Source organism: Aphelocoma coerulescens, chromosome 1 (genome assembly GCF_041296385.1).
Source record: "Aphelocoma coerulescens isolate FSJ_1873_10779 chromosome 1, UR_Acoe_1.0, whole genome shotgun sequence".
Classification (NCBI taxonomy): Eukaryota; Metazoa; Chordata; class Aves; order Passeriformes; family Corvidae; genus Aphelocoma; species Aphelocoma coerulescens.
Genome location: NC_091013.1, coordinates 85,720,360 through 85,842,954, shown reverse-complemented (window position 1 = coordinate 85,842,954; position 122,595 = coordinate 85,720,360). Strand labels below are relative to the sequence as shown.

Genomic DNA, 122,595 nt, shown 5'->3' with positions numbered 1-122,595 from the left:
GGTCCAATTCCAGAGCCCAAGATAAGGACAGGAAGACATCATTCACCAAATACTGTTATGAGCAAAACAGGCTTGATTTGGAGAAATTAGCTTAATTTTAATTTCCTGACAACCAAAAGTGAGAATAGGATAATGAGAAATAATTTAAAAAAAAAAATACACCTTCCCCAACCCCTCCCTTCTTCCCAGGCTCAAATCCAGATTTCTCTACTTTCTCCATGCCAGCAGCACAGGGAGATCGGGAATGGGGTCTTTTTTATCTAAGATATAAAGACCCATTCAATCTATGGAGGGAGAGTGAAAATCCCCTAAGCTCCCAGGGGCTTCCCAGGAAGAGTCTTGTGCTGGAGTCTGGAGCTGGTACACTTCTGGGGTCCTCAGTCCTGGAGTTAGAACATGACAGGAATATGTTGGAATTGTGTAGGTTAAAAGTCCCCAATATCCAGCTTTGAGACAGTCTGAATGGCTGTGTCAGTCTGGGACAGACTGGCCAAGCTGTGACCCCTGGTTGGGTGCTTGCCCTGACAGAAAGGCCACTCCTGTGTTTCATTAGATATTTGTTGAAAAAAATGCCATTATGCAAAATATTTCGGTGTCAGTAAAGTGATGCCATCCTTTGAAAAGCTGTTCTGATAGAAGAATCCCAACTGTATTAAGCAAGATTATTTCAGTCTTTTCAGTATTCCATGGTAACAGCATTTCGTTTTCACACTGATCAAGGTAATTTTCACCAAAAAATTACCGCTTGCAAAGGACATGGCCATCAAGTCATTTCTGATTCAACTCTTCAGCTGTTCATGTCTTCTCCACAGATAACCAGTGTTCCCTGGGCTTCCCTCCTTCAGCCATGGCAAATTACCATGTGTGAAAGGATCAAAGTGAAGCATTGGCTCATCAGGTCTTTTAAATCCTACTTTTTGGCAGCTCTTGATCATCCCTTCTTACTCAAAATCATGGAATGCATAATTTATACTTGTGACCAAACTCATGACCTATTAGTGAAAGCCTGTTTATGCTCTGCTCAGATCATTTACCAATTCCCAGGCAGGCTTTTTCCTTTCCTTTTTCTTCAGTGAAGGATCTAACAGCCCATTTTCTTCCTCTGGAAGTGTCATCACAGAGAACTCAAACCAGCTCTAACTGATGAAAGAGAATTTTTATCCCTTTCATATTTGTAGGCATACCCCCAAGCAATTTTCCCACTCACCATATGACCTGGAGACCACATCTGCTTTGAGAGGGAACAAAGAAAACAGGCCTGTTTCCAACAGTCAGCATGGTCTGTGGCCAGGAGTAGATGGCAGAGTGTATATTAATCTGAGTAACTAGGACAGAATTGACACAAGCAACACCTGCTGGTTCTCCCCATCGTTGTGGTGTTTCTGCTCAGACCAGTGGCCTGATGCCAGCCAGGAGTCAAACCTCTTGAGAGGTGTATCTGACTCGGAGCACATGGAAGCCCAGCTGCTTCTCTTTTCCGAGCAAAGCTGTTTAGTTTCCTGCAGTGTGGGAAGCAAACACCGCTGCCAGCTGCGGACTGATGGCACCAACCCTAAAGCAACTGTTTTGGGACAGTAGGAATTGTCCTGCGGACATGTCTTCCCTTTGTCCTTTTGGGGACCCTGCATGTTAGCTTGGACTAGATTTTGGATGGGTCAGAAAGAGGGAGAGGCTTCATTTAGCACCATGGCACTAAATGTTTTCTTGGCCACCAGCACTGCCAGGAGACTTTGTGCTTTCTCCTCTGCAAGCTACAAATGCAATGGCCTATTATTTTTCTTCTCAGGGTCATGTCTAGGGTTGTGTTTTCTCCTGTGCTCAGACATATGTAAGATAAATGCTGAAGGACCTCTTTTCTTCATAAGTGCTTCCCTGAGATGGAAGCTGGAACTGCAATTTTTTGTAAATTGGGAATGAAGTAATGCCACGAGGCTGTGCTTGCTGTGTGATCTCACTGAATCAGAATGGTCAAACAAAACCCTGCCTTTACCTTTTCCTCTGTCTGGACAAGGTATCTTGAAAAAAGAAACTTCCCACTGCCATTAGGCAGCTGGCTCAGGCTTGGGGAGTTTATCCTGACAGGGCCAATGCCGAAAATGGGGCATTACAGTACTTGGTGCTTGAAAATCTAGGTTGTGTGTATGTACACCACCAACCACATAAACCTTTACCCAGTGGGCATCGAGGTTAGGCTTGTACAGAAGTACTTGTTAAATGAGGAGTCCACCAGAAAAACATCCAGGGAAGTATTTGCAGCATCAGCACCATGTTGTTTCACATAATGAAAACAACTAAGAAATCTAGAGGATACCTGATAACTTCATTATAAGGTACTCAGCTTTGCGTGTCTCTGGCATTTGCAAGAGACTGTTACCTCTGTCAAGTTTTTCATTTTCTAGCCTGGTCTCTTCCTTCCTCAGACTGTTAAGAGTCACATTTAGTCAAGGCAAGACAATGAACAGCTGTCAGTCTTTTTCATTCTGTTCTCCTTCCCACATTTTACCCAAATCTGTATTTTTAGCACCTGGCATCTCCATTGAGTTAAATCTGTAATTCGCCATCTGTGTACACACATGTATATGGATGGGAGTAATTTTGAATCAGTATCCATAGTGACCTGAAAATTGGCAGCAATGAGACCTTGTCATTAAAAATGGCCTCTAACTGTAATTTTTGTAATAAGCTCTGAATTAGATATGAAATAGCTCTTATAACTACAGAAAACCAACTTATTTCTGCATATCTGTCTTCCACCCATTAGGCTTTCTCATGTCCCATTTTATAAATGGACATTTTCCCAGAAGTCTGTCCTTTACCTCTTTCTCTTGAGGCCATCAGTTGTGCAGAATTCACATTATGGCAAAAAATTCTAGAAATCTGATTGATTAATAAAATATATAGAAAAACAAGCACTTTCCCCACATACAAAAAAAAAAAATTCTCTTTGAAACAAGAGTTTGGCAGAAAACATTAACTCTGGACCCTCACTGCGGCTTAGCACTTCAGATCACATACCTTCATGAAACTTGGTTCCCTCTCCTATCATCCCATATTGCACTGTGTTATCTGACCAGAAAAGGGATCCCTGGGGGCTCAGTGGTGGGATTGTCCCACAGTTTTGAAGCTGGTGGTGGTGGTGATGACAGGCATGGTAGTGTATGTACAGGAGTGTTTCATACAGATTTTAAAGGAACTTGGGTATATAGAAGCACCTCCCTGCTTCTCTTCACTGTTTTCTAGTAAAAGAAACATTCTCACACAATAATAAGCACATAAGGCATTTTCAGGTCAATTACATATTGTTGACAAATTTTCACACATTTTACTGTAATCAAAACAATATTAAAATAATTCTGGTTTGAATTTGCTTCTGGTTTCTTGAAAAACTTATGTACAACCATTTCAGTGTGCTAGGTTTTCAAACTGGTGTACATCCTTCCAAGGACTTTTGACAGCAATGCCATAAATATAAATAGTCTGCAGAGCCTCTTAGGGCAGAGCCATGAACAAGGTTTTCCTTGCCTACCAATACAGCCTTCCTTGTAATCAGGTTCTGTTTTTCCCCACCAGTGACTAATGATAGGAAATTCTCTCCAACGTTGTCTTTACTCACCTTCATTCCTTTGTGCAACCTATTACAAATAAATAGTCTACACATACCACAGAGGAAATATTTCTGGAAGAAGTGCTAGAAGCTTAAGTTCTTTGCATATGTTATTGCAAAGGCAATAACATTCTAAAAAAGTGGTGGCTATTTTGTCACAGAGCTGAATGTATCAGGAAGATGTATTAAGAACTTGAAGGCCTGGACCATTTTCTCATAAATTTATGGGGGATTGGCAGGGTGGTGCTCTGTTAAATTTACTATGGACTGATTATATTGCCAGATGACTTGTATGAAATATATGCACAGTTAACAGCTTGAGAAATACCAAATGACAGTATTTGTATACAAAAATATTTAATGGTACAATTATGAGAAAATGTGACTTTTGTTTTAAATTGAAACACCACACACATCCCAGAGTAACAGAGCTACTACAGTCATTAGCTGATAGAAAAATACATATAATCATGGCAAAAATACAAATACTGAAATAACTGTATGCTTACTATAGTAGTAAAAGTAGTACAACATTTGTGCATATGTTTGTAGACAGACATTCTAAGGACTCTTTTTTCCAGCTCCCTTTTCATCTGGATGATGTTACAGTCATTTATAACAAGAGCAAGGGAATGTAAGGTTTTTTAAGTCAGAAAAGCAGCAATTTGTTTTAAATTTCATCTTGTCAGTTAATGCCAGTGACCACTGAAGATACAGACCACTAGAGAATTTAGGCTTCATGTCCTCTTTTACAGCATAATGGACTTGAGATGCTACTTTAAAATTAATTTTAATTCTATAGTCTGTGGTCTCAATTATTTAATCCAGGGGGCTGACTTTCAAAGCATCAACCTCCTACTAATATTCAGGGAGAATCAGGTTCTTAACGACTCTCATTTGAGAGAAGAAATGAAAACCATGCTTTTCTGTCTTCCTCATGGTTACTTCATAAAATCAGCTCACATCTAGTCAGAAAGACTTTTCCCTTTTAGTGAAACAAATATGCTTAAGTCCAAAAGTCTAGACACCAGGTCTTAAAAACAGTGGCCTTTTGTCTCATCCTAGGAGCCATGGCACTCTAGAGCACCAAACAGGGATGTCTGCAGGGAGGCTGTCACTTCAGAAATTGTGTTTAGCAGTCTGGGCACAGACGACAGATTGGGAAATCTCTGCAGTCATCCTAATTAAGGTGACATTCTCCTACAAGAAGACATACTACTGCAAAAAGTTACAGGAAGGCTCGTTTGCAAAATTAATCTGTACAGAGATCAAAAACTTTGGCCTAACAAAACTAATTTTCATGAAAACCAGAAGAACAGTTTTGGAGAGGAAGACAAGCTGCTGGTTACTGAGATGACCAGTCATCAATCCAGAGTGCACAATTTTGGATTAAAAAGCACACTGTTACTAAGCTCATTCTAATGCTTATACATATCCTAACAAGAAACCAGAAAGAGAAATGATAAATCATGGAGCCATTCATAGGAATTAAATTTGGGAGGAGCTGGAAAAGGAAAACAGATGAGAAATGCAGATTATTTGAAGTCATCTTGCTTACAAAAAATGATGGATGATGGGTTTTCAGGAGAAACAATCCAAGTTGCTGCATTGATTACAAATTATTCCCGTGTTCCACTCTTCAGCCCTCCTGTAACATCCACATACTTGTAATGTGCTGTGGGGAGAAGGAAGCAGTTTTTCTCCTCCATCAGGAAAACAGCAGACTGCAATACTATGTTGCTCACTGGAAGGAGAGTTTATTATTTGCAACAGCATTTTCAGCCAGGTTTTGTAAAAAAAAAATTCTTCTGTTCCCCTTTCCATAATCTTCTTGCATGAGCAATGAGATTTTTCTCTTGATCAAATGCATTTGTGAAATATATAGTTTCCCATAAAAACTCCCCAAATATCAGACAGAAAATCAAAGCTCAAGAGCCAAAACACATTTTGCCAAACCTCATTACTTGGCCAGAGGAAGGTGAGTGGGAAAGGACATTCCTCTTAATTGAAAACACCATCATAATTTTTGAAAATATAAATTTTTTCCTCTGATAACTCTGCCCTGCCTGCCACTGACCCTGCATTTAGTATAAATAAACACCTTTTGCAGTTACACAGATCAGGAACTTCTCTAAAATGGAACTGTTAGCCCTCCCTATCAGTTTTTAATTTAACAACTAAAAATAAATGAGAAGAAATATACAGGGTTTTGTTGGCTTTTTTTTATCTTGCTGCAGTTAAACTCCTCATTCTGGAGGGATGGTACCTTTTCCCACCACTGTATCAACACCACTCTGGAATGAGAAAATAAAAAATACAACCCTGGGATCAATATATGCAGTTTAACTAAGTACCCTCACTTCTTAAAACTAAATTACCCAGAACTTTTAACAATTCTGAAAAACCTCAGAGAATTCTGCATACTTGTATTAATCCATGTTTGATGTGTAGTTTTGCTACAAAAACCCACAACCCCACCAAATGGAGAAATGATTAGATGGACAGCTACCAGAACATTCAGCATGGAAATGGGTGCTTTAGTCAGCAGTGCACCCAAAAGACCCCTAAACACATTACTGGGAAGTCAATTATGAATTTTAAACCAGTTGTTGCAGATTTGCTGTAGAATCAGCAGTGTCTTGAAGACATAATAAAACAGCAGCTCTCAGAGTAATAGCTATCAAAAGCAGCATGGTCTGAGCACACTGTGAAATGCTTCACCAGAGCAAGCAGACTAGAACAAATTCCCAGAGCACATTTCAGTGTCAGGCACCCAAATACTTGTCACAGGTGGGAAGGATTTCTACACGTTTCTGATTAGGGAAGGAACTTTGCTCATCACTGATTTTGGTTAGGGTCAGGCAGATGCTGCTTTCTCCTTCCACTGTGCTCTAAACAAAGACAGTGTAGAGGAGTGATGTTCTTCTAAATTCCAGCATGTGAGATGATGAGGATGAGGTAATGTATTCTGCTTCTGAGATGGTCTCCCAGCCACAGATACATACAGAGTAAGCACGTCTCTCATGTTCTAAGGCAGAAAATGACTCTGGGTGGCTAAACAAGGGTGCCTAGTACAGTTCTGGTACTTTGGGCATCCTACCCAACCTCCTGCTGTCGTGCCAGAGGAGTCTGGCTCTCCTGCAGCATATCTGTGAACCCTGTGTAGATGTTTCAGCAAGTTTAGGGCATCATAAAGAGTCCATTCTGCTAAGCAGTGAAATCCCAGCCTCCCCTACCAGCAGTAATACACATGCACACATGCACACACACAATGCTTCCACAATTAAGCCAGTACATCATTAATTGAAATCAGGTCACAAACAGCAACTCAACCATGTTTTGCTCAGTCTTGGAATGGTTGTTTATTCCAAAGTCATGAAGCTTTCTGTAAAGTAAATACCTTCAGAGTATAGTGCCATAATTACATGATGTATTAACATATGGTGCTTTGTCAAATACAATAAGAGACATAAAATCACATTAAGATGATCTGCTAATATAACAGAATGTCAAAGTAACATCTGACCAGCAAAAGAACTCAGCAGCCAAATACTTCAGTTGTCAGGACCGCCATTAAGATAAAATGGCTAATTCAGATGAGTATTTTGGGAAAGAACGCTCCTTTCCATACTGCAATCAGGATTTTGTATTTTAACTAAACAAATTTGAAATGAAGGACTATTTTCCAGGCATATCTAAACTCTTTTCTGGTGTGAGTGTTCCCATTTTACTGGTAGGCAAAAAGAAGATGGGATTTTAGAAAGAAACAATGCAGTTTGGCATAAAAAATGACAGTGAATTTGAATTCTTCATGTTACACTGAAAATCCTATGCAGAGTGACCAGTTTGTAGGGGAACTCCGTAAGAACATGCGATAAAACTCAAGAGTTCTTCCCTGTCTGAGCCCTTTTTTAGCCAATGGATTTCATCTACCCTCACAACACTCTGTAACTAAGAAAGGGACACTATGGGAAAAGAGTTCTGCACATGACTCATGAAAAAGAGAAGAATCAATAAACCCCAAATAAAACAGAAAATAAAAACCCGGGACTTTTTTTAATGATCCGTTTTCTAGCTCTGCCTTGTTATAGAGATAATTGGTAAAATTTTTCCTTCATTTTAGTGGAACTAAGAGTCAGAAAGCTTATTGCTTGCTCTTTGAAGGTTTATCAGGCATGCAGGTACAAAAGTGACCTATTTAAGTCCTTCCAGTCCATGAAACACAGTTCCTCTGTTGTGCCGGGGCCAGCAAGCTGAGGCTACAAAATGGGCTGTTTCATATGACAAGAGTATGACTTGTCATAGGCACAAACCCACTAAGTACTATTCTTAAAGTCAAGCTTAGGTGAAAAACTTACAAATGAAAGTTCGGGACCAAATTTTGCTTTCTGTTCCACTTGGAAACTAAGCAGATATTTCTCTTCAAAGAATTGTACCACATCCTGATCTACAAAAACATAAGAACAGACTGAAATTACATTAATATAAACAGGCGCCTCTGAAAAGAACACTGAGTACTCAAAATTGTGGACATTTATGAAAAAACTTTCCAAAATGGTTATCTTGTACATTGTACAGAGATATCAGAAGTAAATGTTGCCTTCCTTTTTAATAAATTGTTTTTATTTCACCTCTAGTGGAAAAGATATGTAATTACAGAATTGGAAATTCAGAACAAATTTTCTGGTGTCTTTCTTTTGGGACAGGGAAGAGTGAGGGAAGAATGCGGTCAGAAGTGAAAAAGTCAAGACCCACAGCTACAGAAAAGACATTAATTTTTCTATCACATTATACATGTTAACTGTTAATAATTACTTCTAAGGCTCATTTTTAAAAAGAAAAATTGGAAAGCTGACATTAGTTTACTGCTTTTTCCAAATTTTATGTATGGCAAGAATTTTCTTTGTGGCCCACGTCTTCCTTCCTGAGACTGGATTTTAATTAACTTGTCTAGTGGGATAACAGTCTTTTCAGTATACTCACATTTGCACCAGTGGCTCCAGTTCCTATTTGTTTACCACACCAAACTCTCACATGGCTTTTGAGTCCCAAATAACTCCCCAAAGTACGACAAAAATGGATCATGTCTTCTTCCTCAAAGCAACCCAAGTCTAGACCTGCTACAGACATTGTCTTGAAGGTTCAGATGACAGTGTAGACATGATCCTGGAGAGATGTCTTGCTTTAAAAGGAAGATACTGAATTGCTGAAGCTCAGACTGTGGTACTATTGCTGAGTTTGAACCATACTGTTTCACTAATGAAGGTTGGAAAGAAAAAAAACAAAACCAAAGAATGCTTTGGTATTAGAAGAGTTTTTTCAAGCTAGTTTCCACTCTTCTTCTAAGAATCTTGGAAGAATTCTTTTAAAACAGACGTGTTTTTGACATATGAGCATTTTTGATGTAAAAAAGATGTTTGAGATTTTTTTGCTTGGTTGTTTCTGAAAATGAAATTAGACTTATATAAAACAATGTAAAATCATAGATCTTGAAAGAAATTCCCATATAAACATTATGGAACTAATATAGCTGGGCCATTCAAAATACTTTTTTGGACATCAGTTTGAGGGGCGATACCCCAATTATGACTTTTCTTCTCAACTACCACAGAACCAAGAGAACCATTTCTTACCCAAATGTGTCTCATCAAATCTGCTCCTGCAAATGATCAGAAGGAACACAGGGAGAGAAAAACTCAGTGGAAGTAGGGGTTTCACAACCTGGCACATTTGGACTAAGGGTACCTGTTTCAGAAAAAGCTAATTAATAAGCCCAGAGCTTCATCAATGTATGAAGCCTGGAAAAGGGGCCTTGTCACATCTGAATCTAAGTGAAAGCTCTGCCCTTCTGCACTCACAGCAGCATCAGGGCCTCCCTCTCAAAGAGGCAGAGCTGAACATATGTGTTGGGAGTTGTCTGCTGAACAGCACAATACTTATTCTTTCCCTGTTATAAACAATGAGCTCTCAAGCTCCCAGAAGCAAAGAAACCAGGCGAGGAAATGTTTAATCAGTGAAAGAAGGAAATCATATGCAATTAATAAAGCAGGGGCTGGATGGAAATAGCAAATGTAATTGAAAAAAAGAAACCCTTTCCATCACTGCCCAGCGTCCTGAAATGCCTACGTGTGAAAGTAGAAGCATGACTTAATTTCAGTGGTAGCCACAAGTGATCTGACTTTCACAAAACCAAATCCCCAATTCTCATTCAGAAGATGACATAATCTTTGCTACTATGAGTTTTCCCATTTTCTACATAGCTGCCCTTGTAGCACTGCCCCTCCTGTCATTGTCAAAAGCATCTCCAGCATTGGGATGCTGCCCCCCTCATTTCCCTAAAGCTAATCAAAGCGACTACAAGAACCCCACTGGATTGTGTACACCAGGAGCATTATAAAGTTTGGTGTATACTGTGATTAAAATTGAGGCCCTCTGCATTTCCCAAAGCGGCATTTTCCTGAGTTATGGGAAACACAGGGTGGAAGAAGCCTCTTGTGCTATGAAGGGAGGAAGAGCCCAAAAGAAGGACTATGGGACACATGGGTGATGGTGTATCCAATGATCCAAAGATTCAAACACACCTCTAGATGAAGGCTGAGGTTATATGCAGCAAGGAAGAGATGGATCTGAAAGCTCAGCTCCCTCTAATCTTCCATGGTGATGGAGCAGACCAAGATGACTGAAGCACAAATGCACCCAGCTCCAACAGACAATGATATTTCACTATCAGGAGATCCCTTGCCAAGTTCCATCTCAGCCACGTTTTTAGGCTTTGGGGCATTATGTTTTTGTCAAAAAGTGTGTATCAAACAGTTACTACAGCTTAAGCAGCCAAAAAGAATAATGTCATAGGTGAATCTTCACATTCACAGCAAGTATCTTTTAACAGTTAATTATGTTCCTCTGATACAGTAAAACAAAATACAGCACTTGTGCCTTCTCTGCTGACATTTTGCCATTTATTCTTGATGGAACACTGGTGCAGAACATGGGCAGGGTATATTCAGTTGTGGGTGGAAGCTGGCATTCACCATCCTCATCTGTTCTAGCCAGTACATGCTTTCAAGCATCTAACACCTAATGAGGTACAATAACATGACCTGCTTCCCTGTCCCTAGCAATATGCTTCTACAAAGCTAGAGAAATACACAGGGTATGTCCATACCTTCAGCTAACCATACAACTGTGACTGTACTCAAAGGTCAGACCAGCTCATTGCCTACACAATTCACCCTCAAGTATGACAGCTCCAAGCTTGAAAGTGCACACTGGAAGCTCATCCAGCTCTGTCTAAACCACCTTTCATCTAATCCTGCAGGCTCAGTCCAAGAGCCCCCGAGTCTCCCTTTGCCAAAGCATACGTAGGACTTGCTCTGACTCATCATGGTTCAGAGATGGGACAGCCAGTGTGGTGACCTGGCCAGCTTCTGACTGCAGATCATCTATCACTGATGTGTTTTCCTTAAAACAGTTACCCAGAATCACAGAACAGTCTGAGTTGGAAGGGACTCACAAGGATCATCATTTAAGTGAATGGCCCATCCGGAGATCAAACCCACAACCTTGGCCTTGCCTCTTCCCAGCAGCTTGCAGACCTGCTGTGCAGCATTCCTAACCAGACTGTGCCGAGTGCAGCTTGGGACACAGTCCACTCTATATGCTCTCTGGTATTTTGCATTTCTCTCAGGCTATTAAAGGGAGAAGCAAAAGCTCAGAGGCGTTATTTATTCAATTCGGAAGCCACCCGTTATCCCTGTGTTACACTTCTAACATGCAAACACCATGACACAGCACCAGGAGGGAACCCGTTATCCCTGAAAAAGAAATGGCATGCTCTTTTGAAATCAAAATAAGTGCCCTGCTGTCGATGAATATATTCTTGGTTACTGTACAAGGAGGAAGTTTTTGCTTTTCCTCCCCCACCTCTCATCCAAATTTCTTCCCCAGGGTTGCAGAGTATGAGATGAGCAACATGACCTTGCAATGACAGAATTTTAATGAGTGACTGGTGCACCAAAAGCGATGCAGCAGCGTCTCCCTGCTCAGCGTTGCTATGTGCACTAGACATTTATGTAACACTGCTTCTCATCCTCAAGGCTGTCCTTTCCTAGGGTCAGCAACAACAAACATGAAATTTATTTATCAAACTGTCAAAGCTACTTACAGCTGACACAGAGAACTCTACACTCCAGTATTTTGGTGAAAAGGAGTTACCAGGTAAAGCTATTTCCCAATTCCACAGCTGCAGAATAGAGGTAGATGTTTTTCAGAAATAGGTTAACTTGAAAGAGTAAAGGGCTTGCTTCAAAGAAATTGCTTATTTCCAGGGTGTTTGCTAAAATATACTAGTTTTCTTCTGGGCTTTAGCACTGAGTTCTGCATGGAAATGCAATGTCTTTGCATACTTTACCTCTCAACCCCCAGGGAGACTTTGTATCTGCATCTAGGAAATGGGGTTTGCTTTAATTTCTAAAATTGAGAAACTAAGAAGAATGTCTCCTCCCTCCCCTTGGCTCCCAGGTAGAAAATATTTTACCGTGTTTATTGTTGGCATTCATCATCCTCTCCTGCCCTCCTTGGGTTGCTCCTTGGTTGACAGCAGTTTACCTGGAGCTTCAGGACCAGCCTACCCCTTCATCCAAGGGCTCTGTTAAGAAGCAATCTACGATCAGGACAAGTGACTTTTTCCAGCTTTTTCTCTGTGCCCATGTAATAATGGGACAGATCCACGGCTCTTAGTACAGATCCAGCACCTGTGTCTTACAAATAGGATCCCTCTAGAGAATATAAAACTTCAGGCATGGCAAACCTTGAGGATCCACTGCAAGTTTAGAGATGTTCATAACATCAGAGGAAGCGCACAGCATTCCTCAGTACCAGAACAGATCCCATCCCTCTTACAACATGGGTGATACAATTAGCAGGATACTAAACCTTCACATATCCTTATCCAGCCCTTTAAGGAGAAGCATTTGTTGCTCAAAACCTTTGTGTCAGAGCATTCCTTATACATATCAGTCCAGCAGAGGTCTCAGGGTTTTTAACCTTAAAAGATGCTAATTAATCTACTGTGCCTACAAAGGAAATTTCAGTGTTTCTAGGATTTACTATGGTTAGTACAGGCACTAAAATACCAGGCTCTATATGGGAATGAAGAGTCTCATTTCAGCTCCATACATTTTGCCAGTGCATCACTGTAGTGGCCTTAATGAAATACACCAGCAGCAGAAACAATGCAAATCCCAAATCACTGTTCACAGTTGAGTCATCGGCTGTATTATATATATATATATATATACATATATATATATCCGAAAAATGTACATTCATAGCAGAAAACCTCAGCTCAGCACAGGCACCAATGGCATTTTGATTAAACCTTGTTGTTAAATCCTCTTTGCTAAAAAATAAAAACTGGTTTAAATTGTGAGGGGTGGAAAATCAACAAAAAAATTGGATGCATAATCCAGAGAAGAACAGACCCACCTTATCTAATATCAAACTGGTGAGTTTACGAAATGATTTCCAGACTGAAGTGAAAATTAATCTCCCTAGAAGGCCCGTTATTTTTCAAAAAAGTAAACATTGCATTTTAATAACTATTAAAATATTAATTTTAATAACTATCTTCTCTGACTTGTAGTCCTTGAACTGCTATAGGCAATGACTCTTTAGCCTCATGTCTGCTTCCCCTAAGCCACGTCTTACAGTTTGAAACTATAACCTGGCGCATTAAATGTGGAGTAGAGGTTTTCCTCTTAGGCTGCTGTTTTCCAAGTCCTACCAAACCATGCTGTTAGGCTGTTACAGCTGAATTACTGTTCCCAACATGGCTGGTCTGCTCCTTGCATTATCTGCCCCCTCTCAGCCAGCTCCAAATCTCTTTGCCACCTATGCGCCAGAGGCATTAGCAGTAAATGGGCAGCTCCTGCACTTGCACTGGCTGTGAAGAGTGCTCACAGGTTGTTCCATGCTTAGATCAGACAGCACATGGGTGCCAATATATGCAGTATTTCTCTCACCTGCAAGACACATCTGCAAACAAGGTAGGTGAAGATCTGCAATCAAAGAAAACCACAGGGATTCAGAGTTGAGTGAGCAAGCCAGAGATCGGGATGCAGTGGATACTGAAGTAATAGGAACCACGGAATCCTGGAGTCAGAGAACAGTTTGGGTTGGAAGGGAACTTCAAGATTGTCTAGTTCCAACCCACAAGCCATGGGCAGGGATATCTTCCAGATCTCAAAGCCCCATCCTGCCTGGTCTTGAACACTTTTAAGGATGCCACAACTTCTTTGGACAACCCATTCCAGGGCCTCACCACTCTCACAACAGAGAACTCCTTCCTAATATCAGAACTAAACCTGCCCTCTTCCAGTTCAAATACATTTCCCTTGTTCTATCATTGCATACCCTAATAATAAGGATGTGTGCAGTGCTTTCACACACATCTTCACAACAGGCCTGTGTAGGCAGAAGTCTCCAGAGGGAGGGTTTATCTGTTCTTCCTTTACAGCAACTGTTGTTGTGGCAAAACAATCAGCATTTTGCAGAAAAATAGATTTGGTTTAAACTTTCTACCCTAAGCAGTGCAGTCATCAGCTACGTGTCTTCTCCCAGACCAGGTTGGTTGTTTGTTGTGACCTCACACTGCTTTCAGTCCTGCCTTCTAGAAGAGCAGAAAAAAGACCAAGGAAGAACTCACACACTAGTAGTAGTACCACATACTGGAACAGGGAAGTGTTGCTCCAAACTCAGGGCTGGAATAATCATTGTGGAGGGACAGGCTGTTCTGCAGACTTCAGTGGTGAAGGTCATTCCCCACCAGGCCTTCCCACACAACATCAGGGCTCATCTCTGCTGTTCTTTGTTGTGGCAGTGGGCATTTACTCACACAAGTAATCCCAGTGATGTGGGAATAGGTCTTGGATACATCTGATTAATCCTGCTGTTAGCTGAGTAAAGCCCCAAGTCCCACACTGCTGCACAAGGGCTGGATTCTTGTTGCAGGGAAAGGGCTTGGTTTCCCATCACGGTATGGAAACATTCCTGGTCTAAAAAAAAGAGTCCTGAAACAATTCTGATGAATAAAACACAAAGATCCTGCTGAGAAAACACTGAGAGGCCTGCAGCTTTGTGAAAGACTGAGTGAAAACTGGGAGAATACAGGGCAGGATCCTTCCCCTGCCAGCAGGACACTCATGACAGACTCACAGGACACAGTTTAAAGTGCAAAGTGATGCTCAATTATGTAAATCCAGTTGATCTGCAAATGTGGAATTGGGTGCTGTCAGCCTTCACTTACTTGTCTGGCACTGAGTTATATTTTTACACACACTTGGCTTACAGAGAAAAAAGTAATGGAGTTTAAAAGAGGGCTTGACTCTGTTTTGCAAGCTGGAGAGACACTCAGAAAGAGCAATGACAACACAGCCTGTAGAAATATTGTGCTTATCATAATATCTGCCACTCCTGTAGCCAAGTCACAGTCACTCAACAACGCTTAAAACTTTTGCCTCTCTTAAAGAAGCATAGCTCAAGGAAAAGGAAAAAGCAACTGAAGCTTTTAGACTTTCCCCAAACTCTTCCTCACCTGGTCTAGCGATTAGTCAAATCAGTAACAGAAAGGTTTACCCAAAATAAAACACAAGTATATTTGCATAGCAATTAGACAGATCTTTTCACTGCTTGCACATTAAAGTGATCCCAAAACATTAGTTAAGCCTCAAAACACTCCAGAAAGGCAGACAGTCCAGAGCTTGTTTTACAGGTGGGTCAGCTGAGTCAGATACAGCACAAAGAGAGAGAGGACAGCCTGGATCTGCTTAGATCTTGCTGTGACAGCACTGCTTAATGTAACAGCATGTGTTTAACATGCCTACAAGGAGCATCAACTCCTGCTACAATGCAGAACAAGAGCACAGTACTAGCATTACTATTTTAATTATAAAGTGTTACCTATACAGAAGCTGAGCCAGAAAATATACTCTGCTTTAGCACAGAGCTAACTGCAAAACTAGCTGCTCATTATATGGTAATGGAGCTGATATCTGTCAGAGGAGATGGGAAACCACAAACAACATAGTGATTAGATGACTCTGAACTGTATTTAAAAAGCATGAGATACTAGATCCCGAAACTAGAGGAAAAGATCACTTTCTAGTTGTGGGTAACAGATGCAGGCATGATTTCAATCATGCTTTAAACTAACAGCCAGGAAACAAAGAAAGTATGGACAACCTACAATATCCAGTATCTGTGCATTTTGCCAACAGTTTTATGTTTATTATAACATCTCTGCAGGCAGTATTAGAAATAAATCTTACTGACTAAAAAGAACCTAATCCTTTGCTGCACACCTCCAGTTTTACAGTGATGGATGAAGGAGATCCAGTAGGAAAATAATGGTCCTTCCAGCCTCAAAGAGAAAAAATCTAAAATCAGTAGCTGTAATGTAGGCTCCCATCTCACACTGCATTTCTATTTTAGCTTCTCTCATCTGGGCTACTTCTAGAATTCTCATCAGTAAGAATTCGTCTATCTCTGGTTCTTTCCTTCCTCCTTGAATTTCAAATTGGGCAGAGACAGAGGTAAAGACTTCAGTGCCAAGTCTGGACACTGAGGAACACATTCCCATGTGGCTTCACTGATGCACCTCCACCCTGTTGCTCACTGAGTGCAACTCCTGAGCAGAAGCTGCCAAAGCAAAGACCAAACTCATTCTCACTACACGTACACCGTGCCTATATACCACCTACCAGAAAAATGCTTCCCTCTGAACACTCACACTGATACTTGCAGATTTCTGTACAGAGTTTGTGTCCTGAGCAGAAATGTAGTGCCTTTCCCACTAAAATAAAAAAAGGTCTTCATTGGACAGATGTAAATGAAATCAAATGCACTGCCCTAGACAGAGGTGAACCACAGGCACAAGAGTTCTCAGGCCAGCCTCTGCCTGTGTATGCTGCAAACACTACCCTGTACTGCTCCCAAGCTTCTGCAGGAGATCAAGGGGAAGGTTTTCAGCATGTTGAAGTGATGCTGCTCTATTAAGAGGCACTAGAGTGGTGCCTATTTATGCCAGCTGTCTGATTCCTGTTTAAATGCCCTCATCTCAACAAAGTAAGGAAAAGGGAGAAAAGGAGAAATAAAGGAAGTTGGATTGGCTATCTGGATGGAGAAAAAAAAGGTGCTCCTCAGAACCAAAAAGCTATGAAGTACCAGTTTCAACCTTTAGCTCTCCCATGGCAATTATGGGTGGAAAACAGCTGTGGGGAGGAGAAGGGGAGGAGAGATTAAATTTGGATGTTTCAGATCTTCCTCTCTGGAACATACTGAAAGCATACTGCAGCTCCTGCAAGGTTTCTATCTGCACACATCATCCAAGGAGACACAGAGCTGAGGGGTTTATTCTCACTCTACTGTAGATCTGGTCTCATCCTGCTTTCAGTGGCACCAGGGCGAACAAGGGTGGCTCCAGGGAAGATACTCAAAGGATCACAGTCAACCAAACATGCTCTGGGAACTCTAAAACTGGATTTCAACCTGCTGTGTTGTAAAATAATCAGTCAGAGCATCTGAAAGCTTGAAGTATTTGACATTCAGGGCATGAGTGCGGAGTGAGTGCAACTTCCCCACTGAGTGTGTGGTGTCATAAAACTTCAGGTCCTGTCTGCTCCTGTTCATCACATTTCTTGCTCCATCTTTATGGCTGCATAAATCATACTTATTTTGCAAACTCATAGAATGCTGAACTGATGCAAGATACAGAGTTCTCCACATACAGATGCGTGCTTGCCAAGAGGCTGTGATTAGCATCACAACAGAGGCTGCCCACTGGTGCTATGAAATTGTGCTCACTTTTCCTTAGGTTAACTTCATTACAGAAGTAAACCAGCAAGAGTAACACTCTATATTTTAAATACAGAATCCCAGTTCTGCAATGTATAATAAAATCTTTAATATGGAGTATTTTCACCCCTAAGCCATAAGATTTGTATACCAACAAAAGCAAGAGTCTTTGTAATACACTCTGTTTTGCCATTTGGATTAACCTGGGGTTTCATTTACTGATCCAGCCTCAGAGGACTGAAGAGGAAGAAGTTCAAATGTTCCACAGATTCTTCTTCCATCAGCTTTTAAAGCAATTGCATCTCTCCCCAGCTTCTGCCCTTTTTAATTAACAGAAACAAATCCAAAGAATCACTCCCACCACAAATATTGTGTGAGTGCATTTGAGTAAAAGCACTGATTATTTGTTGGTATACTGCTGCATCCATCAGTCTTAAATAATCATAAATAAAAACATTTGTGCTATTCTTTGGTACATTTCTGTCTGTTTAAACCACAGCTGAACTTTTATATTGTACAAACAAAAAATTGCACTTTTATCTTCTATAGAGTCTTGCTAGTCCAAAAGACTTTCAGCTGAAGGATTCCTTATTGTACTCAAACCTTGTCCCATAAGAGTTGCTGCTGTTGCTCAGTTTATGAAGTATCTTAGAGATTTTGTTTGGTCCACAACAGAAAACTCCAATGGTCTTCCTGTAAAAAAAAAGGGGGAGGGAGGGGGAAGTTATGACATTATGAATAAACAGTACCTTCCGATAATAGACAAAACTGTTTTCTGGCCTCATTGTATTATACATAACCTGACTACATATAGATTTTAAATTGAAAACAGTTCACTAGATGATGTAGTTAGTATTACTGAAGCCACCATATCTCTCCCAAGTATCCCTACAACAAACCCTATTATTTACCTGACTAAGACAACACTAAGGAAGAAGCACTTCATCTTAATCTCAAGATACTAAATGATGAAATATTACTATTTTCCACTCTATATTTTTTTCCATGATTAATTGCTTTTTTATTTAAAATGTGTCTTACTGTCAAGACTTTCTTAGTGTAACTCATGAATTACACAAGCAGATCTGGTTTGCTAACAGTGATTTGTTACACTAATGAAAACAGAGCACTACTAACCATGATTATTTCTGGCAGCAACAGAGTAATTTTACTGCTTTACTTTCATATTAGCATGCAGTTTTTTTCTTAAACATCTATATTGGGAAAGCTTATGAAAAGTCAAACACAGAGTACGATCCTTGTTCATCACCCATAGCTCTTGGCCTGCCTTCATTAGTTAACCTGACTTTTTCACACCCCTCAACCGACAACAGCTCTGCTCTCTGGTCACCTTAAAAATAGGCTGTAAATCACACTCACAGTCATACAACGTCTGAGGGCTCAGAATTGTAGCCAACATCAGAACAAAACACATCCACCACAGCAGGACTGAGCAATTCACAACAGTCACCATTTCCCTTTTTTGAAAGATGAGGAGAGGGAAAGGAAGGAGCAGGGAAAGACAATGCAGTGCTGCCTTTTCTGTACCATGAAAAAAAAAAAAATCCTCTTCCTGTTAAAATTGTGCCACTACTACTAGAAAAAGATCTTAAAGATTTACTAGGATGAAGAAAAAGCATACGAGAGGCAACATGGCTCTAACTATTGTGATCTACAGCACTCACCAAGAGGCTGGAGATTTGGGTTCTGGACCCTGCTTGCTGGACTATTTCAGTATTTTATCCAGTAACTATTTAATATACAATATTTTAGCACATGCAGGATAATCAAACTCAGTTTAAAGCTCCCTGTGCATGTATTTGATGAGAGGAGGCAACTAATACAAGGAGAAATCTTTGATACATACTGCCAAGTGTACATGTCTGGTGTCAGGCAGCTGCTGGAATAGCACGGCAGTGCACGCTGCACCAGTGCACAGCAACACTGGCATGGTACAACTGAGCACTCAAACATTGAAAAGCATCACAAAGTTATGCAGGTAACTGCAGTGGTGTCCTTGTGCAGGCACCTTACAACGCTGATTTTAATTGCCTTCAATGACAGCATCTCTCATATCAATCTATGGTAAAGTCATAAATCATACTTTTCTCACCCTTATGTTTATCTATTAAGCTTTCCTGTCCTGGCAGTACTCCTTTTAATGGCCAGGGGTGTTGTGCTGGTGGCTGAATTTGCAGCAATAATGAGAGCACTGCTGCTTGTTGCTCTCAAACAAGATTCCTCAGCACTTGCAGACTCTGAACTCCCTCTAATCTGTGAACACTGGAGAAAAAGGATTCATGAGCTGCCAGCAAGACTCTGTCTTCTACTGTGTATTTAATTGAAAGAATTAATGTTGTTGTTGGGGTTCTTTTGTTTTTCTTTTTCTTTAGTCTAATTACTACAGTGAACTGATAAAACAAACCCCAAAGAGTTCGGCTGCCCCTCTCTCTTTCACTACATATAAATAGCCAACGAAGTAAATACATGTCTAAGCAGCACATACTGCCAATGTATTCCCACCCCAGCAACATCCTTCCAAGACATACATAATTTTTGGCTAGTAATCAGAATCACAGAAAGGTTAAATGATTTGCCTGAAGTCACACAAGAGACCCATGGCTAAGGAGGTCTCCTGAAACCCATCGGAGTCACTGTCCTGTGCAGTGAGCCAGAGGCTCTCAGACTTCCTTCCCAAGATACCCAGCATCAGCATCTAGTCTGGACACTCCTTCACTTATCATCTACCCTCCTCCCCTGTGTCCCTGCCTGCAGATGCCTCCCTCCTTGCCTCACCTGGCTCCTGCCTGGATGCTGGAACACAAGCAGGAAGGTGGCTGAGGGAAGCTACTACACAGAGCAGCACATTCCTACCCTGAGCTGATGGGCTTTAACTGTTTATCACTTGTTTGGGACAAAGGCTCACTTTGTGGCTTAGATGAAAACAGGCAGCTGTGTAGTCCTGCATCTGAAAATCTTCATTAATACCATTAACATGTTTACAGTTAAGGAAACGACGCCATAGGCCATTCTTTGTAATAATTACAAACTTCAATATAGGATTTACTCATTCAGAGCACGAACAAGTTAACTCCTCAGTGTTCCTATGGGATGAGTAGGTCAGCACATATTCTTACATCCATTTTATGAACAGCAGGAGTTGAGAGAGGTGAAATACTTTGCTACATTGAGAAGACAGAGCCAGGACTTGAAATGTTCCTGTTTTAAATCCCACGTTTGTTCCTAGAGAGAGGTTTCTCCTTTACAGCACATGAGAAATGTATCATTCTGTTCCCTGCCTTTTTCTCCTACCGGTATTCATGTCTTTTTCTAGGTCGTTCTCTACAAGGAAAAAAGCACATGCCCATTTGACTTAAGCAAACTGAGCATGGTGCAAGCTTTTCATCCAGGACACAACTGAACGGGAACAAGGCTGCTGCTCCATTCCCCCACAAAAAGCATGAAAAAAAGAGACCAGTAATTTATTACGTAACTGTTCCAACGCAGATTGCTGGGTCTGCAGGTGTCATATGAAATAGGAACAGTAGATGGCATACGACTGCTCCTCTTTTCCAGAAAAAAAAAGGGATCAGGAACCTGATGCTGGGTTGTCCCATGTCACGCTCTGAAGGTCTGGCAAAGCTCAGACACTTACAAATGCACTTTGCTTATTTGGGACCCAAACAGCAACAACAGCAACAATTCACAAAGCACACAGCAATCAGACAGCTACACAGCGAGAGCTTTGCCAGCTGCCTGTTTATTTATGTGCAGCTTTTCCTAAAATCACAAGATAAAAACTAGAAAATATCTTGGCTGCCCATAAACAAGCCCAAGGGGATGATTGCAAATGTGAAAGCCTGAACACTGGCACCAGATGTTGGAAACAACTTGATTGACCTGTTTTGCTTTAGTTTGGTTATTTTGGTCTCCGTATAGCAGCAGGGACACTTAGGCGGAAAGTTACAGAGAAATAAGAACTGAAATAAAGCTAGTAGCAGACCTGGAAATTGGACTGAAGGGAAAAACTGAAGATCCCATCTCATCCAAGGAAATACAGAGAATAATTACCTACAAAAGGTAAATTTCTGTGGGACCGCTGAGGTTGTTAAAGGCCTCACTACTGTGCATTGTTACAAGTAACTACATCTATAGGTACAGACCTGTATAAACCTTGATAAAGATATGACAAAGGGTGACAAATTCTAGATCTTAGCAAGGTAATCAAAAGAGTCAGAACATTATTTAGGTATTAAAAGACATCTTGCTTGAAAATGGTGGCCCAATTTAATGACCTGATGTGAAAAAGCAGAGAAAATGGTACTCGAAGTCTAATTAGGAGTAATGCAATGGAAAGCAAAAAAGAAAAAGCAAGGATGACTACTAGTACTACTAACAGCTTCATCTACATTATGTGCTCTTACATCCTTGGAAGGAAGTGGCAGGAACATCATCATTTTCATCTTTTAAAACTGCACTCACATAGTTAAACAAAAAAAAGACATTAGAATGGAGCATAAAAGGTCAACAGTCCTCTATGCAGAGATCTTTGAGCCCAGAGAGTCAGCTTTGTTCTCTAACTCTCTTTCCTTCTTTCTTTCACATGGTTCCTTAATCTAAACCCCTTCTCTAAGTGTGAAAATTCTCCTAGAGACCTAGCAACCTTTGGGACATCCCGTTCACAACATCTGCTATGACCTGAATCCAAGACAAGTACTGTCAGCAGCTCACACTGCCCATAGTGATACATTTGGCACTCAGTATTTCCCAAGAGCCAGGGCCTCAGTGTCCCCTGGTCATATTTAGCCTCAGAAGACAAGAGTCAACAAGCCATGGGCAGATTTCACTTTGCAAGTGCAAGAGAGGACAAAAAGTTCTTGAGGGAAAGTTCTGCTGAGCACCTCTCAACCTGATGCACACAGATCAACAGCAATTCAGCAGGGTTTGCTCCCACACCACTGACTTTGCCAGAAGTGGACTAGGGAGGATTCACACAGTCTCTTCTTCCAGATCAGCTTTTGAGGCAATAAACTGCCAGTGGGGGGTAAAATACTCAACCAACAAAGTTGGATCTGGACAAAGACATTCCACAGTCTAATTGCATGTCTTTTCTGGTTTATACTTGTCTTGTTTCAGATCATAATATGCTTTTCTAGCACAGTAAAAAGACATTGCAAGGTCTTAACAGAGAATAAAAATAGCTAGAAATATCCAAAGACAATACATCTTCTGAATAAAAACAATACAGGTAATTCAAATATTTCCTTAGGAATTCTGTTTGCAATATAGCATTACAAATCATGAATCAACAATTTTAAGAAATGTAACTTTATATAAAAAACCAGCATATGTTGAAAGTAAGACATTGCCACAGACAAGAACATAGGCAATCTCTGTGCAGTGAGATGGAAATCTGCTCCTTTTATTTTCTGGGCCACTGAACATCTCAGTTTCATGAAAAGCTGAATTGCTTTGAGCATATAAAAAAAGTGTTTCCATTTGTCTAGGCTATCTCTCAGCAAGATAAAGCCCAGAAATATTTTCATACAAACACAGCTAGAAACAGATATCCCCAGCCATCAAACTGTGGCATCCTTCAAGTGGACAAGCACTTACCTCCTATTGCACTTTGCTATGTCATTGAACAGGAGCTTCCACCGGGGTCGTCCAATCAAAAGCCTGGAGTTTAAAGCTTGATATTTTTCCCCAATTATTTTCTGCAAGAAACAAAAAACTCCATTCTGCCTCGTTTGCAAATTGCCTCATATCACCCAGGGCTCCCATTCCTGCTATTGGCTGACTTGCCAGGGTGCTGAGGTGCACAACCTGAGCACAAGTACCACATAGTTGTGATGAGAACTGCAGCCATTTTATGCACCAATATCTCTGCTCAGTACCTTTTCGATGGCTCTCCTTGGTGTTCGTTATACATTGTTCCTCATGCAGCTGCTCATTAATTTCCACATTACTTTTAAACCAATTTATTTAAGCCATAAAACAATAACCATGCTCCTATTACTCATTCCCACACTGGCTTTTAATGCTAAGCTGGAAGAAATGCTGCTGATGCAAAAATCATATTTCTGTCTGAAGTTTTTTTTTTCAAACTTTGTAGAAGTAACTATTAAGATGACTACGTCTGAAAAAGTAACAAGGGAAATCTTACTTTTCTCCCTGAGAGTAGTTTGCCAGCTGTTTTGAGCTGCTGTAACAGCAGCTGTAACAGCAGAAAGCAGCCAAAACTGCTTCCCGGATGGAACCCAATCCATTCCAGAGCGCTAACTCACCAGCATTTTGATAAGGTGAAATGCCCTCCCATTGCAGGGCACAACCCTGGGTTTGGTGCCCTAATGCAACAGCAAGAGGCAGAGTTACATGTTTTCTAGGCTCCCACATTCCCCCCATTGCTGAACAACCTGGAACATTCCTCATACCAATGCAAACACAGTCCTGGCCAACTCATCCTCCTCTGGGCTTTTATAGACAAGAGGCATTTGCTGCAGGCTGGGCTCTTACCACACAGGCACAAGGGCTGCTGCACAAAGGGAGCATGATGTGGAACTGCCCTGATTTTGGTAGCAGTCAGCACTTTGGACTAACACCAGTGAACACACCACCTGTATGGCCATGGAGACTTAACTCCTCCTTGAGCAATTATGAGCAGCATTATGCTTCATGGCAGTTTTGTTCAAGAGCCACAAACAAAAAGTGACTTTAAAGAAAGACTTCAACCAAAAAGCTGACTTAAATAAATTCAGCAGCTGCTTGATTAATATCACTATGCAGTAGTAGTACATTATATAGTATCAGAAAACTCCCTTTGAACTGGCTATTACTTCACTTTCACTACCTCACTGCATTGCAGTCCTGCTTCCAGTTTTAATTTTAACCTAACAGTTACACACCAGCTTCATCAATCAGGCATTTTCAAGCACTCCATTTCAATCAACATATCTTGTCCAGGCATTACATTTGTCATAGTCATAACTACTGTGGCTATCACATCATTTAAACTATGGGATTGTGTTCCTACCAGAGCTGTGAATGTTATGCTATCTCCACCTGATACCAGGCAGATCCAAATCCTTTGGGCATGGTTTCTCACTGCATTTGATGGTTTGCAGTTATTGTCAGGCTTGTCTTTGGGCACCCTGTAGTCAATGGAAAGCTTCCTGACACGGCACAGTAAAGACTTGTACCTAGGCTTATGGGCTAAATAACATAAAATGAAGATTGCAAGCATAAATAGTTACAGAAAATGCCAAGATTTGGGGAATTAGCCCAGCCTTGTCATTGGCAATACATGACAATTTACAGCTCAGTATCATTTTCAGTCTTACACATCAAGGAATTTCTACCTTTCATCTATTTATGAGGCAATGAAATAAAAAGCTTTTAAAAATAACTAGATTCTTTCAAAATATATATGGGAAAAGAAGATTTGAGCTTGCAAGTTCCTAGAACTATTCTGGTTTGGTTCTTAGCCCAGAAACAATGCATATTTCCCATCGAACACGGCCAACTGTCTGGTCTGTGGCCTGGCCTGGAAGGACCTCATTCCTAGAAAAGGAAGATATGGATTTCTGCCCACACCTAATCAAGTTAAGGGCACTGCACTAGACTCTCTTAATGCTGTGGGGATGAACTGGCCCTCTTGCTCTATTAATGAATCAGTCACTCGAGTTTATGGCCTCATCTCCTGTTTTTACCATCTGCAGTAATCCCCTTCTGCCTTTGACTGACAGTTTGCATCGCCTATTACTCCAAGGTCTAGTTTAGTTTACAAACAACATTTGGCCACATACCTGTATTCCATCTGTTTGACTGAGGTACAGCTGGATATTTATATAGTCTGGCCGATTCTCCTGCCAAAGCTGGGAGGATGATAAAAACAGCTAGTGAAATAATATTCTTTTTCTTAATGTAAGTGTGAAGTCACTTGTGCCTACTATGCTGAGGAACATGGGTTTCAGCATCAGTGAAGTAAGCTTTTTAATGAAGAGGGTGTGCTTCCACAGCACCCCTTTGTGAATATTGCACATCACGCTGTGTAAAAAATATTATTTTAGGAAGCTACACGGCTCTTAAAATACACTTGGAATTGTAAATCCCACTCCCTTCTCAATCTGTCTACTAGCCAAATGACTAAGGGCCACTCAAAACTTCCCAGACTGCTTGTGCTGCTCCTTCCATCTCATAAAGTAGTCTGGACACAGATAAGTGTCCAGAACACTGGACATGGAACATGGCATTGCTGCAATGAAACGTTGGTGATGGATACTCAAACTGGTTTATGCAGCTCCAAAAACAAATGAAGCCTGGATCAGGCAGCCCAAGCTACTGCTGGAACTCATTTGTTTTGAGCAAGGCTGCCATGTTCTATAGCATGCCAGGCGTGTGGTGTGGGCATACCTTGCATTTAAGTTGTCAGGATCCCTCCAAACAACACCCATTACCTTGTTATGCAACATACAGAGCAGATCTGCAAACCAGCGGAAAGACTCAATGTCCCTGCATACCCAAATGAAGTAGAGTCTTCTGAGCTTGTAGCATTTCCAGCCGTCACTTGAAAATAAAATGTGTGGGTAGTTCAACATTATAATTTTAAAGGGAAACATTAATTAGGATGCTTTATATTAATTAATGGAAACATGAATTTCCATTAGAAGCTAACTGCTAAGTTGCTCTTCAAGCTATGATACATCAGACACTGAATTGACCAACACAGCCTATTTGGATGATCCTGAGAATATTAAATCTCTAGCACAGAGCTAACAGCCATCACAGATACTGCTTCCACACTAGGAACTTGTCAGCTACACAGATGATTTGAGGAGCAAAAATGAATTCATGTATCATCATCAAACTTTTATTTCAAAGCAAAGGAGACATTCTAAGTTCAAGTGTATTTATTATGCTTTATTAGGTTTATAAAGCAGCCTGTAAGTGGAAAATATTGACAAATGCAATAATGTCAGGACTTAATTCTGCCTTTATATTTGAAAGGCTCTGGTTGGTTATAATTAATACTGTAGCAAAATCACAAAGACCAAATCAAATCAGAGCTCCATTGTGTTATGGAACTGTGTGATATATTACAGACTTCAGAAAATGCTGGTAGATAAAGTGCAGCCATGGGCAGATTCTGGCATTGCATTTAGAAAAACAGGACTCTCCTGTCAGATTTCTAAATCAATTAAAGCAAAAATAAGCACAAAGGAAGGAGATTTGAATGAACTGGGAAAGAAAATAGAAATAAAAAATACCCTGATGAGTAATGAGTTCAAAAAAAGCACATGCATTCAGGAAGCATTTTCTTAGTTAGCCAACACTGTTTTTTGTTGTTCTGATCACTGAAATGGTCAGTGCACAGTTTCCTCCTTTTCCTCCTAATATAATTTTCAGATAGGGAAGGCCATAGCCTGTGCACTTCAAATGCCAATCCTAGGAGCCAAGCCTGCGGGAAAAGTTTCATGATACATCTCACCATACCCACTGTGCTTTATTCCAAACTCTAGCTACTGGCATATCCAGCAAGGGTATAGGGATAATAGATCTATATAAGTGATGGCTCCAACCAGTGTCCTGCCTCCCCACAGCCCTCCCCTGAGAGGCAAGGATGGACACATCAGCAGCACCTCAGCAGCACGTAGAACTGATCACTCATCTTTCATATAAACTCCCCAGAGAGAGTAAAGATAATGCTTTCAGACTGGGGAATACAGTGGTTTTCAAGTCCTAATTTCAAATTTTGGGTTTGTAAACTGCTGACCTGCCAAACAGGATTTTCTCCATCCCTTTCTGATTGCCTAAACTAAGACAAGCCCTTAGGAAGGGTCACAATCTGGTCAGATGAGACAAGAGAACTATAAGCAGTAGCAAGGAAAGTAAGTGCCTTTCACCATAAAAAGGGATAAAAAAAGAGAAAAATGCAAGGCATTTTGCATTGAAATGCCCCAGTTCAATAACAAAACACCACTCTCGGTGATGAAACACTGCAGCTGGCCAAAGAGGCTGGACAGCAAACTTCATCAGACAAGTCCAGCATAGATTTCAAATAGCACCCCAGACACATATGCCTGCATCTACCTCCAGCAGGATATAATTGCACAGTAGAGGTGCGATCCCCCGTTACAACCACTTATATGTAACATTTCTTGCATATTTCTGTGTTACACTGCCCATAACAGCCATTATTTACAGACACTTGTGCATAAAAGCCTCTATCTTTCCTTAAAGTACACTATAATTTCTTAAAATAGGGCATAGGGTTCAACAGCTAAGTGGAGGGAAAGGCAGGGGCATGAATCCAATTATGTACATACAAGGGGAAAACAACAGAGCAGGAAACAAGATTTCAAGGACAGGCTGTGGACCTCTCCTAGACCTGTGTGTCCTTGACACAGCAGGACTGGCCTGGCTACTCTGCAGCGCTGGCATCATGAGGCAGTTTGCATGTTCATACCTGCCAATATCTGCTTCCAAGCCAGGGCAAAGACACAGGCAGATCATCCACTAAACCAGTGCCTCGTTGATGTTTAAATACTGAGGAGGGAAGCAGACTAAGACTGTTAACTTTTCCCCAGAATGATTCCCCTGTATACTGTACAGTGCACAAGGGGAAGAGTGGTACAAAGGTAGGTTATGGAATTAGCTCCTTGGAAGTCAATTTATGGCTTTATGTAGATAAATGGACATTGCAAAATCCTTTGGACACTACCATTTTCTTGCAGTGTCTGTGCAAATTCTTACAGCCTCTGATAACACACTGGTAGAGGAAAATATCTAATTACCTGCTGCTGGCCCGTCTTGTGTTCCGTGACATTTCTGCTAAACACTGCCAGGGATAATCCATCACAAGGAAAACAGTCATTTTATCCACCTGAGCCCCAGGCTTTCAGCAAAAATGTACCCTGGTTTTGAGAGGATGATCCATATGCTTTCAAGAAAAGAAAATGAGGGAGCCCAAGATGGTCTTTGGGGGCTGCAGCACTATGAGACACATGAGGCTAATAACTTTCAGTAGCACTTAGCACTGTCAGGCCCAGCCCAGGTTAAGGACAGAAGAACGTGTACAGCATCTAAATTCCACTCTTCACTTTGGAGTTACACCTGACCATTGGCACGTTCATCTTGGAAGAAATGCTTTAGTTGTGCATTGCAAAGCCCCCCCAAAGCCAGTTAGCCTCTCAGCCTCTCAGGGAAGGTTTGCTGCTTTGGCTGCTGTTTATATTGGGCCTTTGAAACAGGGGTGCTTAACCTGTGACTGGAGCTCTTAACCAATACTCTAGCAAATAAAAAATCAATAGCAATCATAAAAGCAAGTCTATTTCACCAGCATAAGATTTGGTGGGAACCATGCTGTCAATGTGACAGAAAAACAAGAGGTGAAAAGTTTAATCTGCATAGAATGTGAAAGGCTTTACATTAAAATAAAATTTAAAAAGAGAGAGAGAAAAAGACAAGAAGGGAAAAAATAGAAAAATGCATATCTAAAATTTAAACTTTTCAAATGGAGTTAACATCTGCATGCTACCTGAATTCAGGTTGATTCCTTCCTATTAAAACCTCAAGCTTAGACATTTACAAAATTCAAACCAGGAGAGCTGGCCCTGCATTTCCAGCAGAAAAGATTGTCACAATTGTCCGACTCCCAAAAACTCTCATAGCACACAGCCTCATCTAAGTTGGGACTAGGGGAACAAGCCTTGCTGAAGGGCTGTGACCACATTAATCACAGGCTAGGCTAGTGGCAGGATACAAAGGCTGGTGACACTGTGCCCATCCAGGTGCATCACTGGCACATCTCTGCCACAACTCTTTGGGTTACACAGCTGGTATGAGAGGATTTATGCCCTTCAGGAACATCCCAGTCCTCTACATCTTTTCAAGGAACCATTAGCTTATACCAGTGGAAGTATTCTAAGACCCTCAAAGCCTTTCTGACATGCACTGTTGCTGTAAATTGGGGCAAAATGCTTTAAAGGCTTAAGCTCACTTACAGCAGTGTGTTGAGTATGGATGCAAATGGTGTAACTCCAATACCTCCAGCCACGCAGAGGCTGACCTCGTAGTTCAGGGATTCCTCAAAGGGACTTCCAAAAGGTCCATCCACATACAGTCTGCATAAAGAGCAAAAAGCATGCTTTTAGAGGAAACTGTTAAGATCAGAGAAAGGGAAAGAAAAGCAAACTGGAATAAAAACTCTACAAAGAATTTGTTTCAAATTTTTATTAGTCTTGGGATGCAGAATGTGAAAATCTTTTTCCTGGAAAGCTTTACATGGACAGGAATGAATGTACAGGTTGTGGCAAGAAAACTGTTATCTAAAATCTCTTGACACATTCCATGATCAGACAAGCTATTTCTTAACTGAACAAGTGGAGGTGACTAGATTATGGCTTCCTATTTTGTATGGAGTTAGAGGGCAAAGAAAGGGCTGCACTAGAAACAATAACGACTTGGTGGGTCATATGTAGGAAAGAAAAGTATTACCGCAGGCCTGGGCCCTAGGGTCTATCACTGTATTCTGCAGCCATAGGGAGGAGGAGGAGAGAAGATCCAGCAGGCAGGAATTGTGCAGTAAGATTGATTTATTTAATTATTTTACAAACTCTTGTATAGACTTTTTTCTTCATAGTCTAATTGGACAAAGGATCAGCCACCCCTTGGGGTGACTGCCTAAAATCCTAAAACATCCATTGTCAAAATATTTTTCTACTATACCACAAACAAGACTTTTCAAGGTTGCAGGTGGCTTGGTTGTTTACATTCCCTGCTACCTCTTCTGTGAGAGAAAAAAGTCTCTCATGGACTTAGAAAAATAGCAAGAAAATCCTTGCTAGCAGCATTTTTGTATCTACAGAAAAGAATTTGGCTAGGCCTGCCTAGGAGGTTCATCTTACACAGGTTTTCTGAAGAGGGAGAAAAATTGCTGAGTTGTTCCCCTTTGACTCATACCTCTCAATATTATAACCCGTTTGTCCACTTGATTTTAAAGATTATTTAGGAGACTGTGTTCCATTTCCAACCTATTTTTAATACTTCAGATACTATTGGATAGTACATTGGCTATAATTTAAAAATCGGTTTTAGGTATTTTCAAAAGTTTGACCTCCTACAAGATCTTTCCTACACTGCTGACAATCTGAGCATGGTCACCCATAGATAGCTCACAATTTATGGGCTGTAAGATTTCATACACTCATATGGAAAAACATTTCATACACTACCTATGGAAAAACAACTGCATATCTTACCCCAGGAGCAGATTCATCTTTAGAAACTGCCATAAAGAGAACTTGAACAGGACATTTACTCAAGGCCTGTTCTGTGTAGGGGTGACTCACTGGATAAGCACAGTTTAGGTAACAGGTGAATACAGCCAAGTGTGGTGGGACCAGCACTGTGTTCAGCAGCTCAGCAGACACATCTGCCCACGGGTCTGCTGACTGAGAGCAAGCTTTGGCCTGAGTCCACTAAAAAGCTCCAACACACATCATTTTCATACACACACACTGGTACTGTTGCACAACTGAGCTGCACATACTCCATTTCTAATGAAAGGGCGTAAGCTTCTCCTTTATAGGAGCTGGAGAATTAAAGGCAGAGAAGACATATCTTTTCCCAGACAAAGTCTTCCAAACCTCATCTGATTAATTCCTTTGGAGGGCTAGATTTTAGCCATAACTTAAGTTCTCAGTCTGATCTCATTTCTTTTAGTTTGGTGGTCTGACCCTTGGCATTATCTTACCAGTCAAGACAATATCTTGTTTGGGTGTCTTTGGCCATTATGATCCTTCTTAGGAAATTTTTTCCAGACCTCTGCTATGGTTGACATCTTGATGCCTCATATGCTAGGCTCCTTCTTCTATGGTGTCTTAATTGAACACAGATAACTACCAGCTTTCTGATAGATCTGGACTCTGATCCTTAACTATGTCCTGTCTTATAAACCCCTTTCTTGGTGTCCTGCCTGAAGAGAAAGGAAGACACTGGCCTAGCCACAGACATCATCAGAAGGCATTGGAAATGTTTTTAAGCAAACAAATTTTATAACTAAGCCATCTTCAACCTAAATGTGCTTACTCTTATTTCTGTATATGTAGTCTCTACAGTATTCTAAAAACGTGCTCTTGGAGAATCTCAAAACTTTGCAATGTCAAGTATGTTAGTTCCAGCATGATGAGAATATTAGAAAAACAAATACACTCCTTACTTAAGACAGACATATTCTTTTACACAATGGGGCCAAGAAAAACTTAACTGGCCACGTGCATACAATATAAACAGAATTTTAAGCATCTGCTCATTAAATGTTTCCTCTTACATAACACTTTATACCACATTTACTTAAAAAGGGTTTATTTTCCACTAATGAAATTATACTACTGCTGGTTCAGAGTGCAGCAGCAGCTGCTTCAAGAGATCTAAGAGTTGCACTGTCACTTGACTGAGTAGGTAAAGGAGCATCTCCTGTTTAAATAAGCAACAGGGAGAATGTTGAGAAGCAGGCTGCAACACTGAAATAAATCTGGTCCAAGGGATATTCTGAAAGAAGTCCACAAATGTTATGGGTCTCAGATGTGTATGTAACAAATGCAACAGAGATCTAATTTTAGGGTATCAGAGTATATAAAAAAAGAAAAAAAACCAAAACAACTGGATAACAAAGACCAGCAACCTTCTCATTCCTGGCATACCTCTTATACATGTTACCCTAACCAGCCCCCACCTAGCTGGTGAAATCTAGAGAATTGCTCCTAAAGGTATGAAGTGCAAAAACACAGGCCTGAGGGAAATTCCTCACATTGTGGACAAGCAGCACTAACTTTCCTTTGGATACACAAACTTAAAGGCAAGATTTTGAGTGAAAAACACAAGAAAATGAAACAAAAACAATCAAAGCACATTTTCCCAGAAATTACCACAGTGGATGTGACAACAGTTATATACTGTAAGGGAGCCACTTAACAAAACTGCACTACTTGAGGACTACCTGAACTATATATGTTTGATCTCAGAAGGGATGAAGCAATTCCTGGAAAGTCTGAGTGCCTCTGAATAACACTGACATGATCAGGAGAGGAAAAATGCAAAACTAGATTTGGTCACCAGAAACCAGTCAAGCACAGTGCATGCCAGAAATTCAAGAAACAACCTGCAATTAAATATGCATTTTGGTCAGAATGCTCCAGTTTGTGGTCCATTAGCCCCATCTGGCCTGCAAAATATTTCTATTTGCCCACTGTGTCTTCCTCTCAGGGAGTGAGGAGCAGTTGCTTGGACAGCAGATGCAATCAGAGAAGCCAAGACACATGCTGTGTCTGCATGTGGTCCAGCACAAAGCAGCCAGAAGTCACTGCTTCCAAGTGTGAAAAAGAGAACTGGGGGAAAACCTGGAGAAATATTGCTACTGCATTAACCCACTGCACCAGACTGCCTGGAAAGACTGATTCCAAGGATAACATGATCTCCCTAGAAGATTTTGTTGGAGGTCATAAACATGCTCTATTTAATCCCCTTTTAGTATGGGGATAATTTATAACTGAGACAAATGTGGCCCTGATGCCTTAATGGCAGTGGTCATTTATCCTTTTCTTATTCAAGTCAGTGGAAGAAAGAAACCTCCTGATGCCATATCAAATGGCACAGGGTTGAACAGAGCAGTGATTCAGTCATAGACTTCTGCAGAGATTATGCAATTTTTGTTTCCTGTCAACATGTTCCTCCTTTCATTTAGTAGGACTGAAAACTTTTGCATAAAAGCAGCTCATTATTGAAAATGAAATATCACAGCACTCAATAAAAAGCCAAGGGGGGGTAAAATGACTTTTTGTTTCTTGAGCTGGGCCCCAGATATATCACACTACCATGCTATGCTCTCCTATCCCCCAGCTTTCATTTAATTAACATGAAGGAAGGGAATGGAATTTTACTAAAAATTTAGAAATTGCCCCTTCAGGCAAACTTATTCAAATAACAAGTTGTTCTTTTCACTGCATTCACTTCCAGTCTTAGGAGTGCTCTTGCTTATTATTCTGGCACAATTTCTTAGCTCAGAAAGAGGAAAAAAAAGCTGTTCAAAATAAAATACATCACAAAAAATAGCAGAGGACATTATTAAAAAGTATCTTATAGATATTTTCTATTTAAAGCACACTCCCATTCTACAGTGCAGTGGTACCCAAATAGCCCAACAAGCACTAAACCAGCTTGTTCCAGTGCTGGGCAATGCCACTGCACTAACATGGGGCTGTCCCTAAACCAAGGGACACTGTCTCAGGGACACAGGCAGATGTACTGCTTTGACATCCAGTTCAATATTTTCCATAAGGTACTGCACAGTGATGTGTGGAGATACCTGCTCACACCTTTTGGACTTGGCTCTCAGTGCCATCCTTTACTTCAGGGTGTAGGAGCCCTTAGAAAAGTTTAATGCTTGCATTGTACTTCACTACCCAACAGTAAATGATGATACCACTTTTTTATTTCCACGCTCTCTGGGAGCTACTGTAAGACATTATCTGGGATATTAGTGGAATAACAGATGGATAGAGGAGTTAATTCAAGAGCTTGTAGGAAATTTTAATTAAAGCAGTATCATCATCTGCAAGCTGAACAAAATGCTTGGATACAAAGTACTGCATAGAGCACAAAAAGTGAAATCCTAGTCTGACTGAAGTTTGTGGCAAAGCTCTTACCAGTGTCAACTGAGTAAGGATTTAAACCAGCAGCATGAGATGTTATATCCTTGGTATTCAGTTCTTACAAAGATCCACATGTAGGTATCTTTGCATGAGCACACTAAGTTCTCAATACAGTCATGACACACAATCAATACAGCTAATGGAGCTGAATCCCTCCCCTGATTCCTTATAAAAACATCGACATTCTCCAAAATCATAATAAAATCAACTAAACATTCCTTCTCCCATGCTTAGTCTTCTCTTTTACTTGTCCTACCAAAAGCACAGCTCAGAACTGATGGATTCAGCCTGAGAACTCCAAGGAACTGACTGTCTGATGGCTGAAGCAGTTTCCTTATGTTCTTCTGGTGCTCTAACTTGGCTGCACCAGAGAGATGCAATCACCTCTCTCTGATAACCCACAGTATCAGCTTCCACCCCCACATGACAAATATTCAAACAAGTGCCTCCATGTTCCTCCCACACTTCCCTTCATGCCTGGGAGGGAATCTCTGTAAACATCTGCAGAGCTATTTCATGATCTCCCTTAAAATTCCTTCTTAAGACTCCTCTTTTCTCTGATATCTGAAAAAACAGGCTCCTGATGTGCTCACTGTAGCTCAGTCATATTCTGGATCAGTACTGTTTCCCTGAATTTTGCTGTCTGATTATATCCATCAGTTGTCTGCTGTTTCTCCAGCTTAAGTTAGTTTGTCCCTCTGCTGTGTGGCTCTGTCTATCAGAACAGCTTCCTGATGCATGACTCTTCAGGGCACCAGCATAACAGATATCAGAGAAGGACTGCTGGTAACCATCCAAATCCAAAACTTGTATCAGAGACAATCTTTCATATGGTAGGCCTGCAGAAAGCAAAACTGACTAGTGCACTGTTCTAGAACATTTTGGAGTCCAAGGCTCAATACACATTTTTCAATAAAAGCCTAGCTACAACAAATTACAGGATTTTTATTTTTCAAAGAAGCTGCATTTACTACTATCAAAGATTTTAAAATATTTTCTGCAGCAAAAATCAAGACAGCCACTTCCTTTTTTGAAGTCAACGTACAATACCTCATGTCATTATTTCAGCCACAATTTAGATGTGTACACTCCAACACTATTTTTCCAGAGGTATTGTGATCATTGACAGCATTTCAGTACCAACAGCCTTTTAGAAAAGAACCACTAGTGAACAAAGCATGCCATCCCTGTTTTTTTACGGATTTCCAAAACTACAACAGCTTTCCAAGGTTTAAAAGTGTCACAAAATGTGACATCTGGCATGTGTGATCAAAGATTCCCATGTGTTCTCCTGACACTGTGAAGAATGATGTTTCCATTAAAGAAATCAACAGCCCCTTAGACAAATAAGCTTGCAAAACCCAGTGGGTCCAATCAAATTTATATACTTGTTTTGTGCAAGATTGCAAAGGGTTATGATTCTAATTCAGGTTTCATTAGCCACCCTCTCCTGATCTTTTTAAACTGCTTGAGTTAAATTTCTGATTGATTATTCACATTTTTTCCTTTCAACTTCAAACATACTCTTACAGTACCTACTAGAGCTTGCAGAAGGTTCCTTCTCTTTTCTACAGGAGTTGATTCCTTGAACAGCTAGTGAAACATCTGATTATAACAACGTGGATGGCTCAAAAAACTACAGAATCAATTAGCACCAAATTTTCTTCTCATAGAAACATGCCAAATCATTATTAGTATTAGAATCCTGTAAGAACCATCGGTTTTAGTACATCTCAGTTCCATTTATTTCTCTCTGACTGGGAAAAACAAAACAAAACCACTTTTTTTCAGCTTATTATACTCTCAAGGGCCCAGAGATAACTAAAGAAGAATTTCCAGCTCTGCAACATCCTTAGCAAGAGGAAACATGTTGAAGGCATGATGATAAGGGTAAGACAGTGGAGCAGCTGAGCAGGCACCTGTATTTTCATGGATAATGCTCCTCCTGTAAACCACAAACTGAGATATGTGGTTTTCCATGACACACAGTGAAGGTTTGAGAAGATTCCACTGGAGTAGGCTGGAACACTACAGCAGCAGAAGTTGTACAACTGCCTTTTGGGAGCTGGACTTGTAACAGAGGAGTGAGCAGGAGGAGAAAGGAGGAAAAGAACCTCCTGACTATGAATGAGAAGTTCAAAAAAGCATGGAGATCAAACTACCACTGATGGCAACAGAGAACAGACTTGCAACTCGGATGGACGGCCTTGTAAACACGGTTCTTCCTTGTTCATGACTCCCACAGCAATCTGAAAGCAACCTCTCAGACCAAGATAGTTTTCCTCAGAACTGAATAAAATTATCTAAACATTGCCTGAAGTACTTATGGAGAACCCATATTTCTGACTACTCATTGCTGACTATTACAGGAGAGAAGAAACAATTTAGACCATTCATTTACTCCATTAAAAAGTGTAAAACCACTATGAGAACTACAACCAAATATAATTATAAACTGAGGCAACCTTGTTCTCTGAAAGTACGTGTACATTCTGTACCAAATTTTTGGGTCAATATTCTTAATTAATGTTGCATTCTTTTCTGTGGCAACCTTTTTAAGGTCATTTTTACAAAATGTTCTCAAAATGTATTCCTTTGATTAAAGAACACAGAATTTCACTTTATTATGACAAGAAATCCAGTTGTACACCTTTTTCCTTAGCAATTGCAATTTCTATTTTGTGAAGTGCCTTGCCTCCCTATAAAATTGCGTCCTACCAATTTTGCCTGAGGTAATCAAGAAAAATAAAAAGAAGAGCATTGGCAATGACTGAACCACCTACTGAAACTTGCCTTTGAAAATTTATTTATTACATCATTAAGTGATAAAATGCTGCAGACCAGCAACCACAATGAGGTTGAATGTGCTGGCCATGTTTCTCCACAACCCATTCACTGCCACAGTAGTTATCTGCTTATCTCACTGCAAACTGCGTTTCTGCTTTAGAGTAATCATCCACTTCCATATTTGATCTTTGGTCTCTTTCAATATTTACAGGAAGCTTTCTGTTGCCTATACTGCTGCCTTTGGTGGTCATCTCAGAGAGGTGATGCCATCGAACAGATGGCACAGAAGTAGTGCCAATATTAGCCCTCTTCCTCGCTTGGTAAATGATTCTGACAGGACATGTCTCCACACCAGTGAAATACCTGCAGCATCAGTTTCTGTAGAAGCCTGGAAGGCAAGGTGGCTAATGTTCATGTCTCAAACAGCAACAGCTGGATGGATAGCTGTGGAGCCAAACAAGGACTGCTGGTAGTCACAGCCAAGCATTGTTTGCAGTAAGACACTGCAACTGTGAGAAAGAACAGGATGTGGCTGGAGAAGGGGCCATAGAGATGTAGGGCAGCACTTTCCTGTGATAAACATCCTTGTTCTGGCTCCTGGAGAAGAGCACGACAGTACAGCACAAATGCAGGAGTGAGGTCAAGAGGTGGGAATGGACTGTGGGGGGTGGATCAAGACTACCAAAGACCTCTAACCCCTTTCTGTACTGATGCAACCACATTTCAGATTTCCAAAGGGGTTTCAAGTTTTCCACATCTCTAAATATTACATATTAACCAGCACTAGAAGTCTAATGCGGTTCCCTCAGCCAGGGTTTGTGTATTTTCAATTGAAGAATGGGAGAACTACTTGGGAGTTTAGGACTCAGGAAAGCCTGACAGTACATACGTGGGTTTCCCACCCCTGGCAGCTCCTTTGCAGTAACAAATATACTCAGGAGATACATTATACCAAAGGGTAAAATAATTCTTTGGATAGAGTAGGCTGGGGGAAAAAGAAGACCACTCTAGTTAAATATCCACACTGCCAGTAGGCTTTCCCAGTCAAGCTCCAGTATACCTTAGAGCTGGGGAAAGAAAAGTTGGCTTCTGCTGACAAATCCCAAGGATGACAAAGTACAGGATTTAAAATCCTAGCTAGGTAGCTGCAGAAACAAAAGGGGATGAGAGAAGCAGCTGACTGAAGTGCTGGCAGATACAGCTGGCAGCAGATCAATCTGAAGACAAGGACAGGCATATCACAGTTCTCTCCGAAGTCAGCCCGCTCAGGCTCTTTGGACTGGATTAAGTAGAGGTGAAGAATTCAAAATTAAGAGAATATGAAGAAAAAAGAAAGACAAATTCTGCAATTGGAATGAAGTAGTTACTCCTGCAATAAAATGGGAGTTTTATTGAGGTTTACCTCAATACCTGGTAAACCTAAACACAAATATGCTACCTAAAATGTAATAAACACCCTTGAAAAATTTGCCATGTCTCACCACTGACTCTTTTCTGTCTTAGGGCTTACATTGGGTAAACAAAGTGACTTTGTCCAGTCACAAGCCCATCTTTTATCTAGAAAACTCTTTTTAGAAGAATGTCTCTCTCAGCTACGTTTCCTTTAGGGAAAGATGTTCTCCATGAGTTTCACTTCACATGAAGCTTCACTTCATCCTATCCAGGCCAGTGAATGTGACTGTAGGAGTAAGTTTCCTTTGGGGCAGCTTAATGTAGCAAGTAATTACTGGCTTGGGGTCTGTAAAGTATCTTTGCTTGAATTTAGCTGCCAGAAAGCCTAGAAAGAAATTCTCTAAATATTCCTCTGACAGTCGAAGAGAGAGGTCTGCAAGATAGTGATAACACAACTTCAGATGGCTTCCAGATGTTCAGTGATAGTCAGACAAGCTCATTTCCTTAGGCAGAGAATCTCTTATCTGGAAGGGGATACAGAAAACTGGCAAGGCCAAAATGTAAAGAAAGAACACCTGCTGAACAGTAGAGTGAACCATACACAGTAAAATGGCAGATTAAGGATGAGATCACCCAACTTGGAGAAGGAATTTCTGAAGTCAACAGAAGCCTGTAGATGAGTCTGCATATAGATTCACTGGCAGAAGCTTATCATCTACCAGAAAATATACTGCACTACATCAGAGATGAGCTCAATGCAGTCCTGACTATCTTGACCTCTTCTTTGTTTTTCTCTGAATATGCTCCAACTTCTTATTTCCATTTCTATTTTTCAGAGTGAATGGCCTATTATTGTATGCAGTGTTCCAGTTTCAGTCCTGCCAAGGCCCTGTATAATGACATTATTATTCACAGGTAGCAGTGTCATTGCTATTACCTTTCTAGCCATACAAAGATGCCTCTGTACAGCCACCTTGGGTTATTCAAAATAAAGAAATTTTTATCCCTTGAATTTTTAAATTCCTTCAAGCTCTTACCTTTCTATGTGCTCATATTAACAGAGCCTTACTTTTTAGCATTTTTCTGAGTTATATATAAGAAGCTTACAGAGAACAGTTGATCCCAAACAAAACATATGAGTGACTTGGTGAGAGACAGAAAGATAGGGGACTAGTGTTTAATTACTGCAAATACCTAACTCTTTTCCTAACCCTTCCTACCCTCACTTTTTATAAATATCCAGAGGTCTACAACCCACTGGCTGCGAGACACTGCTGCAAGGCAAGGTGACTATATGGCTCTGAACATAACAGAGGCTGGGCATCACAGCAGAATGAATACATCTGGCACAGAGTCAGGGCCTAAGCCAAAAGAGCCTCTGCTTTAGGTTCAATACCAGTTCCTACTGACCAGGACTCCTGAAGTTGCTCTACATATATACAGAGAAACACCACTGTGTGTGACTGGTCTTGTCATTCTACAGAACAAATCATGACACGTGAGATTTCTTGTACAAAATCAGTGTCCTGCACATCCACACCCAGTAAAGCTGATCCCCATCATGTTCATCATCATTGTGAAATGCAGATCCCATGACAGTGCCTCAGGTCTAACCTAAAAGGATAGTTTTGATCAGTCAGAGGAGAAGTCCACAGTTTTAATCCCATCTCTGTCGTGTTTACCCACTGTCATTTCCAGAATGTCATTTACATCCTCAGTTAATGCTCTTTGTTTTGGTAAAACCAGAAAGCAACACATTCTCAGAACTCCCCTCCATAAGGTAAGGGATGCTTAGTTTAAGTTTAATTAGCTTAATGCTCAAGTTTACTTGAGGCTGCATCTCAAATCCTGTGTTCAGTTTTTAGTCCCTCATTTCAAGAAAGACATTGAGCTGCTGGGGTGAGTCCAGACAGGCAAGGGCAATGAAGCTGATGAAAGGTCTGGAGAGTAAGTCATATGAGGAGTGGCTGAGGGAGCTGGGGTTGTTTTGCCTGGAGAAAAGGAGTCTCAGGGGTACCTTATCACTCTCTACAACTGCCTGAAAGGAGGCTGCAGCCAGACTCTTGTCCCAGGCAACACTGACAGAACAAAAGGACATAGACTCAAAAGATGTGCCAAGGGAGGTTCAGGTTGGACATGAGGAAGAATTTTTTCACTGAAAGGGTGGTTAAGCATTGGAATGGGCTACCCAGGGAAGTGGTGGAGTCACCACCCCTAGAAGTGTTAACAAAATGACTGTACAAGGCACTTAGTGCAATGGTTTAGTTGACTTAGTGATGTTCAGTCACAGGTTGGACTCAGTAATCTTGGAGGTTTTGTTCCAACCTCAACGATTCTATGATTCTAACAGGTTTCATACTCTAATACACATAGACAAAAGGCTGTTATAAAGTATGATCCTAACACTTTCCCTACCCGATGTCAGTCTTTCTTATTCAACAATTTCTCTTTTGATGAACTGTCTGACATTTCTGCCTATTCCAACTCATCTTCATTTTCTTCCAATCCATCTCCTAAAATTTGCCAGATGATTCAGAAATTTCATTTCATCCGCTCTGACATACACTATCCTCCCCGGTCCAATATCATCCAAGGATTTAATTAACTTGGTTTTTACATCTCCCTCCTTATCATTCATTATTTGATATATTGAAAGAACACATCCCAAGATGAATTGCTCCCTATTTGATACCTCACTAATTTTAAAACTCTCTGCTTGAGAACTATTTGCTGCTTCCCACCTGTCAACATTGACTTTTTCTTCTTTATTTAATACACTGTGCTATACTCTTATTTAGACAATACTTTGCTGAATTCTCTATAGAAAAAAAAATCTGATTCCAGTACAAAACGAATGGCAAAAATGTCACGAAATTACATGATATCAGAATTTAGTTCTGCAGGAGTTACAGGTGTATTATCAGGCAGAAATTCACTATAAAAGTAGATTAGCTTTAGTGGAACAGCTTTTTGCCATTTATCCTGGTATGGTGCCTCTGTCTTCAAGTAAAGACACTAGGGCATGGGCAGTACACAGTGGATGAAATTACAGCCCTGTAGATTCTGTGTATCTACTAAGCCTCATTTTTTGAAGACCTCACTCTTTATCCATCAGCTGTGATCAATGATTTAGGTGTTCCACATACCACTTACTTTGCCCCTGTTTACGGATTCCCTTAACAGCTGTAATTTAAACAAATTGTAAAAGTAAAACTGGACAGACAGGTGAATACTTTCTGGTTGTTCCTCTCTGAGATTCTGAAAACTGCATTAATGTTTTTCCTAATGGCTGCATTCATCAACCATTCGCTAAACCACCACTGAGCATTTCTAACCTTACTTCTACTACAACTACTGTGAAAGTGCATGAAGATCCCTAATCAAAAGGTACTTCCCTCTTGGTGTAGGAACTTTACAAAGAGCAAAAAGAGAAAGGAGGAATGCAGCAGCTTGGGTGCTGTGCTAGGATCAACCCAGTCTGTGTCATACCTTTCTTAGGAGAACTTGGGCAAGTCAGTTTGACGCTGTGTGACAGTATCCGCCTGTTAGAAATAGTTGTATTTCTCAGACAGAGACAAACATTGCAAAAATGACTTCATTAAAAGTTTGTGAGGCCCATAAATATCCTGAAATGGTGGCCATAAACCTCATCAATAAATGGATCACAATCCTTAATGAGCAAGTAAAAGGAAAGGAGTAAAACATTACACAAAGGATTCTAGATATTTGTTGTTTTATGGTTTCCATCTGTCCAACTGATGGCTTTTATCTGCAGATCTGACCTGACAGTTTAAAAAAGGATAAGCAATAGCCTCATACCTCATTGGAAAAGCCTTGCCAAGACAAGCAAATTAAAGAAATGGTAAAGATGACTGTGGATAAAGCCATCATCCTTGTTGTTTCCTTGTTAATACTATTTCATCAGTTTGATTAACCTTAGATGACAGTGTTCAAATACTTGAGTGCACAGGGGGGTTTAACACCAGTGGCCCAATGAGAATAAAACCATACATGATTTAGAATTACTTTTGATATATATTTTTCTGTGAAGAAGTTTTAATGGTGCAATGTCCCTTGAAATTTCATTCTCCAAGGACCCTTCAGTACAGAGATAAACAGACCCCAGCCTCAGTAAAATTGAGACACTTTTGTTTTTTTAACATGCTAAATATTTCAGTCATGAGTCTTCTCACTGGACATCATAAGAAGGATCGAACAAGGGAACAAGCTAAATTTAATTGGCTCATAATTGCCAAACATTTCTACATGGTGCAGATGCTATTCACTGATGCCAGAATCTGAGTGCAGGGCCAAATAACTAAAAACAAAGTTAATTCAGTGAGGGGAGTGCCTCTGACCACAAACAGCTGGCATAGCCAATGCAGAGATAAATGGATTTCTTAAGTTCCAGTGGTGCACTTAAGGGCTGCTTGCAGCCAACCTGCTCTATTTTGCTATCAAATTACTTGAGAGAGACAGATCAAATTTTGATAGCTCCTGTTTGCATGGATTCTTTGCAGTGGATTCCTTAACTGTAGTGCAAACATGCATCAATAAAAAGACAAGTTAACCATCAACCACTACACAGCCAGTTACTGCCATCTAACAACATAAAGGCAAAATATATACAGATACACACTAAATATGCTCTCACTAAGAGCAAAGCACTAATACAGATGGAGCAGTGAAAGCCAGGAACATTCCCCATCTCAGCTTGTGCTCACTCTGAAAAGAGGGAAGTGGGTGCTGAGCTCCAGGGACAACCCTTATGCTGCACTTAAAGCTTGGAAGTAAGATGTTCAAGTGTTAATGGAACCATGTGTGAAAGAAGACTTGGAGATGCTGAACTCAGCCTGTTTTCTCCTCAGGACACAGCAATTGACAAATAAATGAACAAGACATTCCTTCAAACCTCCTCCCTAGCAGAAAACAGAAGATCAGGTTGTTCATCAATACCAACATCGCTCTCCTGTCACAGAAGAGCAGTGCCCAGAGGCTTTCATTACAGCCTGTGCCACTGAACAAGCTCATTAGATTTTGCTCTGCTGATCCCGCCAGGTAAACCTGCTCTTTTGAATTAAGGAATCTCTCTCCATGTAATGTATGGATTGTGCACAAAATAGAAAGTTACATCTTCTTCCCTCCCTCCCTCCCTCCCTCCCTCCCTTCCTTCCTTCTTTTTCAGAAAACAAACTTATTTTAGAGTTTTTCCCTTTTGCTTCAGTTCAGCATCATGTCTGACATATGTGAGTTGAAGCAGTATTTCATGTCTCCTTGAAACAAAACAGGGCTGACAGAGAGGCTGGCACGTAACAACTGCCCTTCACAGAAAGTCTGCTCTTTCTGGATGGAAAGCAGCACAGCATTTCACTCTGGCACAACTGGGATATGTAACCAATGACTATTACAGTGGTTGTGGTTACAGACCAGGTCTGATCATTCAGGACAGCAGCCCCTGCCCTTCCCACTCAGTAACACTGCCACAGACACTGAATTGCTCACTGCATCATCCTAATAAATAGATTTTGGTACTTTCTAGTCTTTCTTGCAACTTATACTAAAAAATTATGGAAAGCCTGAGTTCAGTTCACAACTCCAGATTTTACCTTACACCAGACTGAGTGAAGTGCCAGTTTCCTAGAATTGAGCAAAGCGAGTGGGATCTCTCCAACGCGCTTTAAACTCTTACTCATGGAGTGACGAGCTGAAATCCTAGAGATGTTTCCCTTGAAAACTGCAGTGGCAGGAGATACTCTTGGTGTATTATTAAGATCCCAGAGTTTCATCTTCACAGTGCCCAAATGGCCAGAACACCAGGTTTGTGACCCCTTCACAAGATAACATTACATCTACATGAGTTACCTTATCCCAGCTGAAGTACAGGGAAATGGATGGCTCAGTTCTGCCACCATTTCTTTGCTTGCTCTGGTAAAAGAGTACTATGTGATGGAGAAATTGTCAACAGCCACTTCCACTGCTGAGTTGTTCCTAACAACGTAAGAAGTAAGGCACAAAAAAATTAAGTACAAATAGCTTTCAAAAGTCTTTTGAGAAGGGATGCAAATACCTCTATTTTGGAGAAATCACTGGAAATGCATGCCTGCATTTCACATACTGTTTAGGAAACTTCAGCTATCCATGAAAATAAAAGAATAACTTAATCGATTGTAAGACTTTCAGAATTGGTTCAATATAATAAAAATATTCAATCTGTTAAGGTAATTTGTGTAAAAGAGGAAGTAATTAAACCTTAAGAATATTAGAAATCACCAACACTAATGTACCTAGAAAACCTATTTTAATTTTGAAGACGTAGCATACAGTAAATGGAAATACAAAGCTCTAATATCCTAGGTAACATCATGATGCACCGTGCAGGGGAAAACAAGACCTTGGAAACTCCAGGCATTTTACTTTCATAAGACATTTTTGAATATTTTTTGAAACCAGAGAGGATACAGTGATCACTTGCACTGGTAACTTTGGAGGTTGTAGTAAAGGTTATAATTTCCATACTGGTCAAGCGGACTTGGGGTAAGAGGACTGACCCTGATGCTGTGTGGGTTTTTGGAGTAGGCAGCAATTTTGCCTTATACAAGCTCCCAGAGGAATGAGAAAATTTTAAATGTTTGGTTTTAAATGAGAGTTTGATTCTACATGACTTTCAACCCCACACAAATTTAGTTTAAACCTTGTTTTATAAAGATACCTTGACAGCAATGGATAATTAAGTCATAAAGCAAAGTGTTATATGAAAGTTATTAGGCTCTAAAGCAAGTGATTTTCGTATCTTTTCTTTCTGGTTGTTGCCTATAAGACACCTTCTCTCATTGCTTTAAGGGAAGAAAAAATGTCACCACATTCTTGATACGACAGAAACGCATCGCTAATCACCTCACTTGACACCTAAGATGCCTCACTTTAGATGCAAATGCTTAGACTAATAATCTTCTGCAAACCTGTAACCCACAAGATTCTTCTATTAAAAAACAACAACCAGGAACTTTGACTATCACCAAATTTATCTTCACCATCCAATAAATCAGTATATGACTTCTATTTAAACTGCTTTTGTGTTTGGACTTATCTACTTTAGTCTCCAATTCTGTTTGTGAACAGCCTCAGCCAGCTGATTAGGCAACAATCAGACAGGATTTGGCAGCTAATATCATGGGCTGTTGCAGTCCTGCAGCTGCTAACAATGTTTTCCAGCTGCTAGCTGTCTGGACATTCAAAAGCACTTGCACTTTGATTCTTGCAAACCACTTGACAAGGTCATAGAAGAAGTTTCCTTGGGGCCAGGCTTGGCCCACTGGGCACTATCAACTAGCAGCCAACTCCTGTCCTCACAACTGAGGATAATTAACATCTACAGTAACATACTATAGGATGAGACAGCTTTTCCACCACTGCCAATTTTTACCACTTCATAGGTCTGAGCTAAGCTCTAGCCCAGATGCTGAGACAGCTTCCTCCATGAAATGGGGGTGATGTAAGTGTTTATTTGGGGATGCTCAGTTCAGGGTGGTCCTCTTGGCATTCCACAGCCCAGATCTCCTATATATTTCTCTGAAGAGACATGGAATGGCTGTTAGATCAACATGGGCCTGTTGCTACCCCTGATTATCACCAAGAGTTTAAAGGCCAGCACGTTTCATGAAAAAGAAATGTGAAGTGTCTCCCTCACATACACATTAAAGAGCCTGGCACTCAGAACTGAACCACTCCACCAGTGCCACGCACCAAAAGGTTGCTAAAATTGAAATACAGGCTCATGTCCTGAAAAGAACAAACCATACTTCCCTATTTTATGCAAAACTAGACCATTGTAACAGTCTCCTTTGTCTTGAATGGCTGTGCTTCCCTCTCATTTGCAGTATTAAAGCATGAAGAGAAACTTGTGGTACACATGAAATGCTTATCTGACAGTTTATCTGCATCTTCAAACCTTCTATTTGGCAAATAGCCAGAACTGCAATGAGTGTTGATAAATTTCTACCATTGTTAAAGACCAGGAAGTACATTTATGGCTTATGTCTCAAGTGAAACACAAAGGATGACATGGCAGGCAGGTTTTTTTTTTCCTTCAAATGTTTAGGGACATAACATTGTCCATTTTGCCCTTTATTATAACTGGAATCTTTCTTTTCTCCCTTTTTCACCATGACTTACTAACAAAACACCAATCAAAGATGCTGCCTCCTTTAACAGTTTCTATGAAAGAAAACTGCCTCTGGGGTCCCTCACCAAATGGGGCCAAAAATAAAATTACTAATATGCAGGTAGGCGTATAGGAGTGAATGAACTTTTATCCACAGAGTCACATGGAACCACAGAATAACAGAATGGTTGGAGTTGGAAGGGACCTCTGGAGGTCATCTAGTCCAACCACCCCTGCTCATGCAGGTTCACCTGGAGTAGGTTGCACAGGACTGCATCCAGCAGGAAATTACTATTGTCAACAACCAAAACTCCTTAGCAGTTGTTTCTCTTCTTTTCCAGAGCCTGGTGCTTGGATTTCTGTAACTATGGTAATTGTGAAACTACTTTTCTTAAGCTAATATAAGCCATTATTTTTAAAACTATGATAAAATTGGATATAAGGGTGGAAGGGATCATTTTAACTCTCTTACATAATGAATCAAAGAACCTCACTTATAATTTCAGCATCAAACTACTATAACTTCTGTTTGAGTTGTTTTAAAGAAACATCCCTCAAGACATCTGGTGGCAGATAATTCCCCAGTCTCATGATGCTGCTCAGTAGTAGACAGGTATGTATCAATCAAATTGGAAAGCTTTATCAAGGACCATGCTCATACTCCCAGATAGCCAAACAAAAACCAGCTCTAATAATATGTCTTACCCCATTCACTTTGAACAAAGCAATGATTTCATCTCCCAAAATTTGCGAAAGGTTCAATCATCTTTTATTCTCAGTCAGCCATTTCCCATGTTCAACTGGGATTATCACAATGTTTTGCATAAAACAGTTCATGCCTGCTAATAAGCCACAACTATGCTATGATAAGCAGACAAATTCAAGCAGCATTCTAGAATGCTTGGTAGTTAAAAGAGAATATGTATACACACGGAGCTTCAATTTTGCATGTATGTTGCTGCACAAATCTCTTACCTTTGTTTTTTTTCCACCACATCTTTCTACCTAGAAAGATTTGTACTTGTGCCTTAGATATCAGGTCTGAGCCCCATTGAAATTAGCAGAAAATTCCCCATGACTTTAAGGGAACTGGTTCACTCTGTGCTGTTGTTACATGAACTTGAGGCTTTTGGAAAGAGAACAAAAGTGTCTTTATTTTGCAAGTTAGTGGAGTACTGTACTGGTACTCTAAACAAATATAGCCTATGTCTCAAGGAATTTATGACCCATATATTAGTTTAATATGTAGTCCTAATATTTCAAGATACTGACTTAGTCCAGTTTGGTATTACCTGCATGTGTCCATATGAGCTCTTTGTAGAATCCAACCTCGAAGATGTAATGCACAGTATGAATTACTGTCCTCTTTCTTCCTGTTTTCATTACGGTTTCAACAAAATTTAGATCCAATCCTTGCATTTTTACTCCTATAACATGATTGCTCTTCTTAATGAGCAGCTACCAGCTACCCCATTGCTACTGTTGTTCTTTCCATTTGGTAAAAACCCTTAATGACAGAAAAATGCACTTTACTTAGAATTGGAGTTTTATTGTATTGGAGCTCAGCCTTGCACTGGTTTGTAAACTCTACAGAACAAGGTGTTATCACTGCAAAAAGTCACATAAAAAAAAATTTAAAAAGAAAGGAGAATGAAAAAAAAGATACAAAAACCCAATCCCCTAAATACATTCTTCTCTATAAACAGTTTGAATTTCTTTTAAAGGTCATTCCAGATTCCTTATGCAGGTCTCTTTTTTAATCAAGTCATCAAAATTCTCTGAAACTCAGGTTTCTGAGGACTCAGACTGATGATGAGACAGTTTGCTTCTAGCCTGAATTTTGAAATAAATCTTGGAGCATTTCAAAACCAGTAATTTTCATGCTTCACGTACAATGCTACACAAAGCATTTAAAGTGTTTGTGTGGGCACTTCTGAAAGGCTCCTTTATTTGGCACTTTCCCATCTGATTTCAGCAATATGGGCAGGCGACGTGTTTTTGCAGTGGAAAACAGGATAGATGTTATTTCAGATGAGAGAGCTGCACACAACTGAAAGGACTGTGGAAGACCTGATTTCTATTTCTGGTCTCAGCCCAAGGAGAATTGTTCCTGGATGATGCTGGTAATTCACATCAGAGCCCCATGCCTCAGTTTTTCCTCTGTAACAAGAGGACATCTTTTGTAAAGCACTTCACAGGAAGCCTTTTAAAAAAATCACTCCTTAGAAGTTCTCCACCTCTTTTAAATTAAAAAATCTCTTTGCCTTTGCAATGAAGACTCAGCGATGAACACATAGGTCACAATTTTTCCCCTTGCTGAACATCAGGGAAGATGTTGCCTTTGTTTCTAATGCAAACTGAATTGGGTTTCTAGGCCATGATCCTGCTAACTGCTCTTGTGCATGCTTCAATCTGTGATTCAAGGGAATCTCACTGGATGCACTGACTGAGCATCATTACTTCTAGAAGCCACAACTCACTACTTTCTTCAGTTAGACACAAATTATTTTCTGCTAAAAAGAAAAATGTTCTCAAGACAGCTGCAAATAAGACACAAGTTTTATTCCTGAGGTATTATTTATGAAATTTTATCTGTTTCTTGGCTCAGATCTCAAGCTGTAGGAAATTGCCACAGATCCATTACAGATCCATTATCATTAAAATGAATAGCAATTGGGAACCAGAATACACAATGGTTTAGGGAGGGCACCAACTTTCCGTCGCCTATTTGTCTAGACTTCTCCATGATGAGAATTGAGTAACACCATTTAGCATCAGCTTTTCAAAGATGACCTTCATAAATATCTATTTGAAGATACACATATACATATATCTCAGGATCCTGTATTTTCTGGGATTTTTTGTGATGTGAAAATTACCGGCATTTTTGTGCATACACAAGAAGACTACCTTGATTTACTATGAATATATGCCAAAGAATGGTTTGTAACTTTATGACTGATGGAAAGCAAATGTATTTGGAATATTCTTTCATTATACCTGCTGGGTTCTAAGTTCATTTTTTTCGCCAAAATTCAAGACTTTGTCATTCCACTTTAATAATAAGATTTATTTTTTATAAAGTCAAATTTATCAGTTTAGATTGTCTCCCTGTTTGACTACAAAGAAGTGCTTTTATTTCTCTATGTGCACATTACAAAAATATTTTCTTTGTTTTTCTTCATTTCTGCCCTTTTTGTTTTGTTTTGTTTTATTTAAATAATAAATGGAAAAGCTTTGGGAAGGTTTTAAAATTTTTGAGAAAGAGACCTGTTTAGCAAGCCCTACCCTGCAAGAAATTATTCATTATTTTGTTCAAGAGAAGGGCAAGTATTACACTGACCTCCAACCTTTTGTATGGAGGTGTCACTTCAGATAGTACAGGACTTTCCTGTTCAGCAGAAAATGGTACAGTGAGATGGAAGAAACTGGAAATTGAAGTTAAAAAAATTATCACGGGTGAAGTAATTGACAACTGAAACAAGCTGACCTAAGGCTTGTGAGTTTTCTAGTTTTTAACATCTCAATTTGATTCTAAATTCCTGCTCTGGCTGAACGAGAAACTTGCTGCAGGGATTATCAGTAATGCTCTATAGCTTATGTTAAGAAGGGACTCAAATTAGCTAGAACATAACCGCTCCTTCTGTTCTTAAAATCTGTGAATCATCCAAAAAGTTTTCTACCAAACACACAGAAGATAAGAGTGAAGACTCAAATATTTCTGAAGGGGAAAAAAAAGAAGCAAATAATCCCGCTCAAAAACTCCACATATTTATGTGAGGATTTCAGCAATAACTTGAAAATGTAAAGTACAGCTGAACTGTCAAGTCACTTGTAGACAGAAGAAAACTGCTAAAAACCTGTAATGCCAGTAGCATTTCTGGCACATCCCTCTCAAGTGCTGTTTTGTGCCATGTCAGCCTCTCTCCTGCCTCATTCACCCATCAACCTAATTTCTCACTCTCACACTTCTTTTATCACTTCCCTTATCGTTCTGTTCTTTTGGGTTTGTTTAATCCTTTTGACATTATCAAGCCCAGCTACAAGAGGCACTTCTCCCCAGCACTTCAAGGCAATTGCAGATCCTTCCCTTGTGCACACAGCACAGGCAGTCAGGAGCAGAGTGGAGTCAGCAGGGAAAGACCACAGACCCCGAGGGGATTGAGAAACCTAAGCCCCTGCTACCACCAACCACCCAATCACATGCTGGACTCCGCAGCCAAATTAATGAGCATAGTGCCTTCTTCAGGAGCAATCCTGTGTAGCCTTTGCTGCACTCTAGCAGTTCTTGAATTTTACAAGTGAAACTATGAAAAACCATGTAGGAATGTCATCAACAAAGTGGGCAACCAAGGAAAGCATGACCTTGATACCAACATGAGAAAAGCTCCTGCAGAAATGTGCTAAATGTGAAACCCTAAAAGGCTTTTTATGAGATACAGCAGCCCTAATGCCTATTGTAAAAATAAGGAGTTGGGATAAGATTCGTTGCAAAAAGTTTGGTTTGCTGATAGACCTGATTGTGTTGGCATAACTCCCCTCAGTGCCTTCAGCATGCTTGTGGAGTGAGGGAGAGCAGGACCAAGCTGCAGATAAGTTTGTCATGTGTTTTGCATGCGGAGGGTTTTCCTGGGCAGCTACTCTCGGCATGCACCCCAACCCATTTGGTTGTCCACAGCTGCAGGTTTATTCTTAGTTTCAGGAATTCAAATCCTTGTGGACATGGTAATGGCCTCATGTCAACAAGGAGACAGGTTTTCCCCTCAAAATATTTCTCTTTGTGGATGGGTCAGTTTCTGGATGCGGATGCTAAGGGGGGTTTAGTAACATCTGATTTCTGAACCACATCAGTCACTTGAGGTATCAAAAAGACTTGCCTGAATTAGACTGCTCTTGCTAGTTCTGTAACCTGAACTACATGCAGTGCAGTGTGCTCCATTAAAAACTCCACTCTAGGCATGGGACTGAAGCATAAGATAGAGCCAAGCTCCTTCTGCTCTGCAGCCCTGTGAAGAAAAGTGAGAGGACAAACACTGCAGGCTGGGCTGACTGGGTGGGTGCTGCACCCATGTGCTGGCAGAGCACTGCATCCCAGCCCACGGGCCATGGTGAGAACTGGTGCTCATGATGCCATGAGACTTGTGGGCACACAGTGGTAGGTTAAGAAGTCAGGGTGATGGGCTGTGTGGCTTTATAAGGCTTGGTCTTTGTAAGCTCAGGCCCCTCTATGGTCTCCTCTGCTTGCCAAGGCGATCAGAATAAACTCAGGCAAACACAAGGACAACAAAAAGATCCCACATTTCTCCATCAACTAGGAGGACAAAGCATGTTTCTTTGGCACATTTACCCCAGAAAATCCAGGAAAATGCCCATGCATATTCTAGAAAACTTCTTCCAGCCATTCCAGTGCACGGACATCTTCTCTGAGAACAACATGCAGCCAAAATTATCCTGCTATTCCCTGGGAAAGAGTTCAGGTCTTAATGTAATAAATGTACAAGAACATAATTCAGGCAAGAACACCAAGGTTTCTATTTCTTCTAAAAGTTGATGGATTATAGTTTGCCCATTTAGCCTTTAATATTTATTGCAATGATTCTGAATATCCTGAGTAGTGCTGAACGTTCTCCTATCCAATCTCCTTCCTTTGGACAGATGTCTCTTAAATATGTGAAAACTTTTATCCTTTCTACCTACTAAGCCCTGCTTAGTCAAGCTATTCAGCTAAGTCATTACTAAAAATTCTCTTCTATTTTTAACCTTCAATATTCTTAGGATTTCTTTAATCATTACATGCTCCAGTTTGTGCCCTATGACAACATCTCATTAAGATGACCTTCCTGCTCAGATCCTTATGTAGTACAACTAGCCACTGCTCAGCTGAAGTCAGTGAAGGGACACTGATTTATGAGATCTGTCCCTTCATTACCTTAATTTCTGCTAACTGACTCTTCAGTGAAAATGAGAATAGGAAAGGTGAAAAAATGACATGGGAATAAGACAAAATATATTATGGAGATGAACAGGTTTTCTTCTTTGCTGAAAACAAGCACTTTTCTCAAAAGACAACCCCTGGGGAAATCCGGACATGTCAATAGTGTTCAACTAGTTTCTAAATAAGCTGTAATATATGACAAATTTCTGTAACAAGCAAGCAAAATTGCACCAATTAACTATAAACAAGAATCTATTGGTTTCAAGAACATATGAAAACTTCTTTTTGGTTAGGTGCCAAAATTTGGCTGATTTTTGTACGTTAGAGGAATCAGTCAATCTTGGCAAGTAATGTGGCTGAAAGCTTATGTCCTTTCCATGATGCAAGGCCGCTATAACTTCAAACAGCAGCAGAGCTCCATACAAGCTATCTGCTCTATGGTCTTTGAAGAGCTGAACACATCCACTCTCAGAAGACAACAGACAACCCATTCGCCCATGAATCTGACATTGTGTAAAATTGTTAGTAGACTTTTTGCCAAAAATGCTAGCAATAAATTGAGTATAATGAAATGGAAAGTCAAACATCTTAGGAATGATTTATATAGAGATAAGTCTGTTCTTTGAGGAAGGACAATGAACTGGTTTCTCAGACCAGTCTGACAGCGTCCATATCAAAAATGAAATAATCTAAGCCAAGCAAAGCATAGTACTGCCAGGGTTCCAAAGGATGAGGAGAAAAGTAATAATTCATGGAAGTCCTATTGAAACAAGCAGACCAATCCATCTGCAAAAGGTGCCTTGCACTATTTCATATATTGTACCTCCACAGTATTCCACTAATACAGTGACAATGGGCAATGCAAACAAGAAATTTAGGGGGATAAAACTGTGTCTCCCTTGAAGTCAAAGCAAAACTTCACCATTTTCAGAATCAGGATTTCATCCTTGAGTGCTTTTATTTTCAAGTATTCACAGTGAGGAGGTGACAGGCTTTCAGCACTCAGCCTCTCTAATTGTCTGCTCTTAAAACAAAATTTTATTATCAGATTTTAAGAGATTTAACACCTAGCTCCACTGGCTTCTTACCTATTTCAGAAACCTCCGAATAATAACTAAAATAAATGACTTTGCTTGTTTCCATCATCATTGGGGGACTGTCTTCATACATTCTTTCTTCCTTCTCCTCCCTCTGTCCACCCTGCACTAGCATTCCTTCATTGCTCATTCTGGTCAGGGTTAATGTGAGGACTATTTCTTCTTCTTTCCCCTTCACTGCCTCTGTTCAAGACTTAGATGAAAGTCACTGTTTCTTCTAGTCAATATATAGCAAAGAGCTTTTATTGTTTCACTCAGGTATGTCACTTGGAAAAAGAGGTATGGACCAGGGTACACAATACATTCAAGACCTCCTAAACACTCAACACTACTCTTTTGATCCCTTTAGGGATATAGGCAAACATATACCCCTAAAAAAGGCAGCAAAAAAATGTTTCCTAGTGTTTGCAGGCTTTCAGAGGAAAGCCTGTGAAAATTCAAGGGAATCTGTCACCATAAATGATGGAATCCCAGAAGACAAGAATGGGGATTAGCCTGATAAAACATCTACCTGTGTCAACAGTGAAACAAAGCTCCATCAAATACTGATCAAGGCAACTCAACATCTGTGCTCCACCACCACCACCTCCCCCACTGACAGCTGGGCATGCTTGCAAGACGTGTCTGCTTTTCCCCAACACCACTCCAAAGACTGCAGAGATCAGTGCAAGTGTGGCTCCCTGACAGCTCTGCCTAAGGACTTCACACCAAAAGCATGTACAGGGCTATAAATGCTTTACTCTCCCTTGCTGCAAATAGATAAAGATTTTATTTCTCCCAAGAAGACAATCTTACTTACTTGGGATAGCGCCTCTGCTGAAAGATGGGCAGAATCTCTGTATCTTGATTAGAATGTAGAAGCAGTAAATCCCGAAATCTTTCTGTCAGGACAAAGAAAAAAAAAAAAGAAAAAAAGAAAAAAAAAACAAACCCAGACTGTGACTCTGCATTATAAATTCAGGCCACAAGTTAGCAAGCAGTAATATCAGTGAATTCTCTTCTCCAGCAATATTTAGCAGAGGACAAAGCTAAGCATAATAGGGACTAAAAATCACTGTTTCCTGTAAAAAACTTTTAATACTTTAAAATGTCTTTTTTTTCATCCAATACTGAATTCTAGTAGTGTCTATAAGTTTCTGAGGTCCACACAGAGGTCTTCTGGGTATCATGCAGAGACAGCCATCAACACTCCCTGCCTCGAACAGCGTAGTCTAAACAGAAAGGAGGAGCCCCTAACAATTCAAGGATCACAGTAGTCTAAACAAACATAGATTAGTTAATTCATCTAAATTAAACTGCAGTACAAATCCTTTGGTAACTGACTTGATGTTTGCAAGGATGGTTGGAAGACTGGACTGCTTTTTTGTCATTGTCATCTATTGTCATCTATTTTAAAAATTGCATGACAGGATTATCTGCAGGAGGTAAAGCTTTTGTAACTTAATTTCACTGACCACCAAATGAAGGGATGGTTATGGCTTGTGTAGCTGCCTTTCTCTTATGCCTTTCTCTAGAGGTACTTGGACGCAGTTAAGTCAAGTGGGATCTGTAGGAGCTTCTATCAGGCCTGATTTCTCAGCAGTGAAAGATGGAAACCTCCTCAAATTCACACGATACCCAGATTCAGGGATAGAATAGGATTTCCCACCCAGATCAAATTCCTTTAGTACATCCTGTAGCTCTCCATAGCATGGGACATGTTCTGTTTCCTTCTTTTCTTCCATCATCTGCAAGTTTAATCTGTTCTACACTGGCACAGAACTTAGGACACAGGTGATGCCCTTTCCATCTCCTACCCTTCCTTCAATACCTTACAGCTGTGGCTGAAAGTCTTCAGCTACAGTTATTATCCTTCTTTTGCTACACCAAAGTTTTGTAGCCTGTGTTGTGTGTGGCAGCTGTACCATGGATTTCTCTAAACTAAATCTCTTCCATTAAAGTTTTTCATTCTGGCAACTGAACTTGAGGGTAAGAGTAGTCCTCCTCCTCTTAGATCCTTATGTATCTTAAAATATCGTCTAACAACAAGTTTATGGATGAGGAAATTACAGGACAGAAAAACATTTAGTTTTATGTAATGCTATGTCATCATAATTAAACTCCATTAATTTGGATACGGTTCTGCTATGTAGCATCTAAAGTGGAAAGAAACCCACCCAAAACCATGCTTCATAAAGCTGTAAGACCTTGAAAAAAGCACACTAAATCCAGAAAGAAAGCACTCTTGTTAAGGTCTCAGTTTTAAAGGTCAGCTGTCTCACACCTCTAGTCAATCCTCAGCTGGCTAAGACGTATTGCAAACATCTTGGATAAGAGACCAGGATCTGCCAGTGAAGAAAGAAGGGCTTATCTTTGTTCCTTTATTTCTACACCTCTTCAGATTCAATTCTGAAAAAAAAAATTCATACCTGCAAAATTCTTACCACATCTTCAAAATGTAACTTAACCTTCCTGTACCTAATTAGAACAAAGACCAGATGTGGCCAACAAAAATAAACGCAATAAATGCAATGCTGTAAAGATGAAAGTTAAATCCAATGAGCACCTTTCAGGAAACAGCTTGCTCACTGTCTTGAGAAAAAGCTTGCCATTACGGCTACTTTTTGATCTCTTTCTGAATTTTTAGAAAGATGAAGAAACTTACTTTTCTTTCTGTCTTGTGGTACATGGCAGTAGGCTGTACACACACATGCCCTATCATCCTTAAAGATGATACAATACCATCTCCAAAAGCCACTGGACAAGAACTGAAAGGCTTCAGAAAGCTTTCACCAATGCAAAATATCCCCTTATGTTTCAGAGCTAGCACATTAACTTCCACCTCCACCTCAGTAATCTCCCCACACAACTGAAGCTACTGTTGCATTTCCAGGCATCCTTTACAAAAGCCTTCATTTGAACAACAGCCTTTGTGTGTGCCTGGTGGAGGAATGAGAGGAAGTTTACAATGGCAAACACAGAGTGATAGGCCTTCTTTCCATGACTTGAGGATTTTGATGTCTAGAACACAGTGTGAGACACCATGATTAAGGATCTGTCTTTGTGCTGGCATGGCTGATTTACTTTTGAGGGCCTGTAATCAGGTGTGACAGTGATATAAAATGTGGAGAGACATGCTCTTACTCAGTTCAGTGCTGCACAACACCACATTACAGGTAGGTGAGTGAAGCTGGTTTCTCAGACATTGGTAAGGGTCTGTGACTCTCTGGGAGAGACAAAACACATCTCAGTGAGTGTGCAGATATGTCCCGCCTCACTGTTCTGTCTGAGATGGATATCACCCAGGCAGAGAGCCATATTCCATCTCTATCTCCTACTCCATGACTTTTTCTTGTGCTGCTGCCCTTCCACATTGATCAAGGCCACCTGGCTGCACTCCAGGACTCAATTCAGCAAGCAGTGATCTTGAAAATATTTTGAATAGTAATGTGACAGGGCTGGCCAGTACTGGAGCAAAAGCAGCCAAGTTATGGCATCTGAAATTGGCCTGAACAGTTTTCCTACTAGATCTTGTTTTAAAGTCAACTTTTTTTTTTCCCCCACACTATGGCAAATTTCCCAGGCAGATGTATTTTCTTTTCACCATATGACTTTACTCATTTTTTCATGTGGCGTGGTTTAACCTCAGCCAGCAACCAAGCCCCACACAGCTGCTCGCTCACTCCCCCCACAGTGGGATGGGGGAGAGAATCAGAGGAGTAAAAGCAACAAAACTCATGGGTTGAGACAAAGACAGTTTATTAGGACAGACAAGGGAAGAAATGATAATCATTATAAAAATAGTTAGAATATACAAAACAAGTGATGCACAATGCAATCAGCTCACACTTGCCAATCAATGCCCAGCCAGTTCCTGAGCAGTGGCTCCTGGCCAGCTGTGGTAGTTTAGTGAGCTTTCCTCACAGTTTATGTATTGGACATGATGCCATATGGTATAGAATATCCCTATGACCAGTTGGGGTCAGCTGTCCCAGCTGTGTCTCCTCCTAACACCTTATATCCTCCAGCCTTCTTGCTGGCAGGGCGTGTAAAGATGAAAAGTCCTTGTCTTAGCATAAAGACGACTTGGCAACAACTGAAACATCAGTGTGTTATCAACATTATACTCATCCTAAATCCAAAACACAGCACTGTACCAGCTATTAGTAAGAAAACTGACTCTATTCCAGCTGAAACCAGGACACCATAGAAACACACTATAAGGTAGTATTGTACCTCATCTCAAATCTATCCTACACCTTCTCCCAGCACATTTAACCTCCATGTCCTGTAAATCCTGTTAAGAGCAATGGCATGCAGAAATCTTTAGGACTAATTTGTCCCACGGGACCATTGTGTCACTTTTCAGCTCTGTGATGTTCACCTATTACACATATGTGTGTGTAGTACCAAAGTTACTCTAGTACAAATGACACTATTGCCTTTAAGGACTATCCAGCAAGGTGATGAGGGAAGTGACAAGAGCCTTGGCAGCTACTGACAGCACAGGTACTTTTGGTGCTCTTACAAAAGTAAATATGAGAAGATTAACGCTTTACAAGAGATGGCTTTTCAATTTGCAAGAAAAAAGTCACAATGACAGCTTCCCAAATGGGGGAGAATTTCTTCAGAAACCTAAGACCTTGTTCTAATTCACGCTACAACAACAAATGAAAGACTTGAGAACTAATGAAACCAATAATTAGAGCATTTTTACATTATTTTCATTTGCAATCAGTAGTTGATCAATAGAACTAAAACAAGTCACAGTCTTTTCATTACTTGGATAATTTTAGAGAAGCGTCTTCCAAAATTGAATCTTTTTTCCTGTGATGCTTTTGTCTAAGTGTTGTCTAAGTGTTGGCCAAGGTGGTTTACTTCTGAAAACTGGCGATTATCTTCTCTTTTCCTCACTCTGTTCATGCTACTTGCATGAGTTTAAGTTTGCACTAGCTAAAGGACTGTTCACATTGTTCTGAGATCAGCTATACCACTGTTTGTTTTGCTTCTCCACTGAGTGTGACACTGCAGCCTGTCTCCCTGATGCTCCCATAAGTTTGCACACAGGACAAAGTTCTCAGAGACATCAAGAAGGGTTGTTTAGTCACATCTTATGCTCAAAGTTATGTTTTCAATATGACAAGTGCCTCAACTTCATCCTGGCTTTCATTTTGAGTGTACAATTCCTTCCAAGTCCTTTATCAGTGAGAAGTCCTCAGTTAAATTTAGGCAGTCTCATTGAGACCATCCATGTTTAGCTAAACATGTAGCATAGTTAGTTACCTGTGATGACTGGGGGCTGGTTGAAATAACACAGTCTTATGCCCTGTCCTCCTAAATGAGGAAGGTTGCAGACTATAAAGAAAAAGTTTGCCATTGAAATCTTCATGGATTTAACCTGTCCTATATATATATATATATATATATATATATATACACCTTTCTTCCCTGTTTTTTATCTAATTTTTCTTATCTCTATCTTTTGCTCCTCCTCCCCCTCCCAGCATAACATATTCACAAGTCAGCTACTGGAATCTCAGTTATAAATGCCCTTACCATCTTTATGGTAATACCCGTTACAGCAAGCCAGTTAATCTACAAGGACAGAAGGTTGCATTTCAAGAGAAATTTTCCCTTTAAAATATTTAGATTAATGCCATATTTTCTCTCAAACAGAATGGGGTTGTGCTCAGTATGGTGTGTTGACAGTAGTGTCAGAAAAATGAGAGCAAGAATGGGCATACGGTCTGAAGGTCACTCAAACTGGTTACACAGTCAAGTTTGCTTCTTCCAGGATACACTACTGCAGAAGGGGAAAGAGAGACAAAGGAAATTTTTGCAATATTTTAATATCTGGGGCTTCTCAAAGAAAAGAAAAATAATTTGTATAGAAGGTCCCTGTGAGTTAAAACACATTGTTATTCACATTCTGTAGACAGAAACACACTGTGGCACAAAGAGCACTGGCCTTGTTTTTTAAAGCTGTCACGTCCCTGAAGCTCTCATTGCTTTAGCACTTCAAAAATGATGCCAAAAGTCACACACTGCAGTCGTGTAAGGTTTGACTTTAAAAGTCAGGTCTTGTGATCTTTTCCTGCTCCTTCTTTTTACAAAATACCTTACAGAGAATAACAGTAAAGTCACTTCACTTTCACTGTGATTTCACTCTGCTGAATTCCAAGGATCTTGAAAAATCAAATCCCTGCTCCTTCAGAGTTTGACAGGTCACTTATGAGGTCACTGCAGTATATAACTGCAGTCTGAGACATTACTGGTTTGTTTATCCCAACCACCGTTTACCCAGCACCTTGTGACCATTTTCTGAACCTCTAATAAAAAAAGGTTGAATTGCATGCAATCAAATCAATTAATAACACCATTAAACTGATGGCAATTGGCTTTTAAAGGATAAGGATTTTTTTAATACCAGTTTTATGGATTTTTTAAAAAATGAGGTTAATAAGAATAAATAGAAATGTGATGAGGAAGCAACCAGAGAATGGGAGAACAGAATAGCTTAACCACTTATAAGGTACAGAAATTGCAGGTCAGCAGCCAGCCAAGCTGCCTACCAAATGGTCTATCAATAGTGGCACTCTTCTACATTTGGATATTTTGTAGTCATGTTTCTGTAATTATCTCTTCTGCATTCACTGAGAAAAAAATATCAGTTCCACCTTTCACCACAAGAACATTTCTAAGTCCTGTAATTTCAAACTAAAAAATCTGCTTAGTTTTATGCAAAATGCAGAGTGGTCTGAACACCTTTCATGTCATGAATAACAACTTGCAATAATTAAAAGAAAATAAATTTTAAAAGAAGTCAGCTTTCTTAAAACTGCTGGTGATATTTAATAGGATTTGAGATCCACTAATCTAACTTGTTTTCAAGCTCTGTAAATTTGGAAGTGCTGTCATAAGTAGTTCCACAGTGCCTTGTAAAAATAAAAGGCATTTAGGAAGAAGTCCTTGCCAGTTAAGGGCTATAAAACTATGATGAGCAACAAGATGTCATAAAAATGAAATGTCTGATATTTTAGTTTGACCTGTGGCTTATTAATGGCCAAAGTTCTTGAAGTTAAGGAGCTATCACTTCTCTCCTCTTGAAGAGTCAGCGCTACAAATATCCTCCATCAGATTAAAAGGGGAGAAAAAAAAGATGATGAGTTAATGCTGATGATCAAAAGGTTCCAAAATGATTACATCATCAGCCTTGGAATTCCCCTGAAACATACATATTTTGCTAATAGAGACAAGCTTTTTGACCAGATTGAACTTCCATGATTCTCAGTCCATTAAGCCTCCCAGAGTTAATTCTCCTGATTTTTCACCAGCATTTCCTTCCCTCTTGATCAGTCATCTGAAAGACTAATTAGAGCCATTATTTACAGAGCTACTGAAAACCCCTGAAAACTAGCAAAAACCCAGAAAGTTGAAAACTATATATAAACCCTTTGCTGTTTATATTTATTTAAGGGAAATAGAAAAGCCTTTACAGAAAGGCGAATAGACTCTTCATTTTCCAAGGCAGGTGAATAAACAGTGATCATCCTTCCTTTCAACATTTTCTTTTGCAGGACTTTAGCTTATTTAAGCAGATGGAGAAAAATAAGGAATTCAAAAAATCATTATACAGGTCTGCAATGAACCTCCAGTCACTCTGGACCTGCAGAATAGTCCTCCTTTCTTTAAAGAAAGTCTGTGTATGCTCTGCTTTCCCTCCTAACCTGCCTTTGCATCCCAAAAAGCTCCTTCTCTTTTCTCCAGCTGTGTGCTTACCAGCTCAAAATCATTCTCCCTCCCTGATTCCAGCATCACCAACTGCTTTTCCTGCTGTAATGTTAGCTGCTTTCTTGTGTCTTTAAATTGTCCCGACTACTACATCAAAATTGACATGGAAGGGTTTATTTCTAGCTAGATCTCCCTTATTTACACTACAATCACACATCTTGCATAATTTAGGTATGTATACCCATATACCAGCCAATGAAGAAAGAGAGCAAAACCCAGTTCTTGTCCCAGGAACCTTAAAAGGTTGGAAGATGAATAATGGGAAGGAAAAGGCATCACTTGTTTTGCTTCAAAAAAAGGAGGAGAGATTCTGAGGACCATATTTAGACTGCATTTTGTACGACTGACCTGACAAGACATCACTGAGTGACCCAGACTGCCTATTAGCTACACTGCCAGACCCAGGCTCCCCAGACAGCCAGGGAAGAGAAGCGGACACAACACCAAAGTCAAGCAGCCTGGGTGCTCCATACTGAGCTAGAAATTCTTTTGAAGGTAACACAGCAACTCCCTAGTGGAGCTGAGAATTAGCTGACTGCTGAGCACCAATATCTTAGTCAAGGAACATTTTTTGCCTTAGAGATACTTACTATACTTGAAGACTATTTCTGTCGTGACAGTACAGCTCATTCCACAACTCAGCACTTACAAAGTGCAACAGTAAAACACAGTTTCTAAACAACACAAAACTTCAACTTTAAAAAATACCTTTATAAATACATGCTCTGAAGGAAATGTTATTTATGCAGATTTTTTTATAGCACTGCATTCTACAGCTGCTGCCTTTGGCCATGAAGGGTTGTACTTTGCTTTTTGAATTCCCCATGAGCAAACGCAAGGAGGCTCAATTACCATTTCCTTCACTAGTGCTGTACTATCCTCTTTCACAACATGCCAGAAGAAATGATTAGGCATCAGTATATCCTTTTGGGCTTTAAGATAATGTTGTGACATTTGATCTAAAAAGTCCTTCTACTCATAGAAAAAGAAAAAAAATACTCAAACTATGCAAAGCAGGGGGGATTCAACTAGTTCTCTCTTTGTAACTTGTAATCTGATACAGAAACTGGAGAAAGCCCAACCTTTCAAAAGCTACATGGAATTTTTTAACACTGAAATAGAGCTACTATCCAGCTGTGCAATTACTGCAATACTATCCAGCTCTGCACATCTCCAGAGAGTTTGCCTCTAAGAGGCTGAGCAAAGGCACAATTCATCAGGCTGTACTGATTCACACTAAGGCCCCCCTACTCCATTATCTGGCTTCATTTGCAGACACATCTATAGAAGAATGATCACAGAGCAAGACTCTTCTGCTTTCAACCTTTTCTATGTCAGTGCATCTCCTGAGTCTAAGGTGGTTTGCCCATTAAGAAATTCTTAGACTTCTCTTTAAAGTACTTGCCCAATCCCCATGTAAGCCTAATCCATTTGACAAGGAGTTCCATGTGTTCCTTGCCTACTACATGAAGATTCATCACCTTATGTTTGCCCTGAAATCTCACTGACTGTATTTGATGGCCAAAAACTCTGATACTGGCAGAAACTGTGAACAATCAGGCCCTACCCAGCACTCTTCCAGTGTAATGCATGATTTTGCAGACTGTGGCTATCTATATTCCCCTGAATTATATCTTTTTCAGGCTAAAGAGCCCCTGCATAGTCAGTCATCCCATGTTTGGAAGCCTCTCCACACTTTTGATCATCTTTGCTGTTCCTTCCTGAACCCTGGCCAGCGTTATGTCTGAGTGATGCAGACCAGACCTGCACACAGGATTGAAGTCCTGGTAGCACCACATTAACACCCACCAGCTGCACAGTCATCTCCTTGGCTTTACTCTCCACTCCACTCCTAGTAATTTTCCTCTTTATTGCTGCTGAGCACTAAGCTGATGTCTTCATGGAAATAGTTATCATGACTCCAAAGTGTTATTCTTGGGCTGCCATGGTCTCATCATTGCCAGCCATGTGTATTAGCATGTCACCAAATATATTAAACACCAGCACATACCCACATGCATACATTCACTGGTATTTTTAGCCAGGTCTAAAAATAGGTTTGCAAGTGTAATATATTTTATACATTTGAACAAGCTACAAGAACTTTTCATTAAACAGATTTATATGGCAGTCACAAAATAAAGGAATTAATCTTATCCAAGACTGAAATTCTGTACCATAACAAAACCGCCACCAGTCACTGTGAACTCATTCTTGGGCTTTTGCCTATTCCTATTTGGTCAATTTAAACTGTAAGCACGGGATCATTTCACCTTCTTACTAATACAGACACAGATTCATTATTTCTCTCAAATATGCAAATAAATTGCTGTTTAATCACTACACAGAATCACAGAATAGTTGAGGGCAGAAGAAATCTTAGGAGGTTATCTAGTCCTGCTCTAAGCGTGGTTAGAAAGAGCAGGTTGCTCATGGCCATGTTCAGTTGGGTTTTATGTGTCTCCAAGGCTGGAACCACATGATCTTTAAGGTCCCTTCCAGCCCAAACCATTCCATGATTCTAGGATATAATCAGCGAGTCTGCTTATGGAAAAGAAATGGAATAGGAATATTTTGTGCTGTTCCCATTGATTGCCACCCCTGGATAAAACTGAAAACCCATGTCTGTTTGATGAGAGGGACACAGCTGGTTAGGAGACAACTTTCCCCACTCAGCTGATAGATATGCAGGCAAGACACTGCCCTTCAATAAGCTTCAGACAGCCTGGGCAGGTTAAATACTGGCTTCTCTCAGTTGGGGCAAGGATGGGGGAGAAGGGGAAATGCCAAAGAAAAAAGGAGCTTGCAAAAGAGAATGGGGTTTTCCTTGTTAGTTCACCCTCACTCACAGTCCTGGAATATAAAATAGAGATGGCCCAACCCTCATCCCTCCAACAGAAACCTTGAGCCATGCTGCTGATCACTGATGCTTCTAATCACTGAGGCTTAGCTGACCTTAGGGGGATCATCAGGCATAACCTGGCCTTGCTCACAGCCAAGATGTGTGAATACCTGCATGGAAGGTGCTAAGTTGTTCCCAGAGGGCCAGAGGGGAAGCTGCAGTGCGCTGGATACTGCGCTCGGAGTGAACAGCACTGACAGACACCCTGTGCAGGAAATGCCTGTCCAGCCAAACACTTAGCTGAACTGAGCTGCTAGAAATAACAGTGTGAGTGCAAGTAAGAAATAAAAGAAGAAACAGGGTACTGAGGGACTCCACTGATATCCAAAAATCATTTCCCCCGTGTTTTCAGCTGCCTGTCCCTTTCAGAGACCACATGCAAATTTTTCTCTAAAAGCACTAGTTACACTGAAGCAGAACACAGGATAATGTGGTCAGAGCTCAGCTGGATCCTATTTTCTATATAAATTTTGCTAGTCAGCTGGGGATGATCCACTGGGAAGAAATGTATATTTTTTTCAAAGATCTAATCACATCTGAGGTTCTATTTCTTATAACATCTCTCAAAAGGCAATATCAAAACCTTAGCAGGAAATCGTTCAAATCACTGACAAATGAAATGAACCATTAGATACTGTTTTCCTCTCTTTTGTTTTGATAGGTGATAAAATGTAATGCACACAAGTGTATCAGAAAATGTATCCAAAGCATGGTTTAATTTCACCTCAATATGAGCAATTCTGTTATTTCTTCTTGTATTTGAATTAGACAAGTCATTCTCAAGAACTTAAGACGGACAACTGCCTGAATATAAACTACTACATACAACCTAGTCTGGGTTGTTTTCATTTATTTTTAATTCATAATTTCTTACAAATACCTTTATTTGTTGACTTAGCAGTAGCTCTTGTGTAGACTTTCGTTAAAATATGCTGTGGGATTTTCTCTTGGATTGTCATCTCCATCCTTCAACTATAATGTTATGAACATAATGAAATATTAAATAGACATGTTTTTACATGACAGAAAGTCTGTTATTACTCAAGGCAACAGAAAAAGTATTTTCAGCCTTGAATGGGAGAGGAAAGCTGAAAAATTTTACTATGCAATACTAAACTGATAACTATTCTTCAGAACAAAGAACAAGTGGTTTAACATGATTTGGATCAAACAGTTCCTCACATCACTGTAAGGAAATAACTTGGCACACCTTTTTCAGAAAAAGTGATTTTTCCAACTCCTCTAAGTATAAACTATCATTAGATATCAGTTACCAGTCATGACCTGGCGTATAACAACACATCAATGCACCATCACAAACTCAGCAATACATAACAGCACAGAAATGATAAAATCCACTTCATGCAGACATGGCACGTTCTGGTGCATATGTGCTGGGAAGTATGGGACACTTCTAAAGAAATAGTCTTTAAAAATTTTTGGATTAAGGAATTGCTGCTTTTTTTGGAAATTGCACTGAGAAAATTTCATTTGCCATGCTTGTTAATAACAGGGCACAATTAGCATAATCCCCTCAACCCATTAAAAAATGAAAACATCAAATAACAGAAATTATAAAAATGTCTTTAGTTACAAATTTTTCTTTTTTCAAACCAGTCACAGCTAAGATCAAGAGACAATCAGCTGACACAGTGTAAGTGAAATCCTTGAGGGAAAGCCCTGTGCCGTCAGGCTGGCACCAGTCACTTGGCAAAGCACAGCAAAGCACCACAGCTTTGACTTTGAAATGTGCGTGGGTGTCTGTGGCATTTTCCTTGAGGAAATGGCACTTACAGTGTGTTTAATGAATATGGGAATATGTTAAATTTATGACAAGAAATAGTCCTTAAAGCTGCTTGTTGCAGTGAAGAGCACCAACTGCCCCCTGATTTATTTTAATTTCATGTAACATGAGGAGGCTTTTCGGAGGCTGTAGGTGTACTACTTGTTATCATTGACAGTACAGTAAAATCCTCACAGCAGACACTTGAGCAATACCCAAAATAGCCAATAAGCTCTGAAACTCCTCCTCTCCCCAAAATCCCCCTTCAACACTGAAAGCAGTTGCTGTCACTTCCACTGAGTGCCTCTTTCTCCAGTATATATAAATACACTAATGTGTTTATTTGGATCCACAGACTTTCCAGGCTCTCTCCCCAGCAGAGAAGCACTCTCTCTTATTCATGATCATGGAGTTCACTACAGTTTTAAGTTTTACTAACATTTTATCTTAAAAATTTCCTGATTCCAGGTAAGCAGTCATCCACTGGTTATCAGCTTCTACATACAGAACAGGGTCCCTTCAAATTACTAAAAACACAGTGATGCTTTCTGTAAACCATTGTCCAAATTTTACTCTCTGTAGATGGTCAAACATTTCCAATCAAACTGTTGTTTATCAAAGATATTGAAATTACAAGAGAAAAAAGGTATTAAAATTTAAAAACCACACCCAAATGCTGAAGGTTTGGGGATATGTGTGGGCACATATATATAAATAAAATGCAGTACTTCATGAAAGTCATAGTTAAGTTTTCTCATATGCCCATCTCTTTTCAAGTTTCCCTGCCAGGAACTGCACTCTGTCTGCCAAGATGTGAGTGTGTCTCTCTCCAGGAGAGAGTGAGACCATGGCATATTACAGCAAATATACCCTAAGCTGGGAACCCAGCCAAGAGAAGATAAAGAAAGCTGGAGACATACAAATTCTAAGAGGCAGTGGGGAGAGCATTTACAAGTGATATTTTTGGCTTTCAGACAGTATTTTTGACCATACAATTTTTTTGAGAAACAATTAGCATTTCTCTATTAAAAAGTTAAATGAACATTTTTTTTTAAAAAAGAGGTGTTATATATTATATTTTATTCAGTTACAAGGCAATTTTATTGCTCATATTTCTCAAGGAAAAACTTGCTTTACAAAGTAGCCAGGAATGTCATTTCATTCCCTTCTCTATGCTTTGACTTTGCTGCATTGTTGTCAAACCTGCTGAAGACACTGCATGACTGGAAGACAACCTGTTTTTTTCCAGCTGTTTCAGCTGATCTAATGAAAGATATTACTTCTCCCTGCAAAATCTCCCTCTCATGAAATACTATGTCATTACAACGTACTTCAGTTTTATCTGCTTCAAATGTCACAAATAAGAAGAGTAATTATATCCTTTTTGAAACAAGCTCTGACACTTTGTCCCCATTTTGAGGAAAAAAAAAGCTTTAAAGAAAGAGGAAGAACAGGAACATGCCAGAGCTGCAGAAATGTGGGTTATAATATCAGTGAAACAAAATACACACTGCACCCGGCCCATCAGCTGCTGCACTTCATACCAAAGGGCTATTTATTGCTGCCACAGCACAGTCTACTCCATGTATGACAATGCAGTCTCCTTTGCATTTTGGAAAGTGATTTCCAGGCTATGAATTCCCTCCTACAGTTTCCCCTCACAGCACTTAGTTAATACTGAGATAATTGAGTCCTTTGTCTCACTAAGAAATGCCACATTCAGCATGTAGCAGCCATCATTTCAAGTCTCCCTCAAAACTGGGATGCACTAATAATTAATTTACGTTGCTGCATCATAAACTTTATAGTATATTATATTTAAAGCATTTCTGCCTCACTGCCTTTTGTAATTTAAAGACCTGATGAAAGGAAAAAAATTGGGTCTTAATTACAAATTAATTTAGTGGACTCTCACAAAAGGATGACTTTATAATAAAACATGGATTGCACTGGCAGTCTGACTCCATTCCCACTAGGAATTTACCTCCAGCTCTGTGTTCTGCTCTACGGTATCCAAACTTTGAGGCATAAGACCACGAGGTTCAAAGTTGAGTACAGAGCTGTGATGTATTTTTGTGTGTGATTCATATAAAATGTGTAGCCATAAAAATTTTAAACCAAACTCTTCTGTTCATAGCAGATACCAAAATATCTGTTTGCAGAAGCTGTGGAAACTTGCTGTTGGCCAGTTCTGATGACACGGTGCTTTCAGTGCAAGTTCTGAGGTTTGGTTTGATTTGTTTCTTTAAAGGAAGAAGTCAACTTTTTTGAGGCTACCACACACACTGGAATCCTATTTTTGCACTTGATAACTATACAGTTGGTTGGTGGCAGATTTTTATTAATATTTATGATTTAAAGAGATCCTTCTCCAAGGAAGGACTGAGGCAAAAGAGAGCTGTGGCTGCAAGATGCCCTTTACAAATTCCTGGATCAGAAACTGTTTCCTTATGGTGAAACTCAAATTCTCCAGCTAGTACTTGATGCATCTGAGAAACAATGCATATACAAAAGTCAAAGGACAAGACTGAGCAACAGGAGGGGGTCGCACATGAATGCAAAGATGAGTTGCAAGGGACTGTAGGAACTGAAGATAGAATTTGAAGCATAGGATTTGCTTCCCACAAACAAGACCAGCATTGATTTTAATGCATTTTGGAAAAGAAGGACATTTTGGAACAGGTAACTCCTCTTTCAAGGATGACTGAAATTCAGTGTAAGGACATGTGGCTCACAAAAAGTGGAGTAAATATACTTAGGGAAAGAGTGAGAAAAAATACTGCAATAAAGGAGATGGGATAGCCTAACTAGAACTTCAGTGCTAATACTATGCCAACAAGCAGTTATATGATGTTTGTCGTGGAAATAAGAAACCTCATTTGACCATGTTATGTGCTCATGATGATGTTTGCAATGTTGTGGGCATTTTAATCAACTCCCACAGAATTAACTGCTGAGCACAGAACAAATTCTGAGAAAGTGATGGCCCCTCTCTCCCTTCCAATCCAAGCACCAGTAGGAATAAGCAGACAGGTAGTAGGGACCAAGGAATAAGGTGCAATACAAGGTAACGTGACAGGTCAACCACCACCATTACTGGTGGTCTTCATGCAAAAGAGAGCTACACTTTAAATCACACCAGAGCCCAAATCAACAAGACTGCAATTGAAAAGCAAACCCGCTTCTGGACTTCAGAAGAATTCTAGAAGTCAAGAGGGTGCAGGAAGCAAAGAACCAGACAAATACAAGGTGTCAAAACTTGGATTTAATACAACAGGTAACCAAATAGAAGGTTCAAAGGTGCCATGTTCATTTTCTGTATATATTTGCACACAAATGCGCAACAACTAAAATGTACACACACTTCCTAGTAGTGGCTCTTGCCCTGAAATGAGGAAAAAAGGAAAAAAGAGAAAGGAATTAAAGAAAAACATGGGAAAAAACTTACTAAGTTTTATAATCATCACAAAGTTGAGCTTCACTTTCACAAAGAGGACAAAAAGAACCCATGAAATATTGAAGCTGAAAACTCTGCAGAATACAACAACCCCAAGGTTTGGGTTTCACCTATGTTAACTTCTGTACAGAAATTATCCTGAGAAATTATCAAGCATCATGCAGGAGTTGGGAGCATGTAAAGATAACTGTTCCTTCTGATCATAAAATTTATAAATATCTACAGTTCCTACACAAGTTCTTCCAAATTTTTTTACGTTCTAAAGCTGAAATAGATTTTTCCTCATTAACTATGTCAATTTTTACAATCTGTAAAAAGAGGATCCCAAAAAGAGCCATTTCAAATCTACTTTTAAGATATTTTAACCAACAATTTTTAGTTAAAATGTGGCAACTCAAAATTCCAAATTTGAAACGTGTCTGTTTTTTTCTTCTGTCCCCAAGGGAGAACCAACAATAAACTGGGAACAAAGCTAGACATTTGGCAGGGATTCTACAGCAAAACTTGGACGGCATCTAAGAGAATCCCCTAGGGAAGTGCAGGTATGCATGAAGAGCTGGTATTTTGAAATGAACTCTTGTATTTCTCTAGAAACCATGCTCACATGAAGGAACGTGAAAACTCAGCCAAACTTTGTATATTCAGTGCTTGAAGCAGCTGTGTACCTCTGCACAGAAACTACGTAAGAATGGGACTTCCCTAAGCAAAAATCAACAGAAAAATGGTGAGACACAGGCAACTCCAGAACAGCAACTTGCCTTCTTAAGTAGGCAAACACAGCACACAGTGATTACAAAACCAGAAATATGCCTGGCAGGCCACTCAAATACATGTCCTAGAGTTTTTCTCTCTTGTAATTCTATTTTCAAAGTGGAGAGCAGCTTCTTGCTTTTTTTTAACTACATTCATTCTGATTCTATCAGCTGCTACATGCTAATGTGCTCCACAGGCTTCTCTCCTGTAGTTCCTAACAGTGCTGAAAACATCTGAGGCATGACAAGAAATCCTGCAACCTTGTGATCTCCGATCAGTTCTTAACTACAGCAGCATCCACACGTCCAGTGCATAATGTGTCAAAGGATAAAAATAAATTTACATCATTAAGCCATGTCATTTTCTATAATCATCACAGGATTAAAAAGTGCCTGGGATATGCAAAAAGGTGGAAGTTTACAAATAATAGGATGCATCAAGAAAGGATTTTATGTAGGAGAAAATTTCCTTCAATGCAGCTTTCTCACCCAAATATCTTTTTTCCCTCTAGACGTAAAACTCATTAACTGTTCAAATTGGATTTGACTCAAGTTACACTGTTTTTGGTACTAAGTCAGCTGGAGTTCAACTAATGTAAAACAATCCAGGTCTGGAGCCAAAAATTCAGATGTGTTCACCTTCAGCATTAGTTCTTTAATCAGAGGAAAAGGGCTTTCAGCCCCTTTTAGTCAGTAAACTAAATCTGTTCTCCTTTTTCTTCAATCTCTTAATCCTGCCTTTTATTGTGCTTTTTTCAGGAATAAATAAATAATGAATGTTAATGGCAATGAAGAATAAAATCAGTATTCTTTACAGTGCACTATGGCTAATTATACTGTTAAGGCATATTAGCTTCCCAGTAAAGTAACCGTATTATTTTATTTCTAATGTCAAATTATATTAAAAGGAAACACAATTAAACCTTTTTAGCATTCAGCTCTGCTATCTTCCTCAGAAGTGCAAGTAAGATTCCCTGACAATACAAAAATTGTTAGTCATAAAATCTAACAGTGGAAAATAACACCTATCTCATTTCTGTCCTGTTCTTCCAAAACCACACACCAATTTTGCTGGAACAACTGACAGCAGCATGTCATTAACACCTTTACACCCTGCCAGGAATCTCATGGAATAACTAAACACAAAAAAATGTTACTATGGAATGGAAAAGGCCCAAATCAAACAGAGCTTGAGGTAATAGCAAAAGAGTTGACCAACTGTTCATCACCAGTGAGTAGATATTTTTAAAGAAACTCAGTAGCAGTTACAGTGAACCTGGGACAACTTTGTCACTTCCTGTGGGCAGACTTTGTAGTCTTATTATTCCTTCTTGTCATCTCCTGCTCCACACATTCCTCCAGACAGAATCAAGATCCACTAACAATACAGTAGATACTGACTGAGTGATCTACTACTTCAATATATCTAAAACTGTTCTCACGATTACTGAACACAAAATACTGCTTCTTTGCTAGATCCTACACTTGCTGATAAATTCCAGGTAAGCACAGGAATGCACAGCCTTGGGATGCTTCAGGCATCCTCTAAATCAGGAGATGCAAGGGCTTAACAAGGTCATGCAGATACTACTGACAAACTCTCCCAGACTAGAATGTTCAGATCATTCTTCCTTCAGAGGCACTTAAAAGGTATGTCATTTTCTTCTTCTGGTCAACAGGAGAAAAATCCTTAGTCAGGCTCCAAAATCCCAAACAACTGCCTCCTTTTTTTTTTTTTTCTGTTTAAAAACAAGTAATTTGGGGTGTGTACTGTTTGCTGTCTCAGGTCTTACTCCATAGGGAGTTAAACAAGATCCATGTTTTCATATATTTGTCATGTTCTGGAAAGTTGTTGTTTTTAACTGAAAAATGGTTTGTTTGTTTTTCCCTCCTGAAACTTCCTGCTTCAAAGCTGGACCTTCCAGAAAAAGGACTGTGACAATATGGGACAAAAATTCCCATCATACCATGTCAGGATTCAAAATAAGGTAACCTGTACCTGAATGACCCAGTGACCAAGCATAACCTCATCTGTAGCACAAAGAATTAAGCAAAGATACATATTTTCTGATGAGAGCTGGACTTTATGAGGGTGAAGCAGATCAGTACTCCATAATCTGTCTGTTCTGGCTCTATGTGGACAGTTCCTGCACACATCACCACCTCCTGCTGCCGTGACATTTAGTAACCTAGCAGACCGAACTCTCAGATTCAATGGTGGTACTCAAGTGCTCTTATGGCATCCCCACAATAAATATCACGCTGCTCAGGACAGGCCTTGCAAATGTCTCTAGGAACATACACAACTACCCAGCAGGATGATGCCACTACAAGATGGAAATTATAAAAATTACTGTAGAGCGCAGAACAGCAGCAGTGTTCTAAACACAGTCCCACATCAATTTGTACTAGCAACACACTGCAACATAACAGCAATGTTTCACTGCCTTAAGGCATGCAGTTCACCTCAGCACCTCTGAGTGCTATGTATTTGTTTTCCACAAAAACACACTGCACAGCTCCTGAAGCCTGTTAATTCTGCATCATCAATATCACTTTCTGTCTCACACCCTGAAGTTAGTCTAGTGAATGAGACACATTGTCTTGATACACTGCCATGTCTTTTTTCACTGCTGTCAAGTTGTTGGATGCAAGGCATGGCCCATGGCCTCTCTTTTTCCCTCCAGAGATGCCAGATGAAATGTCAGCTTTAAAACTAAACAAGCAGTAGTACTTGAGGCAGTAGCAAGGACAGAAGAGACATAAGGCTGATAGATGACAACACTAAGGACAAACTAGACAGTAAGTGGGACAAAAAAAACCTTGAAAAAAATCCTGTTGTAAATACTAAGCCAACAGTTACTTCAAAGCTGAAGGAAAAACAGGTGACCACAGATACCAAGAGAAGCAGAACAAACCAGGTATTTAGAGGGGGTGGGCAGTAAAAAGATCAGCTTATTAGCTCATCCATGTATCTCACAGCTCTGACCAGTGTGTGAATCATTGCAGGACCCTCGATGTTACTGTAGGATTTAAGCGTCCACCAGCTCAGCTTGAGGAAGCCAGGCTGACTTAGCTCTGTGCCACGGGGCTAAACCAACCTGCACAAGTGCAATCACCACAGATCAGCCACTGTAAACACATCCTAACTTGGGCACTCAAGTCCTGACTGGCCAACTAAGCAATGTTCCAAAGCCAGGTTATACAGTGCCATGGAATGTTTTGTTAATACAATAGGTGCTGGCTTAAGCAGCCACATGTCAGCACAAGGATAGCAAGTGCATAATCACAAACCCATTTTTAGGGAGGTCTCTAATAGCTGTTCCCCATGGCACGTGGCAAAAGATGGAAGGAAAAATCAAATTAGAAACCTTTATGTGGGAAAAATCACAACCAGTTGCGAATGAACTAAACTACCTACCTCTGAGGCAATGAGATATAGAGATAGATAGATAGACAGATAGACACTCTTTACAATGAACAAAGAGAAAAAGGTATGCTTGGGGCCTAGCTTGTATCATCCTAAACTAGACATATAAACAGGTCAGAGGTCTACAAAGGGAGCAATGGGAATCATCTCAGATGAAAAAATGTGCTACAAAGGCATCTGAGGGCACATTACAGCAATATCAGTGCCTGTGTGTCTGTTTTCTGTCATGAACATGAAAATTAAGCACTATACAGTTATTAATACCACCACAACATGGGTAAGAAATAGAAGATCTCCGATTTGTATTGGAAAAGGAAAACTGGAGTGCCTACATAATGGAAGGGAAATTTGTGCTTTTATCCAAATCTGCTTCCGAGGAGGGCAGATTCTCAGCTCTTCTAAGCTCAGATGGCACCATTTTGTTTGAATGGAGCATGGAACAGGGGGTCTAGATTACCAGCTGGTTTGCAAAGGTCTCAGAGCTACTGTTTCTGGAGTTCCTTCCTCTCTTACCTACTTTTCTGTCCTACATTTTCCATTATTCAAATAGTTGGTTTTAAAAAGCAAATAACAGTATTGCCTGAAAATCTACTAAGTATCAGCTCCTATGAAAAGCCTTATTTCTAGAATGACTGACTTTTCCAAAAGCCGCTTCTTCCAGCTTATTTTATATGAAATCTAAAATTATATACACTGGGATATGGGCAATAAATGACTTTCTATCAACAGCAACTTCTCATCAGGGGTTGAAAATACTATTACCCCTTTTCTCTTGACATGCAGTTGCTTTCCCAACCTACAAAACAAGGTATTCTATTACATTTTCAAAATATCGGTCAGAGACAGTGTTAAGAGACTTGACCCAAAACAACTTGCAGAACTGGTTTGCCAGCAACCTGTACCCCCTCTCCTGTCCTTACAGGTAGTGGCAGGAAATTGTTCCTGCACCACATCTGCCTGGTGCAGGTAGCAGAAGCTAAAGCTGTCCAGAGAAGAAATACTTCAACTAACCAGTTCTTCTCTGCATTTCATGGCATACCTGCATCTCTTTTGCATCCTTTTAATTTAGGCTTGTAATTGAGCTCTCTGAAATAAATTGTCAAGTCTCTTTGGTGTCAGGTATAAACTGTCAGGAATGGGAAACAGTGATACAAAAGACAATTTTAATAAATAGGATAAAGGCTGAGAGAATAGGTCATGAAAAGAGCTCAAGTGACAGTATGTCTCATAAAAACTCCTCCAGTCTGATATCCTGTCTGCAGAAGCAGCCTTTAGAGCATGCTTAAGAAAGATAGTAAGGAATGTGGCAAATACAATAATCCTTCCTCAAACAGTCAGCAGATTAGAGACTATTAATTGTCACAGGGCTTAAGGGAACAAGTGAGAACAGGGCTCCATGGTACTGATGCAGCATAAAGGGCTGGGTAAACCATCTGCTGCTCACCAGCACATTTGACACTGGGAGAGATATCTCTGTTTAGCAAACTATTACAATAAATGGTTTCTGTAATGTGACAGTGTCCTGAATCTCACACAATCCAACCCAGACAGACCTTCCTCTCAGTGGAGACTATAGATATTGACTTGGGAGAATAATACTTAAATCCTAAAAGAGAGCAATTCGCACCATGGAGTTAATCAGAAAACTTTAAAGACGCCACTTATTTTGGAAAACTCATTTAGCTAGTACTTCTCCATCCCACTTTTCCAAATAGCCTGCTGTCATCTCCCATGTAGGAATGATGGTTAACAACAAAAGAGCCATCATTCTGAGGCTGACCAGAGGCTAATCTTCCCCTGTCTGGCCAACGCTTCAAGCAAGAAGAGAAAATCAGGGGGATTACGGAATACAGGTGCATATGGCATTGCCCTCTCAGCCTTTGCCTATTGAAGTCTTGCAGAGGCAATTATGCAGCCAGACTAAGAAAGTTCAACAAATATGCATACACTTACTATCTGCATTGGTCTAATCCCTTTTAGGGTGACAAGCTCATTTGGCTCAATTCCACAAACACACAAGCTGATACAAATTAACATGGAGAACATTTCTTCATAAGAAATGAACCAGACCCCGCTGTGTATCTGTCTTCCTTACAAGGAAATGCTATGCTGAGCAAGAACAAAGGCAGATGCTAAGGAATAAGGACAGCTATCACTTGAGTATACAACTGTCACAGGGAGCACCAAATTGCCATTCTCGTCTGCAGGGAATCCTGGTTTACACCGCTGGTCTGGAGGACATTCAAAGAGCAATGGAAGAGCATGGAAGAGCATGAAAGCAAACCTGTAATCTCAGGGTACCACAGGCGTTAATTAACCTGGCTGCAAGCCAAACCATTGGCATCAAAATCCGCTTATCTGGGAGCTGCACGTTTCAGCATTTCTGCAGACACTACTATGTACAGAGGCACTGCACCACACAGGGATAGCAGGCTACCCCAAAACAAGAAAAAGAGGCAGAAATGGAGGAACGCTGAAAATGATTACAGTTCAATCAGAAGATCTGTTAGTAGCTGGAAAAAACACGTTATTTGAAGAAATTGTACATCTGAATAAAGCAGGGATTGCATCAAGAATGTTATAAAAACAACTTTGGGAAAATAAGCATGAACAGTATCTACTGAGAATACACCACAGTGTGCTGAAGCCAGACAATGAAACAGTTCAAGTAAAGGCATTTGTCTCTGAAGAGGAATTGTTTTTCTACATACCTGTCCAGTCTCCTACTACTTTTAGGTGGACCCCAAACGTTGCTTTGGTATCTGTAGGGCACTAAAAATATTAAATATATTAAGCACCACTTCTGAGTAACAAATAATAACAAAATGCATTCAAAATACAGTTGTTAAGACAGAACCCAGTGCAAATAGGTCATTCCTGAGCAGCCTCACCAGCAGCTGTACTCTTTAAAAAGCAAGTCTATCACCAATACAGTTGGGGAAGCCAAGCATACATTCAGACTTAACCATTTCTTCTGGTCCCAGAGGAGTCTGGATGCTTGCTTGGGGGTGTGATTTGGAACAGCCACTTCACTAAGGAGTACTTAGCAAGATCATAGAATAATAGAATGGAAATACTCCTCTACTATTGACAAATCATTCAAAATCAGGAACTGCCCCACCAATCTTAAGGCATTTGAGAGACTTTTGCTTTTGAGTGTCAAGGCCCATGTTTTCAAGCTGATCATTCTCATACAACTGATGCCTTCTAAATGGAAGCTGAGATTTTGCTGCACTTCACAAGAGCTTACAGTTTGCAAAGGAAAAGCACCAGATTGCATGGTGCATCATAAAAATCACTTTGCAGCCACCATTCTCTCACTCTACATATTTGCCCTCACCTCAGGGCTATTGATTGTCACTACCAACACAGGAATGTTATCACTTACAATCTTATCCACATCATGTATCTAAAAACCTCCAGCCAAGCACTAAGGAGCGCCCTCAGTTTCATTCCTTGCTAGCTAGAGGGACATTTCAAATGCACTGCCTGCACAGCCAGTATACCAAACGATTGCTCACATAAACAGGACAAGCAACTATCACTCAAGAAAAGATTCTTCACTTTCCTTCTATAAACCAACACCACTGGTTTCCTTTTTGATAACAGATATTACTCCTGAGTTTTGATCCCTTCCTTAGAAGCTGTTAATGGTCAATCCAAGCTCTATCATGAAACCAATACCCAACATATGATGCTCTGTCCCTTTTCTTATTTTTTCTACTACTAAAGACAGACAGAAATTCTGAAGGAAGGCCTTAAATTCAAGGAACATATCTATATTATAAATAAAAGGGGCCCAGGTAGAAAATCCATGCGCCAAAAATGTGCCAAGCGTATGAAGACATTTCTTGGCTCTGTTCTGGACCTTTGCCATTAGCGTTCCCAAGAAAATCTGTTCTGGACAGTGTGAAACCACTGACCTCAGGGCTGAGAATCAGTGCCTATCAGTTCTGTATTTAGCAGCAGACACAGGTAAAAGGTTAGTATTTTCCCTATTTTGGCAAACCTAAACAGGGAATACAAAGTCCCGGCTCATCACTCCATTTTCCTGAGGGGGAAGAGCAATCTTTTTACAACTACTGATTACTAGACAGACTTATATGTAACTCCTTATCATCTTTCAAGTTTTTCTATAAAAATGAGCTACAGAAACCCACAGTCCCAAATATTTCAGCAAGTCTTAGCCTTCAAAGAATAGCAGCATCAAGAGGGAGGAATGCAGACAAACTTCACACAAGGCCAGTGTTTTCTATGTCTTGTTGTAGTATCTTTCAACAAAAATATCAAGACTAATTCTCCATATAAAAGCAGGTAAGCAGCCTCTCAGGTGGGAAGTTGTACACTGGCACCAAAAAGGTCTGTTCTCCTGGAGGCTTCTGTAGGGTTTATTTTTCACTCTGGACTGCCCCAGGGCTCTCTGTGTTTCACAGGACACTGACTGATTTTCTTAGTCCAAATATCCACAGTCCCAGTTCAGCACATCTTTTATAAAATCATTTGTAATTCCCTACTTCCATGAAGTTAATGTCAGAATACCTCTTGTCTCCAGCCAGAAGAGGCTCAAACCTGTTATACTTTACATCACCCCATGACTAACTCTTTTCTGCACTACCCTGAAAAGTTATCCAATAAAAATGTGATTTATTTCTCTTTAGACCTTAGGAAACCTATTTTGGTACTTCTAACTGAGTATGAGAGATCCTCATAGAGGTCTGGAAAAATCTCATTGTGCTGCTAAATCTTACCAGAAGAAACATGCCAATCTGGGCTACATGGAGTGAATTTCCTCCAGTTTAAAAGAGAGAAAGAACGTAGGTGATCCAGCAAAGGGCCACCGAAGCAGTGAGAGGATTGGGCAACCTGACATTCAAAGAGGGGTCAATATGGGAATGTGTTTGGGTAACCCAAAGAGGAGAAGGTTTGGGGAGATGTCTGACTTCCAATAACTAAAAAAACAGCTATAGAGAAGATGAAGACGCTCTCTCCCTTCAGCACCGTGCAACCCGAGGGGATACAAACTTTGACAAAACAACAGTCCAGGAGCACAAGTTATTTCAGGGGAAATTTCATCTGGGTATAAGAGAAGTGTTCTGCATCATAGCATAGGCGGCCAGGGAAATGGTACCATTTCTCCTGCTAATTCAGCTTCACACGACCCTGAAAAATCTAATCTACAGCCTTTGCACCAGAAGGTTGAACCAGATGACCTCCACAGGCCTCTTCTGACTTTCAGACTTTCCTATGTGCCTATAATTTTAACTTTGAAATTTGTATTTATATGTTTTTAGTGCACAGAACACTTATTTTACCTCTTTCATTTCTGTAAACACAGTTAAGACTCCAAACACTGGCTTCTTCCAGACTGTTGGAGAATATATTCCAGAAGCTTAAGAAATATTCAAAGACAGTTTTTCAGAAGTTTAATCATGAAAGTGGGTAAATTTTCCTGTGTTATTAACAGACCACTGGGAATGTGTAATGAAGTACAATGATATATTCTCTTCTATATTTAACCTTCATGAAATCACAGAATCATATGATAGCTGAGACTAGAATGCACCTCTGGAGATTGGCTACATCAATCCCCCTGCAAGAGCAGGGTCTGCAACAGCAGGTGGCCCAGGAGAGTTTTCAGTTGTGCTTTGAATGCCTCCAAGGATGGATGCTCCACAGCCTATCTGGACAACCTGTGCCACCCTCAGAGAAACAGTGGGGTTTCTCTGAGGTCCAGATGAAACTTCCTGTAAATCAGTTTGTGTTGTCCTGTCACTGGGTGCCTCTGAGGAGACTAACTCTGTTTTCTTCACTTGTCCCTCAGTTTAGCTGTCTCAGCTTCTCCTCATATTCAGAGATGCTCCAGTTCCTTAATCATCCTCATGACTCTTTGTGCTTCATAACATCCATGTCTCTCCTGCACTGGGAAGCCCAGAACTGGACACAGAGCCCCAAATCTGTCACTGATTGGAGAAGGCTCACTTCTCTCCATCTGCTGGTGACATCCTGTCTCGTACAGCCCAGGAAGCTGCTGGCTCTCTCTGCTGCAAGGGCACATTGTGGGTTCAGGGTCACCTCGGGGTTCACCAGGACTCCCTGGCCACTCTCTGCTGAGCTCCTTTCCAGGCAGACAATTCCCATCACGCACCTGGGGTTATTGACTAAATAAAGGTGTGCCAAAGTGGCATCTGGAATGCATCCTGCCCTCTCTGAAGCGGTGAACAAAAACAAAATTATTTTGGAACTGTGTTTTGGCAAACACCATTTGGATTTCCCCCTTCTGCTCTTAATCTGGGAGCCCTAGGAAACAATCCACTGTGCTATGTTGAGGGTTACATGCAGCCCCTTACTTTTCCTTTATTGCCCAGTACACTGCCCAGTGGAAAAGTATAAAGATTAGTCAATCTTAAAACAAACAAACAAAAAAAACCCCCACAACTTTATCTTAGGCCCTTTTCCTTAAATCAACCTTGTTTTCCAAAAAGGGAAATCACTAACTTGAATAGACTGTAATGAGAAGGGAGAGTAGACATCGTTAAACTAAAGGTCACAAGTGCTTTTCAGTAGTTCTTCCCACATTTTGAACTTGTTTGCCACACTCATTTGATTAAAATGCTATGATACACAAATTAACTATTGCAGATACTGAAATTACATGAAGTAATGTTCACCTTATTCTAACCTCAAGTGATCTACACGTTTAACAAGTGAAAGATTTTACGGGTATGAATGTCTACATTTATCAGGTTATCTGCCTGCATTTGGCCCTTCTCCAAAAACAACTGGAAGCAAAGGAATCCTGTTAAATTTAATAGAGCTGTGCAGATTTACACCCTCAGAGAAACCAAAGTATGTTCTTAGCATTAAGTAAGATGGAAGACTTTCCTCAGTTTACAATGCCAATTTTTGTATATATTTTCACATTCAACAAAATTAGTATTTTACATGTAGGCAAAATTTAGAGAATACAAGTTGATCTACATCATGATAAAAGAACAACTTTCCATATATTTTTTCCTTTTTTGCTTCAAGCTAAGTCGGAATACAAATGCAAGTTATCACACAGGGATTTTGCAACAATCCCTGGAGAACTTTATGCTTATAAACCACCAAATTAATTACATTCACCAGTAACTGCAGCTCTACTATCTGTCTCTATGTCAAGATTTAGATGGTAATTTTAATAAACTGAATAATTTAATTCATAATGCACTACTAGAATAATACATACTTGAAATGCATTTTATTTAATAATTTTATATTGTGATAAAAGTTCTCTGTTGTCCTCTGCCTTGCTTTTATATGAATGCAAAGTGAGCAAACTAATTACTGTTAGATCACAGCAGTTCTATTTTATAGCCACTGTATAATGGCCCCAAGTTGCACCAGGGGAGATTTAGATGGGGTATTAGGAAAAATTTCTTCACCAAAACAGTGGTCAAGCATTGGAACAGGCTGTCTGAGGAAGTGGTGGAGTGACCATCCCTGGAAGCGTTCAAAAGACGTGCAGATGTGGTGCTTAGGGACCTGGGTTAGTGGTGGACATGGCAGTGCTGGGTTAGATCTTTTCCAACCTATGTGACTCTATGATTCTATACCAGCACAATCATCTGCTCCAGGTGATGAGCAGTGGAGAAATCTGTGCATGAGAGCCCAGCATAAAGCAACTGAAAACTATGTTATGAACATCTGTGCTTCTAGCTCAGAGTACCCTGAATATTTAACATCACTGTTTATGTACTCCTAGTCAAAAATCCTGTCCAGAACAAGAAACAAGACAAAAATTACTGAAGCTATTTTAATGTTATTAAATACTATTCAGTATTTTAAAATACTCTTTTTAGGCCTTGGGGTGCAGGCAGTGGGGTGAGACAACATCAAACTAGCAAGAAAATAAAAAGTTAATTCCTAAATGCTTCCAGTTCTTCTGTGCACCTCTACCATAAGAACTGTGAAGCCTCTTTACAGAGGTGTTAAGTTTTGGTTACTGGCTATCACAGAAACACTAATGCATGCACCAGGATAACACTGAGGAATATCTGTGATCAGAAGAAAGGAGATGAAAGGGATGCCCAAGTTACATACCCCTAGTGGCTCTGCAAAGAAAGCTCCTCACAGGTTCCAGTGGAGATACTGCTCTCAAGTAAACTGCAACACAGTACACATCACCTTCTGTGTTTGGTGCTGCAGTAGGTGGCCTGAACAGTGCACAAAATTACAAAGAAGATCTGTGCTACAGCTGGAAGAACAAAGTGTCTGATTGGGGGAATTAAGAAGCTTGTTGTGGGATTTGTTTACATAAAAGGAAACTGCTTTAAAGAAGCCTTTTACTTTGTGGAAAAATCCATTATATGGATTTGCAGATATTCTGGCAGGGACTGCAAACAGTGCAGAGACCCTGTTCCCATGTTCCTGCCTGCCAGGGTGAACCAGCTGCACTGCAAACCCTGATTCATCAGTCCATCCTTGCTCCAGACTCAATGAACTCTTATCTAAACCAAGAGAAACATATTAGGGACTTGGCATGTTTGGAAGAGAGGCAGAAGTGAGGGGGGAAAAAAAGAAGAACTAAACACAACCAATGTATTTTTCCTCCTTTAAAAGGGAAAAAAAAAAAAAAAAGAGAAAAAAAGAAATAAAAGGTTTTCAACTGTCAACTGACAAGAAAATGTGAACCTTGGAAGCTCAGTAAGATGCAGCTTGTCTGGTTTCATACAGAACTGCTATAAGCATTCCTAAAATGATTCATTCTGACATTAGAAAATGGAGAGGAGTAATGATAAACACAGGCATGCTATATAAAGGTAGCCAAAAAATAGTAGCTAGACTTCAGTCTGACTCATAGGAGGTGAACTCTGTAACACTGGGCTATCCCTGCTTTAACTAATTAATCACGTAAGAAGCAAATTTCAGAGGAAAAAAAAGTTACTACGTGGAGTTATTCTTTAAAACATATTTCTGCCTTAAAGGCTTGGAGATTTTTTAAAATGTCCCTGTTTGTTTCTGTTTCATGTTATTTTATGGATTGGATTTTGGTTAAAAGCTTTTCCTGTTAGAGACTTGGCCTTACAGCTATCCTAATTTAACTGGCAGACATGATATCATAACATCTTGAATGTGGGGAAATCCTAACCATGGAGCATGATTTAAGTATCAAGGGTGCCTGGATGATCAAGGCAAGACCACCATGCCTCAAATATCCATGGCTTCAGCCAGAGCCCTTCCATGGTAGGGCCAACTCCCAGCAAGCAGCTCAGCAAGCAGCTGCAGAAACATATCCCAAACACTTTTCACTTTCCATTGCCATATACTCCTTTCTGTACAACCTCAGACACCTGCAGTCTAGCTAGCGGAAAAAACACACCATAACACTGCAGGATGCATCACTGGGCAGCTGCAGTTCCAAGAAGGATCATTCTGGTCATCTGGGGTCTAACTTCCTCTGTAACACAAACTACAAACCCACACCCACAAATTCCCAAGAGTCAGTAAGTTCAGCATTTGCTAATTCACTCCCTGCAATCTCGGTTGTTACGTTACTCTCAGTGTTAAAAAAAAAAAAAAAAAAAAATCTTTGTTTTCTTTAGGTCTCAATCTATGAGATTCCTATCCATACAATCTATTTGGTCCTTGATTTCACTACGGCACCACAAGAAAACACAGATTTTTAATGTAATGTTGTCTTAGGATTGTAAATAGACCGATAGTTGTAAAATATATACAATATTGCATAAAATAAATAAATTGCTGAATATATAATACAAATTTTTTTTATTTGTTTTCTAGCAGGTCTGTATTAGTCCAACTGCTACTCTATTGCTGCTATGGATGCACTACAAAGGTACACTTTTAGAGACTAATCAGCATTTCTCTTCCTCTGCAGCTCAACCAAGGCATAAAAACTTGCTGACTACCCTTTCACCCCAGCAGGCACGTTACACATCACAGAGTCACAGAATGCTCAAGTTGGAAGGAACCCATAGGGATCATCAAGTCCAATTCTCTATAACAGAGTAAATAAAAATGTTTCAATGCTAGCAATATTCAGCCTATATAATTTATGCATCTGAAGTTGCTGGCTCAGAGGAAAAAAAAAAACAAATCACAACAATTCAAGATGCTCAGGATGCAAGCCTTTGTACCTAGAGGAATAAAAAGCAGAAGAACAATGCTTCTGCCCAAAGCTGCCTCTCCAAGTCCTCCAAAGGTACACAGACACATTGCCAAGCAACGCTGCATGGAGCTGACAAACACAGGACAAGGAAACTGAACAGCACAAAAGGTCCCATCATCCCCAAGCAAAACTATAGGCCACCTCCAGACTCATGCTAACTGGCTCCCCGTGGTGTGAGGCACTCATGGAAAGAGCCATCAAAGGGTCAATACGTTTTCCAGTCAGATCACCACCACCTTGAGGAACCCTGAGTCCCTCTGAACTCCCCTACCAGCACACACTGTGTTTTGCCAGGCTAAAGCAGAGAGCCCCACCAGCCAGATGGTCTTAATTTTACGACAGCAAGATGCAAGGCCCTGACTTTCCTCTAATATGTTGTCCACATGTTAACTGTACTCATGCTTAAAGCTTGTGCCCTGGTTTTGTTCTTGTTGTTTGTCTGGGGAGAGGGTGTTGTGGGGTTTGTTTGTTTTTTTATTTTGATGTTCTCCTGCAGTTCCTAGACCTTGCTCTAACCTGACTTAGCAGCTAAACTAGAAGCATTATCTAAATGGGAGAAAACACATTTCTCTGCTAAATTCAATAGATGCTTATTATGTATTGTAAATTTACTTTCATCGAATCAAAAAACTCCAAATCCTGCTTATTAGAGGGATCTTCCACCTTCTGTTTATCTGCTGAAGAAGAATTTGGGATTTAGTGAACTTGAATGTAAAAATTTCTGTGTTCCCTTCATCCAAAAGGGTCAGATTTGAAAGTTTAAGTAAAAGTCAGGGTTTACGTAGGGTTTTTATACAGACCCCACAACTGTTAATCCCCAACCCAAACAAACAAGTCTAAGGAAATACTAAAGACATCTGCAATATTAATCTATTCTATTTTTGTTTTACTTAAATTCTTCATCAAACAGCTGCTAGATATTCTACTTCTGTGAGGAGCAGACAAGCTCTAGGGATTTCTTTAGTTTGCCAGCAAGATACTTCACCATTTCCCTAAACGCTCTGCAAATCATCTCATAAAGACAAGTTTCATAACTATTTGCACAAGATATTTAACAAATCTTATTAGAATGTCATCATGTTAGATTTTGTTTTTATTGTATTTATCTGACAGTGTGAACTTAGCTCTTGATGTCCTTACATACTTTTTACTCAGGCAACCTTCCAACAATTTCTCCATTTTTTTTATGAAGTATTTCAGAATTTGGCCCCTAGGCTTTTCCTGTTGTGGATAGTTTATTTCTTAAGTTTACAGTGCAGGGCACATGTTTCTCCATCATCTCCTTATGCAGAACAGAATTTCTTGCTTAAAAGAAGCCTAGAGCTAAAACTTCTCTGCTAGACTGTTACAATCTTCACTGATTTTAAATGAACCCTGGATTATCCAGGGATAAAGACAACTCTGGGTCTAAAAAACACTGGTTTTCTCTAACAAAAGCAAATGTGCTATTTTTGATGTTGTTTATACTCATGTATTATTTGTTGAGACATTTCTGACAAGCAGTCGGGCCCAAAAACATAAAATGTGCAGATCAGGGTCACCACCTTCTAATCCCATCATGTCTAAATCCAGATACCAAATGGACTTAAACACAGGTGCAGAGGTAACGAGGAAAACTCAATCTACAAAAAAAAAAAAAATACAAACCTAAACAAAACCCTTAGAGGTAGAAAATCTGTGATTAAGTAATAGTTCTGAGACTCTTAGGCAAATTATATAACTTGTCATGTGCTTTCATAAACCTCTTCCAGATAATTCTTCTACCTACTCTGAGATGGTTAATGGATTTAAGAGTTTCTCTGCCTGGGAGTCAATATTACTTTACTAATTTGTATACTAATCAAGAAAGTATTCTTCCTCAATAATATATATTTGGATTTGAGTGGATCTGAGTATCTGCATATGCAAACTTATCCTCTCCTAAAAACTCAGCTTTGACTTGTTAAAAAATGCACACATACCATCCTCCCTCTGGAGTTTTCTTACTCATACAGAACTGTATGTGGAAGGAAAGGAAGGAAGATGTTGCACTACAAATCCTCCTGATGTGATCTGCTTCAAATTAACCATCTGCTCAAAAAGATGGAGAACCAGCAAAAGGGCAGAACTTCTTGGAGCTTTTTATTACCAGACTCTTCCAGTTTCTACTTCAACGGGATTCAAGAGCAGATTAAATGCAGCACTGAAATAGGGGAGGTCAGAGCACACTGTAACGCGGAACAAAATTTCTAGTTGCAAAGGTTTCAAACCTCTTGTTGCAGGTAGTTGATCACTGCTTACCTGTTACCAGAACTGGGATCTAGACATTAAATGAAGAGCCAAAACTCTTTGGAGGATCTGAAGAAGCAGTCCCCCACGCTATTAATAGAGCACTTATTTCATAAAGCCCTGGAGCCTCAAGGCTGGGATCTTTGCTGTGGCTTGTTTTGAGTTTTTGCTTCCTATGTGCCACTTCCGAGCCACCTGTCTCTTTTAACTCTACCTCGTGAAGCTACTAATCACTGGGTATGCAGAGAACATCTTATAGAAACACAGAAAAAGTTCAACAAGTGTTTGTGTAAGCTACCTGCGTTTAAGTATCAACAGGAGTATCTTGAGATACATGTGTGTGTCAACTGAAAAGAGAAAAAGGTCATCCAAGGAAACTTCAGGATGTTCAGACTTTAGTTCCAGGGGGAAGCAGCCAGTGACAGCCAAAACTTTGGAATAACAGATGATTTGTTCCTGCATTTATGGATGTTTGTTGCAAAACAGAATTTTCCCAAACTAAACCTCAGATCTGAGCTGTCTCCAAATTTAGAAGGATTCACCTCTTAGTCTTGTCCTTATTTCAAGGTCTGCTACAGTCTATGCTCTAAATGAAGTGATGTAATTTTTTCCTACCTTCCTTTGCCACAAGAAAACCAACACTACTGAAATAACAAGGTTACTGAGCTTTATGAGCTGCTGGGAGTGGACACCAGTCTTTTGATAGCCAAGTGGTCTAAACTGCAGCTTGTGAGAGTTTGTGCTTTGACTCTGTAGTGGATTCAGCAGAGACATCATGTGAGAACCCAGAACATCTTCTGAAGCACTTAAAATCTGCAAAACACAAGGCTATCTCCATGAGGCTTACTACTAATCACAGCTTGCTAACGCAAGAAATTCCAGAAACACAGCAGAAAAAGTGACTTAAGACACTAACTTATATTCTAAATAGGACTCTGCTTCTGAAGCCATTCATTAGCAAAAAGAAAAAGAAAAGAAGCATGTAATCATGGATTCATGCTGCTGCAAATCATCACTAACACAGTTAAGTGTCCAGAAAGAGGGGGAACTCAACACCAAGGGGAAAATGTATGATGGAGATGGAAAAAAAACCCCAATGCTACTGTAAACTGCAAGTCTTAGACTCTTCTTGTTCCTACAGGTTGAAATGAAGACCTACCAGAACAATGTAAAAGGAAACAAACACTCTCCAAAATGTAAAAAAAACCAAAAAATCTCCATGAACAATTTTTTTCTTAGTTTTGATAAGAGGTTAGGCTTTGCGTACTAAAGAGCAGAAGCAATGCTTTGGACATATGACCTAGAATGAAGGACTATCCTTACTACTAGAAATCTACTGTCAATAATGTTTGTTTTCTTTTTCGAGGTCTCTAAAGACTGATTTAGACAGTTACATTTAAATTGCATTCCACAGCAGACAAGTTCCACACTTTCCTCCAAAAAGTGTAAAGAAATGTCAGTCTCAGGAAGCAGAGCATGTTTCTCTGGATGGTCTGATCTCCAGATCATATCATGCACTTGATCTGAAAGACAAATCTCTTTTAAAGAGTTCATCAAGAGGCAAACACACAAAAATAATTTGTCCACTTACAAACACTCAGCTAAAGTATTTATATAAAGAACATAAGTCTCCTCACTACAGATGAAAATATCTTGGAATTGACTGTGTTCTGCTCAAATTTAATTCTAAGATGCAATAATGCCCAATCTAAAATACAGGACTGAAAATGTTACTCACACTGTATGTTACTTACACAGCACAGTAACAGACGTGTACAGTTGTGTAAAAAAACCCATGAAAAATCATGAAAAAAATATCATACAACATGCTAAAAAGTAAACTTTTAGTTGAAATTAAATCCAAACAATAGAGCAATGAAGACATTATGAAGTGAGTGGCCCACCATGCGCTACCTAGAACTGTCCAGGTCACTTGCAGGAATCTCAAATGTTGGGCCATCTCTTCATTGCCTTTCCCAGACTTCCCAAGGACAAAGAGTCACACTAGTCAGTACAAAGCTGCTAGTGAATAAAACCCAGTAGAAGCACCCTTCAAAAATGGAGATCACACCGATCATGAGAGAAAACTGGTATTTCCAAGAGTCTGAACTTCAGAATGTACAACTGACACTACCAGAGGGTTGAGGTAGGTGATCCTCCTTTTTTACTCAGCACTGGTGAAGCCACACTTCAAGACCTGTGTCCAGTGCTGGGTTCTTCACTGCAACAGAGACAGGAACATGCTGGAGAGAGTCCAAACAAGGGCCATGAAACTAATGACAGGACTAGAACATATCTCCCACAAAAAAAGTTTCAGAGAACTGTGGCTGTTCAACTCTCACTTCTGGAGAACAGAAGGCACAAGGGGACCTTATCAAGGTAAGGCACCCAAAGGCAGGGTGTGAAAATAAAGCCCCTTCATGCTCACTCGGTTACAATTCAGAGCTCCCTCTGGCTCCAAGAGAAACATATGGGAGCTTTGCCAGAGTGGAATGGGAGTGGGTTCAGGGCCTTTACACAACCTCCCTGCATGTTCCTCCACCCTGGTGTTATGTAAGAAACTGAGCTAAACTGCAAATATTACACAACCTCGAAAAGGGAAGGGACTAGTAAAATATCTCCACGACTCCTTCATGCTGACTCACCCCTTCCTTTCCACTTAAGGTTATTACCCACACTTAGGAGTATAAAGATACGCCTGAAATGGTCATTTCTTGTCTCAAGCATGCTCCAGGCACGGTGAGATATTTCACCAGTGTGAACAGGACATCACATAGAGCCTGGGGACAGACTTTTTAGCAGGGTCTGTTGTGAAAAGGACACAGGGTAATGGTTTTAAACTGGAAGAGGGTAGATTTAGACTAGAGATAAGGAAGAAATGTTTTACAATGAAGATGGTGACACACTGGAACAGGTTGCCTAGAGAGCTGGCAGATGTCCTACTCCTGGAAACATTCAAGGCTGAGATGGATGGGGGGGCTCTGAGCAACATGACCTTGTTGAAGATGTCCCTGCTTATTGCACAGGGGTTGGACTAGGTGGCCTTTAGAGGTCCCTTCCAACCAAAGTATTCTATGATTCTAAGTAGGACAACAGCACCAGGAAGAAGACTGCAGTCTTCTCTCCCGGCTATGCTGCAGTCACTGTTGCACTGCACTTCCAGTACCTGAAGCCACACACACCCATCATAATGTTCTTGCTGTGGATCTAAGCCCCACACTCCTACCAACCTAGAAAAATAACCCAGGGACTACGATCATTCGACAAAAGAAACAGCAGTAGTGTTCCAGCTTGCTTGGTAACTACAAGTAGGTCAGATGGGAGTGGAGAAACAACTGAGTTAAGCTTTTGCCTACACATTCTGGAAGCATCGGCCCATGGCTGCCACCATATGAAAAACCAAAAAAGCTTTCTAAGCAGGACATCAGCCCACAGCATATTCTCTGACCTAGAAAAACATGTGGAAATGTGTCCCCTGCTTAGGCTGGGTAAAAAGATTATAATAAATCTAGACACTTAGAATGCTCATCATGCTGTAAAAGTCATTTACTCAATGACAGCCTTTCTCCAGTACAGTTAATGTTGTAGCAAAATACGCTTGTGGCAACTCAGTGATAACTTCATATCTTGTAATAGAATATATGTGTGATCTTGAAGGATATGCTGTTATGCTGAAGGATATCACCACATATTAAAGCGTAAAACACTGAGCATGAACAGAAATTGGCTGGTCTAGTACTACTTACCTAAAATACAATGCATTGTGCATGAGTAGAAATTGCTAATTTTAATGTTAGATATTTAATACATGCTTGTAAAATTTACACAAACTAATTTATCAGCTACACTTACATATTGGAAATATACTGCACATTATCTGTATATAAATGATTTATTTATGTTCACTAAGAAAACTCAAATTCACAACAAGAGATCTATTTTCCACAGCTCCTAGCTCTAGAAGTTCATGTGCAAAAATAATTTTTCATAACATGCATTGTCATACTATGGCATTTTAAATACTGGATGAAATCCTCAACTCAGGCAAGGAATCTGACATCCAATTCAGCTTCATCCTATGACCTCACCCAGTAGGTCTGTGTCAGCAGTCTCGTCTCTGACAAAATCTCTCATCATAACAAATAAGAAGTTTTACCAGGTAAGAGACTACTGAACCAAGCCAAATATTCTTTTATGACATTATTTCTAAAAATTAAAACCACAAAATCCCTTGTTTTAGCAGTGTCCTAATATAAGAAGACTAAATCTTTATAACAAGAGTCCCAGTTTCCAAACTGTGCATTTACTAATACTGATCAAATTATTACCACCATATTAATTTCAACTGAGATGGACAGTGAGAAATTAGGAACATGATGGTTTGAGATTAATGTTTAAATAAAATGTACCCACTGGCAGAGACCAGCTCTATATTAACTATAGCTATGCTAGGGCAAAAATAACTGGAAAGAGCTACCCAAGACTTAAACTAAATTCTTGAAATTTATGTTCTGATCACTAATGTAATAATAAAAAAATATAAATAAATACTGACTAAACCATTCTGCATAAATTCATATATGCATTTAATTTTCCAGCATTGCATATCAAGTTATCTTCAAGCACTATACAAAGGACACTCTTAAAAAAAGTGCCTGCTGCCATTAACAACAGATAAATAATATATTCCTCTGCTTTGTACTGGCAAAATGAGTAGCCATGAAAACTTTGCAAAAGTGCCATTAATGCTTTGCTAAGCTATACAGAGGCAGCTTCCCTTAAATGAGGTTCATTCCTAGATTTACAGCACAAAATTTACTTTGAGTGGAATTTAGTGTGGGTTCCCCTGTGACTCCTGGCTCAGCATAAAGAGAAGTAAATTAACAAACCAAAATAAAACACCCCACAAACCCAAAGAACTGGACCTGGTTGTGCCCTCTGTTTCTGAGGTAGCATTAAAACATCTCAATTGTTCCATAGCACTAGCTATAACTCAGTGGGGATAAAGTCTCAGTTATCAGCCCAAAGAAAATAATCAAACATGAATGTTTATCTCTCTTGTTTATCTTCAAGTTTTCTTGAAGAAGAATGACCAATTCAGGAAATCCAAAAGCATTTACTCCCATTGGAAGGAAAAAGCTGCCACTAATATTCAACCTCAGACTCTGCTTTTGTAACAATATAGCCAGTCAGTGCAGTGATTTTTTTAGCAGAATCTCCCAGGTCTCTGCACTGAGTACTCCTGAAGAACTTCAGGTCTATTTATACACAATTGCATATTATTCCAGTCTGTCTCTAGAGGTTTCAGTTCCCATTCTAGACCAATTGAGTAGAGTAAGTAGTAATCCTAATATTGTATGACTGGTATATCACCTTAAGTCATTGATACACCTCTTAATATAAAAATAAAGCAGAAGACAATTTTAGAAACTTATTTTTTTAAACCTGATTTTTTCTGACTTTGGAAAAGGCAGTCGCAGAAATGTCCTTTCATTGAAAAAGAAAGATGGCAAAAGTTCATTAAAATTTGCACTCATTCTGCATTAAGGTCTAGAAATATGGCTGAAACTTCTTCTTTTGTAGAGTAATTATCAAAATAATAAGGATTTTATTGATTTATTTATTATTGATTTCACTTATGGAAGACTTTGAAAAAAGTTCCCATTATCATTTTCTCAACAGCAGAGAAAATTAAATATGTATTGAGTACTGTCACACAGAATAATCATGCCATTTCATATTCATTGGTACCCTCATAAATGAAACATGAGCTCTTCTGGAGAGAACTGTCACCTTGAAAGAAACAAAGACCATTTGCTTACCAAACATAAATAAAAGAGAAAGTACTGAAAAGAACACTACTTCTTACCATTGTAAGAGTGAATGGATGGCTTTCCAGGGCAGACACTCTGGGACAGTGGAGAATAACATACTGAAATAAAACGACAGAAAAGATACATTCAAAGCATTCAGTGATGGGCTAGTACTTACAAAGTGATAATCATCCCTACAGACAATCAATCTCATGAGAAAGCAGAGTGATTTTTTAGGGGCACATTAACTCACCTGACCAGGCCTTGCTTCAAAGTCATCTTTCATCATCCTGACTTCAAGGACATTGGAGGGGTGGCTTATTACTGAGGTTATTGTGACTGCTTTATTGCTGCGGATGTAGCGGTACAGCCTCTCCACACAGTACAAGCACAGAGGTCCAGAAATCCAGAACCAGGTCTAAGGGAGAACAAAAAATGTTACCTCAAACACTTAACTTTCTGTTTTCTATTTTCACAACTACATGAGTGCTTGCAGGATCTCACTTCACATGTAACATCCACACCTCTCTACATGCAGAATCCAAGAGTGTTCCGAAGCCTTAATCAGTCTAACCAGCAGCATCACCCACAAGCACAAGCAATTTCAATCTTAAAACTCATCAGGAAAAAAATACCAATGACCTCATTTGCTACCACATTATTCTGGTTTTACGTAGTTAGATTGCAGCTGCTTTCAGCAATCAAAGACACAGTACATACACAGAGCAGGGTACTATACAGCTGGTTAACATTTATGGGAAAACCCTGTCTGACCTGCAATATCATTTAACTTATTACCTTCTTATAGTCATCTCAGGTTCAAGTAAAAACTGAAGAAAGCTGCATTCTTGTTCTATAGAATTTATGTTGATATTAAACTAGTGTAAAATCATAGACAACAGAAAGAAATGAGCACTTCTGAATTGCAATTCATTTGCTCCCATGGGAGATGTGTATGCTAGACAGAAAATGCCCTGGAAATGCCCATTTCTCTGCACTGATTATATGGGGAGTCCTGGGTGACTACTCCAGATGGAGACATTTGCAGCTGCTCAGCTAAATCCCATCCTAAGAGTCAATTACCAATAGCTTATGGCAGACTTATGTACTAATTCCACATCTGATCAGTCATCGGAGCTGTGGCATTGAAGTGCCCTCAAACCTCATCCATCTTCCCTCCCTTCCCAATTTCTGATGTTACACATAAACATCTCTTGCAACTAGGAGAGTATTTACTTCCAGCAAAAAAGCCTTGCAAGTCTCAGTACCTCACAGGCTTTTTTTTTTTTTTTAAACTTGGTACCACTATATTTCCAAATCCAAAAAGTCCTAAGAAGTGTTTCAAGGCTGCCAGGAGAACATTGAGTGGCCACTTCTTTCCATGACTCCTTTCCCATAAATGGCTCTAAAGCAGGCATCTTAAGCCCCAAGAAGACTCCTTGCTGTCCTGTGGGTCATGTGGAGCCAGATATACACTGATGCTTGTAATTCAGGAGTACTACCACAACAAAATACCAATCCAAAGAACTTAGTTGGAAGAATACAATGTAGAATTAACTGTTTCTCATTATGATTACATGCTCCATAGAAAAAGGGTTCCCACTGCAGCTAGTAAGGGACAAAAAGTTCAACAGGGAAAAAACAATAACAAACTGCTGTGGGGTCTGTTATGGGACCATATTGAATGGCGGCCCTTGGACTCGTGACCTCCATATTTGCAAGCTTCCTCAGGCTACTTTCCAGTACAGCCCAGCTCATCCTTTCTCAAAAGAAAAGAGAAAATTTGGATGAAGAAAAAGCTGCTGCCACAAAACACAAAGAAACAAAAGGAAAATGAAAAACAGAAAAAGAAAAGGCTTTACTGTCCCCACTGTCATCATACTCATTTACCCATGCCACATATAAAACAAGCCTGTCTGCAAACAACAGACTATAAAAGCCAAACCACAACCAACTGCAACCCAGAAATGAGTATTAGGACTTGCATCTGCATGGTAAAAAAGAGAACAAATGGAGCTTGATTATTTCAATTAACTACTGCCACACAATGCTTACAAAAGGACCTTATGAAATGTTATATAAATGTTTGCTCTGAAATGCTACACTGTAAAATCACATTTTTAGCAGGATCAATACATCTCTTACAGTGTTGTTCAAAAAAGATCATTACAGCCAATCTCTTGACATCTTTTCACCCTCCCTGTTCTATGCACCACATTGTAATGCACATCAGGGTTAAATACAGATTGTTTATTCCCCACCAAATCTTTGAACGCCTCGAAAGGTTTTAATATTTTCCATTATTAAAACATCTGGTCTGGAAAAGCAATGATTAGCGGTTATGGCTGACTGAAAGGCTTGGCATGGCTTTCAATACCTGAAATGTCGGATCATACAGACCTCTGGGAAGTGCGACTGGAACTTGGGCTCCTCGGAACAAACCCTCACAAAGCTATTTTGTACAAAGGGTTCTGGTACTGGTAGGTCCTCTGGGAAGGGCTCAGTAGTATAGTCAGGAAGCAGCTCTTCAAAAGCCTTTGGCACAGTCAGATTCTGTCGGAGCGTTTTGTTAGGATTAAAGCAACCAGGAGGGTGTTCCTCTAAGTTGGTCTGGTACTTGAGCACTCCCCTACAAAAAAATAAAGATAGTAAAGACACTGAAGTAACAGTAAATAACAAACAACTTACCTTCATTTGGAGAGGACTTTGGAAAGCAGTCACAAGCCTCATCTTCTGTTAGAAATTTTATTCTGTTTGCCTTAAGGACTTTCAATGAGATTGAAGCTTTGCAACAATAGAGCCTTCTGTCACTAGAGGCAAGGTTTAACTTTTCCAGCTCACTTGGCACTCCCCCAGTGAACAGCCTCAAGCTTAATACTGCTTGAAAGGGGGAAAATATTGGGGGAGCCTTCAAAAAAAAAAAATTAAATAATCACATTTCCAATTCAATCACACACAGGCTCTTTTCACTCATCCTCCCTACAGTCAGCAAGCCCTGTTTTTAAGGCAATCTTATAGCAGAAGTGGCCTAAGCTGCCAAATCATAAACTGCAGTAATGTTCCCACTACTTGGTGTCTATCAGGTTTGCACACAAATAAATAGAAGGAAAAAACAAAGTCATGCATGATAGCCAAGGAACCTTCCTTGCAAATTATTTTATGGGGTTCATCCATTTCCCCCCCCCCCCCAAGTTAAGTTAAATTTACAGTAAAATGAAGTGAGAACTTTGAAGCTGCAGCTAGAAACACTGAAGAAAGAATTGGAAACCTAAGACACTCTGGGATATCTCAGGACATAAATGAAACATTAAAAACAGGGAAGAACAGATAATAGTAGTAATAAAATTCCTCAGAAGTACTAGTTGCCTCCAAATCTAGCTTTGATGACCGTAAGACCAGAAGGAAGAATATTAAAAAAAAAAAAAATGCTGAATGACACCTGTAGAGGATGGTGCTGGATGGGAAATGAGACATACTGAGACAATGCCCTCTGAGTGCTAAGCCTTGTTGTGAAGGCTCAGCTCAAGTATGCAATCAAACATCAAGAACATGTGCTCCCCCCTCCTCTCCTCAACATACACAAAGCAGCAGCAGCAGCAGCAACAGAGTTTAATTCAGAAGAAAGAACTAGGACATCTGCAATATCCCCAACCTAAATGGGCTCTGACAGGCTGCTGGCAATCTTCCCTACCAAAATGCAGTCCTGACAGCTAGTAACAAGCTTCCTACATGGTCCAGTGAATCATGTCAGCTGGGAAGTTAAGCCTGCTCGCTCTTAAATTCCACATCTGACCCTGGGAGAATCGTTTGGGAAGTGTCCTTGCACCTACACCCATGCTTCTGCCTGCATTTATTGCTCAACCATGCCTATCGCTTGCATCTGGCATCACTGCTGGTCACCACATACTGGCAAAGTGACAGATACCCATAGCATTCCCTGCTCTATAAATATTATGGTGCCTCATGGATTTAGCTGGAAGTCAAAGCCCATGCAATATTTTTCAAGTGAACCTTGTGTGTATGCCTGCCAGCAACTCCCACAGCTTCTCTGTTCTCAGCACATCCCGAAAGAGGATTGCCTTGAGAGTAGCTGCAAACACGAGCATCCCCTCCAGTGATCTCTAGTTTATTTAAACTATTACAAACATACTAACTGAGTGGCAAAGCTGCCTGCTAACAGAAGCTCAGTAACTCCCATTTCTGAAGCTGTCAAGGAAAAGTAAGCCTTACACACCAAAGATCAGTGCCCAGAAAGGTTGAGTTCTGCACTGAACAAACAAACCATTAACATATGACAGATGAATCACAACACTTTATATATTGCTGAAAAGTGGCTGGCTACCTGAATAAGAGAATACTGTAAGAACATACCTACAACAGTTTTAAACAAAACAAGAATCCAGCAATACCATGGAAATACTTTACTCCTAAGACAGGTAAAACCTCACTCAACCTGCCTGCACAGTTCAGCCACAGGAGATGCCTTGCTCTGTACAGCAACTGGCCATGCATCTGTAAATCTCTAAGACATCCCACACAGGAGTAATTTGGGCACCTAAGAATGGTTATCTAAGCTTTCTTACATCTCAAAACAGATCACAGAATTATTTAGGTTGGAAAAGACCTCTAACATCATAAAGTCCAACCATTAACCCAGCTCTGCTGTGTTCTCCACTAAAACAGGTCCCTAAGAACCACATCTACACATCTCTTAAATACCCCCAGAGATGGTGACTTTATGGCTGCCCTGGACAGCCTGTTCCAGTGCCTGACAACCCTTTTGCTGAAGAAATTTTTCCTAATGCCAAATCTAAATCACCCCTTGTGCAACTTGTGGCCACTCCCTATTGATTTTATCAATATCACTAATGGAGCCAGGAATCAGTCCAGCTCACCTCAATGTAGATTTCTGAAACAGAAAATTAGTTGAAGCATCCTTCAAGCTCCATTGGCTGTATTTATGAGAACTCATTAGACCATAATGGGAAAGACACTGAGAAAACATGTAGAGACCTACATTTAGGCAGCATTTTAAAGTTGAACTGACTCCCACTCTCCATGACTCATTCCTCTCCCACTTCTGACACTCAGTTCTTTCAGATTTGCACTGAATACCTTTGTAATTCTATACTAAGGAGGCTGTGTACCAGAATATGCCGTTAAATGCTTGGTATATTACTGCAGCCTTGGTTTGCAAACTTGGTAAACGGAATATGGTTAGGAAAACAATGGGAAAGGATAATACCATGAAGGAGATTAATTAAACTGGACATGAAAAATACCTCAAAGGCAATCACTGGAACAGATTGCCTAGGGAGGTTAGACGATCTCAGTCACCAGATGTTTTAAAGAAGTTAGACAAACACCTGTCAAGAATAATTTAGGAAAAGTTCATCCTGGCCTAGGATGGGGAGAACAGGTTAGATCTATCTTCCCCAGCTATAAACAAGTGCTAATGCCATAGGAAAAAAAAAAAATGCAAACCAAAAAAACCCAAATAAACCCCTAAAAGAAACAACGACCCAAAAAAATTCCCCCAAGACCCCCAACAAACTCACCAAAAACTGGAATTGCGTCCAGGAGTTTCAATTGTTTTGAACTCATTATTTCTCAAGCTGCATGTTTTATTCAACAACATATTCCTACTATGATCTTGCTAGGTCTAATTCCTTTTCCAGTTTAAGCAGCAGTGCTCAGTGTCACACATTCAAGCACCCTGTGTTTCAATAGGTATTTGATGACATGGAGAAAAAAACCTCATTCAAATACACCTTCCCTTCTCTACACTCTGCATCTACATCCACAGACGAAACTTCAGAGATGTTAATGGAACAGATTTTCACAGAATCATAGAATAGTTTGGGTTGGAAGGGACCTTTAAATGTCATCTAGTCCAACCCCCAACCCATGCAGACATATGTCATAAGTTTTGGAAGATGCTTTACCTTGCAACAGAGCTCAGTTTGTTTGTGCCTGATACAGATCTGACCATCAGCTTCATGGCACATAAACACTTGTCTGATATTTGTGAGAAGAAGAAAAACTAGCAAATTTTGTAAGCAAAGAGAAAGAGGTAATTAGGGAGAGGCCAATCCTTTCCTCTTCTTCAGAGTCAAAAAGAAATGTAGAAAGGAAAATGCAAGGGAAGCAACTTTGCTTCATATTCTTGTCTCAGCAAACAGGTAAGAGAGGGCAGAAAAAGAAACAATGTTTTCTTCATTTCTCACTAAACACTGGGCAATGGAAATGGAAAAGGAATAATCTTGAAAGTGAAGAAGTTTGTGCTAGTTGGCTACAGCACTCACAATTCTCCAAGCTACAACCTGATCTTTATTTAAACACACCCCAGAGGACAACATCTTGTCCCAAAGTTGGCCCACTGTGCTCAAGCGAGCTTGGGAAAAGCAGCAATCAAGGAAACTGCTCTTTTCTGGTTGTGCTTCAGGAAAAGGAGCAGTATTTTCCATTTACTTACCCAGAAACATGCAGCATCAGCAGCATATAGAAGACAAAGAAAAGGTTGTGTGTATACCAGAAGATGTCATAGTTTGAAACCCTGAAAAGAATAAACCATGGTTCAATGCTGTTTCAACTCAGATGGAATCACTGCTAATTAAAAGCAGACCTGTGCACACAGGACATCATTATACACTGCATAGTCATGCAAAATAGTCAAAGCCCAGTATGTTTTCCCACAGGCACACTGTACTTGCACACAATTAAGTGTTGAGAAGAACAAGTGACTGGCACAGAAGTAATAAGCGGAGATGGAGAGTTAAGGATGTAGAAGTACAGAGCCAGCCAGAGAACTCTTCTGAAATTAAGAGACATAGGTCTTTCATAGGTCCTAGTTAGTCTCTACAAGATCCTTACAGCTGGGATAGTTCTTCCACCTCCAGTCCCAAAACTCAACCTCTTTACAGTGAGTGTGACCTTGCATTCTCCCTGCCCCAATACAGTTTAACGTGTCACTAAGGCTGTAACACACAAAGAGGTGGCATGGACAGCACCAGAATGGCCAGTGGGAAGTGTAAAAAACTTGTGAGGGTATAAAGTGGAAGGAGATAGAGGAGGAACAGGACCTAGAGCAATGAGACAACAGGAGCACAGGCAGGAGAGTTTCCAGGGCAGGAGGCCACGTACATTAGGACTGACGGTTTTGGGAAGAACAAGAAGAACATTAACACTATGAGATCAGGTGAGGTGAAGAGCACTTCCTTTCATCAGTAATTTGTTAGGCAATATAAAAAGAGGCAAGACCAAACAAAATAACCATCTGGAATGGTTTTCTGTTAAGCTTGTTTATTTTTTTCTTGAGTAAAATAGTTACCACCAAACAACAAGCAAATGGCTAAAAAAATACCCTACTTCATAGCACACAAACACACCTCTCACACTACACACCACGGTAGGAGTCCCTTCTAAAACCCAAAAACCTACCCCCATTCATAAACCAAACCAATTATTGAATAAAAAACATCTTTAGTTCTGAGAACATGGTTTAAGAAGCTATCCCTCTGACATAGATAACTTTTTGCAGATTTTTTTCCTCTCCTATCTCCTATGGTCTTCTATTTAACTGCTCTTCCTTCAAGACAACTGAAGCATATACCGCATGTGTTTCTGTCAATACAGAATTTGTTTTCTTTCTCAAGAGAGGAAAAGCAATTTTGATAATCCAAGGGCTACCAAAATGAAATCCAAACAGGGAAAGGAACAAAAAAGGAAGCAAAGGAAAGAATACAGCAATAGCAAGGCTCTGAAATCCTCCCTCCACTCTGCCATTCTTTCCCCAGTCAGCACTATGTTGACACTGTTTCCTCCTTGAAGCTGCTCAAACCTTTTCTAACTCCCCACACCCTGAGAAGCATTTCCATGAAGTCACTCATCAGCATCCGTGAGGAGTTGTGGGAGTAATCATCAGCAAGAGGAAAATAAGAACAATGGTATGCAGAGTGGAAGCACAATTGGAAGGCACAAAGAGAGCAAAATTTACCCTCTGTCCCAAAACAGGTCACAGAATCCTAGAACTGGACCGTAAAGATCATCTATGCTAAACCCCCATACCATGAGAAGGGACAAAGACAGGTCTCGGAGCTCTGGTTTAATTTGGTATCATACTACAACCAAAAGCTGCACACTGAATTTGTTTTATTGGCTCTTGAGCACCTTTTTCAGAATGCACCAATTTTTCAAAATTTCAGTGATGAAAAGTCTATCCCCGGACTGCTTCTGACATGTTGCTTTCAACAGCTAATTATTGTCACTGATTAAAATTACTGTACACTTCTTGTCTGAAAACGTCTAAATGTCAGCTTCCAGCCTGCTGAGCATTTTATTCTTCTTTCAGCACTCCTACAGATACCTCTACTATAAAATCTTGGTTCCTCACGTGTATCAAATTCCCCTAAGCGTGAGCAAGCCCTCTGAACTTCACCTCCTTAAATTACACAGGGGTGTAAATCCTTGAACCTCTTACCATGAAGCATATTTTCCAACAGTGCAATAACTATGTATTTCCTACTTGTACCCTTGAACCGTGTAGCCTACAGATACATACAATATTCCAATATAGTCAATAATCTTCCTATACACACATTTTTATAGCTCTTCAGAACATTTCCTTTTTTTACATTCTTAGGGCTTAAAATAGACACTATTCACAGAATGCATGCATTTCTTAGGAATGTGACGTCCTGAAAATTTGAAGTAAGTTGAATATTTAATTTTGGTTAACCTACTTTAGAATTTTGCAGATGAAGACCTGCAAGAGTTAATTTACTGAGAAAGGTAAGGGGAATTTATCATGCTTTAAAGGGACACACTAAGCAGCACAGTTCTGGAAAAATTTTTTTTAATCCTGTTACAGACAGTTTGGAAAAGGAAGATACATGTGGTAGTTAAGAAGATGAAATTGAAGACTAGAATATTTGGTTACAAAAATAGATGGCATTGCAGCACCTTATCTTTTTATTGTTCTTTTAAATACATGACTTCCAAATCTTAAATATCGTTAATTTTAAAGCTGGCAGGAAATGTCAACATTTATTGATGGGATTTATTGTGTTTTCTGATAACTTCATAACCCTACTGAAAACAAATAATGAACACAAAAATGTTGGTCTAATTCTCAGGTACGACATGGCAAAAATTTAGAAAATTTTTCAAGTAATAATCCTTTCCTCCTTTTAAAACATTAGCAGCTAATTCAATCCTTCTAATACTTATTTGCACAGTTTACTGAAAAGGCAGGAAAATAGAGGCATAATCATGCATAGAACAATTTCAGGAAGAACATACAACAGAAGAAATCACTGAGCAGGTCAGTGTGCAAGAGCAGATTAGGGATGAAATCCAAGACTGTAACAGCCTCTGAAATATATTTTAAAAATCTCAGTTTCTGATAGACAGTGAACATTTACAATTAACTTTCCTAAAAACTGTACTGTAAGCTCAGCCATGATAAGGCACATGAGAATCCACAGGCAGAGAGATTGAAAAGGGACAGGGAGATGCATGCAGCAACTTGTTTCCTTAAGAGAAAACCCTATAATAAAGACAAGCTTGATCTCTATGCCTGAAGGAGAAGCCAGGACAAAATTTCCAAATAAGAATTATTGCTAGAGTAACAGGAGATGCAGATTATCTCTTTCGGGGCTTTGATTCTGCTGGCCAGATGGCAGAAAGCTGGGCAAGTATTTGCACTTACACTAGCTGTGGAAGGAACTAACAAGCATGTAGCTTCAAAAGATGTGTCATGAACCCCAAAATTATTTCCAAGAATGTTTACAACTACATATATTTTTCTAAGTTTTCCAATCACTAATACATTACGTTTTTCTAATTTAATATGGCCTTGAAGACAGGACTTCGTTCTGGCTCAGCGCTGCAGAGCAAAGTAATTGTTTTATTTTTGCATCTTCCCAAAACTGTCTTTCTTTTGCAAGTAGAGCCATCTGTGTGGACCATGTAATGTGCAGCCATGCTGATATGTCATGCAGCAGCCTAATCCTGCACTTCTGTAGCCTGCAGTGCCTCACAAAAGTCTCAGCCCTGGAAGAAGCCTTGTCTACTGAAAATGCACAAGTATTTGCTGAACTACTTTCTCAAATCACAGGGTAACATTGCCAGGTAACACAGCTACCCAGGAAAGACAGATTAGTTCAACAAAGTTCAAAACCACGTATCTAACTCACATGTTAATGGAACACCATTAATGTTTGAAGATACATAATGAATGTATCTTTCCATGTTTGCTGAATTGAGATGATGCACTTACATAAACACTCTGTGAATTCAACTTCTTTAAAAATGAAGAGGTTATTTTTATATGTTCAGTTGCAGAACTCAAGCCATAAAAAGACTTCAACATTGGGCTAGACCCCCCAAGGTACCAGTCATTCACAGGTACTATCACATGTGTTCAATAACGTTGGTACAGAATGTCAACTCACTGGAGGACCAAACCTTTAGAAATCCCAGCAGCTGCTCTGAGCCAATACTGCATTGCTGTTTGGTATACTATAATCACATTAAAAAGAATACCTCTGACAACCAGAAGCAGAGCTTTTAAAAGCAACGTTCTACTTCAGTAGCAGAATTGTCTCTGTTTCATTGCTGATAGTTTCAGGTTTTGGGTTTTTGGGGGGTTTATTTTGGGGTTTTTTTTGGTTTTTTTTGCCTGGTTTGGTTTTTTGTTACTTTTTTTTTTTTTTTACAGTGTATTCTTACAATTAATTGGTGAAAATAATTAAGATAAAGATAACATCTTATTTTTCTTCCAGTGGACTTAATTTATGCACTGGACAGAACTCCCCATATGCTGAGTTTACTGCCTCCCTGTACAAGCAGGAATAAAAATACTATTTAAACTTTTAAAAGTCCACATTTTTAACTGAGCACACTCATTAAATAGTTTTTTCAGAAGGCAATTCAATCAGGTCTTGTAATTGTTTTAATACAAAATTCACTGTGCTAATTTCACTGCAAGCTAGGAAAAAAATAGGACAAGAAAACTGGTATTTTTAACACTCTAATCAGTAGGAGAATATGATTATTGAAATGGCATTTTTCAGCATAATGATCAGATTACATCTTACCTGATGGCATACGTGGAAGCTGTGCACATTAGGAATAATACTAACACCATAATGACTCCAGTCAGACCTGGAACTAAAAAGGACACAAGACAGCTTACATTTGAACTGTGAAGAGGTATACTTGTCTACTATGACCTTTTAAGAAAGTGGAATTAGACATACAAATCATAATTTAATCAAACTCTTGAATGTACTTATGTCTTGAGGACAACTCATATACCAAACCTGATAGGAAAGATGAGTTCTTGTGTAATTTCCCACCTTCCAAAGAAAGATACCCTTTTCCTTGCATTTCACCATGCATCACAATTTCCTATTTGTCTTCGCTCCTGTCATCTTTTGCTTGTGACATCTGTGTCTAAGCAGGTAACTAAGAATAAACACTGTTTACTTGCAAGACTGACTGTACAAGTTTCTGTCTCTTTTTTATTCCAAACACTACACTCTGTTGATCATGACAATTAAAAACCTGGTCAGGGACAGAATTTTAAGCAAATCAATTTCTATGCAAGCTGTCACTACAATTTTTTGCCAGCCCATTTCATTCTGGAATGAGGAAGAGCCTGAAATTACTCTCCATGGCATTGTATCATGCCTGAAATTGTTGCCCATAGAGCAAGGTCTGTGAGGGTGATCTGCAGCCAACACTTGGGAAGGAAAGGTTAAAAATATCAACAATTGGACTCATCTGCTCAAATGAAGACTTGTACCAGAACTAGTTTATCCTCAGCTCTTTTTTAAGTCAAAGGAGAGAATCTCAAATCTTATCTTTTTATAAACTTCTCAATAACCATTCATTGAAAAGTCTGATACCCAAAATCTGACACATAGCAACTCACTCCTGTTTTTACAGCCCTACAATCAATGGAAGTTTTCTCATGGACTGCATAAAAAAACTTGATTTCGCTCCTTCATGGAAAGATTGCAATTAAAAGGAGTTGCAAAAAGAAAAAATATGCATTCTGTCCACTGCCTCCTTCTTAATTTCTTTTTTCCCAATCTGATTTGATGTGTAGCATGCAATGAAACTTCCCTCTGACACAAATACCTCCAATGCAATTGCAGTACAGCACTTGATCCAGCTTCCTACACTGCCACTCAAGCCAGAGGTCACCTTTTATGTCCAGTTTTTCAATTATCTTCTCCATCAAACTGAAATCACTCCGTCTTGCCCCAATTTATCAGTGCATTTTTAGTGTTTCCTCTCTGCCCTGTCCCTGACTCTCCTCCACTAAGTATAATCTTGAATACTTGTTCCTCCCACAGTCTCACACCCTTATACAAGGAGGTTCTTTCCTGGACTGATCTGAAAAGCCATCATTGCTCTATAAATCCTCCTGATTCCTTATTCCTTCTGTTCACTGTTTTGAACTATCTGAGAAGAAACCAGAGGTTTTTTAATCATTTGCACAGCTCCCAATGGAGCAAAATCTTGGTCCCTGCCTGGGCACTCCTTCAGCACAAATAGTACATGTTACTAACCAATCATTAGGACAGGGAATGAACAGACTAATTTTAAACTTAAGATTACTTAGAATCACTGCTTTTTGCAACAGTGTACTCAAATTTTTGAAAATGCAGTATTTTAGTGGCTGTCAGAGGGTAAAAGGCTTTTTACCTCTCAACTAGAGAGCTTCCAACATGTCCCCACCAGCCAGGACAGAACCTGATTGGACCATTCACTGCTTCTCTATCCCAAGTCCTTCTCCTTCATACAAGATATTAAACATAATCCTCAGTAGCTTGGTTTGATTCTCCTCCCTTCCATCTTTAATTCCCCCTTCTGCCAGTTACCTTCTTTCAAACCTCCACCACTGATTCAGTACCTACACCCATCACCCAGCCTGCTTCCAGTTAGCAGGTAACTCTGGCCTCAGACTCTTGTCACTTCGTTTTCTCACTTCCTCTACTCTCAACTGATCTAAATCCTCCCTAGGTTTTTTGGGAAATACTGTCGTGCCAGCTGCTAATTCCAGCACACCTACTGGGATTGACAAACCTAGAATCATTGCTGTCTATTCATGGACTCGATCTGACTGTGCCCTAAATGCTACCAAGTTGGGATTTTTGTGTTTGATCCAAATAAGGGAGAAAGTGTGATGGCATCAGGAATTTTATCTGCTTATGAAGCGCTACAGCTCAGTCTGATACCTGCCCCTTCATACCCAAACACTGCTCCCTTCTAAATTCCTGCAAAAATGTCTTTGTCTATTTATCCTTTATGAGTCCTGAAGCCTGATTCCCATGTAACAGTTCAGATTGCTCAGAAACCTAACCAGACCTTAAACAAACCAGCTGAAGCAAAAAGACTGCTTTTCTGTTATGTTTCTTTTTCTAGAAATTGGATCATTTAGGAATTTGGTTTTAATATTAGGGAGAATCTCTGTTTGAAACTAATGGTTTCTGCTGACTCATCTGTACAACAACAGATTTGAAGATGATGCTTATCCTGCTACTGGGCTTATGTAACTCCTGCTTCCTGACTATTGGATAAGCAAACCCAGGTTATATTAACACAAATAACACAACTCCAGATTGCTGAGATACAACAAATGGAGCATGCCAACACAGGATCAAAAGAAGTTTTGTCTGCAGTGTTGATGAGAAGCAGCAAACTTTTCTCATTCAGTTTTGCAAAAGACTTACCAGTTGCAAAAAGTAGCTTCCTCGGGTCCTGAAAAATAGACAAGCAAGAACAAATAAAATCAACATATGGGATTTTATATCTACATGAATAATGTGACAATAATAAGTAGCCCATAAAGTTCACACATTTTAAGACATACGAAGTCCCTAAATCTGGAAGCAGGAATGAATTTGGCATTTGGTAACAGTTTACATTGACTGCAATTCAACATGAACTAAACCTTTAGCCTTTGCATTCCCCCAGCAAAGATAATTCTGATCTATAATTTTGGATTCAGATAATTTTACAGATAACTGTTTTATTAAAGCTCAACTTTACTCATTCCTTTGGGAGGACAGAGTGGAGCAGAAGAGGGAGAGGTTTTGAATTTAAATCTAAGACAGGAGGCAAGCATTTTACTGCCAGCTACATAACCAAGAGATTTGCAGTGAACCCTAGTGAAGCAAGACTGAACACAAAGGACCTGACAGATGTTCCCATGTCCGTCACCACGTGTGAAAGGAAGAGGGGATATTTCAACATCAGGTAAAACTGCCTCACTTTCCCTGATCCTATACTTCGAGACGTTTTGTCTTCACTTCTTGGAAAAGTTTTTTATTTAAAGTTGCAGTAAAATGCAGTGAGGGGAGATGTTTTCCTACAGGACAGGAAAAATGAAGTGACCCTCTTTCTGACCTCATCTGCATCCAGATATGTGTATCCAAGTAAAGATGAGAGTAGCATCCAGACTATCCACCACAGCTAAAAAAGTGATTTAAGTGGAATTCAAGTACAAAGGTTCAAGAGCTACTGAAGTACCTAAAATTCTGGAGTTTTGACCCTAGAGTTTCTAAAAAACTTGCTATTGTCTCCATTTTCTATTGCAAAATTCCTAAGGCTGCTTAGTAGAGGCTTAGAACCCTGGCACATTCTTGCCTGAGGCAAGCTCCTGCTAAAGTTCTTGATGAAGCTGAGTATATCAGACCACTCCTAACACAAGCAACACAGTTCAACCCAGAAGCTCAGCACAAAAGTTGGTGTTGGCATGTCTGTCTGCCATTGAATAGCTTGGTGATTAGATCATTCACCCAGGGAGTGGAAGACCTTGGTTGCTGGTCCTTATGAGCCTGGACTGAGTCAAACTCTCCTTTTCCAGGAAACAATGCAGCTGGGATAGGGTCATTCTAAATATCTCCTAATGAAAATGGTAGAAAAGAAATGCAGACTCAAGACTAGAATGAATACAAACTGAGGGAACTTGATTGTAGCCCAAGAAGAAAGGGTGCTGGACTCTGGTCTTGCTTCAAAAATCTGCAAATATCTCTCCAGTGCCAAATACACAAGTAAGCACCTGGCCAAGAGACTAGGAATCTGATGTTCCTGCAAGAGATCTGCACTACAGTCAGAGAAGACACACAAATCAAGAATTTTGCAAATAGAAATCAGCTTCCTGCCCAGTTCATGTAGATAACTAACTCCCTGCTTAGCATATATCCTCATATTTGCATTCACTGCAGCTGAAAAATGCAAAATCAGTTTCAAATATCACTGTATTTTAAATACTGAAAATGCAGAACAAATGTGCCCAAAATGCAGCAGAAATGTGTCAACCAGGCCCACCCAAGGAAGAGAGAGAAGCAGAAGAGAAGCAAGAACAAGGTGAAAGGTGAAAGTTTTGGTGATTGCATTCTCTATCTAATAATCAAATAAGACTGAACCTTGCTGGCTTTAATACATGCTTTGTCCAGAGAAAGAAGTAAAATCCACAGGAATCCACACAATGGTGAGTTTTCAGTGCAAGAAATAGCAGCACTCTATAGATCACACAGTGGCACTGAATATGCAAACATTCCTATATTTAAATTATATGCTTAAAAGCAAAATATGAAAGGACAGTTGGCTCACCTCACCACGATAGTTTGCTGCATTTAGGGTCACAAATTCTTCGTTGTAGTTCTCAGAGAAGTTAAGAGCATTCACCAGATGAGCAGCAACATGTATGACTAAAAAAAACCCAAAAAAACCTGAGTAAAGCTGAGGATCTCTAAACAAGTGCTGGATGTTTCCCGTGGCCACCCAGATGCCAAGCTATAATCATATCACTTGCATGAGATATACCAGGGACTAAAGAATTGTTAATTGTTTTTCTAAAGTAAATCAGCTTATAAATATTCATGACAGAAAGCTGTATGCATTTTAGGATTTTTTTTAACACTACAGCAATAATTTCTGTACTGCAATGCTTCAGCCGAGAGACAACATTCAAAGGTATCCAGCCCAGAGTATTTCTTCTTCATCAAACTGGGTAGTTGTCTCCACTGCTCCCTCCTCTGCAGGTAAGCCTGTAGTACCCTGCTTTTCATTTAAATTCCTTAGGCACAATGAGGTTTCACCTGGAATGGCAGCTTTTGACCTGATCTCACATACCTGTCTTCTAAGAAACTAGCATTTTAAGGAAAAGCTTGACATTAGAATGTATGCCCATATGTTTAAAGCAAAAAATGAACCAAAACCCACACACATTCGAGAAAGCATTTACAATTTAAGGCAAGCAAGAACAGAGCAAGACTACCCCCAAATGTACTGCAGCAGAAAAACCACAAAGTACTGCTTCACCCTGCTTCCAAAACATGCTGCTGCTCAGCACAGTAAGATCTCACCTGAAAAGATGCATATTGTAATACCGCATGTCACATGGAAAGTTTTACTTTTATCTAGCAGCCTTCTGGTTTTCTTGCTGGCAACCTAGTAAGAGAAGAATTCAAGCAATCTCTTCCAAAACAAAACAAAGAAACAAATACTAACAGCAACTGTGGTGATATAACAGCATCTTCAGTTTTTAGTAGGTTTAGCATCTTCGCAAGCATAGTACCTAAATTTAAAAACTACTAGATTATGCCAGGGAGATAATTTTGAAAACTTAATGAAGAAATTACAGATGGATCTGTATTACATAGATGTCAACAGTACATAATTTACCTCCTGGCCTTAATATTTAGGAATTCCAGCACTAATTGTGTAGGCAACACTGACTCTTTCATAACCAAGATCAAAGGGAATGGTATATTTGCATACATATGTGCTTCTATAGCTACCAATCTTTTGGGTATTGTCACATGATTAACAGAACTCACAGGTTCAATTTGCAAGCATCTAGCAAATACAAATATTCCTCAAAAGGATTACTGATATTTCTGTAAAAGCAACTGGTGAATCACAAAGAAGCTAAACCATTGTTTCTCCCATGATAACAGTATCAGGTTCAGTATTTTTATTAAAGTTCTATCATCTCCAATAGGACACTTATGGTCATGCAGACACAAAGTTGTTTGTGCTCTGTTGAATTCTACCGGGAAACAATTGAGAGGACACAGATGTCTCTAATATAAGAGGTTTGGAAAGACAGAGGAGAATTCATCTGGTTACAGTTCCACAGCAACTCCCCATCCTTCAAAAATGCACTGAAGAAACCATCCTCACGATGGTCAAATCAAACCAGACAATGCCAACCCTGTCTTCAAAGGAGTCATGAATCTAGGCTGAATGTCTGATACTTGCACCATGCAAGCACATACTGTACAAAAACCAGATTTTTTTCTATTACTTTGAGACTAAACAGAGACCAGGGCCCTCTTCCCAAGTGCTGCATTCCAGGGGCAGTACTCACCTTCTGGGATCCCCGAAGGAAGGCCAGGAGAACACGGCACATTGGTAGCAGGACGAGGCAGCAGTTGAGATTGAGGACAGACGCCGAAGCTCTGCTAACACACAATCCTAGCTGAACAAATATTGCAAGAGTTAGATTACATGAGAAAGGAATGGCACATGTGTCAGCATTGTCTCTTTTTCTTTGCTGTGAAACCAAATAGTTCCCATGCTCTCTGACTTGTCAGAAAAGTGGCGTTTCATGATGTTTTATTGTACTGGAAAAAGCCACAGTACACACAGCATGCTATCCTGTTTTCACATGGAAGGAAACAGCTCTCATCTTTGCATCAAGAAGTTATTAATAATTAATTTTGTCAACAACAAATGACAGCTTTCTACCAGAAGAGCCAATATCCTCATCAGTGCCCAAAGTCGCATGGAACAAAACATCTGAGACAACAGTAAGTGTCCACTGAGAAATCACCTGAAAGCTTCAACAGACATAACTAAATAAAAAAGTGACAAATACTATGATGACACTAGAAAGCCACTGAAGTGTAATGATTTTCTGTTAAGCCACAAAAAGATGTAAAAAAATATTGATTCAGTCAAACTGAAATGATCGTGGTGTTCCAAGGACTGTTATAGAATTGTCACAAAATTCCTCATCCGTTCACATTATGCAATGCCATATTTGGACACAAAGAAAGTAGGTTCTCTTCAGTTTAACTGCTCAATAGCTGGGAACTGTAATAAAATCTAATTTCAATAACGCTTTCACTGATATATTTGGAACTTACATAATTAGAACAAAAACACTTGTCAAATAAATGAACAAAGCACACATTCATGTCATAAACCTGTATTTTTAATCTTATTATATTATCTCATTCATCTATGATTTTAAAAAGTTAGCAAAATGCTATTGTTCTCCTAGTTATTAGGTTGAATTACCATTTTACTAGCTTATATAAAAGATGCTTTTAGACTGTCAACAGATTTCTGGAAGGATATTTCTTACAATGTTCTTAAAACCCCAAGTTCTTCAACTCCTGAATAAATTAGTTAAAAAGTATTATAATATTAAAGATAACTCAGATACTGCAGGAGTATGTGAATGAGTTGAACAGTTACAAATTATCTAATAAAAATTACTAAAGATTTATTACTTTTTCAAAATGAAACTACGTAAAAAATATGAGCATTTTTTACTTTCTCAGACAAAAAAATTAATCTGTGAAACATCTATTATATTCTTGTCTTTGTTATCAAGAAGAAACAAAATTTACAGATTTATGTTTGTGTCACAGAAACGGATGAATATATAAGCTAGTAAAAATAAACAGAATAACTGCACTTCACAATATCTTGCAAGATCTCAAGCACAACAGCATGACTAGAGTTTCTCCAGTACCAGTACCATAAAACATCACAACTGCCTGCTCTCACAGTTAGCAACATCCATGTACCCCACCTGCTCTGCAGCACACCAGGGCATGGCACAAGCAGGAAAACAAAAGGTAAAAATGTTCAATCTACCTGAAGAACCAAGCTCTGCACCTAAATCCTTTTTCTCTTCCCGCTACTCTACATTATTTAGTTAGATCTGAGTGCAAGGGACCTCCTCACCAGATACTACCAGCTTCCACAGAACAGAGCAGTCACAAAGGCACTTTCTCTCAAAAGGTGCCTGTGAGAAGTAGGAGCAATTACCCCACCAAATGTGCTCTACCTTGTTTTCTACCATGTAAATGTGGGATCTCCAGCAAAAAATCCCAGGAACAGACCATCTCCAACCTACTGAATGATAGAAAATAAGACTAAAATGAGCCATGTCACTTAGTTCTTTCCCACTCTCCAGATGTCCTCCACTATTTCTTCCAATGTACTGTTAGTCCTCTTTTTCCTTACATAAGACCTCCCTTGCTTCTACTTCATCTGTTACTTCACTCTCTGATCACTTGCACAATAAGAAATTTTTCTTGCTACTCTTCGCTCACAAGCCATGTTCTTCAGACCCTAGGCCATCCTCTCCTCCCTGCTCTGGGCCCTCCCAACTGGTCCAGAGCCCAAATGTACTGACTAAAGACCAGCTACAATGGCCACAACCTCAGCAGCTGAGCTGGGATTTTACCAAACACTTATGTCACTCTCCACAGTAGGATAAAAAAATATTATGTGAACAGCCACAAAAAAAACTTGTCTATCCTTGCTCTCAGTAGCCTAAAGTGACTTCAGAACACAGCAAAAGTTTTTGAACTGTGAGGCAAAATGACTAGAAATGGCCCTTGAACTGACTGAACTTAATGAAAAGTAAAATGTCTCTATAATGCACTGTTTGCATATACAACACTGTCTCTATTTTCATCAAATCCTCTAAAGAGAAACTAAAAATGAGCTATACACCTCATGGAATCAATAACTTCAGACACATGGTCATTAAAACATATCAGAATTTTTATGGGGGCTTACTGATGTGCTACAGTATTGCAGCGATTAAATGAGCGTGATTTGAAAAACTCAAGTATTATGTAGAACTAATGTTATGCAAACTCCAGAAGTAAGCTGAATCATTTTTGTAGCTGTTGACTAACACCCAAAATCTGAAAATGCTGCAATACCATTAATGAGCACTTTGAAAATTTTAATAACTTCTGTTATTGAATGACCTATACAATACATCACTAGTTTCTCAAGAATTTATTTTGTCTTTGACTTTAAACATAAACTAGGCATGACATCAGTTATCCAAGACTCCCTTTACCAAGCACAACAATTTTGCTTACAAAACGTCAACAAAACAATAGTTTGGTCTAGAAGAGAGTTAATTCTACACTGTATTGTGTTAAATAAATGAAATAATTCCTGTCAGATTTCAAGAAGCATTTGGACAATGCTCTGAGGCACATGGTGTGATTCTCAGGATATCCTTCTCAGGGTCAGGAGTTGGACTGATGGGTCCCTTCCAGCTCAGCATATTCTGGGATTCTAAGTAAAATGCCAAACAATTTAACAAATATGAAACACCAATGATGTGTAGAAAAGGCTACCCTACTGACCTTCCTTTGTTTTCCTCCACTATTTAACAAATTGCAAATATTCATTCACAACGCAATTACTATGGAAGAATGCCCTTACATTCATCCTAACTCAATGCTATCAACACCTGTATGAAGCAGGAAAAGAAAAAAAAAAATAAAAAAAGAGAGACCAGCAAACAACTTCTTAAATATGCATTGCACTTCCAAGAAAGTGCATTCAAATATTAAAGTATTGTTACCAATGGTTCATATAAGGTTTTACTCTGAAGAAATAAATTTAGGCAGTATTTCCTGCAACAAGCCCATGACTGATTTGCAAACAATGGTAAATACACTTAGCAATTCTTAGAATCAAAATTCATACAAGAAGAAAAGGTTTTAAGTTTGCTCTTAATATATATATCCAAAAGCTAAAAATATCACCATGAAACTAATTCTTTCCAAATGGTTTCCAATAGATCTCTTTCTTAACTTCCTTGGCATTGCCGGGGTGGCATAGTAACAAATTAACATAGTACCTTGTTGGAATTTTAATAGTAGAATAAAGGATGATTTTTGCTCTAAGGCAACTCACTGGGTCTAGAAGGGAATATATATCCTTATTAAGTAGTTAAGAAATGAGAGAAATATAATCCTCTTTTCTTCCTAAATATTTTTACTGTCTTAAGAAAAAAAAAAAATAGTTGTTATGCATGTTACTAGCATGTAAAATTTCTGCAGGATCAAAATGAAAAAAAAAAACCTCACACCCAAAATCTCTGCTGGACACTATTTTATCCAGCTTTGCTGATACCAAATTCAAGCATTTAACCACCTCCTTCTGTAACCTGCCTACCTGGTACAACATACACTGGTATCCAATTTTATGGAGGGGCAAGGAGGCATAGAAAAACTAAAGTATTACTCAAATTTACAGAGTTAATCTGTGGCAAAGATAGTAGGGAACTGGACCATCGATGAGCCCAAATCCTAAAAACTAGATTAGATTTTTCTCCAGACAAGTATAAAGCAATCACCACCTTCTCCACAGCAGCATAAAAGAGCTTCAGAATGTAAATTCTCCAGTTATCCCTGTGGGATGTACAGTCCCACAGAAACCCAGATGGACTCCTTTGTACAATGTACAAAGTAGGACAGAGGTGTGAAGAGTCAGTTCTTGTCATATCTTGCTGTCAGCAAGAATGAAAATGAGATAATGAGCTTTCTCTGTTAGGAAAATGATTTCAGTATTAGACTGAGGGCTGAAGTACCTTACTGTACCATGTACCCCAGAATTCCCCAAAGTTTATCAGTTATAAATACAGAGATGAACGTTACCTGCAACTGCCATGCACAGAAATCTGATATTTGATACATGGCTGCAAAATGAAGACTTAAACACTGTCCTATCTTACCTTTTAAGTTAATCTTGTATCAAAAAAAATATTAGAATAATGCAAACCCTTCCACACCTGAGGGTGAAGTGATGTGATTCTCTTTCTCAAGACTTCACCACCTTAAAGCAACAACCCTAAACAAGTCATGGTGCAATAGAGACACCCCACTTGATGCCTTCTCTGAGAGCCTTTCTTTAAAATTTTTCAGTCTTCTACAGTTCAGGGCACCTTGAAATGTTCTGGGAAGACTCACAAGCCTCAAGCTGCTCTGTAGACACAGGTCACAGACTACCTCCCCAAATCAGTACTGGAGCAGCTAAAGCTGGTTATTTTCCTAGGTGGGACAAACTGTGCTACATGACATACCTCCTTTGACCCAACTTCCTGTTCTTCATAGAGTACTCCTTGTCTTGAGTAACAGAGCACTGATAATCTAAGATGAAGGACAGAGCTGAACTCTATGCATAGCAATTATTCCCCTTAGGCCTGTCAAATCTGGCTGGAGATCTAGCAACAAAAACATGAAGTAGCTGAGAGGAAGGAAAATGTGAGGGTAGGGGAAACCTACCACAACATGTGAAAACTTCTACAAAAGTTTGACTTGGCTTTGCTCCTGAAGAAGGAAGGTTTCAAGGAATCCCAATCTCATGTTCTGCAACCATTTAAAAATTCTTTTAAGTGGTGCAATATTTTTTAATATGTATGGGGTATCTTCCCTGGACGATGGAGAATCAATATTCTCTCTGTTCACTTGTAACTCATCACACAGGCATTCTTTGAAGGTTTTCCTTTTTTTCCTGTCTACAAGTTTAGGTCATGTTCCCATTTTACACGCAGTGCTTTTGTGTAGGATGTACTCCTCCTTCCGCTTACATCAGTCATTCAAATTGAAGAAAGCAACTAACTTAATCTTGAATGCAGTAATAGCTTCTAGCTTCTCTGATAATCTCCAAGCAAAGTGTATCCACTTGCAGGGCTTTAGGCCAACTGTTCATCTTGATTAATCTATTAATCAGTTAATTTAATGCTAGAAGCCTGACCTCAAGAAAGACAATCTAAGAAAGTACTTGTCAGTGTTGCTGAGTTACAGGCTTCTTTATGCGTCACGCAGAATGATGCAAAGACAGGAAGGGATCTCAAGCTTTCTTCCACATTTGAGTATTCCAGATCATCCTTTTTCTATAACAACATCACAGAGTGACAGTGTTTTATATATTAATTAGCAACAAGAGCCTGAATGTTCATCCTGCAAGACCCAGCATGATCTAATCTCCATAAATTTTGTCATGAACCAAGGGACTAAGAGTACCAAGTCCCTCCAAGAGATTAACAACACACTACAAGCCTAGATGATATAGTAGTAAAAATCTCAATCATTTGAGACGTACCTCTACTAATTCAACCTTCACCACTGACAGTTTCACAAGAAGTTCTGCAAGGGTGGAAGTTTTCCCATAAAACTTAGTAATATAGGTGTCCTTCACTGGATTACTGCCATTTGAACTTGGGAAAAAAAAAAGAAAAAAAGAAAACAAAAGAAATATATAGTACAATGCTCAAGTTCATCACTGGCTATAACTGAGAATAAATCTCAGCAGTAATGCTGAACTGTTGACTGTGGAGGACAAAGGGTTGAAGGAAAGAAATATTTTGGCAAACGAAAAAAATTTAGAATGAGGCAGAGAGTGCAGGAACACATTTACTTGAAAATTGAAAGGGACTATAAAGATAAAGTCTTGTAGATTAACACCCTCAGTCTTCACTTGGGAACTCTGTATATATATGTATATATACAGCTACCATAGCAACATAAATCCATTATTAGACACTTTCACTACATGTAACACTCTAAAGAGCAACTCCTGAATAGCCTGGTTAAAAGGCATCTAAATCTCAAAACCACACTGCATTGAGGAAAACAAAGGATCAAGATGCACAGCTTCCTCCCATGCTAAGATGTGGGGGATAAGCAGGTTGCAGTGCGGTTGCATAATGATCAATGAAAGTGGAATTTGGTCCCAATAGCAAAATCTCTATCATTACAATAAACTAGCAAGGAGGGACATGAAAGTTACTGGAACATCTGGAACATATTCCAAGCAGTGAATAAAAGTGACAAATGCTATGCACAATATTGCACAGTAAGAAGGCAGCAACCATACAGATAAAATAGGGAGGCAGCACTTTTACTTTTCAGCCCCATTTTCAGTTATTCAATCTTTTTCCAAAGAGATCCTTCTGACGATGCATTTTCTTCACTTTGGTCCGAAACCCAGAAGCTTACTTCTCGCATTAACCTTTGACTACATCACAGTTATTTGAGCAGGGACAAGAGAGGGAATAGGGAAAGAGACCTTTCATGCCATGACAAAATGAGCTCAAAGCCCTTTCTGCTCTTGGGGAATTCAAGCAACAAAGAAACAAGTATTTCATTCAATGCTGTTAAAGCAAGACTTCAGTTCTATAAGGCCAGTACCAAATTTATGACTGATTTTTTTTGACCAGGCACAAGCAAACTTCTTGGACAAAAATACAGCCAAGCTAGGCTGAAAGGAGAAATCCTGAAGTCTGTAAAGAAATCCATCATCTGGACAATTTCACTGACTGAGAAGACTCAAAATCTCCAACACTGAAGATTTTCAAGTCAAGTAATTAAAGACTCTTCCATTCTGTAATTTATGCCTACTACACGTTATAGTATCTATCATGAACACAAAGATGAGAATATTCCTTTCCTCTTTACCAAACTCTTTTATAAGAAATTTGTGTCTGTTGGGGATTTCTTTACAGGTTTCTCTTCTTTAAGCAATGTAAGACCACAAGTTAACATATATCAAATCATAACAAAAATTAGATTCTTAATCATGTTTTTGAACCAATGTCAATGAATGCATTCATAAAGTAAGACTATGACCTGCAGCATTACAAGCAATTCAGTATCCAAAGGGCTGGTTCATCAAAGCAAAAGTACTGGAAAGGGATTTGCATCCACTAGCTTGTGGTGAACTTTCACTGCAAGCATTATGTAACCACAGAATGATTCTGGTTGGAAGGGACCTCAGGATGTTTCTGCTCAAACCTCCTGTTCTTAGCATGTTCAACATCAAACTCAGATTAAGTTTGCTCAGATTTTTTTGCCCAATTAGGTATAGAGATTGCACTGTGAAGAGTTCAGGGTCTCACCAACGGAACTCAAACTGAGCGAAGCAGAGGTATTTGACACAAAATAACACTAAGTTTCCTGGTACATAAAAGGTTGATCAACCTCCTTCTGGTAAATTACTGCCTTCTACTTCCTTGTTCCCTTTGTGCTTCCAGGACAGCACCATGCTCTTAGCGCCTTTTTACAGGTGTAGAATTAAGGATCACAAAGACTGAGAGTTAGGTACCTAAATAATTTTAAAGTCCTGTTCTAAAGTATCTTGTTCAACATCACAGAGAATGCAACTGGAAAAGAATAAACTCTGTAGACAGCTGAAGGGAAGTAAATCACTTCAGTGACCACTGAATGAAAGACTAACCTCATTCTTTCTCCTTCACAGCAGAAAGAAAAGAGATGCCATAAAAACATGGCACAGTTGAATATACTCTGGATATTCAATCCAAGATCTCATTTCATATCACAATCTGATTTCCTACAGCAACCCTTCTTGTTCTCCATTCTGTTACTTGGTAAACAACAAAATTACCTGTGGTAAATCTTTCCATGCTGCAAGTGCAAAAGTTCTTAAGGTGATTATAGCCTACTGTAGCATACTGAGAAAGAAAAAAGCCAACTCCTTAGGAGACCTCGCTGAAAAAAAAAAAAAAGGAAACTTTTTTTTTAATTCAAAAAGTGACACTCCTTTTTGGCAATTTTGTTAGCTCTCTGGGAAAAGGAAACAGTTGTCATGGAAGTATCCATAAAAGGGATCACTCGGTTAAGATAAAAAATATCAACTGTTGAATTACAAATGAAGAATTTAATCTAAATCTCAAAATCTTCAGACACCAAGAAATGGCACAGAGGTTCTGCAAACCCCTCACACATGCATGGAACAGAGAGGAGACTGGTTATGCAGATGGGCCACGGGTCAGTGGCTATACAAACCAAAAGAGAAAAAAAAGAGGGGCAAAAATCCCCGTGGAAGGCAACTGCAGCTATAGTATTGCTTATGCCACCTCCTGAGGAAACCAAATTGGATTCAGTTTTCCCAACCCTTGCAAAACAATCTCTATGATTAATACACACACACAGACATACTGAAGAGAAGGGAGAAGGTTAACTTTGGAATCTACAGGATATATTTAGATTAACTGTAAAAGGTGAATTGCAAGAATATTCTACAGTAGTATTTTCAAAATTTTAAAATTAGTTTCATAACTTTGACCAAAAGTATCTTCTAGACTTAGCTCTTCACTTTCAACCTTATTTTAGAAGTCCCTAAATTTCTGTGGTACTTTTTCCTACAGTGGCAGACACAATTATACAAACTTAAAAGCTTGACCTCCTAGTCTTCATCTCCCGACCAAGACAAGGAATCTGTTGCCTGAGTCATCTCACAGGTTCTGAACACACATTAAGTTATTTTGCAAGTTTCTTCCATTTTGAAGTATACGAAAACCAAAAAAAAACCCAACCAGATGACGAGCTGGTACGAGGCAGACGAGTCATCTGAATTGAGAAAAACTTGCTGATTGATACCAGCTGACAATCTGGTCCAACACATTACCCAAGAACATTTGCTTTACAAACAACCCATTTTCTCTGCCATGAACAAACACAGTTTTCAAATGGATGAACTGGGTTACAAAGCCACTAGAAATTAAGGTAAAATTAAACACATTTTCATGGTTTTTCTGTCAAGAAAGTCACCACCAATACGGATTTAAATATTTTCATTCCCTTCTTTTTTGCACTACCTTTGCTAAGATTCATTCTGGAACACATTTGAATCAACCATAAGGAGAAAAAAAGGAAAAAATTGTATCAACTCAACTTACTTTCAAGGAATATCACAAAACCTTATGGTACTGGCTAGTTATGACAGTATCAGCCACATGAAACTATACACCCTGGATTTACCAAAAATAAACCCCAGAAGCACTACAGCAGATTAGGATGTGCATCATCTGTGTTTAATCCCACGTCAACTTTCTATTGAAATCCATTCCTGAGTATGACATAGTGTTACAAAGCATCGTGTTCGTCAGCCACTTTTTCCTGGATTCTCAAATTCTGAGCAACCTGCGAGCATTTTCCAGAAAAATGTTAATCCTTACTCTCTCCCTTTAGATAGACCTTTTTTTCAAATGACTGCAATGGCGTAGCTGTGGACAACTTCCCAAGGCAGGCTGGTACCTCCCATCTCCAAATGATTTTTTGGGTTCATTTGTTGGTGGTTGGTGTTGCCCACTAAATCAAAATACCTGAATCTTCATTAAACCGTTCAGAATCCAAGGACTTACTATTAGAAAACAAAACTAAAGTTATATGCATTACAGTGAATTTACACAGAACAGAGAATCTACGAAAATGACGAAGACTGAAAAGAACTAAGACTTACTAAAAGAACTCCCTCAGCAAGCATGTATATTACAATAACTGGATTGGAAAGAATTTGAAAGCATGAGTCCATAGCTTGCTTAATGTTTTGATGATGAAAAGTGGAGCTCCAGCCATTTGTTGAGCATGTCTGTGTTCCTGTGAGCCTGTCTGCTGCTGGGAACACCGGGAGGGAAGAGAGGATGGGAAAGAATAGCTGTCCCACACTTGACTGGCTCTTTTTCTTCTCAAAAATGTTCACCTTCTACTTCTAAACAACTGTCAGAAGTATCCCAGTAATTTCTTACTTGATCTTTCCCCACTTTGAAAAGATATCAGGCAGTTTGTGTCATCTTTGATTAGCAAATGCATTCTGCCCCTTTCCCATCCTTGAGCATCCCAATTTCCAAGGCAAAAAGTAATGTCCAGGTCACTCACCCCCAACATCTGATGCAAATAATAATACTGTAGCCCTTGATTATAAAGCAGGAAGGTTTTCCCGAAGAGCCACACATTGAGGGAGAGCCAGAAAAACTGAAATGAAACAGAAACAAGAGATTGTAAGTGAAAGTTACATGTGCAAACTTTTCAGTGTTCATTTCATTCATAAAACTGATAGGTCTGTAGTTTCATAAACATATGTAAATGGAATGGAAAAGCAAACTTCAAGCGTAGTATGTTTTAAAATATTAGAAGGAAGAGCCCCGATGTGGGAAATTTTTACTCTCATTGAACTTCACAAAACTTTTTGTGTCTTAAGACAACCGACAGCTGGCAAACACCCACACGCAAGACGCTATTCCAAATCTTTAGCTGGATGTTGCATTTAAGAGACTCAAAGAATAAAAACCAGCAACAAAGAGACAAAGGAAGAAAGAACTTGACCTCCAAGAAGCTGCATTTTCTCCCTGAAACTCTCCCAAAGAGAGCCTAACAAAGAGCAAGCACACGCGGCAGCGTGTGCGAGCCCGGCAGGGCACGGCCACCGGCACTGTCCCGGGCCATGGCACCCGCGCGCATCCATCCCTGCCAGCCGCGCACCGGGACGCGCACGGAGCACATCCCGCCCACCCGTGCGAGCCGCGGCACCCGCACGGCGTCCTGCTCTGCCCTGCCCTGCCCTGCCCTGCACCGCACCGGGACGAGGTGCCCCGGCCGCCCGGACCCGCGGGGCAGCCCCGGGGCCGGCCCCACCGCCTACCAGCACCGACCCCCTCCTAAGCCTCCTCCGCGGGTCAGCCCCGCCGAGGGGAACCCCCCGGGGCCGTCCCTACCAGGAAGAGGTGCTTGCTCCCCTCGTTGGCCAGCCAGCTCCTCCAGGACAGCGCCATGGCGCGGGACGCCCGCGGGGCAGGACCGAGGGTGGGGGGCGCCGGGCGGGCGGGCGAGCCCTCCTTTTCAGCCGGGCCGAGCCGCCCTCCCCTCTCCCCACCCCTCACCCCCCGCCCTGTCTTCCGGCCGCCGGGGCGTAGCGCTCCGGCCCCGCCGCGCCGCCGGCCAGCCCCGGCCCCGTCCCGCCGGCGCTGCTCCTTTGTCCGCGGCCGAGCACCCCGGGACCCGCAGCGCAGCCGCCTGGGGCACAGCGGGGCCCGGGGGCCACCCCCGGAGGGCAGCCTGCCTTGCCCTGCCCTGCCCTGCCCTGCCCTGCCCTGCTCCGTCGCGCTGCGGTGCGGTGCGGCCGCTTCCTCGCATCCCCCACCTTGGGAAGCGCGTTTCCCCGCAGAGAATCCCGTCCGTGGGGATCCCACTTGCCCGGACGCCCCATCCCCGCCCGGGCTGAAATGTGATACAGAAAGCGGGAGGGAGCGGGGGAGCAGCCGTGCATGCAACTGCTCTGCAGTTCGGGTGAAACAAAAGAGGTTGTCCAAGAAACTACTGTTCGGGCAGTACGTGAGACCCTCGAAAGCCGGGAAGGCACAGGCTGTGTTATTTATTTGAAGTCTGATCCTGCTCCATCAGGTGTCCCTGGAGGACACTGGAAGAGGCCGCCTCCTGTGTGCCGGCAGAGCGGGCGCGCAGTCGAACGGAAGCCAAGAAAAAGGGGCTATGGGCATCTCCACATCCAGTGTCCAGAGTCTGGATTGCTACGCTTTGCAACCAGTCTGCTTTTACTGACGGTCTTTGATGGGTTTGTAGACGGTGGGGCTTGAGGGAAAGTTGCACCAGGTACTGATTTTTGTATTAAGAAAAAACTTTTTAAAAAAAATGGTCATTGCTGGCAACTTTCAAGCATGACGGCCTTGTGAGTCAGCGGAACAGTTCCACCAGGCATTGTGGTGCACACGTTGCTCCTTCAGGTAGCCCCAGCAGTGGTAGCTGGCAGCAGAGCAGGGCTGGTTTTTTGGGAGATGTCAATCCAAGGAGCGGTGCTGAGTAGTCTCATCCAGTCCAGTTTGAGCTGCCCGTCTTTCTCTTATGATCTGGAAAGTTGCCATTTTTTAGCTCCTCATGAGCCACACACCAAGGGTCCAGAGCAGAATGGAAGGGGGCAAAGTGCCATCTTTCTGCAGTTTGTATAAAGGTGGATGGAGTGTCTGACCCGTGTATGGTCCTGGGAATAATGAGTGCAAGTAGGGCATGGCACCTGTGAAACTCAGTTGAGAGTATTTTTGCTGAAGCAGGAGCTCTGTCTCAAAAAGTGGCAGGATTTCTGTGGCTGTATGAAGTTTTAGGTGAAGTTTTGAAATAGCAGGACAGAGGATTACATCTATTTATATCATCTAATGACACTAAAAGGAGAACTAGTGAAAGGGAAAATATATATTTTGAATTTAAGACTCAACAGAACCATAGTTTGGTGCCAAAGCAGCCCTAACAGCAGACGCAATAGTACAGCTTATTTATCTTGTTTGCTATTTCTATTCATTTCCTTGCTTCTGTTGTAATGCTAAGGAAAATGGAAACTGCTTGCAAAGAAGCAGATGATGAATCTTCTCTGGACAAGCGTGTCAAAGCTGGAATGGCAGAAAATAAAAACTGTAGGATATATCAAGCCTAATAACATGGGGCCTTGGTGAAAACTGAAGCCAAGGAAACACAAACAAAACCAAAATAATTTGCCCGTGCTATATTTGCCCATTAGAAATGGTTCTGAAAAATCAGTTTATGCAGGATTTGACTGCCCACTCACTTGAAGCTGATGACTCATGAGCCAGCACTTCACTGCCTACTTACAAAGTGCCATAAGGCATGTGGAGCACATGACTCATGCTCGTCCACATTGGATCCTACATCATATCTAGGTACAGAGCAAGGAATGTGTTTTTGTAGAAAACATCCCTATTTTCCTTCTCCCTGGAAACAGCCAAGGGCTTTGAATCATTATCCCAAGAAGAATGGCAAAGACCAGTGCCACGCTAATACATATACATTCCTTCTCCATAGAAAAGGCTGAGTTTG

At 40.0% G+C, this 122,595-nt stretch overlaps 1 protein-coding gene across 5 annotated transcripts; it reads right to left on the bottom strand.

The window, feature by feature from the left end:
* Positions 1 to 3,973: 3,973 nt before the first annotated feature.
* Positions 3,974 to 120,553, bottom strand: NOX4 (NADPH oxidase 4). 5 transcript variants are annotated; one of them, XR_011150978.1, is made up of 19 exons: positions 120,471 to 120,553; positions 119,635 to 119,730; positions 109,275 to 109,385; positions 108,268 to 108,352; positions 107,513 to 107,610; positions 105,628 to 105,655; positions 102,982 to 103,054; positions 98,358 to 98,438; positions 94,283 to 94,511; positions 92,136 to 92,300; positions 91,939 to 92,001; positions 76,342 to 76,402; positions 54,336 to 54,417; positions 29,458 to 29,577; positions 25,912 to 26,020; positions 25,261 to 25,329; positions 23,072 to 23,172; positions 12,141 to 18,148; positions 3,974 to 11,065 (listed from the first exon to the last, which is right to left on the bottom strand). XR_011150978.1 is itself a non-coding variant. In XM_069015593.1 (18 exons), exons 1-18 carry the CDS (start codon positions 120,525 to 120,527, stop codon positions 18,028 to 18,030), a joined length of 1,749 nt encoding a protein of 582 aa, XP_068871694.1. In that variant the 5' UTR covers positions 120,528 to 120,553; the 3' UTR covers positions 3,974 to 18,027. The 5 variants fall into 5 exon arrangements, 3 of the variants coding, with proteins under 3 accessions (XP_068871694.1, XP_068871710.1, XP_068871719.1); XR_011150979.1 differs by having other exon boundaries at positions 3,974 to 12,251; positions 13,627 to 18,148; XM_069015593.1 differs by having other exon boundaries at positions 3,974 to 18,148.
* Between the last annotated feature and the right edge of the window lie 2,042 nt (positions 120,554 to 122,595).

Coding starts and splice junctions, on each gene's coding strand:
- NOX4 (XM_069015593.1), bottom strand. CDS start 120,527: ATGGCGCTGTCCTGGAGGAGCTGGCTGGCCAACGAGGGGAGCAAGCAC. Junction 107,611..108,267: donor TACAATATGCATCTTTTCAG/GTGAGATCTTAC, acceptor GGTTTTTTTTAG/TCATACATGTTGCTGCTCAT. Junction 25,330..25,911: donor TCTGTATGTTGCATAACAAG/GTAATGGGTGTT, acceptor TCATCCTCCCAG/CTTTGGCAGGAGAATCGGCC.